Source organism: Podarcis vaucheri (assembly GCF_965113315.1).
Source record: "Podarcis vaucheri genome assembly, chromosome: 13".
Lineage (NCBI taxonomy): Eukaryota > Metazoa > Chordata > Lepidosauria > Squamata > Lacertidae > Podarcis > Podarcis vaucheri.
In genome coordinates, this window is record NC_138751.1 from 25,632,398 (window position 1) to 25,776,576 (window position 144,179).

A 144,179-nucleotide genomic window follows, 5' to 3' on the forward strand; every position below is an offset into this window, starting at 1 on the left:
ATGTGAGAGGAGAACTTCATAGTAATAGGAAACCTACTGCAACACATTCTGCTCTCTGGCTTTTTTGAATCTCACCTGACGGACATTACTAAATTCAATTTGAATTAATAATAGCACTTGAGGTTAACTCTTCTTTAGACAATGCAATAATGTTAACAACTTTCTTCCTTTTTTCCCTTCCATAGAGCATTTTGCAATTTAAATCAGAGATGAAAAGATGTCTAACCAAACTTCTGTGAACACGTTTCTGCTCTTGGAGTTTTCTAATGTTCGAGAACTGCAGATAACACAATTCTTTGTGTTCTTGCTTTTTTATTTGGCCACTGTCACAGGAAATCTTCTCATCATTTCTGCAGTAGCTCTTGATCATCACCTTCACACTCCTATGTATTTCTTCCTGATGAACTTAGCTGTGACTGATCTTGGCTCAGTTTCAGTCACAATACCCAAATCGATGTCAAATTCCCTTTCAAATACTAGGGTGATTTCTTATTCTGGATGTGTCACTCAGGTTTATTTCTTTCTGCTTTTTGCAGCATCAGATTACACCCTCCTCACTGTCATGGCACATGATCGGTATGTCGCCATCTGCAATCCGCTACGGTATGAGGCAATTATGAATCAAGGTGCCTGCATTCAGATGGCGGGCAGTGCATGGCTCAGTGGTATTCTCTATGCTGTGCTGCACACTGGCAGCACTTTTGCCATGACATTCTGCTCCAATATTGTTGATCAGTTTTTCTGTGAGGTCCCTCAGCTTGTAAAGATCTCCTGCTCAAAGTTATACATACTTGAAAATGCACTTCTTTTCTTAAGTGTTGCTATAGCATTTGGCTGTTTTATTTTTATAATTGTAACCTATGTCCAGATCTTCAGTACAGTTCTGAGAATGCCCTCATCACAGGGAAGGCAAAAAGCTTTCTCAACTTGCATTCCCCACCTTGTTGTTTTCTCCATGTTCCTATTTGGTGGAGCACTTGTTTACCTAAGACCCATACAGCATGCCTCCTCACATACAAATATGGTCTTTGCTGTCATATATTCCGTGATTCCACCCATGATGAATCCAGTGATCTATAGCATGAGGAATAAGGAGATTAAGGTCGCTATGTCCAAGATTTTAGGATTGAAATAGCTTTCTAAGGATACAATTTGTGGTGTTATTCTTTATGCAGGGTTTTGTATGTAATGATGTTAAAGTGTATGAATGTTTTGATACACAATCAAAGTAGGGGAAGTTAATGTGGTCCCCATGTTGTTGGAATTCAACTCCCATCTGTCTCAGCCAGCATGGCCAATGTGTGCTTTGTCCATTGCAGTCCTAAATATCTTCTCTTGTTTGTTATAGAAGAAAAATGTCAGCAGTTTTAGAACTATTTCAAAGCATTAATCCTATTGTAATTTAAGTATGCTTAGGGTTTTAAAGAAACAGAGCCATTTTTAATCGCTCAATCATCCCGTTTTAAATTTGTTAAGCAATCTAGTGCATTTTCATAAATGGGTGTGCCTATATGTATCTCACGCTGCAAAAATAATATTGGTTCTTTCTTAGATATTGAAAGAAATATGAGATAACTTACAACTGAATATAAAAATCAGTCACTCGTTGCTCAAATAAAAATATAAGCTTCAAACATTTCCTTCTACATTCCATCAACCTGGTTTGAGTAGTTAATGGCACATGTGTTGCGATTCACCTAAAATTGGTGTGATACACCATTCATCTGAATAAGAATGGAACATTCTAACATCTTGATGTAGGCCTGATATGCACAGATCCCCATTCCCCGCCCTCGCTTCTAATTCCCTTGATGTTGATATAATGTGAGGTTTCTTTCTGTTAAAATGCAAACAGATATAATTCTGTTCTTCTATGTTATACAGGTGTAATATCTTGTGCTATAGGATTGGAGGCTTTGTTTAGCTGATGCTTGTGGTTCTCAAACAAAACAAGGCTGTAATTTTGATATACAGTATGTAATGTTGGAATAAAGCAGAGGGTTCACGTCAGTCTCTTTGTTAAGATAAGAGACCTGGCTAAGACTGTTAAACGCCCTATTTGCATGACTAAAGAGCTGCACATGTTTCCATAGGAACAACTAGCTAATGGTGCTTCCAGAAGTAGGGTGCAAGTCTTTGCCTCTCAACCGAATGGAGACTAGGTCATCTTGTAAGAAGGAGAATAGGCAGGGAACTGAAAACTAGAAAGACAGAGACTGGAAATGCTCACTGTGCTGAAACCAAAGCTATGGTCTTGCAGACCCATAGAGACATAATGGGGAAGCAAGGCATTGTTATAAGAATTCTAAGATCTCAAATATAAAATAAATATTCATAAATGCATACATATCTAAATATATAAACCATGTGTCTGACATAGTACAGGAGAGCAATCCTGAAATCATTTTGACTCTCTGAATGACCTGAAATATTCCTCTATAGTAAGGGAAAGCCTTCTCATTGTCTTTTTGCTTACAAATTCTGTCTTAAGGGCATATTTGTGTATGAATAAGGTGAGCCTGCGACCAGGATACAGGAACTAAAATATTAACCATCACAAAACCATCACAATGGCTAGGCTGCTCAGGTAATGCAATCAGCGACAAATTATCAGATATCCTGGCAGACAGGATTTCTGCTGTAGACCACCTCCTATGATGTATATATGATGATATTGGGGTTATCTTTGGACTAAGGGGGTTGGGCCATGTCAAAAGTCTTTAAAGGATGCACACTTTTGTTCAGGAGGGGGAGGGAATTCTGTTTCAACAGAAAAAATAAATATCTACCTTGCTTTCCACTGGATCTAGCCTCTATCCATTTTTCTCTGACCAATCATGGACTTAGGGGATTCAGAGTCCCTTGGGGAGTTGGGCAGCAAAAGCCAAACTCCAATTTTTATATCAGTATGCCAGAGTGTTAATGCTGTGACTCTTCCCATCTTATGCTCAGATTGTATATATTTATAAAAATAAAACCATATATCCTGAAAACACCACAATTTCCAGTGACTTCATCCCAAGGAAACCAAACCTGGGCAAGTTTTGGCACCCATGGAGTCTCTCACCACTTAGAGACGGGAGCGCATGCAACACTAGCATAGTCATTCCTCTGATTTCATGGATCAGGAGTGTTCAGTACACCAGCCCTAGCCATCACTCCGTAAGGCAGTGAGATCAGAGGCAGAATTAGGGGAGTGAAACTGGTTCGTCCACACTGGGTGCCAAGCCGAGAAGACGCCACAGGCTTGATGAAGAACAGAAGTTGAGAGGTTGGGGGTGCTGAATTTTGGCATTGCACGTGGTGCCACTGAAATTTTAAATCCCGAAGTCTGGCACTGGTGGGAAGTAGCTACACTCTGCCAATGGTCAGAAACTGATTCCTCTGTCTTGGTGTTGGCATTCTTACATAAACATACTCTGTCATCATAGCCTAGTTGCATCAATGGTTAGGTACAGTTTTCTTCCTCTCAAATTAAAAAAAAAAAGACTGGTATGTGGCTGATGTAAATCTGATTAGCCAAGCAGCAGGAAATGGTGGGGGTTGAGGGTGTTCCAAATTGTTGTTGTGAGTGGGTGGGTGTTATGATGTGTCTGTTTGCACTGCCAGCATTCATGTATGTTCAGCTGTTCCACCTGGCCTTTGGTTTGGACTCAGTCTGACCCTTACGTTTCCCTCCCCTTACTGTTTTGATCTTTGGACTACTTTTAAAATGAGGCTGCATTTTAAATTGCATTTTTTTTTTATAATATTTTTTATTAGTTTTACAAAAGTTTTTATAACAGACAAACACAAAAAAGAAAACAAACAAACAAACAAGTATAATTTCATAATGTCATTTCATAAACTTCTTTCCTCGGACTTCCCCATACCTCCCCTTTCTGCATCCTCATGTCCAAATTTTATAGCAACTTATAAATGTTTTTTCCAACTCTAATTCATCATAGTCCTTTCTTATTCTAATCTTATATTACTGCAACCCTTTCTCTCTATAGAATCTCGACATTCTAAGCTTCATCAAGTTTATAGTAGTCCTTAAGATAAATCTTGAATTTCTTCCAATCTTCTTCCGCAGTCTCCTTTCCCTGGTCTCGAATTCTGCTCGTCATTTCCGCCAATGTCATATAGTCAATCACTTTCATCTGCCATTCTTCCACGGTGGGTAGATCTTGTGTCTTCCAATACTTTGCGATCAATATTCTTGCTGCTGTTGTTGCGTACATAAAGAATGTTCTATCCTTTTTTTGCACCAATTGGCCGACAATGCCCAAGAGAAAGGCCTCTGGTTTCTTAAGAAAGGTATATTTAAATACCTTTTTCATTTCATTATATATCATCTCCCAGAAGACCTTAATCTTCGGGCATGTCCACCAAAGATGATAAAAAGTACCTTCAGTTTCCTTACATTTCCAGCATTTATTGTCAGGCAAATGGTAAATTTTTGCTAGCTTAACTGGGGTCATGTACCACCTGTATACCATTTTCATCACATTTTCCTTTAAGGCACTACATGCCGTAAATTTAATTCCGGTGTTCCACAACCTTTCCCAGTCAGCAGACATAATATTATGACCAATGTCCTGTGCCCACTTAATCATAGCTGATTTAACTATTTCATCTTGTGTGTTCCATTTCAACAGCAAGTTATACATTCTTGACAAATTCTTAGTATTGGGTTCTAGCAGTTCTGTCTCGAGTTTTGATTTTTCCACCTGGAAGCCAATTTTCCTGTCTTGTTTAAAAACCTCCATTATTTGATAATAGTGGAGCCAATCTTGTACTTTGGGTTTTAGTTTTTCATGGCTCTTTAATTTCAGTTTCTCTCCATCCTGTTCTAAAATCTCACAATACTTTGGCCATCCGACCTCCATATTAACTTTCTTATGGGCCTTCGCCTCTAAGGGTGACAACCATCTAGGGGTTTTGTTTTCCAACAGGTCTTTATATCTCATCCAAACATTGAACAACGCTTTCCTTACAATGTGATTTTTAAAGGCACTATGCACTTTGATTTTGTCATACCATAAATATGCATGCCAACCGAATGCGTTATTGAAACCTTCTAAGTCCAAGATATCTGTATTCTCGAGGAGCATCCACTCTTTCAGCCAGCAGAATGCTGCTGCCTCATAGTACAATTTTAAATTGCATTTTAACCTGTATTTTAAATTTTTCTGTATTATGTTTTTATTGTAATTTTACTGGTGTTAGCTGCCCTAAGCCCAGCTCTGGCCGGGGAGGGTGGGGTATAAATAAAAATTATTATTATTATTATTATTATTATTATTATTATTATTATTATTTACATACAGCTGAGAAGTTTAGGATCTTTTGCTGGAGTTATGACGTGTTCTTGTGATGGATGTGTGTTAACCCCTAATCTTATGCCCACGAGAATTTCTCACACAAAGAAACAAAGAAAGCATGGTTTATTATATAAAATAGGAGTGACAGAATATATAAAAATGCTGCTTTAGATAGCAAAGTTACAATCTAGGAAGTAGCACATTACAATACATACACACTTTGATTAAAGAACAAAAGATCCCCTAACTATTCTAAAAGCCTAGAGAACCAAAAATGGGGAGGAAGGGGGGAGTATGCCTGTCCTTAAAGTGAAGCAGATATACAGAGTCCTAGGGATCACTGGTTTAAGTGCTGTCCTGTTAGAGCTGTGGGAGCTTTGCATCATTTTTATATATACATTTTGCCAAGGCATACCAGTAGAGGGGAGGGGGTTGTGAAATGAGTGATTCCTACAATCTCTATAGTTACACTAGTGGCCAAAATTGTGGAAACCTTTTGGGGAAAAGTGTATTTCCAAGGTTTGATGGCTCATAACACCACTTTATTCTGGAGTAATACCATAAAAATATATATCAATGGAAAAACAATTTAATGAAGAATGCATTAAACTCAAGAGAGCAAATCTCTAGGAACACAAACCAGATATTACTGTACCCTCCTCCCCTTGCTGAATATATCTTTTTGGCCATCAAGGACTGGTTGGGTTTCATATGCTTTTATGGAGGACTATCCAAATGCACAGACAGCTGAAGTCCTTAGAGGAGAAAGCACATCTGAAGGTAAGAGAAAAATATTACTAAATTAATTCATATAGTTCAAACCTTACCTAACACCATATGAGTTACTTAATGGATCTCACATGTATATCCATTAAATCACTGGTTGCCAACTAATAGGTCATGGCCCGATTCAGTATAGGCTGCAACAGGAGCACCACCACCATGCAAATGTATAGTACAGGATTAATCAATTTTTCTCAACTTTATGTGTGGGTTAAAAGCAGGTCCTGAGTTGGAAAATGTTGAAGTTTGTTTGTTTGTTTGTTTATAAGAAAATCTTGATGAATGTGAGTTTTTTCCTGGGCGTGGGAATCCTTTTTTATTCTTCACACACACAAAAAATAAATGAGTTCTTTAAGTTTTAAAAACAGGGTGTTGTGTTGGCTATAATGCAGAACCACAATCAATAAAGCAAGAGCTGCCTTTAACATTTCAAACTGAAGTGAATTTGGGGGTTTCTTCAGTGGCAAAACATCCGAGGAAAGTAGGAAGAGGGACTTAAGGAGAGATTGAATGAGTTTTCGCAAGCCTTCCAAAATTTATTTGAAAGTTTCCATATGTATTGGGAAATTGAAAGGTTTTAACTAAGCTAGTGAAATTTCAGAGGAGGAAAGAGAGTTTGTGCTCCTTTCATAATATACTGTGGCTTCTCTGATGCTTTGATGGCAGAATACTTTTTACCTGCTGCATCTGAAAAAATCATTAACTTTCTGCTTATTTTCAAAGTGCCTGGTTCTCATGTAACAGATTTTATCACATTGTGGATCTATTCAGCTGCAGCCCCATGCACTCTTAACTGAAAATTACATCCAAATTGAACATAAGTAGGACAGGACTGTATGTCAGTGAGTTGTAAGAACCACTTTCAATGTGTTTAGGTCTTTTACCCTCACTCTCCCAATTTTTCTCTCACAATTCTTTAAGCGCTTATTTATATAGTATTTTTCCCAGTGCACTTTTGTTCCCTTCTGATATTATCCCCCTCAAAAATGGCATCCTGTGGAGGATAGTAGGTGCTGATATTCAACAGGAGTAAACTTAAAATCCTTTGGTGTGCAGGGTTACGCTGTGTGCACAGTCCCCATTTCTCTGTGTGCTCCTATCACTGGTTTGAGAAGTGGTATACACACAGCATAAGCCACAAGCCACATGTCTCTGGTCATTTTTTAAGAACTGCTGCATTTCCTCCCAAACCACATTTGATCCAAGTTGTGAAGAGTGACCTAGCTACATTTCAAGCTGGTATTTAGTAGACATCCTTAGCTGTTCTAATCCCACACCCAAAATATCTATCCAGTACTATAACTTTTGTGGAAACTTTTTGGAAACTCAACCTAGGCATTGTTTCTTGTCTTACAGTTGAGTTTGTTACTTATCTCCCTCAAAATTCTTCAGATGTTATTTTACATCACCCAGAATGCTGAAGTTACATCCATGGGAGCTCTGAAGGCTGCTGATGTCCTTCGCAACTCATGGTGCAGGCAAGAGCAATGTGTTATTTTGTAATTGCAACTTTTGTTTTGCAACTATTTTAAGACTGCTTCCAGTAAAATTTTGAAACTCATTCTTATGTTGGAGAGCAAATTCTCTACTCTACACAAGGTCCAGATCGGGGATTCCAATGCACCATATATATATATATATATATATATATTTGGGGGGGGGGTTGGCATCCATTGTCTTGGAGACAATGGAGTGCACCTCCAGGAGTATGAAATGTTAAATTCTCCAGGCTGAAGTGTTATATTACTAGAATATTCTGCTGTCATTAAAACTTTGTACTTCTGTTTCTTTTTGCAGAAAGCATGGACCAAAGCAAAGACCAAACTATAGCTAACCAATCCTTTGTTTCAGAGTTTCTACTCCTGGAATTCTCAAAAGTTTGGGAATTTCAGATAATACACTTTGTAATATTCCTGGTATTGTACTTGGCAACTGTAACAGGGAATCTTCTCATCATCTCTGTAGTAGCCTGTGACCATCATCTGCACACCCCCATGTACCTCTTTCTAATGAACTTAGCCATGCAGGACCTGGGCCAAGTTTCAGTTATTATTCCCAAATCCATGGCCAATTCACTCATGAATTCTAGGCACATTTCTTATTCTGGATGCGTTGCTCAAGTCCTATTCTTCACCTTCTTCATATCTACTGATTTTTTCCTCCTCATAGTCATGGCCTATGATCGGTATGTTGCTATTTGCAACCCACTGCAATATCAGATGGTGATGAACCTGAGAGCCTGCACTGAAATGATTTTTACTTCATGCGTCACTGGGTTTCTTTATGCAGGTTTGCACACTGTCAGCACTTTTGCAACTCCTTTCTGCTCCAATGTTGTCAATCAGTTTTTCTGTGAAATCCCACAGTTAGTAAAGCTTTCCTGTTCTAAGAAAAATCAAATTGAAACTGGAATTGTGCTGTTGTTTGCTCTCGTTGGGCTAGGCTGCTTTATATTTGTTCTTGTGACATATGTACAGATTTTTAGTGCGGTGTTAAGGATGCCATCTGCACAGGGAAGACAAAAGGCCTTCTCTACCTGCCTTCCACATCTCATGGTATTCTCCACATTTATGGTCACAGTCTTGTTTTCCTATTTGAGTCCCATGACTAATACAGCAACACATTTAGATTTGTTTTTTACTGTGATATATTCTATGGTCCCACCTTTGCTGAACCCACTGATTTACAGCATGAGAAATAAAGAGATCAAGGCTGCTTTGTCAAATATGTTAAGGTTGAAAACATCTTCAAATAAATTTGTTTTTAGTTTTCTAATATAGAAATTAATATAGTCATTTTCTTTAGGTATGGATATGAGTGTCACATGGATGTTTCACATTGATTTCAATGGGACCAAATAAAACTAAATCTGAATCCATCAATTGGTTGTTGTCTAACTATATGGATCTGCTAACATAAGGGTCTACATAAAGGAACTTCTACTACTTCTTTTCTTCCTGTACATGCTTATGCCCTTCTAAATTTGTTCTTGGAGGTCCCCCAATGTCTCCAGAGTGGGAAAATGCATGCCTCCACCCTTCACTTCATCATAGACCACATTGTTCCCCAAGGTAGACTCCTTGAGCATTTTGTTGAAAGACCAGCCACACCACCACAGCTACTCTGCCATTGCTTTGCATCGTTCCCAGGTGTGCCACAACTGCAAAGTCACCGTCAACTGGCAGATCGATCTGGAGCTCTATGTCTCCTATGTGTACCTCAGCTTGTTCTACTATTTTGACTATGATGATATGGCCCTGAATAGCATTGCCAAGTACTTCATTTTTTATTTTTTTTTGAAAAACAGCTTTGACACTTTGCAAACCTTTCGGAGGATTTTTACAATCAAGTGGTGTATAAATTTTATGAAATAAATAAATTATTTATGCAATCACACATAACACAATCTAATTGAATATTTAGTGTACATAAGGATGTTTATTTATTTAATGGATTTATACCCCTCCTTTTGGTGAGGGATTATACCAAGGTAGCAAACACAAATATATACATTAAATGTACAACAATATATAAATTCATAATTAACATTAATGGTTTAAAGTATGTTTAATTCTTCATTGAATAGCAGCCACAAATTCTGGTACTCACTTGTGTATTGTTCTCAAGACTGTTCCACAATAACTGCTCTTTGCAATCACATGCTTCCATTGACCTTCTATTTTAACATCTTTTTATTGAGATATAGGGAACTATATTATAAGTCCTATTTTTACTCACCTGTAAATCCTACAAACAAACAGAGCAAGGAGAGATAAGTGCAGTAAGCTCCACCCATCCCCAACATTTCTATCTTTTTACTCTCTGACTTGTCGTGAAGGAATGGGACTGTTTAAAAAGAAATGAACATTTTGCAAGCAGTTGGGTTTGAGAATAATGGAGTTAATTTGCTTCCTGAAGTCAACCATGTATTGCAGGTGATCACTTCAGGAGATGTTAAAATGAGGAAGTAAAACATGGATTTGAGGCAGCCTGATCTATAAAGAGGATAAAGGACTCTAACTGAAATAATTTTGCTTAATGGAATTTTTGCAAATAGAAACCCCTTAGATAAGACTAGCAGGATGCTTTTATTGTGTTTGTACACCTAATTCAGCTGAATCCCAAACCAAGTGGAGTAATTGGGGGATACCATGGATTGCAACACTGAATGGAAAAGAAAGTTAGATGATAATGAAGGTGAGGAGGATAAATAGGCCAAACTTCATTCCAATTAACTCAATGTTTGCCTTAAAATTAAGAATTCCATTGTCTAGTCTATCCTTGTTAATAATGTGTTCTATTTCAAGCTAAACAAACCCAACTCCCTCAACTGTTCCTCATAAGGCTTCCTTTCCAGACTCTTGGTTATCTTGGCCACCATTCTTTGCACATATTCCAGCTTGTCATGCAAACTAAATATGACATAATAGGCATCACTGAAACCTGGTGGGATAAGTCCCACAATTGGAATGTAATAATGGGGGGATACAATCTATTTCAGAGAAACAGACCAGACAAGAAAGGAGGAGGAGTGGCGTTATATGTCAGGGATGTGTATACCTGTGAAGAGATCCAAGATTTAGATCCTCAAAGCCAAGTGAGAGCATTTGGGTCAAAATTAAGGGAGAGAAGAATAACAGAGCCCTCATTGTGGGAGTTTACTATAGATCCCCAAGCCAAACGGAGGACATAGATGATGCCTTCCTGGAACAGATGGCCAAGCATGCAAAAGGAAGGGAGATAGTAGTAATGGGGGACTTCAATTACCCGGATATTTGTTGGACGTCAAACTCAGCCAAGAGCATAAGGTCAAACAGATTCCTCACTGGCCTTGCAGACAACTTCATTGTCCAGAAAGTGGGAGAAGCAACAAGAGGAACAGCCATTTTAGATCTGGTCCTAACCAATGTTGATGACCTGGTTAGTGGGGTAGAAGTGGAAGGATCATTAGGTGCGAGTGATCATGCTCTTCTTAAGTTTACTATACAGCGGAAAGGAGCAGCCAAGCATACTAGGACTCAATTTCTTGACTTTAAGAAAGCCGACTTCATAAAACTTAGGGAAGTGCTGGGTGAGATCCCATGGACAACAATACTAAAAGGAAAGGGAGTTCATGATGGCTGGGAGTTTGTTAAGAGGGAGATAGTAAAAGCACAACGTCAGGCAATACCAATGAGACAGAAACATGGAAGGTGCCTAAAGAAGCCAGGGTGGCTATCTAAAGAACTTTTAACTGAATTAAGATTTAAAAAGGATGTGTACAAAAAATGGAAAAGGGGGGAAACCACCAAAGAGGAATTCAAACAAATAGCCAGCACGTGTAGACACAAAGTCAGAAAAGCTAAAGCACAGAATGAACTCAGGCTTGCTAGAGAGGTTAAAAGCAACAAAAAAGGCTTTTATGGGTATGTTCGTAGCAAAAGGAAGAACAAAGAAACAGTGGGGTCACTCAGAGGAGAAGATGGTGAAATGCAAACAGGGGACACAGAAAGGGCTGAACTCCTCAATGCCTTCTTTGCCTCAGTCTTCTCTGATAAAGAAAACAATGCCCGACCTGAAGAATTTGGAGCAAATGATTCAGCAAAGGAAACACAGCCCAGAATAACTAAGGAGATAGTACAAGAATATTTGGCTAGTTTAGATGTATTCAAGTCTCCAGGGCCAGATGAACTGCATCCAAGAGTATTAAAAGAACTGGCAGATGTGATCTCAGAACCACTGGCAGTCATCTTTGAGAATTCCTGGAGAACAGGCGAAGTCCCGGCAGACTGGAGGAGGGCAAATGTTGTCCCTATTTTCAAAAAGGGGAAAAGAGAGGACCCAAATAATTACCGCCCAGTCAGTCTGACATCAATAGCAGGGAAGATTCTGGAGCAGATCATTAAGCAAACAGTCTGTGAGCACCTAGAAAGGAATGCTGTGATCACCAATAGTCAGCATGGATTTCTGAAAAATAAGTCATGTCAGACTAACCTGATCTCGTTTTTTGACAGAATTACAAGCCTGGTAGATGAAGGGAATGCAGTGGATGTAGCCTACCTTGATTTCAGCAAGGCATTTGACAAGGTGCCCCATGATATTCTTGTAAAGAAGCTGGTAAAATGCGGTCTTGACTATGCTACCACTCAGTGGATTTGTAACTGGCTGACTGACCGAACCCAAAGGGTGCTCATCAATGGTTCCTCTTCATCCTGGAGAAGAGTGACTAGTGGGGTGCCACAGGGTTCTGTCTTGGGCCCGGTCTTATTCAACATCTTTATCAACGACTTGGATGATGGACTCAAGGGCATCCTGATCAAATTTGCAGATGACACCAAACTGGGAGGGGTGGCTAACTCCCCAGAGGACAGGATCACACTTCAAAACAACCTTGACAGATTACAGAACTGGGCCAAAACAAACAAGATGAATTTTAACAGGGAGAAATGTAAAGTATTGCACTTGGGCAAAAAAAATGAGAGGCACAAATACAAGATGGGTGACACCTGGCTTGAGAGCAGTACATGTGAAAAGGATCTAGGAGTCTTGGTTGACCACAAACTTGACATGAGCCAACAGTGTGACGCGGTAGCCAAAAAAGCCAATGCAATTCTGGGCTGCATCAATAGGAGTATAGCATCTAGATCAAGGGAAGTAATAGTGCCACTGTATTCTGCTCTGGTCAGACCTCACCTGGAGTACTGTGTCCAGTTCTGGGCACCACAATTCAAGAAGGACACTGACAAACTGGAACGTGTCCAGAGGAGGGCAACCAAAATGGTCAAAGGCCTGGAAACGATGCCTTATGAGGAACGGCTAAGGGAGCTGGGCATGTTTAGCCTGGAGAAGAGGAGGTTAAGGGGTGATATGATAGCCATGTTCAAATATATAAAAGGATGTCACATAGAGGAGGGAGAAAGGTTGTTTTCTGCTGCTCCAGACAAACGTACACGGAGCAATGGATCCAAACTACAAGAAAGAAGATTCCACCTAAACATTAGGAAGAACTTCCTGACAGTAAGAGCTGTTCGACAGTGGAATTTGCTGCCAAGGAGTGTGGTGGAGTCTCCTACTTTGGAGGTCTTTAAGCAGAGGCTTGACAACCATATGTCAGGAGTGCTCTGATGGTGTTTCCTGCTTGGCAGGGGGTTGGACTCGATGGCCCTTGTGGTCTCTTCCAACTCTATGATTCTATGATTCTATGATTCTATCCTTCTTAAATTGTGAAACCCAGAACTACACAATATTCTAGATGTGATCTGACCAAGGCAGAATAAAGTGATACTATTACTTCCCTTGATTGGGACACTATACTTCTGCTGATGCAGCCTAGAATAGCATTATATTTATTTTTTGTTGTTGTTAAAACACACTGTTGACACATCTTTTTTTTTTATAATCATATTTATTAAAATTTCCAATAATAACAGAATAAGAAAATAAGAAAGATAAAGAAAAGAAAGAAAAAGAGAGACTAGTTTAAACCCTTCTTTTCATAACCTTCTTTCTGGGACTTCCTCCTTCCCCTCCCGACTGTATTCCCCTTTCCCTAAGTTGGTTCCACAAGTTCTCATCCCCAATTTAAGCCTAATATATTTTACTCATAGACCAAATTAAATTTACACCATCTTGACGTCACTCCTCATCTTGTAATAAAACAAAGTTTTATTACAAGTTTTTTGCTGGTTAAATTTTGTTACAATTTGATACAAATATGGATATAAACTGTCGGGAAAAAAGAAACAACAAATTGACTTTTGGATTAGAGGATACAAAGTTATTGTAATCCCTCTAGAGGGGTTTCGGGACATTACAAGTGTCGTATGTGGAAAACTACTCTGGGATGTGCACAGGTCTTATCTCCTGGGAAAGCTGCAGAACTGAAATATTATTTTGTCTACAGAGGTGACCATAATACAATAGAATCTTCTATTGAAGCAAGAAAGGAACTGGACGTAAGTCTTTTTCCCTGAATAACAAACCTCTGTAGAGACATTAAATTTTGGAACAAGAATGTTTTGACAGCTGAACAAGACAGAAACCTGAGAAACCAAGAAATAAAAGAGCAAATGGCTGAATACGACACGGAAAGAATAACGGGAGGAGCAACAAAAGATTAAAGGAAGTTAAAGGCCTCTATTAGATTGGATTTTTGAAGTTAAACATCATTAAAACAACCAAATCTGAAGAAACCAGCAAGATGGACTGAGAAAAATTTGGCTGTGGACTTAAGATCTCCAGGCCGACAACATACAGACAAATGGACATGGGGAATCAAAACCAGGGAAGGGAGGGGGAATCTTAGAATCCACTGTTGACACATCTTAAGCTTGTGGTCTTCTAAAACCCCTAGATCCTTTTCACATGTACTACTGGCAATTCAGTGATTTAGTGCAGTTGTTTCTTCCTGTTAAATGTGGAACCTTACATTTGTCCCTACTGAAATTCATTTTTCGCGTCTCCGCTCCTCCACATGCAGCTGCTGGGTGACCTTGGGCCAGTCACACTTCTTTGAAGTCTCTCAGCCCCACTCACCTCACAGAGTGTCTGTTGTGGGGGAGGAAGGGAAAGGAGAATGTTAGCCGCTTTGAGACTCCTTAAAGGGAGTGAAAGGCGGGATATCAAATCCAAACTCTTCTTCTTCTTTTTTAGTTTGGGCCCAGGTCTGCAATCTGTTAAGGTTATATTGAATCCTGATTCTGTCTTTCATGGCATTAGCAACCCCTCCCAGTTTGGTGTCATCTGCAAACTTGATGAGCATCCCCTCAATTCCTTCGACCAAGTCATTTATAAAGACATTGAACAACAATGAGCTCATGACAGAACCCTGTGGCACCCTACTTGTCACTTGTTTCCAGGATTAGGTGTACTCTTTGGATTGGGTCAGCCAGCCAGCTACAAATCCAACTAACAGTTACCCCACTCAACCCACATTTTACCAGCTTCTTCCCAAAAATATCACTTTGCCAAAAGTCTTACTGAAATCAAGTTACACTACGTCCACAGCATTCCCCTGATCCACCAAGTTTGACACTCAATCCATCAAAAAAAGAAAAGAAAAAAAGGAATAAAGAAATGAGATTTGCATGGCATGACTTGTTTTTGAGAAACCCATGCTGGGTCTTGGTAATCACATCATCCTTTTCTATGTCCCCACAGACTGACTGTTGAATTATCTGTTCTCAAACTTTTCCTGGTATCAATGTCAAGAACTTAGGCATGTGCCTCATCTGTTTTCCTTAAATATGAGTCCCATTGTAAAGCCCAAGGATATAATTGTCAGATTCACCTTTCACTTAATTAAGAGGAATTACTCAAGAAAGAGTCAAAGTGCTAAAATTCCAGGATCCCAAGACCATTGTTTTACAAAATATACGTGGAGTCACTTTAGGGCACCACCACTACTCAGTCTTGTAATGGGGTATCCATATAATGGGGTATTCCATATAGATGAGGCTTCCCATTCAATCTGATGGTCATAGTGGATGGAATACTGCATTCGGCGACCTGCATTCAATTCATCCTTTAGGTGAATCCTAAATGTAATGTGACGATACTTGGATGGAACGTATGAGGGTTGGGAGACCCAAGCAAATGTAAAAGGGTAGCTGATGCTGTCCACAAGCACCAGCCTAATGTTATCTGTCTCCAGGAGTCACACCATGTTGAGTCTGTTGTATGCCTACTAAAACACAAGTATTTTTAAAACTGCTGTAAGGGGAATCCATTGATTCCCATTACCCAGATTGCATTAAAAATGTTGTTAGAATCAACTTACTCATATTGTGCTAAGAATGTGTCAATAATATTTGTGCAGGAATAACTCAGCCTTGAGCTAGCCTGATAACAAGTTCCATCCTCTTCTTGCTGAACAAGGTTTCCAGCTCTGATAATGCCTGCTTTTCCTCTGTGAATGTCACTTAATTTCTACATCCATGTGTATAAAGCTAAGGAAAGGGCTCTATATAAGCCTGTGTAATTTATACATCTGTGGAATCGACCCTGGTGAACTCCCCAGTGACTGTTGCTTCTTGTCGAAATAAAACTGCATTAAGCTTTCCTTGCTGTGTTCATAAACTAATTCCAACACACTATTATATTATACCCAGGGCCAGAAGTTCAAGAGGGGTTGCCATAATCTTAAATGCTACTTTTCATTCACCATAAGGTGAATGGTGACCCAGTTAGCTATTATGGCCCAAGTCCTTTATATTAATTCTAACTGCACTTTGGATCACGGACAATCTAAGTTCACCACCTGCACAACTCTCAAAATACACATCTGATTCAGTGTTGCTGAGCTGTACAAGACTCATGAGAATTAAACCTTCAGGGTGTGATTAGAAATGAGACATGCATAAACTCAATGCTGAAGCTTACCACTGTTAGAACAGATAGAGAGATGTTGAGAGAATATCACTAAGATTGTTACAGCTGAATAAGAAAGAAGTAATGTGATATATTTCTGTTCACAGGTACCAAACAAACATCAGAGAAGCACAATGTCTAACCAGTCAAGAGTGAATGGATTCCTTCTTCATGGATTTGCTGAAATCCAGCAGTTGCAGATATTCCACATCATCATCTTTGTCATGATGTATTTGGTGGCCTTCATAGAAAACCTTCTCATCATCACAGTCATCATCTATAGCCACCAGCTTCATACACCCATGTACTTCTTTCTGGCCAACCTGTCATTCCAAGACTTTGGCTCCATATCCGTTACAGTTCCCAAGTCCATTGCAAATTCATTGATGAAGACACAAACCATCTCTTACTCTGGATGTATCTGCCAAGTCTCCTTCCTTGTCTTCTTCATGGTCTCCCACTTCATCATTCTTGGTGTCATGGCATATGATCGTTATGTTGCCATCTGCAATCCACTGCATTATGAGACTGTTATGAACAAAAAAGCTTGCATTCAGATGGCAGCCAGTGCATGGATTGGTGGAGTTTTTTATTCAACTATGTACACTGGGGCTACATTCAGATTTGAGTTCTGTTCTAATGTCATCAATCAGTTCTTCTGTGAAATCCCACAACTGCTGAAAATCTCTTGCTCTGACTCATATCTCAATGAAATTTGGGTTCTGATTTTTGGGTCTTCTTTTGGCTTCATTTACTTTTCTCTAATTATTTTTTCTTATGTTCAGATCTTCAGAGCTATTCTGAGAATCCCATCCAGCCAAGGGAAGCAAAAATTCTTCTCAACTTGCTTGCCTCACTTTATTGTTATTTCCCTGTTTGTGGTAAGTGGCACCTTTGTCTATTTCAGACCAAGTTCCAGTTCCCCATCAGCATTTGACCTCTTGGTTTCTTCATTCTATTGCATGGTGCCACCAGTAATGAACCCACTCATATATAGCATGAGAAACAAGGAACTGAAAGTGGCATTCTGGAAACTGATTACTAACATTTCTCCCCCAATCCTTCGGCAAAAACCGTTCTCCAGTGCATTTTAAAAAACAGTTTCTGTTGTCTATATGCCTTGCCCAAAATTTCCATTCATATGTTTGTTTACTCAGAAGTAGGCAACACTGAAGTCAATGGGAATTACTCTCAGGTAAAGATTGTAGCCATATAGGGCTTTAGACCCATGCTAGCAGAGGCAGACGGAAATTGGAGGACCAATATACAAGCCAAGCCTTCTTTAGAGTGAATAAACTCCCAAACTGAGCAAATGTAGCTAGCTCACTGCTAGCATTTATATAATTGAATATAATTGAATATATACTCAGAAATAAACCTCATTGAATACATTTAGAGTTTTTGGCTATTGTGTATCAGACTGCAGATTTAATCTTTCCCATTGAAATCAGGAGGATCTAAAGCTTATTTAATATAGATGATTGTGTTGACTGCCAGTTGACTGGTAAATTATCACATGTTAAAATTCATAACAATGTTCTCCTTAAAAGCTTATACAGTGGTACCTTGGTTTAAGAACAGTTTAATTTATGAATAACTTGGATTAAGAACGCTGCAAATCCAGAAGTAGGTGTTTTGGTTTGTGAACTTTGCCTTGGAAGAAGAACATGTTCTGCTTCCTGTTGAGTGTGTTCCATTTGTAAATTGAGTCTGCCACTGCTATTGGAAAGCACACCTTGGTTTAAGAAATGACTTTCAGAACGGATTAAGCCCGTAAACAAGGTACCACTGTATTCCTCAACATTTGTATTTGTTATAAATTCTTGCTGTGGAAATGTAAGCCAATAGATAAAAAGTAATTTCATTCATGGGAGCTTACCTATGTACCCATTATTGCAGGTGTTGTAAATTTTCACCAATTCACTTGTTTTTAACTCATTGTTGTGTATGTCATTATAGGGATGTTATAATGTTTTTTGTTTTCTTTTTATGTCACAACTTGCACATATGGCAATCAGCATTCAGAATGACCCTTGGGTGGCCACAGATTCCCTCTTGTGCTATGATTTCACATCCCAGCACTTCTTTTGACATGCAGTCTCCATTTTGCAGATGTGGGATTGGAGCCAAAAGTGGAGGAATGGGAAGACTGGAGAGACAAAAGGTCATTGGGAAAGAGCAGGTGCGACACACTCAAAGGTGTTTTCTATTGTGTTTCATTCCTTAAAAAATGAGGTGAAATGTTTTATCTATAGCCTTTATAAAGAAGTGGGAAAGTGTGACTAGAATAAGCTTGCCATAGTCAAAATATATGAAGAGATAAAACAGTGCAACGTGCATTAGTACTCCAAATGAAGATGGGGGATTTTATACCAAGATTGGGGTGTCCCAACATGTAGCCTACAAGGCCGTTTTTGGGAGCCCTAGCCAGGGCATCCTGTGTGGGTGAACTGGTAGCACTGCTCTAAATCTGGTGCTGCCCCCCACCCACCAGTGTCAGGAAGGAGCAAGCAGAGAGCTAGGTGAGAGCTGCCCCCAAGTCCCCAGAGTGCTGCTTCTGGTAAGTTGGAGGGCCTCCTCATTGCCTCCTGTTCACACAGATCAATGACCTGGCTGGGGGCTAGAAAAGGGGGAATCAGTGGGCTGGCAAGGAATGACAATTTGGGGCGATCAGGCTAGGTAGATCTTGGCTGTGCAGAAAATAACTGTCTGGTGGGAAGAGCAAACATGGGCTCTTGTTTATAGATTAGCAAGGGGGGATTTTTTTTTAGATACCCACCTCTAATGTCTCTTACACCCAAAGCACACACACATGTATCAATAAGGAAAGGGGTCCTTGGATTTGTGACTTTCTGCCTCTTCTCTTCACCCCCAGCAGGATGGACAGGGAGAAGGATAGTCAGAAGTGCAACTGCATGAGAGGGATGGAATGTGGTGGTAATTGTTTTGTGGTTACTTTGATTCCTCTTCCATATGCTCAGATCTTTCAGGGGTTGGATTCTCTCTCACACACACTGATCCTGGATTCTCCCACATTTTTGTGTTTTGCATCTATCTATTGGTAAGGGAGTCACCCTGAGTATGCAGATTAAATTTATTTAATAAACGAATAAATACATTAAACCATTATATTGTGTGTGGCATATATTAAATAGTATTAACTCTATTGTGAACACTTTAATTAATGACATGAAAATTTAATTCAGTGTGTGGTCTGTGGTTTCGGTATCAGCTCTTGTGTCCCACTTGGTTTGAAAGGCTGGACTGCCCTGCTTTAGATCCTCAGTTGTGGGAGTCAAATGCAACCCCTTAGACTCCTCTACGTGGCTCTTGGGACACTCCACAGGCTACAAATCTTCACCAGTCACACAATCTCCCCATGCCTGCTTCACACCTTCCTGAATTGTTTTGCCTGACTGAAATGTGTCCTTGAGCTCTGTTAATGCCTCTCACTTGTCAGGATGGAGGATAGAGAGGGTAGTGTGAGTGTATAGAATCTAGCCTACTTTGCAAATGTAAAATTCACATTTATCCCTGCATCTAGTTTTATCTCTGGCACTGTCCAGCAGTGGCACCTGGTCCTGGTCCAGGATGTAATGTGGTCCTTGACTGAAGAAGGTTCCCAATCCCCTAGACATCCTCATCCTTTCAACACATAGTTGGGGAGTGGAGTTGCACTCCAGGACTGGCATCACATTTGCTGCATAGCCCCTCCTTCTGGCATCCATATGTACAGTGTGAAAATCAACACCTTCACCACAGTTGTGACTAGTAGAGGGGTCAGTCCTGGTTGGGGTTGGCAACATTGTCTTGGGTGGAAGGAGCAAAGGAGATACAAGTTCACTTTCCTTCACCCATCTCCTGAATGTATATAGATAAATAGGGTTTTAAACCCCTAATTAAACATTGGCCCCACGCTGAGCTTATTCTGGACTGGATCCAAGGCAGCACAGGGCAGTGGTTCCCAGGCAGACACAGAGCAGGTCATCCTGATGGCTCCCATATTGAAGCCATGGGGCAGAGGAGAGGGCTAATATATTTTGACAGTTCCTGCCACAACCTGCACTGTGGTGGGTTACCTCTTTACAAAAGTATGCTGCTGGGACTGGGTGAGTGGCCATTTCTGATTCCACCCATTGCTGAAAGATTGCTCAGCAGTAGTCAATGGGGCAGCATGGTAGGATGGGGAAATTAGAGGTCTGCTGAGGAATGCCTGCAAATGCTTACAAACACAGGCAGAAATATTAGCAAACTGAAATTAGCTAATAGGCATATATCTTCTGGTTCGCCAGAAGTGGCTTAGTCATGCTGGCCACATGACCCGGAAGCTGTACGCCGGCTCCCTTGGCCAATAAAGCGAGATGAGCTCCACAACCCCAGAGTCGGTCACAACTGGACCTAATGGTCAGGGGTCCCTTTACCTTTACCTTTACCTTTATGTACCTTCTGTCCTCCATTTTTTCAAAAAAAATGTTGAACCAAATAACAAGTTGAATGCATTTCCTGAATGTCTCTATTGCTAGTCTCTGGTGAACTCCAGGGAGCAAATCTCTAGGAACACAAAACAGATATTAGTACAATCTCCTCCCCATGTTGAAGAGGTGATTACTGGCATCAAAGCCTGATTGATTTTCATATATTTTCATGAATGACTATCCAAATACAGTTAGCTGAAGTCAATAGAAGAGAAAGTGCTTTTGAAGGTAAGAGAAAAATAATAATTTATATAGTTAAAATATTACTTAACACCATAGGAGTTACTTAATTGATCTCACATGTATATTCTCTAAAGTTACTATTTAGGAAAATACTGCATTGAATCTGTCCACACACACCCTTCTTTCTGGACACTGGAATATTTTTGGCATTTTATTCTTCACAAAAAATGTGAAATCTTTTACTGAAAAAAACAATGTATTATACAATGTAGGACCACAATGAACAAAACAAAAGCTGCCTTCAAAATTCCAAACTAGATTTATGTTCTCAGTGAATTTGGGGATTCCTCTAGATAATTATTTTTTTAAAAAAAAAACTTAGTGGGGAACAGTGGGGAAGATGAAATTGGTTTCCTTAAGATTTCCAACATTTCTTAGTAGAATTCCATAGACCAATTGCTTGTTTGTGGATTTTGCAAGCATAGCATTCAAAATAAATTCAAGGATTCTCCTCAGGCAAAATTTATAAGGAATGTAATGGGAAATCAAAATGTTTTTTACACGGCTAGTGAAATTTCTGAGTATTAATTGGAGTTTATGCAACTTTTGTAAATACAGTATGACTGTGTACATTAATTGCTTTTCTAGTGCTTTGATGCTAGGATGCTTATCATATGTAAAGCCTGAAAAATCATTAATTTTCAACGTATCGTGGTTTCCATGGAACAGACCTTTCCCATTTTGGTTCTGTTGTAGTCTCATGCACAATTAGCTGGAACTTAGAACTTATGCACACTTACATTTTGCCCTACTCTTTTCAGGAACAAGCCAACACTTTAAAGCTCCATATCCAAGCACTCTCTCTTTCGCCCCTGAGCTTTGCCCATGAAAATCTACTCTTTAAAGCTGAAGTGCAACAAATGGCAATTTGGCTTTTCCATGGATTGCTGTTTGCTGCTACTTAGCTTTACAGAGCAAGTTTACATGGGAAATACTCCTGAGCAAAAAAAAAAAAAAAGAATGCTCAGAGCTTTAAAGTGCAGATTGTGCCTGGAAAGACTGGAGGAAAGTTAAGTGTGGATAAATCCTTACCTACAAAGTAAGCATACGTAGCTAACCACTGTATGTCATTCAGCTGCAAGAAACAGTTTCATCGTGTCCAGAACTTTTATGCCTTATTTCCTCACTTTCCTTTGACTGTTTAACTATCTCCATTCTTTGACCACAAATATAAAGTATTTTTTGCCAATGTCGTTTTCCTCAGATATTTTCCCCCTCAGAAATGACTTGCTGTGGAGGATGGGAAGTGCTGATTTTCAACTGGGGGGAGATACAAATAATCATTTGGTGTGCAAATAGAGGCTGTGTGGGGTTAACAGCATAAATCTAAGGGGTCTTAGAGGTTTCACCGTTTTGGGGGAGACAAATTGACTTTGACTGTGTTCAGCTCTTGTTTTAGGCATATTATGGAGATGATGATGATGATGTTGTTGTTGGCAATGATCATTATACCCTGCACACCTGGGTGGAAAGAATCAGTGGCAGTCAACCAGCAATTTGTCTACCTGAGTTAATGGAAGTGGTCTCGGAGTTGGAGTTGGAGACCTCCAGGATGATTGTGCTGGGGAAATTCAATACCCATCAAAAGACTAGCTTGTTTGTGCTGGTTCAGGGCTTCATGGCCACTATGGCAGCTATGGGGCTGTTCCAATATGTCATTACTACATCACATTCATCAGGACATATTCTGCATTTGGTCCTGACAGCCATGCGGGAGGGCAATGATCTGAAACATCTTAACCCTTATCATGGTCATGTTTTTTCCTGTTGAGATTAAACAATTTAGTAGCTCTTTCCCTTGGAAAGGGCGGCTATTAAAATGTGCACCCCCAATTGTAGTGGCTTCTGGTGAATTTCTGAAGGTTTATGGGAACGATAGCTGCTCCTTCCAAAGCCATAGTTGATCTATGGAACCGAGAAATAACAAAGGCCTTTTCCAACGGGCAGAATTCTTGTAGCTCCTTGGTTTACATTTGAGCAGAGGTATAGGTAGGTAGTTGCAAGGTAGATTAAATGTAAGTGAAGAAAATCTCAATATGACCTTATTGGACACAAATGACACTGCTGGGAGCCATAATGAGGAAATTTTGTGCCATTAGTATGTGGATGACACTTGGGTTTATCACTTTGTTCCATCTAAAACAGGAGATGTGGTTCAGGCGCTATACCGGTGCTTGGAGACAATGATGGGCTGGATGTGGGCCAATAAATTGAAGCTGAATCTTGAAAAGACAGAGGTGATATGTGCTCTGAGTTCTCAAGTCTAGGAGATTGGGGAATGGCCTGTTCTGGAAGGAGGAGGTCTATAGTTTGGACATGCTTCATTGTCACTGGACGTTCAGTTAGCCTCAATGATTAGGCACAACTATTTCTAGCTCTGTTTTATTTGTCTCTTATAGCACTTCTTAGACAGCATTATATTATTACAATATTCTGTTGAAATTATGAGATACCACTTCTGATTCTTTTTACAGATAGCATGGATGTTAGCAAGGATCAAGACATAGCTAACCAAACTACTGTTTCAGAGTTTCTGCTTCTGGAATTCTCAAAAGTTCAGAAATTACAAAGTCTACACAGCATCCTGTTCCTGGTATTGTATTTGGCAACTGTAACAGGGAATCTTTTAATAATCTCTGCAGTAGCCTTTGACCACCACCTGCACACCCCAATGTATATCTTCCTGTTGAACTTGGCCATGCAGGACCTGGGCCAGGTTTCAGTCATCATCCCCCAATCCATGGCCAATTCCCTCATGAATACTAGACACATTTCTTATTCCGGATGTGTTGGTCAAGCCCTATTCTTCACCTTCTTCTTATCTACTGATTTTTTCCTCCTCATAGTTATGGCCTATGATCGGTATGTTGCTATCTGTAATCCACTGCAATACCAGGTGGTGATGAACAGGAGAGCCTGCACTGAAATGATCCTTACTGTATGGATCACTGGGTTTCTTTATGCAGGTTTGCACACTGTCAGCACTTTTGCAACTCCTTTCTGCTCTAATGTTGTCAATCAGTTTTTCTGTGAAATCCCACAGTTAGTAAAGCTTTCCTGTTCTAAGAAAAATCAGATTGAAACTGGAGTTCTGCTCTTGTTTTCTCTCATTGGGCTAGGCTGTTTTATATTTGTTCTTGTGACATACATACAGATTTTTAGTGCAGTGTTAAGGATGACATCTGCACAGGGAAGACAAAAGGCCTTCTCTACCTGCCTTCCACATCTCATGGTATTTTCCACATTTATGGTCACAGGCTTGTTTTCCTATTTGAGTCCCATGACTAATACAGCAACACATTTAGATTTAATTTTTACAGTGATATATTCCATGGTCCCACCTTTGCTGAACCCACTTATTTACAGCATGAGAAACAAAGAGATCAAGGCTGCTTTGTCTAATTTGTTAAGACTAAGGACCACTTCCAATAATATATTATTTAGTTTTCTTCTCTGTGTGTGGATTTAAGTGGCACCCTGATTTTTCACATTAGTATCAATAGGACCAAAGTGAAACTAACATAATTTATCCAATCAAATTTCTCTAAATAATAATAATAATAATAATGCATGTCAACACTCTTCACTTCATCACAATTACAGATGGAGATTTAAAAAACATTTTTTTTACTGAGAAACTACCCAGGTCACACTTTTCAAACCAAAGTCTGGAATTAAATAAAGCTGTTGTTCAAAATGTGCACTTATTTTATTTTTTTCATGCAGTTCTCAAACCCTATTTCTCCCACTAAAAAAAAGTAACCATAGGGCAAAAGTTGGAGCATTACCACTGACACTTATTTTGAAGAACAGAACATGACACTTAGGGCCAAACTAGTTGTGATACTAAATATGTATTAGGAATCAGTGTGTGTGTGTGTGTGTGTGTGTGTGTGTGTGTTTGTGTGTGTGTGTGTTTAATTAGTAGCATGGCAGATTTGAGGTCTGCTACATTTGGGGAGGAGAGTTTTAACTCCTTCCCCACCTACACATTCCTACCCATCCCCAGTGTTTCCCTTCCCCAAGTTGCTTTTGGCTTATAAAGGAACATTCTCATATAAGCCAATGGAAACATTCCTTCCAGGACCTTTATCAGGACCTTGACCTTTGATGAAAGACATTAACCCTCTCTTTCCTGTGTGTTGCAGTCCTAATGAAAGCCATTCCCTTCCACACCTGCAATTGACAGCTGCTTGGTTCAGTGCTTAGATAGAAATTTGAAATCATTAACTCTATTCAGTCATGTGTTGAAATGATTATTTTAGTATTCTGCTGCCTGTTATTATGCTTTTTAAAAATGTAAAGGTAAAGGACCCCTGACAGTAAAGTCCACTCGCGAACGACTCTGGGGTTGCAGTGCTCATCTTGCTTTACTGGCTGAGGGAGCCAACGTTTGTGTGTAGACAGTTTTTCTGGGTCATGTGGCCAGCATGACTAAGCTGCTTCTGGAAAAACCAGAGCAATGCATGGAAATGCCATTTACCTTCCCGCCGGAGTTGTACCTATTTATCTATTTGCACTTTGGTGTGCTTTCAAACTGCTAGGTTGGCAGGAGCTGGGACCAAACAAAGAGAGCTCACCCCGTCGTGGGGATTCGAACCACCAACCTTCGGTTTGGCAAGCCCTAGGCTCAGTGGTTTACACCACAGCGTCACCCGCGTCCCTTCATTATGCTTTGTAATATGTTTTTATTATTGATGCTCCATAACGTGTTCTTAGTGCTATCCCTGGTCCTGAGATCTTTTGATAAAGGGTGTTATAAACAGTAATATAATAATAATGTGTTCAATTCACCAGCTAGAGTGCACACATTATCTCTGTAGAGACATTAGAGCATATCTGTATAAAAATTCTATGACCAACCACAGTTTAAGGGGAAAGTTTTGCTGTTGGTGAAATGTGTTGACAAATGCAATGGTGTGATGGACATCTGCAATTTGGTGAATGTTAACCTTCATTGACAATTCCAGCCATTTTAGGAGACAACATAAAATTTCAGAAATTTCTGCAACCTTGTAGGAAGTCACACTTCAACTAATTAAATAATTTATAAAGGTAATGTATCTTTATAAAATCTTGGTAAACAATGTAAACACACTTTGTGACATGCTTATTTCTTACATTAAGACTGTACTCTTATGGACAGTTACCTGGGACTATTAACCATTGAACTGAATGGGACTGACTTCAGAGTAGATGCATATTGTATTGTGACATAATGCATTCCAAGAAGCACCACTCCAGGAAAACAACAAAATGCATCCTCACTGCAATCATTTATGAGTCAGTGTCAATACATATCATACAAAAAGCAATGAAAATTTTCATTATATTTTCAATGAAAATTTTCAATTAAATTTTCAATGAAAATTTTCATTATATAAACAGCTGATTAAGAAACAATAGGACTACAGAGCTGGATGGTTGCCTATGTTACAAATAAAACAGGAACCAAGAATATATATTAATTAAGAACAGTTACTGATAAAATAATGACTTGTTTTATCATGTATTATTTGTGTTAGCTGTGTGGAACACATTCATAAAAATAAAATGGACTGGATTGAAATATATGGTATCACTGCAGTAAAACCACTGCCCCATTTCAAATCCTAGTGTAGGACCACTGTCCCAACTCAATACATACGATAGTAGATACATTTTTTTCCTAAGGTTCTTGGTTGCTTCCATTATTTCGATTTCTTAGCTGCTCCCTGTGATTCAGCTCAGGCTTCAGCAAAATAATATAGCATTTGGGAGATACAGCCTAGTAACCCAGCACTGGAAGCTAAAATAGAGAAAATCTCCACAGCCACCATGTATTTGCCTTTGGTGCTCAGGTACGTTGGTACAAATGACACCCAAACACTGCAGAACACTAGCATACTAAAAGTGATGAACTTGGCTTCATTAAAACTATCTGGCAACTTCCTGGCTAGGAAAGCCACAGTGAAGCTTATAACAGACAGAAGTCCCATATAGCCCATGACAATGTAAAACATGTTGACATATCCTTCATTACATTTTATGATGATCTTCCCTGCTAGTGACTGCATGTCAACATCTGGAAAGGGGGGAGAGATTCCTAGCCACACTGCACAAATGACTCCTTGAACAAGGGAGCAGGAAAGAACAATTGAACCTGTCATTGTTTTTCCCACCCATTTCCTCATGCTGGATCCTGGCTTGGTGGCCTTGAAGGCCAAAACCACAATGATGGTTTTGGCCAACACAGAAGAAACAGCCACTGTGAAGATGATGCCAAAAGCTGATTGTTGTAGAAGACAGGTCACCTTCTTCGGTTTTCCGAGAAATAAGAAAGAACAGAGAAAGCAAAGCAGGAGAGAGATCAGAAGAATATAGGTGACATCCCGGTTGTTGGCTTTGACTATGGGGGTCTCTTTGTGCTTAATAAAAGTTCCTAGCACCAAAACTGTGATCAGGGAAAGCATAGCTGAGAGTGAAGCTAAACTAATCCCTAATGGTTCTTCATATGACAGAAAGCTCACAGCTCTGGGAATGCATCGATCTTGGCCTTTGCTTGGGTGCTGATTTTCTGGGCATCTGAAACAATTGTCCATGTCTGGGGGGTAGAAAAATATTTTAGTGCCAACTCATGTAAGACCTTTGGGGAAAATATCATAATTACTTCTGAGGTGGATATGCTGCTCACAGAGAGTTCTAGCTTTTCATTCCATGTACAGAATTGGTTATGCGAGAAGACATTTAATATTAAACATAGAATCATAGAATTTTGGAGTTGAAAGGGACCCAAGGGTCATATAGTTCAACCCCCTGTAATGCAAAAATATTTTGCCCAATGTGGGGCTCAAGCCCACAATTTGAAGACTGGGGACTCATCTATACAGTTGCAGATAAAATGTTTTAAATGTGTTGTAAAGTGCAATATACACATGGGACACTAAATGGCGACAGTGAGCTATGCTAAATTTAATTTATTTTTCAAAACTTTTTTTTTAAAAAAAATATTTTCACAACGTTTTTTATATGTGTATATATTCTACCTAAGAGTCTTATGCTCTACCAACCTATAGTCCAGAAAGCTTATGAATAACAGTATGTAGTGATTATTATTATCATTCTTAGAAGTGATTGAATAATATTATTTTTAAGCTAGTTCTTTATACTGATTAATGCACATTTAACCCTTTACTTTGTGTTTTAGCAAATCCTCAAGTGCATTTTTGTCTTTCATGTATTGAATGCTGCCTTGAGCAAGAACAGCAACTCTAAAATAAATAAATAAATAAATTAGTCTGCTGATAGGTTTTTTGCTATAGTTTTTAATTTTCTTTACACACTCTTATTTAATTAATTTGAGTTATTACTGTTATTTTAATTGCTGCAATCCATTCTGAGATGGATTTAGGGCAGACTAAAAATATTCTGCAATAAATAAATACATAGGGCGACAACACACACATAATTCTGCATGTATTCATTGTTGCAGGACATTCTAAGCAGGGTTTCTAAGGTATTTGTAGAATGCAGATAGAAGCAGTTTCAGTGTTTGCCATTTATGGATTCTAAGCTGGAGACACTCATGACAATTTGCGTTGTTTTCATTATGTTGGAGTGATTTCTCTTTCTACATACATTGACAATATACCATATTTTTCGCTCTATAAGACGCATCAGACCACAAGACGTACCTAGTTTTTGGAGGAGGAAAACAAGAAAAAATAATATTCTGAATCTCAGAAGCCAGAACAGCAAGAGGGATCACTGCGCAGTGAAAACAGCAATCGCTCTTGCTGTTCTGGCTTCTGGGATAGCTGTGCAGCCTGCATTCACTCTATAAGAGGCACACACATTTCCCCTTACTTTTTAGGAAGGAAAAAAGTGAGTCTTATAGAGCAAAATATATGGTAGTCTGTGACGGCAATACATGATTCTTGACTAATTGTCTGGGTTGGTCAATTACAGTTAATCATGGAATTCTAGATTTCCCAATAATATTGTCAGATAAAATCTGTTTCACACATCAATGTACCACATGAATTCTCTTATCATTTGATGACCTGCAGATAAATGTGTAAAATGCTTTCATTGACAAAGACTGCATTTGAAGCAAGTACTCAGATTGATGAACCAGTTTCAAGGTGGAGTAAACTTGTTGTAACACCTTGGAAAGATGGCACAAACTTAACACCCTCACCAAGTACTTACAACCATTCAATGGTCTGTTAGATAAATTGGTGGTATGTGCAGCAAATGTTGGTACCACTAACCCTTTTGGTTTGAAATCTCTCCATCTGGGCATGGAACACAATCATAGCAACAAAACTTCACCCCTTCTCTTTTCTTCTTCTGATAACCAGGGTGGCAGGAGTCACAACACAAAGAAATAGGCAGCACCTATCAGCAAAGCAAGGAATATGATGGAATCAATGAGAGGAAAATAATCACCTTTTTTAAAAAAAACAAAATGAGTAAGCTGTTGACTCAGAAAATTCAAATTATATTGAACATTATTACATAGTACACTACTGAGCCCAATAGTTATGTTTCCAGAGAAGATAAATTACTTGTTTTAGTGCATTATTGTATAGAAACAGGCATGACTATAGATGCTAGAAAGACAAGATTTGGCCCTTAAATATGTTTTATTATACATATCCACAGTCTTGCCAAATACAAGGCAATTGTTGTGACTAGACTCAGGGATAAAGAGTTGAGACAAATGAAATGGGTTAAAATGGGGCTACATTTTATTACTAATATGAGAAGTACATAACCTAAAACCTCAACCTTTGGTCAAATATCTTGACAATGGCAAAGGGTATAGTATAGAACTGGAGTCTTGTCACTCCCTTCTGGTGAGTAGAGAGGCCTTCTTGTTCCTGGTGCCCCATGACTCCGGGCACCTGCATCTTAAGAATGTTACATATCCAGCATATGGGCCCATAACCTAGAGTAGCTGTCTTCTGGAAACATTCTTCACCTTCAAAGGTGCCAAATGGTGTTCATCTATTCCCTTTTCTCTCATTAACTTCTCCAGCACCTTCCAAACACATCAACACATTTCTCTGCATCTACCGCTAAACCCCTATCCTAGCATCCAGAAAATGGGGGGGGGGGATGCACAACTTAGCCAACTTGTGGTCCTAAAGTAACTGGAAATGCACATTGTTTACATCATGTGATACTTCTGATGTTACTGAGTGTGAGACAGGATGTCCTACACTGTTCTCAGGGTTGTGTTCTCGGTGTAACTTGACACCTTCCTGTGGTTGCTGCATAGGAGGAAGGAGTGAGTTGTACGGAGGCTGCTGAGAGAGCAGACATGATTTGTACTAGCTCCATGTACAGTGTACAGTCTGTGAATAAAGTAGGATGTTAGACTACTTCCAGACTGTTTCTTTCTTCTGCTGAGATGCAAGGGGAAAGTGAGTGTGCATCTCTCAAAAGGGAGGTGTCGCCAGGGGCAGACCACCAGAGAGAGGCCTCAGAGCCTGGGAACTTCCAGATGCCCCATTTTCTGACTGGAGGAAACAACTGTTTCCATTCAGAGATTGATATATTCAGATTTATATATTTTTTTTACACCTCTCCTTGGTTTCTAAGAAGGGATGTGAGTGGCACTGTGGTCTAAACCACTGAGCCTCTTGGGCTTGCTGATCAAAGGTCAGCGATTTGAAACTTCGCAATGGGGTGAGCTCCTGTTGCTCAGTCCCAGCTCCTGCCAACCTAGGAGTTCAAATATGCCAAAAAGTGCAAGTAGATAAATAGGTATGGCTCCTGCGGAAAGGTAAACAGCGTTTCCCTGCACTGCTCTGGTTTCGGTGTTCCACTGCACCAGAAGCGGCTTAGTCATGCTGGCCACATGACCTGGGAAAAAACTGTCTGCGGAGTGGACAAATGTCAGTTTCCTTGGCCTGTAAAGCGAGATGAGCGCTACAACCTCAGAGTTGTTTGCGACTGGACTTAACTGTCAGGGGCCCTTTACCTTTACCTTTTTTTGTTTCTGGATGCAGTACAAGGCACTGGATTTATCAAGACAAATTATCATCCATTACATGGATCTTGTTATTCAACAAAGGATAGTCTCAAACATTGGCACACCCATATGGAGAATGGAAAGTATGGTAGCTCCCCAAAGCATCTCAAAACTCATACCTGGTTAAAGCTTCCATGCCACACAATTATATCTTCATTGATGACAAGTTTATCTTCCATTGGAGCTTTGTGTTCAAACTTTCCAATTTTCACTCTAAGGAATGAGTTATTTGGGGAAATCACTAGGTTCACTATGTCAAGGTCAGCTTCCATTTCCTTTTTACCATTGAAGGACACAATTTCTTCTGCAGAATTATTAAACACAACGCCTTGAAGAAATGGGTGGAGCTAGTTGAAATGGGTAAAAATGAAACAAAGGGGTAATAACCTATATGTTTGGTGTCTTTGCATTAAAGAAACCTTATACAGAGCCTCTAAGAGGATGAAAGCAAGAATATTCCAAACAACAAAAAACTTGAATCCTATTACCCTAAACCTTAGTAAAAGCAGCAGCAACACAAGACCAAAATAAAAAGACACATATTATCTCAACTAGTCTAAAACAGTGGTGGACAACATTCAACTTTGACTGCAATGACTCTAGTTGGGTGTTAGAGCCCAACAGCACTCAGAGGGGCACAGGTTTCCCATCCTTATTCTATAAGGTGACTCTAAAATATATGAGCAAATTAAAATGTATTTTAGTACAAGAAGAAAAATAAAGTGGGTGGCAGGTGAAGCTTCCTGAATGAGCAATCTTTAGCTGTGGAGCAAGAATGGAAAAGGCCATTTGGAACATTTTTGAAACCTCCATGCTGGGTTTTACAATGTTTTCATTGATTACAGTTGTTTGAAGTTTTATGTAAGTGCAGCCTAAACAACAGCAACAGCTGTTCTGCAATAGCGGAAGATGGGAAATGTACACTTATTACTTGAACTTATATACTCTTTCTCCCCAAGTGGTGCTAAGTTTCTATTAAAGTCATTGGGGTGGTGCAGGTTGGGTGGCATGGTTTGCAAGTGCTGCTGCTGCTTACCCAGGTGGAAAAGGGGAGGAGCAAGGTGAGAGGAGCTCAACATGATGCAAGCATGGTGGCAGGAGTGTTGGATTGGCACTGTGCACACATAACATTAATCTCACCATGCCTCAAGCCTCCCCATCTTAGTACATAGCAGTGGAACTTGCTGTATGGAAGCCAAGTGAGCAACACCTCTTCATCTCCACTGACCACTACTGGCACCTTCCTATGTTTAAGCATAATATTGGAGTATATACTTTATAATGGAATTACAGGAAGACAAAATGGGAAACCATAACAGTTTATCAAAAAATAATGTGCACACCACCATTTCACCAGTTATTCACAGATCAACAGGATATTGGATGTTTGATATTATCTCACTTTGTATTGAGATTTTCTTGATAACAAATGGTTGTCTCCAATTAAGCTTTACACAGAGTAGACCTATTGAAATGAATGTACCTAAACTAGTCATAAACATAGTCATAGGGATGTGGGTGGTGCTGTGGTCTAAACCACGGAGTTTCTTGGGCTTGCCGATCAGGTCGGTGGTTCGAATCCCTGTGACGGAGTGAGCTCCCGTTGCTCAGTCCCAGCTCCTGCCAACCCAGCAGTTCAAAAGCATGCCCCAAAGTGCAAGTAGATAAATAGGAACTGCTCAGTGTTTCCATGTGCTGGTTTCTGTGTTCTGTTGCACCAGAAACAGCTTAGTCATGCTGGCCACATGACCCGGAAAAACTGTCTGCGGACAAACGCTGGCTTCCTCGGCCAGTAAAGCAAGATGAGCACCACAACCCCAAAGTCAACTGTTACTGGACTTAACTGTCAGGGGTCCCTTTACCTTTACCTTTACCAACTAGTCATGTCTATTAATTTGAATGGGTCTACTCTGCATAGGATTATCACTGAATGCAACCAGCAGTAAATTCATTGTAGAAATGCTACCTCCCAAGCCCCAAAATCTTGAAGACTTCTCTTCTTTCTTTTTATTCTGTGAATGGATCTAGATGAATACATTGCATGGAAAGATTGCACCACAGCATAAACAGCATTATAGATGCTGTAGCTGTGGCCAGTCACAGCTATTTCAAAGAGAGATCCAGGAAGACTTTCTAGCCTTTCCTCCCCTGTACATTCACTACCACCCTCCATCAGATCCTGGGAATTTGGAAATGAGCAGCCAAATATTTGCTCACAGAAGTCCTTGAAAAAGCTGTTTTCTTGTGTCCTGCAAAGTTTTATATTCTGAAGAAATTCCTTAAAGCTTGGAAGCTCGTGTGAGTGTGCTGTGAACAAAATAGCACCTTGGAACACTTGCAAATTTGCTTGGGCTTGAATGCTTGTTAATGCAACATCGATCTGGGCTGTCATGATCCACAGCTTTCTCCAAGACATCATATTTTCTTTATATACAAGATCTGCTATAAGAATTAACCATGAAATGATCATAGTTTCTCCATAGACAATCAATGTATTAGCTGTGCTATTTGTCAAATGTTGGTTAATATTGAAGGCCATAGTGTTCATTTGGTTTCCTGTATGCCAAGATGCTTGCTTTGGAATTCTTTCTGCAAAGGCTGAACAGATGCCATTCTGAGAAAGCATTGGTTCCAACACCTGCAAGAACTGTTCTCCACTATCATCATTCACAGCAAATAGCCCAACCCACATCCATCCAAAATGCTGAAGTAATCGGAGAATCCCCAGGTACTGATGAGATTCATTTGGAATCATGCGGTAAAAGGAAGATAGTTGCATGGTATCACTTTTCCCTGGGGCAAAGGAGCCATATGTCAGCTATTAAAAAAAATTAAAAATGTTCTTATTTCAGTGGTGCCTTTGTGATGGAAAACTTGTCAGTTTCAATTTCTAATTTTTCCACTTTTAATATCAGTTCTTCACATTTCCACACCAGATTTTTTAAAAAAATAGTCCGCATGAAAATTCATCAGCAATTTAGTGACTTCTCTAATATGCACATTTTTGTATGCAATGTTGCCTAATATATCCAATTTTTTAAAAGCAAATTCCCTTTAATTACGTAATCATTTTTGTAAGCAACTTTCAGTAATATATGCATTTGTATGTGTGCACATATTTGAGCACATTACTTTGCTGAAGAACTGCATTGCAAAACTTGCAGATGTGCAAATTTCAAAAGATGACTGTGCTTCCATTTGCATATGGTTTCAGAAAGTGCAGATTAGGTAAATTTGCTGTTAAATACAAATCAACAAATTTTCTCCCCCATCACGAGCCATGCATTAGTAGAGATGTGCATGGGACTGCTTTGAATGTAAAAGAATTTCCATGAAAACAATGCACTATCACTGTAAAATAAAGCAACTTGAAATAACAGCAGCTATTGCAATAGCATAAAAGCAGACTGTGGGGTACAATTTATGGGGGGGGGGGAGAGAGAAGGAAGACTTCCAAGATGTCAGATTCTATTCCATGGCACCTGTTTTCCTAGTCTGTCTGAAGACATGCCTCATCAGGATATGTTCTATAATCATCACACAATATTTTGTTTTTCTGTGAACCATGCCTCTCTTTCTGTATGGTCTTTTAGAGTCCCCCAATCTCCATGCACAAATCCTACCTGTGGAATCTTGTAGAGACCTAATATGTCTGATATGTGAAAGGAGATGTCTGAGCCAAGGCCACCAATGACAGCCATCAGGTTTTTTGGCAAGTCACACCTGTAGTTGGGGGGAAATCTACGCAAATTGAAAAGCAGGTCCAGAGTGGTACGATAGGTCATCATCAGACTGTAATAGCTGTCATAGATGTGGAAACCAAGTGTGATATTATGCAAGATCTTTGGATTCTCATTGATCTCATTCACAGCAAACGCCAAGGCTAGGATGTGCTGATATAACTTTGCCACCACTCTGCAAATGGAGTTACATTCTCTTTCACAAGAGGATTCTACAATTCATATGAATCATTTTCGCACTGCGATGGCCCACACTACATTTCATTAAGACAAGTCTATACACACAAATGTCATAAATTTGTTAGAGTTAAATGGGAGGGGAGTAAACGTCAGAGAAAAACCAAAATGGTGATCAGAGGAAGAAAGATCAAATGATAACAAGATGGATGGTAGAGCAGTGCAACACTGAGAGAATTGGTGAAGTACAACTTAAAAGCTGCATTGAATTATTTAGTCGCAATGAATGTATGGTGCTTTCTTTTATGAATCAGAGCTTTGGTTTGCCTTCTCTACCTAGAGGTGATCCTCCAAGGTGTTAGAAAATGATTTCTGTGAGCTTTGTTACCTGATAAGCTTTCAAGTGGTGCTGCCTAGGATTGTACCTTTTATATGCAAACAATGTGCATCATCAGTGACTATTTCCAATCCACCCGCCATGGAAATGCCCTGAGAGAGAGCTCTCCTCTACTCAACCAGATATATATGGTGATTTATTTGGCTTTCTATTGACTTGCTGCTTTAAACAACTACAATGAATACTGTGTCCACTATTAGTTTGTGCTCTATTTAAAAGAAAATGCATTAAAAATATACTTTTCTGAAGTAAATTATACTATACTGTCATTCCTAGCGAGGGCCATTTAAGGGAGAAGGAAAAACAAACAAAATACTTCTCATCTTTTTCTACTTAAGCTAGTCTCCTGATCTGACACCCATCAGTGTTTTCAAACATCTTTTTCATGTTTATCCAAAGTGGAGAAAAATCTGGATTTGCACCAGCCTGTCTCCCTATAAGTATAAGGGAAACCATATGATGACTTCCACATCTAAGTGCTGTCCCAGACCTTTCCCTCTTTTACTGTGGGTCTTTAAAATCCTTGCAAAGTGCAAAATGTTCGAGATAAACCCAGAGACATGGACATTTAATGGAAGGAAATATCCACAATTTTGTTCTGGTGTGGACAAGTGCTTAGTTTCTTTCCTTTTGAAATCTAAGTTCACTACTTCCTATATAACTTATTCCATCAGCTTTGCTATCTTCATGTCTGATTTTCCTCATGTCCACATGTCTTTGCAGGCAACATTTTCAAACATGAGGCTTTCTGCTTACTTATTTATTTAGGCTTTAATTTCTGATATTCTTTTTAGAGTTATGGTACCTTATAAATATTATGCCTGCCTATATGCAAATGTGGTGTATGTAAAGAAAACATGACCCTCTGATTCCAAGACAGGAAGAATTTTTCATCAAGGGAGGAGGAAATGTGGATATACTGTGAAGAAGTAAGGACAACAGAAGAATTAAAAAGTCAGTGATTGAGAAAGATAGGAGCTCTCTTTGGGCATTCAGGCCAGACACATAAGCACAAAAAGTATGTTGGTGTGTGAACGAGGTGTCCCTTCTCCAAGGGAGGCTGGGTGTGCAACCACTTCAGCACTGACATTTATATATTTAGCATGATGATCTGAAGGGGGCTTGCAAGTGTGTTTTCCTGAAAAGTAAAAGTAAGGGATCTTGATCCCAAAGAGGCTTTCAAATATATCAGACAAACATGCTAACAGGCCCACATTGGACCTTTTCATAATATACATGGTGGTCAGGAAAGGAGGTTGTGTGCATTCCCTGTCCCTCTAAACTCATTTGCTGCAATTCACCCCATACATACATTGTTTGAGAAGTCTATTTCTTGCATTACTCACACTTGAACATCAAACTCATCCTGGGAAGGGTGTTTGCTGAAGAGAACATCTGAAGAAATGTAAATTATCTGAGAAGCAATTCCACCAATGAGAAGGCTACCTGATTGATACCACTCATGTGGAATATGGAGAGGATCGTTCATACGGCACTTCATGGTATCAACATTGAATATCATGTGAGATAGCAGAAGCAGCAACACCACTGGTCTCACCATTTTGACAGCAAGGCTTGTCTCTAGACACAAACTCCCGTGTCCTTCTATAGCAGCAGCTTGTTACATGGAACAGGCTACAGTTTATGATGGCTTATTCTGTCAATAGGCTTCCTGAAGATAATTTCTCCCCCCATTGGTAACAGAATACTAGTACTTGAATTGTCATGTCTCAACTATAACATAAAAAAGACAAACAGACACTCTGTTCTCAGTTTGTTCTCAAACAAAACAAAAACAAAAACAGAGAGAGCCCAGAGCACAACTCCTAGATCTCAATGGTATAGGAGTTTTTATAGGCTTTCTTGTCGATTTTTCTTCTGGAAAGCCGCAGGAGATGAGAAGTAATGATAATGATTAGTGACTGTTAATTATAGGGGAGATAACGAACTGTCAGGAGTCCAGGTTCCCAGCTTGATAACACAGTAAGCACAGGATTTATTGCAAATAATAATAATAATAAAAAAAAATCAACAGATAGCTCCGGACGGCTCTAACAAAGCCTCCAGCATCATTACTCAAGATAACCCTTCTAAAGAGTCCTTCCGAGATCTACAGAAGATATTGAACTTATGACTCTCACGTCTCTTGTTTTGCTTCCTGTCTAACAACCCTCCCATTCACCAGCTTTTTGGACTAATTGTCTTAGCTCCAACCTCTTCCAAACTATCTCCTTGCCTGTTTGCGCCTAACTGATCTTCCAGAGAGCTTTGGCTATGTTCTGGCTCGCTCTCCGTTGTTCCCTTGGCAATCGGCATTCCAATGCCTGTGGGAGTTGCACTGGGCACTGTTCAGCCTGCTGCAGATCTAACTCTCTCTGTTCTGCAGCAGGCTGTGGAGTTTCACTAGGAGCTGCCTCATTCCTGTCACAAACTCTGCAAAGGATGGGGTCTGAGTGACACCACTGCTAGAAAGCTCTCCCACTGCTTCTCACTGCTTCCCACTGCTACCCTTTCAATTATATGAGAATTATTAATGTATACCTCCTCCCCCCCCAGTCTTTCACTTGTCCCACTGCTTTTCCCTGGGAAAACCTGAGCTTTACTGCTGAATCAGAGCAAACATTATTTGGGTTTTCCATAGATTGACATTTCATCTGTTTTAGTGTCAAGGAGCAGGTTTCCACATGGAAAATGGCAAGGCAAACAGAAAACTGCAGAGGCCCATGCTTAGATAATAAATAATAATAATAATAATAATAATAATAATAATAATAATAATAATTTATTATTTGTACCCCGCCCATCTGGCTGGGTTTCCCCAGTCACTCTGGGCGGCTTCCACAGAAACCAAAAAACACTAAAATATCATACATTAAAAGCTTCCCTGAATAGGGCCGCCTTAAGATGTCTTCTGAATGTCAGGTAGTTGTCCATCACCTTGACATCCAATGGGAGGGCATTCCACAGGGCGGGCGCCACCACCGAAAAGGCCCTCTGCCTGGTTCCCTGTAGCTTCGCTTCTCGTAATGAGGGAACCGCCAGAAGGCCCTCGGCGCTGGACCTCAGTGTCCGGGCAGAACGATGGGGGTGGAGACGCTCCTTCAGGTATACTGGGCCGAAGCCGTTTAGGGCTTTAAAGGTCAACACCAGCACTTTGAATTGTGCTCGGAAATGTACTGGGAGCCAATGTAGGTCTTTCAAGACCGGTGTTATGTGGTCTCGGCGGCCGCCCCCAGTCACCAGTCTAGCTGCCGCATTCTGGATTAGCTGTAGTTTCCGAGTCACCTTCAAAGTTAGCCCCACGTAGAGCGCATTGCAGTAGTCCAAGCGGGAGATAACTAGAGCATGCACCACTCTGGCCAGACAGTCCGCGGGCAGGTAGGGTCTCAGCCTGCGTACCAGGTGGAGTTGGTAGACAGCTGCCCTGGATACAGAATTGACCTGCGCCTCCATGGACAGCTGTGAGTCCAAAATGACTCCCAGGCTACGCACCTGGTCCTTCAGGGGCACAGTTACCCTATTCAGGACCAGGGAGTCCTCCACACCAGCCCGCCCCCTGTCCCCCAAAAACAGTACTTCTGTCTTGTCAGGATTCAACTTCAATCCATTAGCCACCATCCATCCTCCAACCGCCTCCAGGCACTCACACAGGACCTTCACCGCCTTCACTGGTTCTGATTTGAAAGAAAGGTAGAGCTGGGTATCATCTGCATATTGATGGACACCCAGTCCAAACCCCCTGATGATCTCTCCCAGCGGCTTCATATAGATGTTAAAAAGCATGAGGGAGAGGACAGAACCCTGAGGCACCCCACAAGTGAGGGCCCAAGGGTCTGAACACTCATCCCCCACCACCACTTTCTGAACACGGCCCAGGAGGAAGGAGCGAAACCACTGTATAACAGAAAGCAAAGGACAAGTGGAAAACCACTTGAACTCATGCTTCCTCGGCACAGGACAGGTGGAAGTGTGGACAAGTGATAGGTCTCAATACAAGCCTTAGTCCATACTGAATAGTGTTCTCGAAGCTCATGAATTTGACCAAACTGCGGGAGGCAAGACAGGAGTGCCTGGCGTGCTCTGGTCTGTGGGGTCACGAGAGTCAGACACAACTAAATGACTAAACGACAACAAGATAGTGGTCATCATGATACCTTATGTTGAATTATTCTTTGGTGTAATAGTTGGTAGACTTTTCACAGCTGAGATTGCCTCAAGCTCCATGTCAAGTGTTCACTGAGTGACAAACCCAGGTTTGCTAAAGCAAATCAAAACAGAAAAAAAGACCCTGGCTATTCAAACAAAAAAATAAAATAGAAGGGACTTGTTAAATAAACTGCAAATAATAAATATGTTATCATTCAGCCTATTTATTGATGAAACCTGGTGGTTACATTGCCAATGAATATTTAATATTTGCAATATTTAATACAAACAATTCATAAGAAAAAATGCTGTGTCTTCTCATAAGTGAAAGAAAAAAACAAAAATCAGGGAACCAGAAAAGTACAAATTTAACACAGTGGTATGAATGAGAAAGACGAAGTCAACACAGTACAGGAAATATTCTCAGTGTTATTCAGGAGATTTCTATGAACACCTGCAATGTCAGCTGCATTATGCTTCATTAAATGATTAATATCATTTGCAATAATTTGGATATTCAAACATGGAACCAATGCTTATAAACGACTTCTGTTTTCTTCTGCCATGTTGTTTGAGTTAAAAAAGGTCAACATATACCAAGGATGCATATCATAGTATCCCTGCAGACTGGGGGAAAAACAGAGGGGGAAAGCCCACAAATGTATCCAAAATGAATTTTTGCTACTTGAACTAGGATTATAGAAATACCTACTGCCTTCTCCAATACAGTGGCATACTGCCTTTAAGACTTTTTAAAGAAATGTAAGTTGTTTCCTTCACCATATTTAGTGTACATTCATTCCATAGGTTAACTATATACTGTATGGTCCAGAAGGAGTTCTGGTATGCATCCTTTTAGGGAGCACTCTTATAGCAACATCCACCTACATGAGTCAGGTCAGGATCCCACAGATCTCCAGATGAGCCACGAGGCTCTTTGTGCATCTATGTTATTACATCAGGCTAAACCTAACAGCCTGAGCCAAGCCCTGTGTATCATAAGCTGGTGTAAGTACCCAAAACGAGTGGCTGGGGAAGCCCAGCCAGATGGGCAGTGTATAAATAATTTATTATTATTATTATTATTATTATTATTATTATTATTATTATTATTAATAATAATAATTATTATTATTATTATTATTAAGATGGGGGTTACAGACTAGAGATAAAGGACTTTGGTTGGAATGTAAGTATGGTCAGCTCAGTCACATGACCTGACAGCCCAACATAAGCTAAGCCAGCAAAAATGATGCTGTGACTCAAACACTATTTTAATGGCCTATTTTCCCTCTGCTAGGCTCATGTCATCTAAACCAGCATTAGCTGTGCTCCTGAACAGCATTTGGATCTAATGTACTTTATGCTGACTTAGCATATGTTGGGTTTGCTTTATTTCAGTTTCTTATGCTTAGGATGTTCCCCTTAAAGTACAAACTCAGTTTTTCATTTGGCCTTTCCAGATGTATTTTTTACAAAAATGTGCCTGTGTTCAGTTATGCAATGAGACTTTTAATTTTTTTAGGTATTAGCCACACTGCGTTCTGTATGTCCTTGTTTCTGAAGCTGTAAATGAGTACTTTGGAGTACTTCAATGAAGCTCACAGACAACTAGTGGTCTGCACAACAGAGTTGAGGAACCCTGTTCTAAAATGAATCAATTTATTTAATACTGGCTTCTAAAGCAGCTTTCAATTAAATACACACAAACTCTCATTTTTCAGGCTCTGCTCCTTTTATTGTTCTTTACAATAAATGAATTGGCTAGAAAAAATAAACTAGTCCAATTAGCTTCAGTATTCTTCCAGCAATATTCTGCTCTCTACTATCAAATGACTATTCTTAGAATTATAATACACTCTGGCATCCTCCAATATGTTGCCAGTGACCTTGTAGAATAATTTAACAGTTGCACAGCCCTACTAAATACAGCTGATGAATTCAAAAGCAAGTCATCAATCAATAGCCCTATCCTATTGAGACTCCCCACCAATCTGGTTATTAAAAAGTACTGTATATTACTCCTCTATATCTATTCTGATTGTGATCCCTTAATAAATTGGCATCTATTTATCAATGTGTCAAGATCACTTTTGAAGCTTTATAAAATAGAGTTCATCATCATAGCTTATATTGTATTATATTATATTATATTGTATTGTGAATTCTGGATGATAGGTTTTTCAAAGAAACAGGATTGCCTGGAGCTCTTTATCAAAAGACTTGTTTGCTTCTCTATGTTTACATATTTTATTGTATTTAATATAATATAATATAATATTTCCTTGAGTTTCCTTGAATTCAATACATAAATAATATTCCTGACTGTTAAAGCAAAATAAGACACAAGAATCAAGGTAAACATACTATTTATCATAAATATACCATAATTCAACCTCTTTATTGAAGAAACCTGGGCTCTATTGCCAATGAATACATTTGAAACATTTAACACAAACAATTCAGCAGAAGAGTGTCTTTAAACCTAAATGTAGCATAATGATAGCCATTGATGAGTATTGAGCATGACAGTCATTGATAATCTCATTCTCCAGCATTAATTCTAATTTCCATTTCCATTTTAAGACCTTCTAAATTGGTGGCCATCACCACATCCAGTGAATTCTACAGGCTACCTAAGTATTGTGTGACTGATCTCCCCACCAGAAATTCTAGATTGTAGCCAGTTTAATGAGCAAACTTACAGCAAGATCCACTTGGATGACTAGGGTTAGAACCTGCATTTGAGACAAGAGGTTCCTTATGCAACTAAGCCATGCCAGCATGACTACCCATCACCTGCTGTGCCAGAAGAATACTGGCTTATCCCTACCATTCTGGCTGAGCTGGGACCAGGTAATCTGAGCTGAGAATGGCGAATCATAAACCAACATAAAGCCTCAAAAAGGGGTGTTCTGGGACCATAGCTGGACAACAGATGTAGGACTTAGGATGGAGCCTAGCCATGGTCATCTGGATCATGTTACCTGGAAATTTGACATAAGTTTAGTAGGGAAAAAAGGATCATGTGAGACAAAAACAAGTTTTGCTCTGCCTGTCTTAAGCAGCAGTAGCACAGATTCAGAATGGACTTTGCATCTAATGTGGTTTACACCAGAATAGCTGAGACTGTGCTTGCTCAGTATGAGGTTTCCCAAAAAAATATCAAACTCAGTCACTTATTAAGTCCTTCCCAACATAATGTTTATGAGAATGTTGATGTGTTCAATTAGGCAATGAAGCTTTTTAATTTTGAAGGTATTAGTTACACTGCTTTCTGAATGTTTATTACAGCATCCAGACACTGATCCAATGCTTTCACTGTCCCTTCTGAGTCAGATGTTATAGAGAAGTAGAGCTGTGTATAATCAGTGAATGGGTGACACCTTGTTTCAAAACTCCTAACGACCACACCAAACAGCTTGCATTAAATAGCACTGAGGAAAGACCAGTATCCTGTGGAATCCCATTGTACAAATGCCAGGGGATACAAGATTCATATTTCTATGAAACATATGAAATAATCATTAATGTTGTCAAATAAACTCATATTTAGTGGGAATGTGACATCCATGTGATTGTTTGCTAATATAAATCACAAACGCCCTGAAGCAGAAGCCAAGTTAGATGGTCCTTCAGATTTTTGGAAATGGTAATGAACATGACTGTTTTTAACCACAGAAACAAGATGTATCACTTGCCTCCAACATACATCCAAAACATTTCTCCAAAAACCTTTCAGAAAAGGAATTCTGAAATACAACAAAAGAAATTACAACATTCATGTAGTCATTATCACTTAATCCATTAATATGACAAAGAGCCTAGGAGTGTGATAAATAAAAAAAAAAAATGAGATGGGTCCTATTTTAAGCAGAAGGGAATATACCTAATATGAACATTTAGTTTCTCCATGTTTTTCAAATATCTGGAAATGATGAATCATGCAATGAGATGTTTCAGTTTTCTGAGTATTTTCCACACCGCCAGTTGGATGTCCTTGTTCCTGAGACTATAAATTATGGGATTAAGAACTGGTGGCAAAACTGTATATAATACAGCCGCAACCAAGTCCACAGTGGGGGAAGAAAGTGCTTTTGGCCTCATGTATGAAAACACACCTGTGGTGATGAATAAAGAAAAGACAGTCAGGTGAGGAGTGCAGGTAGAGAAAGCTTTATATCTGCCTTGGACTGATGGGATCCTCAGCACAGCAGAAAATATGTAGCCATAGGAAGTAAAGATGAAGGTAAAAAAGAAAGAGTCCGGAATAAACCCAAAGACAAAAATAAGAATTTGATTCACTTTTGTATCACTGCAAGAAATCTTTTGCAATTGAGGAATGTCACAAAAATATTGCTCAATCATATTGGTTCCACAGAAATTTAGTATGAAAGTAAAACTGGTTTCCAGTACAGCATGGATCAGGCTGCCTATCCAGCAAGTAGCTGCCAATTGGATACAGGCATCCCGATTCATGATTAAGGTATATTGTAGTGGACGGCAGATTGCTACGTAACGGTCATAAGCCATAACAGTGAGCAAGGCAAGCTCCCCACCAACAAATGTGACCACTAAGAAGACCTGTGTGACACATCCGGCAAAAGAAATCATGTTGTTGTTTGTCAATGAAATGGTGATGGATTTGGGCACAGTAGTGGAGATGGAGCAAACATCAAACAATGACAGGTTGGTTAAAAAGAAGTACATCGGGCTGTGAAGGTGGTGGTCTAGGGCCACAGCTGCAATGATGAGAGAATTTCCTAATAAGGCTGTTAAGTAAATGAAGAGAAATATTGCAGAATGCAAAATCTGCATATCACGGGTTTCGGAAAAACCCATCAGAAGGAACTCTGTTGGAGTAGATTGGTTAGCCATTTCTCTCATTTCCGTCATTCTGCAGATAGAAGTTAAATAGTTGTGAGTTAGTGGAGCTTACAAATTTTTCGACATTCTGTGTTTTTTTAATATTTTTTAATATTTTTTAATGCGCTAGTTCACAACTACACATCTAGCCACATCAACAACCAAGTATGCACACTATCAATTGTTGGTGTATTCTTTCATTCTGATATGACATGAAGCCTAATGGGGATAGTATGTACACTCACATGTTTTCAGCTATTATGATTTATCCACCCTCAAAGAATGGGCGAAAGGCAACAGAGACTGGGGGCATACATATACTTTATAAGCCATATGTCATATGATGCAAACAGTGCAGTTTTTAAAGAAGTCTTCCATAAGAAGTCAACCATTTTATGAAACATGTAACATTTGGGGGAGATAGAGAGAGAGAGAGATCACACTGAATTAACTAGATGGGGTAAAGGAACCACCATTCTAGAAAGCTGATTTGAAATTTCATATAAAACAAAAAAATGAAATCAGAGTTGAAATTTGGAAAAGATTGTATTATGTGTATTCTCAGTGAGGCTTGTCTATTTCTTACTAAATACTTTAGTAAGAAATGGAAATGGAAATGGAAGCTTTCTTCAAGTATATGGCAATTAAAAAATTGTCAGACCTTCAGGCAACATAATCTTTGGGCTGTGAACGCGGCAAACCTGTGAGTAGGTTTGCTGCTCACGCGTGTGCAGAAGTGCTCTGCAGTGGCATGTGTGTGCACAGAAGCAGTCCTCTGGGTACAAAATCTTTGGGATATGGCTGGGCCTCCATAATGGATCACGTTCGTAACCGGAGGTACCACTGTATTTCTAGAAACATGGCCCATGGAAACACCAAAAAATGGCTATACTTGAATCCCTTCTCTTTCTTGAATCCCTTCTCTTGAATCCCTTCTCTTTCTTTAAGATGATCAATAAAGATTATACTCACCGCTGTTTCTCTCAGAAGATTAGAGTGCCAATGTGCTTGACGGGGATATTTATTTGAAGGTACATGGGTTGCCAGGAGGAGGTGATGTCATCCTCCTTTTCTGTGCTATTTCAGGATCTCTCTTGGGAGAACATAACAGTCCCATGATGCTGTGCAAAACAAATGTTGTCCATTTCCCTACTAGTTCCTTTAACATACATAAGCAGCTGTTGGATTAGTCTAGAAAGTGAAGGACACAAAGGGAGCTGAGGAGGAGAAAGACTCAACTAGCCAGTCCAGTTCTGCCCCAGATACTCCTCAATATATGTGAAAAGGAAGACGATCAGGAGAAGAGTGATATCACATCAGAGTATTTTCACCCAATCCTTGTATGCTAAGGTTATCTCATTCATTCATTTCTACCACTGAAATGTATACAATATGTAAAGTAAAAGAAGTGTCAGTGTTTCATGAACAACAGAAATCTAAAACATGCACATTGATATAATATCAGCATGTTACATTCCCCAGTTCACGGATTTAGTTGTTTTCAGATCTGATAACAAAGACACCATTGCAAAATCTCTTGAGAATCCTTGCTCTAGAGAGGTTTGTGTTTTTCCCGTGTTGGTGCAATTTGAATTAATTCATGTTTGCTGAAGGATGCACAATGAGGCACAATATTTTACATCAAGAATTTATTTAGCCCTTTTGTTTTTCTATGGATTCTGAACTATAGGAAAGAAAACAGCAGGAGATAAAAGAAAGATGAAAAAGTCTTCAAAAATTGACTTCTAGTATCTAGGGATTGTAGTGCATACCTAAATTTGGTATAACATCACAACTTTTTTAATTGCACTCCCACCTCATTTGTTTGCATCACAGGCAAATTATTTCTGATCATGAACTTCTATTTTAAGCTTCCATACGTGTTCAGCTGAAGGACCTTAAGTACCCCTTCATATGAAGTGTGCTCTTCCATCATGTGCATTAGAGCTTACGTACATGTGTGTGTGTGTGTGTGTCCAAAAATATCCATAAACATTTACCAGCATAGACAAACAATCCATGATTGGTCTCCATTCATCCTTAAACACTTCGTCATTCTGTCATCTTAGTCTGGCAGTTAATTTCACCATTTCATCATAGTCTATCAGTTTCATAAGCCAATCCTCCTTCCTTGGTAATCCTTCTTCTTTCCACTTCTCTGCATATAAAGTTCTAGTTGCTGTTGTTGCATATATAAATAAATTCGAGTTTGGATATAAAATTACAAACAAAAGTGTTGTCATTTGAATTTAATGTATTTTAGGTAAAGGATGCCCAGTGAGATACTGTGGTACCCCGGGTTACCGACACCTCAGGTTACACACTCCGCTAACCCGGAAGTAGTACTGTGGGTTAAGAACTTTACCTCAGGATGAGAACAGAAATCCAGCGGCGGCAGTGCAGTGGCAGCAGGAGGCCCCATTAGCTAAAGTGGTACCTCAGGTTAAGAACAGTTTCAGCTTAAGAACAGACCTCCAGAACAAATTAAGTTCTTAACGATAAACATGGTCTAAAGCTTCATTCATCAATTGGCCAAACATGCCATCATTCATAGCAACTAATAATGGGTGTTAGGCATAATAATTCATTAGGCCATCATTGATTACAGACCATGGGAACAAACACAGTGTGCGTAAGAAGGCATGTAACTCAGAAGTATGGAGTTGTCCCATATGGGGATCAGGAAGCCCACACCTTGGTATTATCAGCATCACACTCTAACCACTGAACTATCCCAGCCACATGAAGTTCATCTAGTCCAACTCCCTGCAGTGTGGGATTATGTTGTTGCCCCAAGCAGGAGATTGTTGGAATGAAACCATGACAGACGAGTAGCAGGTGTCATGTGAGAGGCATCTCCCGGAGCAAGCCCCGAGAACTCTCTTTTATTGAATATTACAAACATTGCCACAGGAGTGCTTGTGGCTGATTGGTTGATACAAACACAAAGAAACTTGTTGCTGATTGGTTAACACAAGTGCAAGGCGAGGATTACGTATAGACATTAATCACCAATAGATTAAAGGCTGGGAAACGGAGCTGGAACTAGACAGGCATGAAAGCTCCTAATTAAATTATAACTAAAGATTGATATAGCATGACTAAAACAATTACTAATGATTGATCATAACATGAAAGAATATAATAATTGAATTCCGTAGATGTGGTCAGCTGTGCAATAAGTACAGGTCATAGTGTTTTTCATGAACTTAAGATGAACTGAGCAGTCTAGGGAAATGAGGGAATGTCTTGGTCTTTGGAACAGGTTGTACAGTGTGTGCAGAAGCAGAGAAAAGCTTATAAGCGAGACTTCCCAGAATGCCAGAGAAAAGAAGCAAGACTTCCCATAATGCCACAGTTATGTATAGAAGCAGAATTTCCCTTCAGGAGATGAACCTGCAAACTTGGAATTATCAGCACACTGTTCTAACCACTGAGCTAGCCAGTCTACATGAGCTAATCTTCTGGTTGAACCCCTTACAATGTAGGGATATGCTGCTGCCCACTGTGGGAATAGAACCTGCAAACTTGGCATTATCAGCACCCTCCTCCAGCCACTGAGCTATCCAGTCTACAGTTGCCATAGACCCAATAAACATCGTTTCACGAAGCACTATTACTAATTTTAATGTTAGATGCATTTTTATTCAATGTTTAACAGAACACATTCTGAACAGCAGGAGATGAGTGGGCACTAGAAATTTGCACACAAAAAAATGTGATGTATGTGAGACACAACATGAGCAATCATGCTAGGAGTAAGGTAACAAAAAGGGAGTGGCTCTCTGCCAGTCAACAAATGGGTAGGGCCCCTTCCTCAACTTTCTGGTAGTTAAAAATACAATGGCAAGAGTTGAGGGTGATGTGAGCTAAAAACTGGAAGCAGCAGGCTGGGAAGCTGGAAACACAGACAGTTGCTGTTTATATTCTAAGCTGCAGCTATGAGAGAAGCAAGAGTGTCTTGAGGTGTTCATGCTGTGAACCCTAAAATGTAGGCTCAGGTTGTATATATGTGTAAAGAAACCATATATCCTAAAGACACCACAGTCTCTACTGTACCTCATTCCAAAGGAAACAAAAACCCTGGGTAACCAACTGGAACCCTTGGAATCTCGCACCACTCAGAAATTTGGGTGGCGTGCAGCAATACGTTAAACACCCATATTTTATTTCAGAGGTGCAGAATACATATGCATTTTGGATAACATTGTAAGTACCTGAATTAAAAACTAACACTGGAAACACAGTGATTGTACAGTCAATAGGAGTATAAACACTGTTAAAGATTTGTTCTCTGTGGAATAGAATTCAGTTTTAGTTTGCATCTTGAATTCCTTTTCAGAAGCAAAATAGAGCAAAACCTGGTGAAAATCAGATGGTTGGCAGCTATGCCATTTACCTTACAACGTTTTATTATTAACATTTTCTTTGATAATAGAGCCTAGAATTTCATCTCTTGTTGCCACTCTTTGCGTGGACAGGCGGAGTCCCCAGGTCCCGAGCGCCCCCCCGTCATGTGGAATAACGACTCAAGACAACGTGCTATGGGATTAAATTGGCCATAACTTTATTAAATGTCAAATGTGGGTAGACCTTGGCTCAGGCATTGGGCGTTCTCCCTCCCCAGTCCCCAGCCGGGGACCTAGGGAGCATCAGGGTTATCCAGTGTTTGTGTGGGGGATGGGCCGGCTCTGGAGAACATATATTCAAGCAGAGATAGCCGCCCCCGTTACGCCACCGCCACAGGGGAGAGCAATGACGACCTTTCGGTGTACGGTCAAAGCCTTCCTTCAGAAACCCCTTTAACGGGGAACCCTGGTATCGCCGCTGCAAGAGGAAGATGGGCAAAAGGATTCCGCCCAAGGCCTGATACTGCCAAAGTTGTGACGTTTTGCTACGGGAAAGGCGAAACCTGCCAATGCAGGGAAATTCCTTTCCGGCCCTTTGACAGCGACCTTAACGTAGCAGCGCCCGCATACCTGTAAGAAAAGTTAACCTGCAAAACCTGTGAAGAAAAGTTAACCTGCAAAATAAGGCATTAACTGAGGGTGGGTAGGGTGGGAGAAGCTCTGGAGCCAAGTGAGGATTCCCAGGTAAGATCCTCCCTCTATTGTGTGGGCAGGTAATCCCTCCCCCACCTGGCCTGATCTCATTGGCAACGCTTCCCCCAGGTGGGATTGGACAACTGACTGGGGTAGGCAGAGACCTCCAGGTATCCCACCTGAGGGAAGGCAAAGCCAAGCCTATGCTGAATGGAGCCGCTCCAGATCCAGGGGCTGCGCGCGTCCACGCAAAGGTCGCCCCCCATTTTATGCGGGGAGCGGTCATTACTTCAGTATGCAAAATTTTGTGTCTGAAAAAGTTAGTGGCATATCATAAAAAGGACTAGGGCAGCCATTAGGAAATATCTACTTTTCCACTTTTCAAAAACAGCTTAGGTGATTTTCTAAAATGTATTAGCTCTTTGTTTGGTATTTGTGGAGAGCTATCATGTTTTCTGCTGCCTGCAACCTAAGTGTTTTCCATACAAATGACCTTTTCAGGTGTTCTCCCTCAGGGCATCATACTTGCCAAATTCTAGATAGAGTGCATAAAAATGGAGGTGAAAAATGAAAGCAAATATAAAACTTGTGAAAAATATGTACTTTTGGTTGAGTATTATTACTTTTACCTTTAAATGAGTGAGGGTGCAGTCATTTCAGTTTTCATTTTTAAAACTAAATGCACCGTTCAGTCAAGTCCATCCTCTTTTTGTGCTGACCTTTTTTTAAAAAACAATGAACAAAATATTTGCATCTAAATTTTATCCATTTTGTACACTTTCTATACACCTTGCTCCTGTAAAATACACATTTTTCAATTCTTTGCTATGAATTTCCACCCAAAATGTTAGTTTTGTGAGCATTATTGCATTTGGAAACTTTATTGCAGAAGCCAGGGGAAGTACATAATCTGAGCAAGAGCTTCATTCTAATCTATCTATCTATCCATCTATCTATCATGTATCTATCTAGCTTTATTAGATGAATATTTAGTCCACACTATAGCATATTCCCAGTAGAATTTACAGGAATTATAATTAAAAGCAGTGACTCTCAAACAGGAAGCAATTGAATTTTAAAAGATATTCCTTGGAAATGAGCAATATATCTAGCTGTAGCTTTAAATATGATAAAATATAATCCATTTGTTGTGTGTGGAAGCAATGAAGAACAGCAATCCTTCAACCTACACAATAAGTGACTATTGCTAAATTTGTGTGTTCTGACATCTAACACTTTGTTCCTAAAGCTATAAATAACGGGATTCAGTAGTGGTGGCAAAACATTTTACAATACAGCAGAGAGCAAACCCATTGTTGTGGAAGAAAGCGTTTTAGGTCTCATGTATTAAAACACAGCTGTGCTCATAAATAAAGACAGTCAGGTGGGGGATGCAGGTAGAGAAAACTTTATATCTGCCTTGAACAGAAGGGATTCTCAGCACAGCAGAGAAGATGTAGCCATAGGAAACAAAGATGAACCCTCTACAAAATGAACCTACACAGGAATCCTGTATCAAGAATCCTAGGTAAAAGACCATCACAACTTGCACCTAAACCTCAAGCCAACATAAAGCAACCAAAGAAAACTCAACACATTGAGTATTCTGAGTCTCACTGAACTGAGCTGACATAGCTCTTTTAAAAAAGAAATACCAGTAAAATGCATACTGCACCTGTACATGCATGACTAGTCAGTATGGTGCTAGAATAACACACCTCTAAAACAGTGAAGGACAGTGGCGTAGCGTGGGGGGTGCAGGGGGTGCCGGCCGCACCGGGCGCAACATCTGGGGGTTAGGGTTAGGGGGCGCAAATCCACGGGTTAGGGGGCGCAAATCCATGGGTTAGGGGCGCAAATCCACGGGTTAGGGGGCGCAAATTACTTGCCTTGCCCCGGGTGCTGACAACCCACGCTACGCCACTGGTGAAGGAGGAGGGGCCACAGTTATGCGAGAAACTGAGGGTATCAGTATCAGATGCAAATGTGGTTTAGAGACCTCATTACTTGTGCAAAGACTTAATCTACCCTTCCTCCCTTCTAACACCTCCACTCAAAAAGAAACCCAATTTAGCAGGTTGGGAGGATCAGCATCAGATCCAGTTCCTCACATTTACATATTGGCATGCTTCTTCATTTTTTAAAGTCCTAATGAAAACTCCTAAAGTCCTTAAAGTCCTAATGAAAATGAAAGTTGTTCTGTGTGAAACGATTCTAATAGGCACATTTTATATGCAAATTTGCCCAATACCCATCTATTTGCAATGCACTGTTATGCAATATAACGCATTTTTATGCAATTTTTCACAGACATTTGCATTCTTATACAATGCACAGGAAATGTGATGTGTATGAGACACAACTTGAGCAATCATGCTAGGAGACTTCTAATTCTTTTCGGTATTTTCAGTACAGCCTCTTGGATGTCTTTGTTCCTAAAGCTATAAATAATGGGATTCAGTAGTGGTGGCAAAACCGTATACAATACAGCAGAGAGCAAATCCATCGTTGTAGAAGAAAGTGCTTTAGGACTCATATATGAAAACAAATCTGTGCTAATAAATAAAGAAAAGACAGTCAGGTGGGGGATGCAGGTAGAGAAAACTTTATATCTACCTTGAACAGAAGGGATTCTCAACACTGCAGAGAAGATGTAGCCATAGGAAACAAATATGAACCCTCCACAAAATGAAGCTACTATAATTCCTATGGCAAAAATCAAAATTTGATTAACCTTTGTGTCAGTACAAGAAATCTTTAGCAACTGAGGGATATCACAGAAATACTGCCCAATAATATTGGACCCACAGAAATGTAGCCTGAAAGTGATAATGGTATGTAATAATGAATGAATTAGGTTACTTATCCAGGAAGCAGCTGCCATTTGGATGCAGGCATCCCTGTTCATGATTAGCTCATACTGTAGAGGATGGCAGATTGCAGCATAGCGATCATAAGCCATGATAGTGAGCAAGGCAAGCTCAGAACCTCCAAAAGTGAAAACTAAGAAAACCTGTGCAACACAGCCAGCAAAAGAAATCTTTTTGTAACCCAACAAAGAAGCAGCTATGGATTTGGGGATTGTGGTAGAGATGTAGCAAATGTCTGATAATGATAGGTTGACCAGAAAGAAGTACATAGGAGTGTGTAGCTTGTGGTTTAGGGCAACAGCAATGATGATGAGAAAATTCCCCACTAAGGCTATTAAATAAATGGAGAGAAATATCACAAAGTAAAAAAACTGTTCTTCTGGGTCACTGGAAAACCCCATCAGAAGGAATTCTGTCACTGTAGACTGGTTGGCCATCTTAATTCTTTGAAATATTTCTTAAAACAATTTCTTGAAGAGCAGCTCTGTTATTTTGTTTCAGCAACACCAGCAGAAGTGTTGTAGCACCTAAGATTAGAACAGAGTTAATGAAAGTCTATTGGTAGAGGGAATGACCACTCCCCGCTTAAAATGGGGGGCACCCTTTGCGTGGACGCGTGCAGCCCCTAGATCTGGAGCGGCTCCAACAGCATAGGCTTGGCTTTGCCTTCCCTCAGGTGGGATACCTGGAGGTCTCCGCCTACCTCAGTCAGTTGTCCAATCCCACCTGGGGGAAGCGTTGCCAAGGAGACCAGGCCAGGTAGGGGAGGGATTACCTGCCCACACAATAGAGGGAATATGCAGGCAATTGTATGTGGGGTTTCCCTCCTATGTCAATATGATGTAATGGGTGATGCCAGCAGTAAACATTCAACTGATACTATTGATTCTCCCCCGTACTCATAGAATTTTAGAGTTGCAAGGGAACATAGAGAGCATCTCAAGAAAGACCCATCTTGGTTACATGCTGAATCAATAATGAGAAAGTAGAATCAACCGTTAACTGTAGCTTATAAGAACAACCAATGAAATATTATGTTGCTTTGATAAGAGCTGAGGGTTTAAACCCAATCTCCAGAATTTTGAAACACCACATTATTATCTTCTCTTACCTATAAATGTAATCTATTTTTATCATAGAATAATCATGTCTGCATTAACCTTACTGCTGTATTAAACATTTTGAGGTATTTTCAGAACTGAAATATGAGCACCTTTCAAGGCCTAGTCTCCTCTGAGGTTGAACAAATTGGATGCTACTTACCTCATCATTCTCTGGAAGAAGGAAATGCCTAGATGTTGGAGTGTAGTCTTTATTAGAAGATATATATTTTATGAGAAGGAGGAATAGCTTCTCTGCTGTCTGTAGTGTTTCAGACAGTAGGTCCATGGAGAAGATATTTAAATTTCTGCAGTGCTTCAGAGAATCACTCCTTGGAGAACCTCACCATAATGATTTGCAGGTCCTGATTTACTCAACAAGGAGTGCAATTGTCTTTATTATAATAAAGTATTGTATATATTGTGGCGGTTAGAGTGTTGAACTTGATTAACCTATGTATCACTGCAAAAAAATCTTTTTTTAACTGAGGAAGGTCACAAAAATATTGTCCTATGACTTCGATCCCACAAAAATTTAACATGAAACTAAAACTGGATTGCATATCCAGGAAGCAATTAACATTTGAGCCAGACACTCCGATTAATTTTCCATCTGGGAGGGCACCCATAACTTCTTCACTACTGCCTAAAATATGTCATATTTTGTATATTTGCACTGTGGAATGTTGATTATCTCTGCTGTGCTCCTCTGCTGAGGAAGATGGATGTGAGAGTCGTCTTGTTGTTTTGTTATTTGCTTTATAAATAAAACCTTTGATGTTACTATTCCAACCACAGTTGCTTCTGCTGCATTCTGCTGTAAAGGACTGAGTTCTTCTATTTGCAAATGGGCATTTAATGCTCAAAATGGTTATGGGCCCAGACTGTGTCCCTGGACTGTGTTGAACTGTCCTCAGAGTGTGTTCTGGACTGTGCCAGATTGCTGTGTGATTCCTGGCAAGAACTGTTTCAGCTGGAGGACAATGGAATGTAAATCGGGTCCTCCCTTAAAGAGGGTATGTGTTGCGGTGGGACCTGGCAACCTAACCCTGTGTTGTGGGTGGGTATGTTTGGACAGCACAACACCCAAGTGGTAGGTCCTTTGATGCAGGGTTCAATCAGGCCAATGGGATACAGGATAAACGGATCAAGGGACCTATATATACCTATGCACATGACCCAGAGCTTCCTCTTTTGGTGCGTGCATTCGAACACCAGCAACGTATCCGCTGCGAGCCGAGAGAGAGCACAATCTACTTTGATGATCTGCTTGTTGAATCTGTTTCTTTTTATCCCCCCTTTTCCCCCAGTTTCTCCTTTACTCATTTTCCCCCTCCTTGCCTTGCCTTTCCCTTTTCCCCTTGGGAGGCTTTCTGCCTCATGGGGCTTCGGCCCCTTGAGCTCTGAGCTTGCCGCTGCCTCTGTTCAGCCAGATGGCTTCGCTCATTCTCTGGCTTCAGCTGCAGCATTGGGGCTTAGAAATTCAAGTTGATTTCATTTTTAGTGCAGAGAGTCCCCTCTTTGAGCGGTTGCCTTTTATTCTGCTTACGGTCTGTGGGGAATTGCTCTGGGCTGGAAACCTGCCCCCCCCCAAAGTGACCCGACTCTCATTTTGCATCTTCTTCTTGTAGGGGTGCCGGGTCTTTGGGCGGGAGCGTCATCTTGTTTTTGCGGGAGCGCCATCTTAATTGTGTGGATCAATTTTGCTTTGTTCTGTAACCATACTGAGAAAAGTATCCATCATGCTGTCCATTGCCTTGGTGAGGTATGGATGCAATTCTGTCACCAGAAAGCAAAGCACACAGAGGAAAATGGATGGGATGGGAGGAGGAAGAGGATGAATGGCCTTCATCCTAGCTAGCTCACTTCTGCCCCAGTTCGTCCTCAATGTATGTGAAAGGAGGGAAATGGGGGATTTGCCATCACACTCTTAAAAAAGACTCAAGGTAAAGCAGTTATGGGTAAATGGTTAATACGATTTGGGAACTTTAATAAGCTAGTGGTTATCTCAGTCATTTATTTATTTATACAATACAAAGGTGCACACTGTATGAAGGGAGAAAGATGGCATCATTATCAATGGTCAAGAAGAATCTAAAACACACACATATCACGAAAATATCACTGTAATACATCAGAATACACCTTTAGTTCAGAGATTTGTTTCTTCTCCCCCCCCCCCCAAAAAAAAGCCCCTTGTAAAATCTTCTGGGAATCATTGCTCTGGGGAAGTTTCTGTTATGTTGTGTGGGTTTAGTTATTAAGCCATAAGCCATAGATTTCCCCTTTGAATTTTATTCATTTATGGTAAAGGATGCCCAGTGAAGTCCAGTGTCCTACTTGAGGAATTTATTTTTCCATTGATTGTAAATGGTGACCAATAAAGCTGCTGGAGCTGAAAGAAGATCTGATATGGGATTAAAAACCGAATTGTCTTTTGCTGTGTAGTTTTTCATTTTGTTTTGCTAAATCAAATATTCTGTATCACACCTATTTTTCTTCATTTTCCAATAAACCTTGTTCGAGTGTTAATTCATGGTGCATGTATGTGGTTGGTTGGTTGGGGGGGGAGTGCAGGGATGCTTCTGTTGCATCTTATCCCACCTCGACAATACATGAATTGTTTAAAAATCAATCCCTCTCCCCAGGTAACTATGGTATTTGTAGCTCTCCTGGGAGGATAGACTCCTAAAAACTCTTGTCTTTTTGTTTAAATACAGAACCCCTGTTAAGTGTCTAAACTTTACCTAAAGAACAGCAAGTTATTGCTCTAGAATTCTCTCAAAGTTGTAATAGTGTCCCATAAATAATTAATTAATAGAACTTACACATATAAAATGTCTCACGAAATCTATGGAAATGACAAAAGAACCATTCAGTATGATGAATAGTTAATATTGAGGAAGGTCCTATTTCAAAATATAAAGGGGTATATCTATGTTTACGTGGCAGACCTCAGATCCTCATTTAGTGTTTCCATGTTTAACATTTTTAAAAAAGAATTTGGAACTGATTACTCATGCTATAAGCTGTTTTAATTTTCTGGGTATTTTCCAGACTGCCAGCTGGATGTCCTTGTTCCTGAGGCTATAAATAATGGGATTAAGAACCGGTGGTAAAACTGTATATAATACAGCAGAAACCAAGTCCACTGTGGGGGAAGAAAGTGCTTTCGGTCTCATGTATGAAAACACAGCTGTGATGATGAATAAAGAAAAGACAGTCAGGTGAGGAGTACAGGTAGAAAAAGCTTTATATCTGCCTTGGACAGATGGAATCCTCAGCACAGCAGAGAAGATGTAGCCATAGGAAGCAAAGATGAATGCAAAACAAAAAGAGTCAATAAAAAACCCAATGACAAAAATCAGAATTTGATTCACGTTTGTATCACTGCAAGAAATCTTTTGCAATTGAGGAATGTCACAAAAATATTGCCCAATGATATTGGTCCCACAGAAATTTAGCACGAAAGTAAAACTGGTTTCCAATACTGCATGAATCAGGTTGCTTATCCAGGAAGCAGCTACCATTTGCATGCAGGCATCCCAATTCATGATTAAGGTATATTGTAGTGGGTGACAGATGGCTACAAAACGGTCATAAGCCATAACAGTGAGCAAAGCAAGCTCGCCACCAACAAATGTGACCACTAAGAAGACCTGTGTGACACATCCCGCAAAAGAAATCATGTTGTTGTTTGTCAATGAAATGGTGATGGATTTGGGCACAGTAGTAGAGATGGAGCAAACATCAAACAATGACAGGTTGATCAAAAAGAAGTACATTGGGCTGTGAAGGTGGTGGTCTAGGGCAACAGCTGTGATGATGAGAGAATTTCCCACTAAGGCTGTTAAGTAAATGAAGAGAAATATTGCAGAATGCAAAATCTGCATATCACGAGTTTCAGAAAACCCCATGAGATGGAACTCTGTTGGAGTAGATTGGTTAGCCATTTCTCTCATTTCTGTCATCCTGCAGATAGAAGTTAAATAGTTGTGCGTTAGTGGAGCTTACAATTTTTTGGACATTCTATTTTTTTAAAATATCATCTTAGATATTGTGCTAGTTCACAACTACACATTTATCCACATCAAGAACCATGTACGCACACTATTAACTGCTGATGTGTTCTTTCATTCTGATATGACATGAAGCCTAATGGGGATAGTATGTGCACTCACATATCTACAGCTAATATGATTTATCCACCCTCAAAGACTGGGGGAAAGGCAACAGAGACTGGGTACATACATATACTTTCTAAGCCATGTGCTACATGATGTAAATGGTGCAGGTTTTAAAGAAGTCTTCCATTTTGCCATCAAATGTACATAAACCATTTTATGAAACATGTAACATTTGGGGGAGATAGAGAGAGAGAGAGATCACACTGAATTAACTAGATGGGGTAAAGGAACCACTATTCTAGGAAGTTGATCTGAAATTTCATATAAAACAAAAAATGAAATCAGTGTGGATATTTTGAAAGATTGTATTATGTGTATTCTCAGTGAGGCTTTTCTATTTCTTGCTAATTTCTTTAGTAATGTAAAACATGGAAATGGAAGCTTTCTTCAAGTATACTGGAATAAAAAATTGTCAGTTCTCAAATGTTTGGAGGTTTTCCATCAGAAATATATTACAAAAAAACTATCATGTATGTGTTTTGAAAGGTGCTCTCCATTTTTTTCAATTGAACAACAGCATAGCAATTCACATATTGCCTAAGAGCAGTGAAGAATCAACCTGAATGAATTAAGTTTCAGGAATGAAGACTGATTGCCAGAATACTGAAACAGCAAATATTTGAACAACCTGCAAGGAGAATTAAAAAAAATCCAAAACATTATTTTATTTATTTCTAGTAACATGGCCCATGGAAACACCCCAAAAATGGCTATACTTCTCAATATGCAGGCAGAATCATACTAACTTCTATCCTATTCAAAAAAGACAAGACAAATTCCATTTGGATAAGTAATTTCTATTCTAGTGATTGTATTACCATATATTATAATTTATTTCATTTAATTTTTTTGGAAAAGATAACCCAGATGAATCCATCTCTCAATTATTTAGTGTCATATGCAGTAGGTGATTTGTTTAATCAGCCAATCTAATGAGCTGACAAGAAAAGACTGCACACTGAATCATTAAAAGCTTCCCATTGTCGGAAATGTCATAGTTACTGAAGAATTCTGGAGTATCTGCCTACCATCATTGTTGCTGTGAACAAGAGAGAGTTATGGTAGCACTTGACCTTAGTCCATTATCACGTTTCTTGTCAGTTGTCAGATGTCAGTTGTCCATATTCCAGCGTGAAATATTTCTCTGCACAGTTTTTCCAAGTTTTCTGTTGCCTTCTCCTATATATAAAAGAAATGATACTTTTTTAAAAAATAAGAAGTCCACTTTATGATATTATGTTAATCTCAACTTTACACCAACTACTACATCAGTCATTTCACAATCTTTTCAGAATTGAAAGCTCGAGCATCCTTGAGTCCCTTCACTCTCTTTAAGGAGATCAATAAGGATTATACTCACCACTTTTTCTCTCAGATTAGAGTGCCAATGTGCTTGACGGTGATATTTATTTGAAGGTACGTGGCTTGTCAGGAGAAGGTGGAGAAGGTGATGTCATCCTCCTTTTCTGTGCTATTTCTAGGTCTCTCTTGGGAGAACATACCAGTCCCATGGCGCTGTGCAAAACAAATGTTGTCCATTTCCCTACTAGTTCTTTTAATATGCACAAGAATATAAGAGCCTGCTGGATCAGTCCAGAAAGCGAAGGGCACAAAGGGAGCTGAGCAGGTGAAAAACTCAACCTAGCCAGCCCAGTTCTTCCCCAGTTGCTCCTCAATATATGTGAAAAGCAAGACGATCAGGAGAAGAGTGATAGCGCATCAGAGTATTTCCACCCAATCCTTGCATGCTAAGGTTGTCTCATTCACTCATTTCTGCCAGTGAAATGTACACAATGTGTAAATGAAAAGAAGTGGCAATGTTTCATGGACAACAAAAATCCAAAACACACACACCAGTATAATATCAGCAAACTGCATTCCCCAGATTTACTTGTTCTCAGATATGCAAACAAAGATGCCATTGCAAAATCTCTTGAGAATCTTTGCTCCAGGGAAGTTTGTGCTCTCCCCATGTTGATGCCATTTGAATTAATTCATATTTGCTGAAGGATGCCCCTTGAGGCACAATATTGTACAAAGAAGATGAAAAAGGCTCCAAAAATTAACTGACTTCTAGTATGCAAGGATACTTTTTCATTTTGTTTTCTTGTCATGCATACCTAAATTTCATATACGTAACATCACAACTATTTTTATTGTCCTCTCCCCCCACCTCATTGTCTGCAAAACTGGCAAATTCTTTCTGATCATGAACTTCTACTTCTACTTTCTGATCATGAACTTCTATTTTGAGCTTCCATAAGTGTTCAGCTGAAGGAGCTTAGATTGCCCTTCATATGAAGTATGCTGTTCCATCATGTGCATTAGAACTTACATACGAAGGTTGGGAAACTGGGTGCACCCAATGGCAGTAATAGACATTGTAGTAGTGCAGTGGCTCTCAATTGACCTCCACTCAATTTCATCACTGCTGCTTAGCAGGAGTTAAGAAGCCTGCACCTGAAAGGCTTTCTTTAGTTGTGTCTGTCTGTTCCCTACTGGAAACTCTCACAGCATAATTTAAATTAAAAGATCAGGTGATTGACAGGTACATGGCCTGCTCAAACATAGACATCAGCCAGTAGTGGATAGCGTAATGGGGTGCTGGCATACACTTGAGCTCTGCTCACTCACACTGCTGCTTACAAAGGATAATCCAGTAATGGCCAGTTCTGCTAGGAACTCAAAAGGAAATTATCTTCAGGCTTCCATTTAATCCCAATAGCACATCAAGACCCCAGAGCATCCCCAGGGATAAATAAATACACACTGAAACAGAACTTTAGTTTAAGGTTAATGGGCAAAACTTTTGGGCAAAACTTAATTGATTACAGCAATGTGAGTGGTATTCACTTAGACATTGGCAATAACTATATCTGACTTCTGCCCACCTTGCAGGAAGTCTGGAAGGGTAAACAACCAAAGGAAGGAGCACTATCGATTGCAACCAACTGAAGCTCACTCTGGGGTACCTGCTGGGTCCTGGCATGGTCCTAACCCTTCAAGTGGATTTCGGATGAGATCTAGACCCACAGATTCCTTTACTGCAATACCCTTGTATTCCAGTGGATGATGATGGTCACACCTCCCTTCCGCCACATCACAATAAGCCAATGCCTAACTGCCACACGAGCCCCACACTTGCTGCCAATACCCTCATACCTGTAACCAATCCTTCAAACCTCTAACGATCTCGTCCATCCACACATCATTTCCGCCATCAGAAAGATGCATACTATCAGCCCGAAACAGGGCTCTATCACTGAAGGTAATACTAGGGTGGCAAATCACTCTACTACCCAGCACCAACACCTTGTTTGACACCTCAGGGTTAACATGCTTCCTGGTTCTGTTGGTGGCAGCTGGGCATGAAGTATTGTGTAAAACCTGATGCACCAGGAACTGTGACCAAAATATTGTGGTATCTGGGAGCACTGCTGCCAGCTCCTCCAAGTCCTTCTTAATGCAAGTCCTCAAGTCCATGCCCTTCAGCAGTGGCAAGTCATTTTCACCCAGCTGCACAACCAATGCAGAAGGTGGGCCCCAAGTGGTTGTTGGGATACTGCCAGGGAGACAAAGGCCATCATGCCCCCACGTCGCCTCCGGACAATCCATCAATCTCCCGTAGAAGCGCAGTATCAGCCAGTTAGCAACACAAGCCTCAGAAACAGCTGTCCACATTCCAAGGACTTGTGCACGCCCTTTGCAGAGTTCGCACAACAGAAGATGCACTCAGGAGAGCATTATTTACAACTTTATTCAGCATTGGTCAGAACAAAGAAAAACATGACTGCCTGCCTGCGTGTCAAGGCACAGAGAGAAAAACAACAGCTATATACAAAACAGAAACATCCTGTGAACAGGAAATACGCAGGCTGTGACTCACAACAGCCTGTCCCCTTTTAAGGTGGAACGGAAATATCCTAACAGTGGTCACCCGAGCCTTCACTAGTGGTAAAACTTCTTTCCAGTGTATCCCACATCTGGACACCCAGGAAACCTTAACTTGAGCAGGTAAGCTGAGCTGGCACCCAAAGCCAGTCTCCACTGCTCGTACATTGACCCAGTGCACGATGCTGTGACCCATGATCCACATGTGCAATTCTGGCAGCACTGAAAAAAAGGAAAAGACAAAATATGTTAGGAGGTGGACAACATGCTACTTGCTTTTCTGGATGTATCCCTTATAGGCATTGGACTTCCACCAGCCCAAGTTTTTTATCCTGTCCACTGAAAGGCCCCAATGAACTGCCATGATAGTGATGTCAATCCTGAAAGAATGGGCAGCAAATTCCAAGGCTGGCAAGCCACAGGCCTCAATAGCCTTCCACGTAACCCAAGTGAATTGATGCCTGCTAAAGGGTTTCTATCATCATGTATCAAGAACGGGTGAACCCCAGGAGGCCTAATCTGTAAATACCTCCTGGTGTCTTTTACAGGTCAGGAACCTCCATGCACCATTGCAGGCAACTTAAGCAGGGCCTCCTTACCTCTTTGGTCCATTTTGGACCGACTAATCCGGACCACCAATTCTGCCTCTCCCAAAGATATGTCCTCTAAGTGCAGACCCCTAGGAATCCCCCCCCACGGACCTCCTCAAAAACAACCTCACCCATTCTATTGCGATAGAATAATTGGAAGAGAACAACCGTGCCTCATACCAGAATGAGCAAACAGATCTTAGTTTTTTGTGAATTTTACATAATAGGTCAAAGGTGACAGGCCTGAGGCCAACACCAGAAGATGGTTGAAGTCTACGCCAGCCCTCCAGAGCCTTCCGGAGCACAAAAGCTGCACACAGATCATGGGCAAACAGGGATTTGCTAAAAAAAAGAAATGGCAGCAGACTGGATTTTAAGAGTCTTAGCCGCACGCCAAAGCTAATATAAGTGTGCTATGTATTGCAAAACCTGATCTGTAGAAGATCCACAGCAATAGATAAATTCTGCACAAGGAACGTTATAAAATCAGCCAGGCTTTCTTGTAAGATTTAAATGTGGAGGGGGCCAAGGAAGAGACTACTCCCTGCATAACTATGCACTTCCAAGGCTCCATAGGTACGCCAGAAAAGGCTCCGGCAACTGCTGTGCATCCAGTGCCAAAGATCTGAAGCGATCCATCTGAAAGCGAGACAGAGAAGCCAGGTGAATCCCCAGAAATGTGCCACCACCTTTTATATTCCCCCACGATCACACCACCGATCTCTGTTTGGCCAATAGGCCATGATGTGATTGTGGGGCCATTGTGTGGGCTGGGCTCAATCTCCCACCTCATCAAGGATGTACAAGGTGGACCCTCAGTTAGGAAGATCCCATTTATCTAGCAATAAGCCAAAATGAATTCAGTCGAGCTTATTTTGAGCAAACATTATTTGGATTGCAGAAAAAAGCGACCAGATCAAATTAATTTTATTTGCGTGTTGAGTTCCACAGTGCCACCCCCCAAATAATTACACACTTCACACATCAATTTTGTTTAAGGTTTTTGGCATAATTTTGGCCACAACTTTATTCAAAATACAAAAAATTGTGAGTGGTTGCTTAGGCATTGGTTATGACTATCTGTCCTGGCCCTCAAGGACAGGGCTGGCCCTTCCGGACTCCACCGGAAGCCAGTGTGGGAAACAAGTATTGGATAGAAGGGAGGCCGGGAAACAAGCCCTCACTTCTGACCCTCATGTTCCGGTGGGGCTTGCACGGCCCAAGTCCGGCTCCACGGACAAGGACAAAAGAATGGCAAGCCCCTGGATTCCTTTAACGGAATTCCCTTTCCGCATCATTTGGAGGGGTAGGCACTTACCCCTCCAAGCACCAATTAACCAATGCCTAACCGCCAACCTTACAAGTTGTGACGATTTGCTACGCAGTAGGCAAAAACCAAATGGCACCAGCCAATCAGCCAGATGGCAAAATTCCTACCGTGCCCCCGCACCAAGGCGAACGACACCATGACAGGCATAGCAAGGTCAAGCGATCAGCTTAAATAAAAAACCCCCTATTAAAGGGAGGGAGGGCGGGTGATCCGATGCAAAACGGCCAAGAGGACGTCCCTACGTCTGGCCCTTCTATTTATAACTTCTGACTCCTCCTCCAAATTGGTAACAATCATATTCCCCCAGCAACCCGATTAACCCTAAAGGCCAGGGTTGCAGATTAATTTGCCTAGTCATGGCTGGGCGGCCTGTTCCCCAACCGCAACACGTGCTCTCTGTTAGGGAGAACACGCTTTATCATCAGATTACCACACATCTCATATATATATATATATATATATATATATATATATATATATATATATATATATATTTGCTTTCGTAGATTTTCACGGGTACAGGAATGCAGGTTTTGGTGTCTTCGGGTGTCTTCCCGTGTAAGAGTCGGGGTGTCTGTGCGACGTTTCGACGAGGTCTCACTCGTCATCTTCAGGCTGGTGCTTTCGGCTTCTTGTTACTGGAACAGAGCAGAATCTGGTGTTTGAGTTCCTATAAATACTGTTGAGGGGTGTGGTGTATAGCCTCCAACGTTCTGGGCAGAGAGGAAGTTCCTAGATTAGTGTGCCTTTTCTTCTTTTGTTCCTTAATTACTTGAGGGATATCTTGAGTGATTTCATGAGTGATATTCTGAATACCACTTGGTGGGTCATTAAGTGTAGATTAGTTGCTAAAGCTTTTGTGTCTTGACCTCTTGAGCTTGTGAAGAGTTTTTCTGAGAAGATGGCTGTGCTGCATTTAGTTGTGCTCTGGCTTGGCTTCGTGTATAGGGGCGAGCTGTGGTTTTGTGCCTTGTGCCAGCCAGATCTGTGTAGGGATTGCAGGGGGGTGCAGCATCCGGAGGTGCCACTATAGTTTGGCTACTGGATGGAGTCTGTAATATGTCTGTGGGGAGGGTCTGGGTTTGGGTCTGGTGTGGTTGATTGGTGACGGCGTTCTGTGTGCCTCTGGTTCTGGTGTCGGTTTTTGTGGGGAGGGCTAATTTCCAGATGTCTGGCAGGCGGGACGTGTCGTCACGCTTGTTCATGTTGTGAGGGTGTTTCTCTATCTCAATGGCTTCCATGATTATTCTCTTGTGGTGATGTTCCATGTTAAAGAGCAATTTGGAATCTGCAAAATTAATTTCGTGTCCTGTTTCTTTCATGTGTTGGAAAAGAGAGGAAGTTTTTTCTTCTTTTTTGACGGCATTCTTGTGTTCTGCGATACGTGCATTTATTCGTCTGTTTGTTTGTCCAATGTACGTGGCTGGGCAGACTTTGCAGGGTATTTCATAGACCCCTTGGTTTTCCAGCTGGATTTTGTCTTTTGGGTTTCTGAGGATATTGGCTATTTTTTGGTTGGTGCAGAAGGCTGTTTTGATATTGTGTTTATGGAGGATTTTGCTGATTTTGTCTGTAGTGCCCTTGATATAAGGAAGGAGGGCCATGCCATTGTTTTCTTCTGTGTCTTGGTTTTTGGGGGGTGTTTCTTTTTGGATTAGCTTCGTAACCCTGTTTTTCTGGTATCCATTGGCGATTAACACATTTGAGAGATTCTGTAACTCAGTTGTCAAGTGGTCTTTGTCAGCCAGGCGTTTGGTTCTGGAGATGAGAGTCTTGGCTACGGAGTTTATTTGTGCAGGGTGGTGGTGTGATTGTGCATGTAAGTAGCGGTTGGTGTGTGTTTTTTTCCGGTAGATAGTGTGTCCTAGGGAGCCATCAGGTTTTTTGTAGATTAGGACGTCAAGAAAGGGGAGTTGGTTGTTGTCTTCTATTTCCATAGTGAATTGTATTTTGGGGTGTAGGCTGTTGAGATGTGTGAGGAAGCTATCTAGTTTTTCTTTCCCGTGTGGCCAAATTACAAAGGTGTCGTCAACATATCTGAGCCAAAGTTTGGGTTTGTGTTCTGACTTGTCTAAAGCATTGGTTTCAAAGTGTTCCATGTACAAATTTGCGATGACCGGTGAGAGGGGTGATCCCATAGGTGCTCCTTCTATCTGTTTGTATCTTTGTCCATTGTGGATGAAGTACGTGTTGGTTAGGCAGTGGTTGGTCAGGTCCAGGATGTATTTGGGGGGGTTGTATTTGTTTTGAATGGCTGTCAAGGCTTCATTAATGGGCACTTGAGTGAAGAGAGATACAACATCGAAGCTCACAAGTAGGTCATCGGGATGTAGGTATTGCTTCTTTATTGTTTCAATGAACTGGAAGGAGTTAGTAACGTGTGAAGCGATGGATTCTGCATAGGGCTGAAGTTGCTTAGCGAGAAATTTAGCGAGATTTTGTAGAGGTGAGCCTATGGAGCTGACTATTGGTCTGAGTGGTGTTCCTTCTTTGTGTATCTTGGGGAGACCGTAGAGTTTGGGGCATCTGGAAGATTTTTCTCTGGGGATGATTCTTAGCTGGATTTCTTCACTGATAGGAGAGGCTTTTATTTTGGATTTGGTGGTTTTTTCCAGATAGGTGGTGGGATCTGTTTTTATAGGTTGGTAGGTAGGGTCTTGGAGTAGATTTGATAGTTTTGCTTGGTAGTCCGATGTGTTCATCACAACAGTGGCGTTGCCTTTGTCTGCTGGGAGAATGATTATGTTGTTGTCTTTCCTCAGGTTGGTGAGTGCTTTCTGTTCTTCTTTGTGTAAATTGCTTCTGGGTGGTTTGCTGGAGCAGAGGATGTTGGTGACTTCAAGTCTGATTTTATTGGCTTCATCTGGGTCGATTTTGGTCAGGCTAGCTTCGACTCCGCATATGATGTTTTCCGTGGGGATGCGTCTCGGGGCGACTGCAAAGTTGAAACCTTTGGAGAGTACTTTGGTTTCAGTTGGGGTGAGGATCCTGTCTGATATGTTATGTACTGTTTGTTTCATGGGTTGTTGTGGAGGGTGGCTGGGTTTCTGGCGTTTCTCTAGTTTGTAGAGTTTGTTGGTGTGTCTGTCTGTCTTATGTGAGGTCTCAGTTTCAGCTCTCCAGACGGCTCTCCAGACGGCTAGTTGTTTGCATTTGTCCTTATGTATTTCGTTTCTGATTAGGGATAGTTCAGTTCGTTTCAGGATCCTTTCGGTAGCTGGGGTTTTAGAGTGGAATTTAAGTTGGAAGCATGTGGGAGTTAAGTTGTTGTCTCGGCAGTTGCGTAGGAACAGGAGATCACATAACTGCCGAGACAACAACTTAACTCCCACATGCTTCCAACTTAAATTCCACTCTAAAACCCCAGCTACCGAAAGGATCCTGAAACGAACTGAACTATCCCTAATCAGAAACGAAATACATAAGAAAAGATACCTACTAAACCAAACCAACAAAGATCTGCTCACTCTTCACCTCAAACTATGTAACAAAATCCACCCTGCACTCTGGGACAAATGCAAACAACTAGCCGTCTGGAGAGCTGAAACTGAGACCTCACATAAGACAGACAGACACACCAACAAACTCTACAAACTAGAGAAACGCCAGAAACCCAGCCACCCTCCACAACAACCCATGAAACAAACAGTACATAACATATCAGACAGGATCCTCACCCCAACTGAAACCAAAGTACTCTCCAAAGGTTTCAACTTTGCAGTCGCCCCGAGACGCATCCCCACGGAAAACATCATATGCGGAGTCGAAGCTAGCCTGACCAAAATCGACCCAGATGAAGCCAATAAAATCAGACTTGAAGTCACCAACATCCTCTGCTCCAGCAAACCACCCAGAAGCAATTTACACAAAGAAGAACAGAAAGCACTCACCAACCTGAGGAAAGACAACAACATAATCATTCTCCCAGCAGACAAAGGCAACGCCACTGTTGTGATGAACACATCGGACTACCAAGCAAAACTATCAAATCTACTCCAAGACCCTACCTACCAACCTATAAAAACAGATCCCACCACCTATCTGGAAAAAACCACCAAATCCAAAATAAAAGCCTCTCCTATCAGTGAAGAAATCCAGCTAAGAATCATCCCCAGAGAAAAATCTTCCAGATGCCCCAAACTCTACGGTCTCCCCAAGATACACAAAGAAGGAACACCACTCAGACCAATAGTCAGCTCCATAGGCTCACCTCTACAAAATCTCGCTAAATTTCTCGCTAAGCAACTTCAGCCCTATGCAGAATCCATCGCTTCACACGTTACTAACTCCTTCCAGTTCATTGAAACAATAAAGAAGCAATACCTACATCCCGATGACCTACTTGTGAGCTTCGATGTTGTATCTCTCTTCACTCAAGTGCCCATTAATGAAGCCTTGACAGCCATTCAAAACAAATACAACCCCCCCAAATACATCCTGGACCTGACCAACCACTGCCTAACCAACACGTACTTCATCCACAATGGACAAAGATACAAACAGATAGAAGGAGCACCTATGGGATCACCCCTCTCACCGGTCATCGCAAATTTGTACATGGAACACTTTGAAACCAATGCTTTAGACAAGTCAGAACACAAACCCAAACTTTGGCTCAGATATGTTGACGACACCTTTGTAATTTGGCCACACGGGAAAGAAAAACTAGATAGCTTCCTCACACATCTCAACAGCCTACACCCCAAAATACAATTCACTATGGAAATAGAAGACAACAACCAACTCCCCTTTCTTGACGTCCTAATCTACAAAAAACCTGATGGCTCCCTAGGACACACTATCTACCGGAAAAAAACACACACCAACCGCTACTTACATGCACAATCACACCACCACCCTGCACAAATAAACTCCGTAGCCAAGACTCTCATCTCCAGAACCAAACGCCTGGCTGACAAAGACCACTTGACAACTGAGTTACAGAATCTCTCAAATGTGTTAATCGCCAATGGATACCAGAAAAACAGGGTTACGAAGCTAATCCAAAAAGAAACACCCCCCAAAAACCAAGACACAGAAGAAAACAATGGCATGGCCCTCCTTCCTTATATCAAGGGCACTACAGACAAAATCAGCAAAATCCTCCATAAACACAATATCAAAACAGCCTTCTGCACCAACCAAAAAATAGCCAATATCCTCAGAAACCCAAAAGACAAAATCCAGCTGGAAAACCAAGGGGTCTATGAAATACCCTGCAAAGTCTGCCCAGCCACGTACATTGGACAAACAAACAGACGAATAAATGCACGTATCGCAGAACACAAGAATGCCGTCAAAAAAGAAGAAAAAACTTCCTCTCTTTTCCAACACATGAAAGAAACAGGACACGAAATTAATTTTGCAGATTCCAAATTGCTCTTTAACATGGAACATCACCACAAGAGAATAATCATGGAAGCCATCGAGATAGAGAAACACCCTCACAACATGAACAAGCGTGACGACACGTCCCGCCTGCCAGACATCTGGAAATTAGCCCTCCCCACAAAAACCGACACCAGAACCAGAGGCACACAGAACGCCGTCACCAATCAACCACACCAGACCCAAACCCAGACCCTCCCCACAGACATATTACAGACTCCATCCAGTAGCCAAACTATAGTGGCACCTCCGGATGCTGCACCCCCCTGCAATCCCTACACAGATCTGGCTGGCACAAGGCACAAAACCACAGCTCGCCCCTATACACGAAGCCAAGCCAGAGCACAACTAAATGCAGCACAGCCATCTTCTCAGAAAAACTCTTCACAAGCTCAAGAGGTCAAGACACAAAAGCTTTAGCAACTAATCTACACTTAATGACCCACCAAGTGGTATTCAGAATATCACTCATGAAATCACTCAAGATATCCCTCAAGTAATTAAGGAACAAAAGAAGAAAAGGCACACTAATCTAGGAACTTCCTCTCTGCCCAGAACGTTGGAGGCTATACACCACACCCCTCAACAGTATTTATAGGAACTCAAACACCAGATTCTGCTCTGTTCCAGTAACAAGAAGCCGAAAGCACCAGCCTGAAGATGACGAGTGAGACCTCGTCGAAACGTCGCACAGACACCCCGACTCTTACACGGGAAGACACCCGAAGACACCAAAACCTGCATATATATATATATATATATATATATATATATATATATATATATATGAAAAAAGTATTTGATCCCCTGCTAAATTTGTCCGCTTGCCCTCTGACAAAGAAATGATCAGTCCATAATTTTAATGGTAGGTTTATTGTAGTTGTGAGAGACAGAAGAACAACCCCCAGAAACCCAGAACACAAAAGTCAGAGATTGATTGACTTTTTAAATACTATAATCAACTCATCATGGAATATGTGCATATACATATACCTATCTACACACACACACACACACACACAAACATAAATATACATGCCGATACACACATGCATACATACATAAATAACACACATACATACATACACACGGAATGGAACAATTCCTTGCCGCACCTATGTGGCTGCAGAATTCGTTCCAGATAAAAGGTATTTTGCAAACATGAAGTTCATCTTGTCCAACCCCCTGCAATGTGGGATTATTTTGTTGCCCCAAGCAGGAGATGAACCTGCAAACTTGGCATTATCAGCACACTCTAACCACTGAACCATCCACAGTCTTCATGAGCTAACTTTCTGGTTGATACCCTTACAGTGTAGGGAAGTGTTGCTGCCCCCTGCAGGAAATGAACCTGCAAACCTGGCATCATGGGCATAGAATTGAGAGTATATGACACACAGGGTTTTCTCGGATGAAGAGCTGCAACAACGTGACTAAAGTAAAGAGCTGTGGGAGCTTTAAGGCTGCCACACTTTGCTCTCTGGGAAGAAGGGCGGCTCATACTTGCCTCAGACACATGGGCCAATGGCCCCCTCAAAATGGCATTGGCGTGAGAATGGGATAGTGACACAGAAAGGGAAGGATACTGGATGCGCTTCTTCCCACAGAAGCAGCACATGGAGGAAGAAGGTGGCAACAGCCGTGGCTAAGCGAAGATCGCAGGTAAAATACTCAAAAAGGCTGCATTGCTCTGGCAAGGCACCACAAGGGGGATCCTTCAATGAGGCCTCTAGATGGTTGACGCTGGCTAGGAAGGCAGTGGCAGTGGGCCGAAAACGGGTGTTCCTAACTGGTGCTCCAAAGGACCGATGCCTCCACAGGTGGGCTAAAGATCAAGAAGGGATCTAGATCCAATGCTCCTGATGCTCTGGGCCAACTGTGCTGCCAGTGTCAGCTCTGGGACCCTTTTATGCTTCTGGAGCAGGCTGCTGCAGATAGGTGGAATGTGAATTGGGTTTGGTGGGAACCATTAAGTACTGTGGCAGCCAGGAGAGCCGAGCAACGGTTGGCAGAACAGTGTGGCTTCAGGAGGACGAGGAAGTCATGCCCTGTGCTGCAAACACCGCCCACTTCAGGACCATGTGAGCATCCATTTTCATATAACATGCACTAAATTTAAAATATACTTTCCCAAGCTCTATTCTTTGCAATAGGCCCAATACACATCTTTTTACGAAGCACTATTACTATTTTTAATAATAAATGCATTTTATTCACTCTTTACCTGAGTACATTCTGAACAACAGGAGATGGGCTGGAAGAGGAGGGCAGCACTCAAAAGTGGGCACTAGAAATTTCCACACAAAAATTGTGATATGTGCGAGACACAACTTGAGCACTCATGCGTGAAACATCATGTGTGAAACTTTCCTAATACCGTATTTTTCACTCTATAGGGCACACCGGATCATAGGGTGCACCTATTTTGGGGGGGGGTGGGGGAATAAAGAAAAAAAAACTTTATTTCCCCCCCCGGGCCCCAAAGAAGCCATGACAGCGAGCGGGATGGATCCCGCTAGCTGTCTTGGCTTCATTTTTAGCCTCGGGTCTGGGGGTCTGGGAGTGAAGGCGAGGTTGCGCTCAACCTCGCCATTCCTCCCGGAGCTTGCTGCTATCTGAGGACCTGGGGAGTGCAGCGCTGTAGCCTGCTGCACACCATGGGCTTAGGGCAGCTATCTGCAAGCCTGTGGCGCCTGGAGGGAACTCCCGCCGGGCTCTGCAGGCTTGTGGATAGCTGCCGAAAGCCCAGGGTGTGCAGTGCCGCGCTCCCCGGACTTCGGGCTGCAAGCACCTATCCGCAAGCCTGCGGATAGCTGCCCAAAGCCCGGGGTGCACAGTGCCATGCTCCCCGGGCTTCGGGCTGCAGGCAGGTATCCGCAAGCCTTCGGAGCCCTATGGGAGTTCCCGCTGGGCTCCGTAGGCTTGCGGATAGCTTCCTGAAGCCTGGATAACGAGAGGGGTCAGTGTGCACCAACCCCTCTCGCTCTCCAGGGTTCAGCAAAAGCCTGCATTCGCTCCATAAGACGCACACACATTTCCCCTTCATTTTTGGAGGGGAAAAAGTGTGTCCTATAGAGCGTAAAATACGGTATATACATTTTATGTGCAAATTTGCTCAATACACATTTATTTGCAAAGCACTATTATGCAGTATAATACATTATTATACCATTTTCAATGGCATTTGCATTGTTATGCAAAGCACAGGAATTGTGATGTGTATGAGACACAATGCAAGCAATCATGCCAGGAGTCTTCTAATTCTTTTCGGTATTTTCAACACGGCCTCTTGGATGTCTTTGTTCCTAAAGCTATAAATAACGGGATTCATTAGTGGTGGCAAAACATTATACAATAAAGCAGAGAGCAAATCCATTGTTGTAGAAGAAAGTGCTTTAGGTCTCATGTATGAAAACACAGCTGTGCTCATAAATAAAGAAAAGACAGTCAGGTGGGGGATGCAGGTAGAGAAAGCTTTATATCTGCCTTGAACAGAAGGGATTCTCAGCACAGCAGAGAAGATATAGCCATAGGAAACAAAGATGAACCCACCACAAAATGAATCTACAATAAACCCAATGGCAAAGATCAAAATTTGGTTAACCTTTGTGTCAGTACAAGAAATCTTAAGCAACTGAGGGACATCACAGAAATACTGCCCAATAATATTAGACCCACAGAAATGTAGCCTAAAAGTGATAATGGTATGTAATGATGAATGGATTGAGCTGCTGATCCAGGAAGCAGCTGCCGTTTGGATGCAGACATCCCAGTTCATGATTAGCTCATACTGTAAAGGATGGCAGATTGCAACATAGCGATCATAAGCCATGATAGTGAGCAAGGCAAGCTCAGAACCTGCAAAAGTGAAAACTAAGAAAACCTGTGCAACACAGCCAGCAAAAGAAATCCTTTTGTCATCTGACAAAGAAGCAGCTATGGATTTGGGGATAGTGGCTGAGATGTAGCAAATGTCTGATAATGATAGGTTGACCAGAAAGAAGTACATAGGAGTGTGCAGTTTGTGGTTCAGGGCAACAGCAATAGTGATTAGGAAATTCCCCACTAAGGCTGTTAAATAAATGGAGAGAAATATCACAAAGTAAAACAATTGTTCTTCTCGATTACTGGAAAACCCCATCAGAAGAAATTCTGTCACTGTAGATTGGTTGGCCATCTTAATTCTTTAGTATTTCTTAAAACAATTTCTTGAAGAGTAGCTCTGTTATTGTGTTTTAGCAGCACCAGCAGAGGTGTTTGTAACACCTAAAATTAGAAAGGAGTCAATGAAAGTCTGTTGGATGAGGAAACATGCAGGCAATTGTATGTGGGGTTTGCTCCCTAACCCAATATGAGGTAATGGGTGAAGCCAGCAGTAGACATTCAACTGACACCATTCATTCTCCCCGGTACTAATAGAATTTTAGAGCTGAAAAGGAGCATGGGAAGCATCTCAGCAAAGACCCAACTTGGTTTCATGTTGAATCAAGATTGAGAAAGTAGAATCAAATACACACTACAGCTTATCAGAGCAACCTTGCTATTAGATGTAAATAAGCAGATTCACATTGGTTTGTTTGCATAAAGGATCTTAATGATGGTGGTTTTGTTTGTTTTTTGTGAACCATAATGCTTCTACTTTATTTTTAAAAATGCAAACCACATACCAACTAGCATTAATGAAATATAATTTGGCTTTGATGAGTGTTCAGAGTTTAAGACCAATCACCAGTATTTGGAAACACCACTGTTTTACCTTCTCTTACCTATAAATGCTACCTATCTTTTCATAGAATAATCATATTTTCATTAATCCTGCTACTGTATTAAACGTTTTGTGGTCTTTTCAGAACTAGAAATATGAGCACTAGATGTAAATAAATTTAAAAATCCTCCTTGGAGTGTGGTTGCGTAAGGGAACTTTACACTTGATGTTTTGGTATTTTTGCTAACCATAATGCTTTCACACACCTCCTAACATTATCATGAGGCTTTTAAGCCCAATCACCAGAATTTTGAAACATGCAGACAATTGTATGTAGGGCTTGCCTCCTTTCTTAATATGAGATAATCAGCCGAAACGCCAGAATTTTGAAACACCACTTTATTATCTTCTCCTACCTATAAATACTACCTATTTTTTCATAGAATAATGTTTTCTTCATTAATCCTACTGCTGTATTAAACCTTTTACAGTCTTTTCATAACTGAAATATGAACACCTTTCAAGTCCTAGTCTGCACTGAGGATGAACTAATAGGATTCTACTCACCTCTGTCTTTGTCTGGAAGAAGAAACTGTCAAAATGCTGAAGTGTGGTCTTTAGTAGATGATTTATAGTTTGTGACAAAGAGAAATCAATTGAGCCTCCCTGCTTTCTGTAGTGAATCACTCCTTGGAGAACATCACCATGAGGATTTGCAAATCCTGATTTACAAAACAAGTGATGCAATTTTCTATATTTCCTAGAAATATTTCCCCTCTATCTTTAAACCACTGACCCTTAACTTCAGTCTTATGTAAGGGATGCTTAAGAGTGAAGAGCTGACTGAATGCAGACTGAATGGGAAACCGATTTCAAAACCTACATGGTGGTTATATCTTTTTTATTGACCTAAATGTCATGCTGCAGCTCAAATTAAGTACTGAATCTGATTAACATAAGTAAATTATTCTGATTATTCTGAGCCGGTATAGTGTAGAGCTTGGAGTGTTGGACTAGGACTAGGGAACCCAGGTTCAAATCTCTGTTCAGCCATTAAGATAACTGGGTGACCTTGCGCCAATTTTCTCAAGCTAAGCTACCTTACAGAACTGTCATGAGGTTAAACTTGGGAAGGATGACCTCCAGCTCCTTGGAGGAAAGGGGGGGATATAATGACAGTAAGTAAATATTGAGAGCAAACCATCTGAGACAGGTCTATGATTTTAAACTGGAGCAATAGATTTGGTTAAAGAAACTTGGGAAGGATCCAAAGCAAAATGTTATGCTTTGAAATAGGATGTCGGTGTGTTAGGTATTCACACGTCGGCTGGAGATAAATTAGGAAAGGCTGAAGGACTCTTGCTGGAGTGAAGCTGGTTTGAGAAACAATACTGTTACTGTTTCATCTGTATTCCTAGACCACCCATCCAATCACAGGATCTGGCAAGTGTTAAAATCTGAGCAAGGATTTTCATTCCTGGAATAGCCTCTGCTGTACCTCATTCGAAAGAAAACACAAACCCTGTTCATTTTGAAATGATTAACAATCTCTGAATTTAAATTGCATCCATTTTTTACACTTTCTGAACACACTCCTCCTGTAAAATACACATTTTTCAATTCTTTACATTTTCAATTCTTTACAATTAATTTCCCTATTAAATGTCCACTTTGTACATAAATATGTTTTATGAGGTCTTCTTGCATTTGGAAACCTCATTGCAAATGCCAGTGTTGGACACAATTGTGGATCAGTCTTAAGTATTGAGTCATGTTGTTTAAGTTATCAATGGACTTGTCCCTACTTTTTCCAGTCTTCACTACTTTGATGATTGCTTCCATGATCTTTTGATGTGTACCCTCATTGTTGATTTATCTTAAGCAGACTGTTTGCAATGTAGCCATATATCATACAGTTAGCAACTGGCCTTTGGAATCTTCCCAGTCCCCCCTCCGGGCCCTGGAGGGGGGCTGCCAGACATCCATTTAGCCCTCTCTCTCGCTCGTAATCAAAAAAGCATCTTTTTGCAAACAGTTGTATATGTAATATTGTTTCCAGTCTTTATAACCAACCATCCGTTAGCTCCTGTTTCTCTTAATCAGGGAAGTATTTCAGATATTCAATAATGACGTGGTGGGAGATGCCATTTAGTCCTTTGTCCTTTGTTTTCGTCTTTAACAGACATTTCCGGTCTTAGAAGTGGCTGCGAGTAGATCCCAATTATATATGAAAGTCCATCTGAACTCACTTTTTGAAGAGCAATTTAAGTTCTTAATGAGACTTGGCATGCATTACGGATTGTTGATGTTAAGGATAAAAGAATGTTTTTTTTACATACCAAGCGCCTCCACATTCCGAACGTCATGATGCGGATCTCTTTGAAGTTCGATCTTTTGCACCAGAGACTGTACATACTGCAGGTTATTTCCAGCTTCTTCAATTCAGAGCGTGTCTGTTTGTTTTCCAAATCTTTATATTTTCCCAAACAGATGCGTCCGGCTATGGGGTGGCGTCACAGGAGTGTCAGCCATCCCTAGCTCCGTGACCCAGTGCCCCTGCCGTCTGCCACATCGGCAATCTGGGGCAAACCACGGGTCATTGAGACAGTCCTCCCCTGCCCTGGGGAGGCTGCCAGGGCTAATTACCCCCATATCAGCCCTGAATTATTGGAACGGCTGAAGTCCGATTGTGTGGGATCAGCCATTTTCCACCGCTGGAAACAGGAAGTGAAGCATGATCTTTTGATGTGAACTACCAACACAGGAATTTTATTCAACATTAAATGAGCAGAAATTTCACATATGATCATTTTGTGAGAAGCGTGTTAGATAATTTCAGCCCCTTCTCTCCCTCCCATCACAGGTTATTTATGTTACAAATAAGCACCCACAAACAGCATAAGAGATTTTGGAAGAGCATTTCACATCAGCTTTTATTTCATTCACCAGCTGCTAAGGAGTCTCTTTTATGTTCGAAGCATTAATGTCTGGCATGGAAAACTGTACGTTGACTTTCATTGCTGGAATTGGAAGTGCAACCCATTCACATATTTAAAGCAAAACTTGCTGTTACTAACCCAACAAAGTAATGGTCAATGAATTCAAGTAACAATGACTCTGATGAATGAATCAAAATAGTTATCAAAAATTAGTTGCCAAAGACTTTTATTTGAACTATAGGTTTTTTAAAAATAAAATAAGAATATTTCTGACTTTCTATCCACAGTCATAACCTTCAAGACAACTGAATTTATAGTAAATATAATGAAATAAAGGTTTAAAAAATCTGTTCTAGGAACAAGTCAATAGAAATTGTATCTCTTTATCTCTTTTCATACGCCACATGCAGCCTCAGCAGCAATAACCAGGAAAAAGGATTTAAAAAGCCCAGATCATCTTTGTGGGATCCATTTCATATGCATGCTGAAATGTCATTATCTTAGCCTTACATCTAAAGACAAGCAGAGATGAAGCCAAAAGAACCTACCAGTAACACCATGATCTAGTCTAGGTTAGTCACAATTACACAATCGTACGTGTCTGCCCACTTTATTAAAAAAACAATGGGACACAGAGCAGAACAGGGTCCTAGATGAAGACATAAGAACATGGGTAGGTATACTTCAAATCAGGGGAGCTGACTTGCCCCCACATTGAGGGAGCCCACTCATGTCATGCATTACATGATGGCGCTGGGAGGAGGCAGGATGCATGGAGGGTGATCTGTGCCCTTTGTTCATCTCAGCCCCCACCTGGCTCCTGGGTGAGGGCAGGGGCACTTGGAGGACACCCAGTGGTGGTGGAGACTGGTTGCCCCCTCAATATTGCAGGGCTCAGCCCTCTGCCCACCAATATTGAGGGGGCCAAAGCCCCTTCCGGTCCCTATATGTGGCGCTCCTGCTTCAAATCATCTTGTGCCAGTCAGAAACTTCCATATCTGACTCAGGGAGTAGATGTTCCTGTTTGCATGTTATCCCACAGACCTATACAGCCACATTTTCCTTTGGTATGCTTTTTCCAGGCTCTGCCATAGATTTTCCACAACACTGCTTTGATCTCCTTGTTTCTCATGCTATAAATTATTGGATTCATCAGTGGGGGAAGGACACAGTAAGCCATGGCAACTAAACTGTCGAGACCCAGCACAGATTTGGAAGTTAGTTTTAGGTTGGCGAAGATGCCAGTGAAAGTAAATAAGGAGACAACGCTGAGATGAGGAAGGCAAGTAGAGAAGGCTTTGTCTCTACTCTGTGCCGAAGGAATTCTGAACACTGTTTTGAAGATCTCCACATAGGACACAACTATGAAACTGAAGCAGCCGAGTCCTAGACATGCACTCAAGCCCAGAGCCACAGCTTCAACAAGGTACAAGTCAGAACAGGAGAGCTTAAGTAGTTGAGGTATCTCACAGAAGAACTGGTTGATGATGTTGGAACAGAAAGGAACAGCGAAGGTGGCTCCAGTGTGTAATGTTGCGAAAAGGAGACCACTGATCCATGTACTAGTCACCATTTGGATGCAGGCTTCCTTATTCACTACTGTTTCATAATGCAATGGGTCACAAATGGCAACATACCGGTCATATGCCATGACTGTGAGCAGGAAAAAGTCTGATGCCATGAAGAAAAAGAGAAAGAAGACTTGAGCGATGCACTCCGAATAAGATATCAACCTGGTATTCATGAGACAGTTAGCCATGGCTTTTAGTATTGTGACTGAGATGTACCCAAGGTCCATAACAGACAAATTTGCCAGGAAGAAGTACATGGGATTGTGAAGATGGGGATCTGTGACCACAGCCACAAGGATGAGGATGTTCCCTAGCAATGCTGCCATATAGATCAGTAGAAAGATCACAAAATATACAAGCTGTATCTCCCGAACGTCAGAGAAACCTAGGAGGAGGAATTCCGTAATGGTGCTTTCATTGGACATTTTGTCCTTAATACATTTTGCCCTACAAAAAAACAGGCAGCATAACCAAAGTTAGTAAGGCGGAATTCTCTTTTCTTACTCATATGCCCCCATTTAAAAGGCTACTTTTAAAGTACACATTCCTCACATACAAAAAAATTCATTGCTCCACCCCCCACCCCACCCCTCTATTTTAATAGAAATGGATTTTGGGGTAGTGGTTGAGATGTAGCAAATGTCTGGTTATTGTAGGTTGACCAGAAAGAAGTACATAGGAGTGTGGAGTTTGTGGTTCAGGGCAACAGCAATGGTGATTAGGAAATTCCCCACTAAGGCTGTTAAATAAATGGAGAGAAATATCACAAAGTAAAAAAAAAAAATCTTCTTCTCGGTCACTGGAAAACCCCATCAGAAGAAATTCTCTCACTGTAGACTGGTTGGCCACTTTAATTCTTTAGTATTTCTTTAAACAATTTCTTGAAGAGTAGCTCTGTTATTGTGTTTTAGCAGCTCAAGCCGAGGTGTTTGTAACACCTAAAATTAGAAAGGAGTTAATGAAAGTCTGTTGGATGAGGAAACATGCAGGCAATTGTATGTGGGGTTTGCTCCCTAACCCAATATGAGGTAATGGGTGATGCCAGCAGTAGACATTCAACTGACACCATTCATTCTCCCCGGTACTAATAGAATTTTAGAGTTGAAAAGGAGCATGGGGAGCATCTCAGCAAAGACCCAACTTGGTTTCATGTTGAATCAAGATTGAGAAAGTAGAATCAAATACACACTACAGCTTATCAGAGCAACCTTGCTATTAGATGTAAATAAGCAGATTCACATTGGTTTGGTTGCATAAAGGACATTTACTATGGTGGGGTGTTTTTTTGTTTTTTTGTGAACCATAATGCTGCTTCTTTATCTAAAAAAGCAAATCACATACCACCTAGCATTAATGAAAAATAATTTGGCTTTGATGAGCGTTCAGAATTTAAGACCAATCACCAGAATTTTGAAACACCACTGTATTATCTTCTCTTACCTATAAATACTACCCATTTTTTCATAGAATAATCATGTCTTCATTTATCCTACTGCTGTATTAAACATTTTATGGTCTTTTCAGAACTGAAATATGAGCACTAGATGTAAAGAAATTTAAAAAATCTCCTTGGAGTGTGGTTGCATAAAGGAACTTTACACTTGATGTTTTGGTATGTTTGCTAACCCAATGCTTTAACTTTCTTTTTAAAAATGCAAACTACACGCTTCCTAGCATTAATGAAAAATCATGAAGCTTTTAAGCCCAATCACGAGAATTTTGAAACAACACATTATTATCTTCTCTTACCTATAAATGTAATCACTTTTTATCAGAGAAAAATTATGTTTGCATTAACCTTACTGCTGTATTAAACATTTGAGATCTTTTCATAACTGAAATATAAGCACCTTCCAAGCCCTAGTCTGCACTGAGGATGAACTAATAGGATTCTTCTCACCTCTGTCTTTGTCTGGAAGAAGAAAATTCCAAAATGATGAAGTGTGGTCTTTAGCAGATGATTTATAGTTTGTGACAAAGAGGATTCAATTGAGCCTCCCTGCTTTCTGTAGTGTTTCAAAGAATCACTCCTTGGAGAACATCACCATGCGGACTTGCAAATCCTAATTTACAAAACAAGTGATGCAATTGTCTATATTTCCTACCACTATTTCCCCTCTATCTTTAAACCACTGACCCTTAACTTCAGTCTTATGTAAAGGATGCTTAAGAGTGACTTGCTGATGAATGGAGACAGAATGGGAAACTGATTTCAAAATCTGTTTGGTTGTTATATCTTTTTTATTGACCAAGATGTCAAGCTGCAACTCGAATGAAGTACTGAATCTGATTAACATAAGTAAATTATTCTGACTATTCTGAGCCAGTATAGTGTTGTGCTTAGAGTGTTGGACTAGGACTAGGGAACCCAGGTTCAAATCTCTGTTCAGCCATTAAGATAACTGGGTGACCTTTCACCAATTTTCTCAGGCTAAGCTAACTTACCGAGCTATCTGGAGGTTAGACTTGGGAAGGTGACCTTCAGTTCCTTGGAGGAAAGCTGGGATATAATGACAAAAAGTAAATATTGGGAGCAAAACATCTGAAACAGCTCTATGATTATGAACTGGAACAATAGTTCCGTTTAAAGAAATTTGGGATGGATCCAAAGCAAAACGTTATGCTTTGAAATAGGATGTGGGTGTGTTAGGTGTTCACACCTATGGTGGAGATGAATTAGGAAAGGCTGAAGGACTCTAGCTGGATTGAAGCTGGTTTGAGAAACAATACTGTTACTGTTTCATCTGTATTCCTAGACCCCCCCATCAAATCACAGGATCTGGCAAGTGTTAAAATCTAAGCAAGGATTTTATTTCCTGGAATAGCCTCTGCTGTACCTCATTCCAAAGGAAACACAAACCCTGTTCATTGTGAAATGATTAACAATCTCTGCATTTAAATTGCACCCATTTTTTACACTTTCTGAACACACTCCTCCTGTAAAATACACATTTTTCAATTCTTTACATTTTAAATTCTTTACAATTAATTTCCCTATTAAACATCCACTTTGTACATAAATACATTTTGTGAGCACATCTTGCATTTGGAAACCTCATTGCAAGAAGGATCGGTGGATCGGTCTTAAATATTGAGTCATGTTGTTGAATTTATCAATGGGCTTGTCCCTACTTTTTCCAGTCCTCCTTTGCCAATTGCTTCCATGATCTTTTGATGTGAACTACCAAGACAGCAATTTTATTCAGCATTAAATGAGCAGAAATTTCACATATGATAGATTTCTGAGAAGTGTATTGGATAATTGCAGCCCCTTCTCTCCCTCCCATCACAGGTTATTTATGTTACAAATAAGCACCCACAAACAGCATAAGAGATTTTGGAAGAGCATTTCACATCAGCTTTTATTTCATTCACCAACCGCTAAGGAGTCTCTTTTACGTTCGAAGCATTAATGTCTGGCATGGAAAACTGTACGTTGACTTTCATTGCTGGAATTGGAAGTGCAACCCACTCACATATTTAAAGCAAAACTTGTTGTTACTAACCCAACAAAGTAATGGTCAATGAATTCAAGTAACAATGACTCTGATGAATGAATCAAAATAGTTATCATAATTAGTTGCGAAAGGCTTTTATTTGCACTATAGGATTTTAAAAAATAAAATAAGAATAATTCTGACTTTCTATCCACAGTCATAACCTTCAGGACAACTGAAGTTATAGTAAATATAATGAACTAAAGGTTTAAAAAAATCTGTTCTAGGAACAAGTCAATAGAAACTGTATCTCTTTATCTCTTTTCATACGCCACATGCAGCCTCAGCAGCAATAACCAGGAAAAAGGATTTAAAAAGCCCAGATCATCTTTGTGGGATCCATTTCATATGCATGCTGAAATGTCATTATCTTAGCCTTACATCTAAAGACAAGCAGAGATGAAGCCAAAAGAACCTACCAGTATCACAATGATCTAGTCTAGTTTAGTCACAATTACACAATTGTATGTGTCTGCCCACTTTATTAAAAAAAAGAAAGCAATGGGACACAGAACAGAACAGGGTCATAATGAAGACATAAGAACATGGGTAGGTACAGTTTAAATCATGGGAGCTGACTTGCCCCCCATATTGATGCGTCACATGATGGCGCTGGGAGGAGGCAGGATGCATGGAGGGTGATCTGTGCCCTTTGTTCATCTCAGCCCCCGCCTGGCTCCTGGGTGAGGGCAGGGGCACCCGGAGGGCACCTGGTGGTGGCGGAGGATGGTTGCCCCTCAATATTGCAGGGCTAAGCCCTCTGCCCACCAATATTGAGGGGGCCAAAGCCCCTTCCAGTCCCTATATGTGGCGCCCCTGCTTCAAATCATCTTGTGTACTATGTGCCAGTCAGAAACTTCCATATCTGACTCAGGGAGTAGATGTTCCTGTTTGCATATTATGCCACAGACCTATACAGCCACATTTTCCTTTGGTATGCTTTTTCCAGGATCTGCCATAGATTTTCCACAACACTGCTTTGATCTCCTTGTTTCTCATGCTATAAATTATTGGATTCATCAGTGGGGGAAGGACACAGTAAGCCATGGCAACTAAACTGTCCAGACCTACCAGGGAGTTGGAAGTTGGTTTTAGGTTGGCGAAGATGCCAGTGAAAAGAAATAAGGAGACAACGCTGAGATGAGGAATGCAAGTAGAGAAGGCTTTGTCTCTACTCTGTGCCGAAGGAATTCTGAACACTGTTTTGAAGATCTCCACATAGGACACAACTATGAAACTAAAGCAGCCGAGTCCTAGACATGCACTCAAGCCCAGAGCCACAGCTTCAACAAGGTACAAGTCAGAACAGGAGAGCTTAAGTAGTTGAGGTATCTCACAGAAGAACTGATTGATGGTGTTGGAACAGAAAGGAACAGCGAAGGTTGCTCCAGTGTGTAATGTTGCATAAAGGAGACCACTGATCCATGTACTAGTCACCATTTGGATGCAGGCTTCCTTATTCACTACTGTTTCATAATGCAATGGGTCACAAATGGCAACATACCGGTCATACGCCATGACTGTGAGGAGGAAAAAGTCTGATGCCATGAAGAAAAAGAGAAAGAAGACTTGAGCAATGCACTCCGAATAAGATATCAACCTGGTATTCATGAGACAGTTAGCCATGGCTTTTAGTATTGTGACTGAGATGTACCCAAGGTCCATAACAGACAAATTTGCCAGGAAGAAGTACATGGGATTGTGAAGATGGGGATCTGTGACCACAGCCACAAGGATGAGGATGTTCCCTAGCAATGCTGCCATATAGATCAGTAGAAAGATCACAAAATATACAAGCTGTATCTCCCGAACTTCAGAGAAACCCAAGAGGAGGAATTCCGTAATGGTGCTTTCATTGGACATTTTGTCCTTAATACATTTTGCCCTACAAAAAAAACAGGCAGCATAACCAAAGTTAGTAAGGCAGAATTCTCTTTTTGTTACTCATATACCCCCCTTAAAAAGGCTACTTTTGATCTGGGGGGAAGAAAATGTCATAATTTTGACATGGGTGTTGCCCCCCACCCCCTATTTCCTCCCCATTAACAATAACTGAATGGATTTAAAGTTTTAAGGGGGGAGAGAGATAAGTTTCATCATCTCTTAATACCAGAGAACAGCATAGTGCTGCCCGCTCTCCCCATACCAAGCTTATCCAATATACCCGTCTCTCAAATCATTAGAACTACAATAGAAATTAAATTCTTTGAATCTCATGGCACACACATAGTGCTCAGTGAAGAGCAGTTTATCATGCCGTGGTAGTATTGATCGGGGATGGACACATTAGATTAGAAGGTCCTACTTTTCCTTCCCCAGACACAGATAACTGCTATCAATTCTGATCACATATTTGGAGTAGGAGGCAGGGGTCTAGGAACTGTGTGAATCAAATGGCAACATTCATCCTGTCCTCGCATGGAAATAAAATTCAGTGCTCCATCCCCCACCCCCACCCCTCTATTTTAATAGAAATGGAAAGAAATGTCAAGAAAAATACATGAACTATTTTGATTGTGAGAGCGAAAGGCACTCATTGGTTAAGTGCAGGCAGGAACAAGGAAGGCAAGAATTATGAACTGCTTAATTTTTACCTTTCAGTTGGATGGCATGAGGTTGCAAAATATGAATAGGTACTGAACAGGTTGAGGGAACATTCAGGTTAACCCCGATGATATGCCATGTGTTCAATTTGCCCTACTGAAATCCTCAGAAGCTCACTTCTCCCCCAACAGAGCCTGTTAATAAATGCATTGCAGCCTACAGGTGGCATCACACATTGTATCTGTGGTCCCAAGAGTGCAAAAGACATTGGGAAAGAGACTACCAAACTTATTCTCAGTAGAACTGGAGATTCTCAGGTAGTCTCTAAAGCTCATCAGGGGGGAATACATGAAATATTGTGTGTGTGTTTCAAAAGGATCAGAAACTTGAAAGTAATAGTTAATGCAGATTCAGGTTGTGAAGTCAGAATTTTGGAAATTAATTATTCTCATTTACTTGCCTGTATATTTACTTCTATTAATACATGTGCATACTGCACAAAATACTAGAACATCACCATTCCCTGCATCAGGATGTCAGCATGCCCTCTCTATATGACCCCAGTTCAATTCCATAAAAAGGTGCGATGAAACAGCCATATCATAATGATACGTGGCATTCTCCAGTTGTGTAAAAACTTACATAGCCCAAATAGTACCAAACAGGCACAGTAGGGAGATATCTGCATCCCTGGGTTTGTAGTTTGTGAGAGAGTGTGTGAGTTTTGTAAAAGAGACAGGGAGGGAGAGAAATTGGTACCAAATGCTGCCTGACTGTTGCAGGAAGAGTAGAAAACCAGAACACTGGAAGGGATTGAATGGATATCCTGGAATAGGGCAAGGACATGGCTTGCTGGAACCATAATAGAAGCATTACACACACACACACACACACACACACTGTGTGTGTGAATCCCATTTATTTGTGACTGATGGCAATCTCTCTACAACAGAGAATTGTGTAACCACCAAAAACTGAATTGTTGCTTAAGTTTTCAAATGTAACAATTAAAGTTTATCACAATTAGCTTCATGAAATTCACAGCTGGATACAGTGTGATAATAATGTTTGTTGGAAAATTATAGTTAACAAACAAATTTAAATCATAAAATTGATGTCTCTCAGAAATGCAATTGCATAATTGTCATTAACCAAGTAAAACATTTTATATTGAGGTTACATTTTCTTCATCTGAGACGCACACAATAGAGTTTTCAGGTCATTCTCAGCCTCATCATTATCAAAATTATTAACAACAGCTATATGCCCCTTTTCACAGGAACTCAGAAAGTACAAAAAGTGGATTGTAGTGTTACTGTTTTCAAACCAACTCTCTGAGGTAGCTGAGACTGTAAGACAGTATGTGTTCAAAGACTGTCCTGTGAGATTCATCACTGAGTAAATTTTTTAATGAATATCGCCTCACTGAAAGCCAGAAGCTCCACCACACCACATTTGTTAGAGATTTCGAACAGTAACAAAGATTAGATGTTTCCCAGGAAAATGATCTACACATCTAGAAAATTCAGCTGAACCATTTTTCCACCCTTGTAGATATGTGTACACCTTCCCACCAACCTCCCCACCTTTATCAACTTCCATTATTTAATACTACACAGTGCATAGGTCTATTTTCCTGTTTCAGAAATCTGAGCCTAATTAAGGGGGAAGTCTTTCTCCTGGCAAGATGTTTCAGGGCCTCCTTGACTTTCTTGTTTCTCAGACTATAAATGAAAGGGTTCAGCAATGGAGTTACCACTATGTTCAGTATGCTGACTACCTTGTTCAGGTCTAAAGAGTGATTTTTTCGTGGCTGAACATACATGAAAATGCAACTCCCATAGTAGAGTGTCACCACAATTAGATGAGAAGTACATGTAGAGAATGCTTTCTGTCGTCCTTTGGCTGCAGGGATCCTAAGCACTGTTCCAATGATGAAGATATAGGACAAACTTGTCACCAGTAATGAGCCCAGAAGCAGCAAAGCTGCACTTACAAAATCAATCATTTCAATTTTCCTTACATCAAAACAGGCCAGCTTGAGTAAGGGGTCAACATCACAAAAGAAATGTTTAATGACATTGGGTCCACAAAATGGCAGCTGGCCTATCAGGATTGTAGGTGGTAGGACTGCAAAGAAGCCCCACATCCAGGAGGCAGCAATAAGCTGGAGGCAAAGGCGCATGGTCATGATGGCTGCATATCTCAGTGGGTTGCAAATGGCAAGATAGCGGTCAAACGACATGACAGCCAAAAGGAAAAACTCACTGGAACCTGCTGAGAAGAAAATGTAGGCTTGCAAGATACAACTATGGACAGAGATGGATTTTCTCTGACTCATGAAGTTGACTAGCATTTTGGGGATAACTGTGGTGGTGTAGAGAGCCTCCAAAATAGACAAGTTGGCAATGAACATGTACATTGGGCTATGAAGGCTGTTCTCACAGCACACCAAGGTAATAATGATAAAGTTGCCTACCATAGCAACAGTGTAGGTGATGAAGAATAAAGTGAAGAGTACTGGTTCATCCACCTTAGTATCAGAGAAACCTAAGAGGATGAATTCAGTTACAATCCTTGTCTGGTTCCTCATTGTGATGTGCTGCTGAAACAGTCACTTGAGGAAATGGAGAGATGGGTAGCAGCTGGGCAGACAAATTCTTTTTCCACTCTGAAATTTTAGATAAGATAAGACAGGCATGAAAACTGAGTCTGAGAAGCATGGAAGAGTCCATATGGCATTCCCAGTCAGACCATGCATGGAGAAATCAATTTGTTGTTGTTGTTTAGTTGTTTAGTCATGTCCGACTCTTCGTGACCCCATGGACCAGAGCACGCCAGGCACTTCTGTCCTCCACTGCCTCCCGCACTGCGAGAAATCAATTATGCTTGCTTAAACTAAGGGAAAGAAGGGAAGAGAGTATTGAAAGAACCAAAACTGGAATTCTATGTTTCATGAATGCAAAACATTTGCCCTCTATCAAATTACACAATAGAAATGTGCAATAAGGCCAATATTTCATTTTTAAACATAAATAAATAAAGTAAAACACTTTAGAGAGTGTTAAACATGTTTATCACCCATTAATTTCAAATGCAAGACATGTGAGTAATTTCCTAAGTGTTCCAGTTTAAAATCAATGGTACTGAAAAGCACTAATTGATAACCTGACTCTTATTATTTAATTTATCCAACATGCCCCCAGCTTCTGTTTTAAACTCTTACCATTGGAATATTTTAATAAAATAAATACACATATTATTATCTCAGTATGTTTCACTTCTTCTACCAGTAGTGACACTGCTGGAATGAATTTTAGAACAGAACAAAGAGAATGAGGAAGCAGAGGAAAAAAGTGGATGGAACATAAACAGTGATGGCAAGAGAAGCAGAAGAGAAAATAGAACCATTCCCACCTCTCTCAGGTCTTCAGCAATAAGCCTTTATCTCTTTTCTCTACAGATGTAACTTGCACCCATAGGGTGCCAATGAAACCCCAATCTTCATTATCGGTTTCCCCTTCTTATTTTCATTTATATGTTTGTCAAAATAAAAGGTAATTCATGAAGCATAGTCTAATTAAGCTACAATTTTTTTCTGCCTTGCCTCTTTCAGAGAGCTGCAGGGATAAAACCGAAAACAAACATATATTTCCAAATTGCCAAAATTAAGCAATGGGTCCATCCTCAGCAATATTAATGTTTTTTTTCAAGCTTCTTTCAGGTTTTCATTATCTTGGATTCTTACCACCCCCACAGGAGAGAACTGGCTGAACATAGGTGTGTGAGAGAGCAGTTAATACTGTTTTAAAAGTTTCAGTGTAAATATTAGGTGAATGAAGAAGGCAGCAGCCTAGAACATTATAGTCCTTTATCCTTTTCTTCATGATAGAGACCAAATGAACACAGTGTTGTTTACTACAGGATATGTGGAAACAGTTATTCATCAAAGGGTAAGTATGTATCCCCAAGGAACAAATTATATCAGGCCTACCAATCTATCCCTGAACCAGTTCCAAAGCACTTATTTGCAGACATTTAAAATACAGAATGAATAATGAAATATTTTGTTTCTCTGATCACTGAATCTTCCACTGCTGCAATAGGTGTATTCACACACAGAATTCAATGAGTTTAGAATTTGTGTGAGCTGTACACCTGTACAATTATTCACATGTAATGTTTAATGAGTGTTGAGTCTATATACATATTTACAAAAACTCCGTAGGGAGACAACTTGTGCCTTGGTTCAATGTAATATGTGAACAAGCCTATTGTCATCTGGCATGTTTCATTGGATTTGTGTTGGGTGTTGCACCTTTGTGGAGTTATCTACAAAATGTCTTCTAGATTCACATTTGTGTGAATCTGAATGTCTCTCATCAGGTGAAACATTTGAGGAATTTTGAGGAAAGCAAAAAAATGTATTTCATTACAGCTAATGAGATTTCTTGCGGTAGATGACATAAACTACACTTTGTGGTTGAATATGGCAGTTTAAGGACACTTTCCCAGACTTATTCAAAGCAGTTAGCAAAGAGATAAAACAATAGGATCATAAAAAAACTAGAGCCATTCTTTGAAACATGCAAAGGTTAAAATACTAAAATAGTTTAAAATCGCCTCAGTTTCCTAATCATCTGGGTAGACTTGTCTGAACTACAATGTTTTTAGCTGGCACAAAAAATAGTACAGTGAAAGCAGCTGCTTGATCTCAATAGGCAGGGAATTCCATAGTGTAGGCACTGCTACACTAAATGATCAAGTTTTTTTCTGGCACTTGTAGTAGTGCTGATTTTGCCAATCAAAGTGGTTCAGTGGGCACATGTGGGGTAAGGCAATCTCACAAGCAAACTGGTCCCATGTTATTAATGGCTTTATATACTGATAGTAACAGCTTGAACTTGGACCAATAGCAAATTGTCAGCCAGTGCAGATCTCTGAGCACATGGACCCCACTTCTGTCAGAAATCGTGCTGCAGCATTCTGCGCTAACTGCAGCTTCCAGATCTAATGTTATGCATAGAATATTAAAATTAATGACCTGTTAAAATCAATGGACATGACTAGCGTATGTCCATTAATTCCAATAGGTCTACTCTCAGTAGAATTTAATATGCTAAACCCCTTACTGGGGATAGTGTACGTAGAAGTGACAATATTCTAGTGTTTCTAAATGCCTCTGAAAAAGCATTTAAGAACTTTAACAAGTCTTAAAACTCTTACGTTATTTTTTCCAGGCCAATAAATGCAAGGCGAGGAACTGTGATGGGAAAAGTTACTAACAGACATCTTGGCAAGCAACTGTGCACAGAGCACACAATTCTAAATTTTAGAGTGCATTCTACCACACCACTTATTTGAGAAGTTAACTGTTTTGTTATACTGCAATAGATGCAGCATATCTCAGGGCTATTGCATTATACGTTCCTCATGCCTTGACTTTGTACCAGGGATGGACAGATCAGTCTAATCCATATCAGTTATCCATACCCATGTGCAGAATGTTCTTAATGGGCAACCTTGCCTAGTGCTACCACTGATATCTGATCAGCACCAAGCAGTCATTTTTGTTCTCTCAGGCATTTGGGTGCTGACATGGACATAGTGCTGTTTCTTGTAGCCATTTTAGGGGACATTCTATCAGTTTATGTAGGAATTATCCTGTTTATGGGACGAACTGTGTACTTATTGAATAATCACTTTTAATGTGATAATGTGCAGTGATAAGACTCCACTTCCAATATCAAGGGTTATCAATGATTCCTATCAAAAATGTACACTGTACTTCACATGTTTTATTGGTTTATCCTTTCTGGCCAAACTAGAAACAACATTGGACACACACTTAGCAATTGCATGAGTGTTGTTGTTTTTTGTTTGTGCTCTCTGATCTGGCTCAGACTGTTATGTTGAGTGTGGAAGTTTTACCCTTGGCTTCTTTGCTGTACACCTGGGCAGTGTTCACACAGCAGTTTATTTCATTTTCTGGATGCTTCCCTGCTAATTTGTGCATTATATTCAAGCTTTCACATGACATAAGAGCCACTTCTTAGAAATCTAAGAGAACAACTGCAGTGCTTCTTTCCATGTTATTTGCTTCAAGGAAGTAGTAGTAGAAGAAGAAGAAGAAGAAGAAGAAGAAGAAGAAGAAGAAGAAGAAGAAGAAGAAACCATGTTTCCAAGTTTGGAATCCATTTGCAAGCCTGAAAGCTTGTACAGGGCTATGTACCAGCTGAAATACCGCAGATTGTTTCACAAGCAAATTTCCTTTAGAAAAGCTGGTTATGGAGCCTCACTCCCCAAACTGCCCCCTCCCCTCAATAGGTGGATCAAGGAGAGGAAGGACACTTGAGGAGCACTCACACACCCAGCAAAGGATTGCTCACTGCATAACAGCTGTAATCCTGCAGGATACAGATGACACTCTGAAATTGGATTTCCTCACTCACCCACCCCAGGATCAACAGCTGTGTAGGGGAAAGGGCAATCTTTCAGATTCTGAGTGAGGCTTTGCCAATGGCTTTCCTAAAAGAAAGCTTCTTATGAAGCATGGCACATCCACACCAGACTGAATGCTCAATTGTTGGGTCAATCCTGGGGTGGGAGTTGAGGTTGGAAACCACAAAACTAGAAGGGATGTAATGGAGTACCCTGGAATGGGATATGTCTGACTGGCTGGCTGGCACCTTAAACAGAAACATTCCACACCAAAATATTTTGCTGCAGATTCCATTTAATAGAGACAAATGACTGTCTCTCTACAACAGAGTACTAGTTGACTATGCAAAAGAAAATTGTGGCTTAATTCTTCAACGTTTTCAATTAGAAATCATCAAAAATAACTTCAAGTATTTCACAACTGGCTTCAGCATGACCAAAAAATTCCCCAGAAAATATTTGTGGAATATATTGCTGCTGGAGATCTATAAATTCAAATATAAAGTACCAGTCAAAACATTAAACAAAACTCAGAAATGCAACTATATAATTGTAATTAGCTAAGTGAAACAGTTTCTTGAGGATTTATTTTCCACATCTAACACTCACAGAATAATTTTCAGGTTTGTCGTAATATATATTATTAATAACAATGATATTGGTTTTCTGCTGCTTTCCAAAGGAGCTCAGGAAACCACAAAATTGTGAGAATGTGTGACCCCTGGTGAGAATATTCAATCTGGTCTTCTCAGTAAAAACTACAAACTCAACCCCACCCACTACTAAAAGTTTTAAAGCTGTAATAAAGATTTTTATTTTTAATTTTGCCAATAGTCCCCATTTACTTTCATTGTTAATTAACACTACATAGTGTAGGGAAACTTTCCCCTGTTTCCAGGACTCAGCAATTAATTAAAGAGAAAATCTTTCTTCTGGTTAAATGTCGCAGGGCCTCTTTCACTTTCTTGTTTCTCAGACTATAAATGAAAGGATTCAGTAATGGAGTTATCACTGTGTTCAGTATGCTGGCTACCTTGTTGAGGTCCAATGAGTGGTTTTTTTGTGGCTGAACATAAATGAAAATAGAACTCCCATAGAACAGTGTCACCACAATTAGGTGAGAGGCACATGTAGAGAATGCTTTCTGTCGTCCTTTTGCTGAGGGGATCCTAAGCACTGTTCCAATAATGGATATATAGGACACACTTGTCAACAGTAATGAGCCTAGGAGGAGCAAAGCTGAATTGACAAAATTAATCATTTCAATTTTCCTTACATCAGAGCAGGCCAGCTTGAGAATTGGGTCAACATCACAAAAGAAATGGTTGATAGAATTGGGTCCACAAAATGGCAGCTGGCTTACCAGGATTGTAGGTGGTAGGACTGCAAAGAAGCCCCACATCCAGGAGGCAGCAATAAGCAGGAGGCAAAGTCTCAAGGTCATGATGGCTGTATATCTCAGTGGGTTGCAAATGGCAAGATAGCGGTCAAATGACATGACAGCCAGAAGGAAGAACTCACTGGAACCTGCTGAGAAATAGATGTAGACCTGCAAAATGCAACTATGGAAGGCGATAGATTTTCTCTGACTCATGAAGTTGACTAGCATTTTGGGGATAACCGCGGTGGTGTACAGAGTCTCTAGAAATGACAGGTTAGCAATAAACATGTACATTGGGCTGTGAAGAGTCCTCTCACACCACACCAAGGCAATAATGATAAAGTTGCCTACCAAAGCAAAAACATAGCTGATGAAGAATAAAGTGAAGAGTACAAGTTCAACCCTTTTAGTTCCAGCGAATCCTAATAGGATGAATTCAGTCACATTCCTTGTCTGGTTCCTCATTGTAATGTGCAGCTGAAAGAGTCACTTGGGATAGTAGAGGTACAGGTATTGGTCATACCAATTCTTCTTCTGCTGTGATAATTCTGGATTATGTAAGAAAGGTATAGAAACCATGAGCCAGAGAAGGACAAAACTTCCCACATGCCTGTTTCTGTGAGATAATGCATGGAGCTATACATGAGAAACACCAGCTGTTTTTGTTTAAATCAAGGGAAGAAATGGACCATGAGAAATTGAAAAAAATACAAGATATTAGGACTGATATACTATTTTTCATAGATTGAAAACTAAGCCCTTTCTTGTACTAAACTGAATAAATGATGAAATAAAGAAAAGTTTCATTAAAAAACTTTTGAAAAGCGTTATAGACAATAAAAATGTTTATCTCCTACAAATTTCAAAAGGGAGAAGCATAAGCAACCTCCTAAATAAGTTTGAAACTAGTACACACAAGTTCTTACCTTCAAGCTTAATATTTAATTTAACTGTTTGAAACTGTTACTGTTGAAATATTTTAATAAATAATGAACCATATCTGATGCTGCTGCTTCGGCAGCACTTCAGACTTCCACTAATGCCACAGAACTTTCCCCTCCTCTCCTCCATAGTGTCTCCTGCATCCTCAATATCTGCTCCAGAGAGGAGGAAGACCCGTTGGAGCAGATTTAAAGAATACATAGAGAAGACAGGGTTGAAAGTTCAGTTGTTCAAATCAAACTCCCTACATGAAGCACTACTCAAAACCCTATATTTATATATATTGTTATGGAACAGGCTCCCCTCCCCAGCTTGAGGTGTTGTTGTTTTTTACTTCTTTTGGCAGTACAGTGGTACCTTGGGTTACAGTGGTACCAGCAATAGTACCTTGGGTTAAGAACTTTACTTCAGGATGAGAACAGAAATCGCATGGCAGCAGTGCGGCAGCAGCAGGATGCCCCATTAGCTAAAGTGGTGCTTCAGGTTAAGAACAGTTTCAGGTTAAGAACAGACCTCCAGAATGAATTAAGTTCTTAACCCGAGGTACCACTGTAGTAGTATTGCTGCAATACCTTTTAAGCAAAACAGGGGAAAAAAATGTGACCAGAAAGTGGATGGCACATTAGTAGAAAGAGCAAGGGAAGTAGGAGAGAAAAGAGAACCATTCTGCAACCCTCTCTCTTTGCAAATATAATTTGCACCCATAGTGTCTCATGGAACCATAAATTTCCCATTATTATCCTTTGCTCCCTCTTATCTTCCTTGATTTGTTTGTGAAAGTAAGAATTAAATCATGTTACCATGGATGGTCTCATTGAGATACATTGTTTTTATCTGTCTTGCCTCATTCAGAAAGCTATAGAGATTCATACTGGAGACACACCCCTCACAGTCATAGTTCCAGTTTGACAGCAATAAGTAATTTGTTCATTCAGGGTCATATTGCTTCTTTTCAAGTTTCTTTTATAACTTCATACTGTTAGTTTTGTGGGCCATGGAATCATTTTAATATTTGAAGCAATTGGAGGAGGATAATACAGTGGTACCTCGGGTTACATATGCTTCAGGTTACATACGCTTCAGGTTACAGACCCTGCTAACCCAGAAATATTACCTTGGGTTAAGAACTTTGCTTCAGGATGAGAACAGAAATCGTGCAGCAGTGGCACAGCAGCAGCAGGAGGCCCCATTAGCTAAAGTGGTGCTTCAGGATAAGAGCAGTTTCAGGTTAAGAACGGACCTCCGGAACGAATTAAGTTCTTAACCCGAGGTACCACTGTACTTAATACCCTTTTAATTTTTTTAAAAATTTGCAGTTTAAATATTATAAGAATTAAGTAGCCACCAACCTGTGTCATGCCCCACTCTTCTTTTCTTAATGATAGAGACTGAATTAGCACAACTCTGTTTCCTACAGAATATATGGGAAAAAATTGTTCATCATTCAGCAGGTATGCATCCCAAAGGATCAAACTATGGCAACACTTTCCTGAGTCAATTCCAAAGCACATATATGCAGAACTTTAAGAGTTCTCTGACCTCAGATTCAATGCCCTAACATAAAGTATAATGTTCCTCCCATCGCTTAAAATCAGGCTGATCTCACATTACATTTAATGTGTGTAGAACATAAGAATTTAAGTTGTGCACTTGTTCTGTTATTCTCATGTAATGCTTATTGAGTGTAAAGCCTGTCCTCGTGTGTAGACAATTGTTGAGCCATATAAATCAACAAGGGCACACTCTTAAACACAATGCGGTATAGAGACAACCTGTCCACAAGCCTATTGTCATGTGGGCTGGTATTGGGTGATGCCCTTTTGCTGGTTAACCTCCAATATGACCCCTTTTTTGGAATTTGGATGTCTCTCCTCAGGTGAAACATGTGAGGAACTTTGAGAAAAGCTCCAGGTATTTCATTGCAATCAACAGATGTGCCAACTCTAGGAAGCCAATGTGTCTCCAGCTCCCTCAATCTTTATTGGAAAGGGCGCCTCAATGTTGAGGGGATCAGACACAGTGCACATGCATGACGTCACAGGTGTTGCACATTGCGTCACAGTTTCCAGAACACTCAGCCTACTCCAGATGTTGCGATGTCCTGAATGCTGATTGTGTGACACCACACGTGTGTGATGCACAACGTGTGTGATGTCACATACATGCAGTGTGTGCTAGGCCCCCTCAATCTTGCGGGCAACCTGGAACCTCTGACAAATAATCTAATTCCCTGAAGAAAGATTACACAGCCCACAATGTAGTGGTGGAATAGTGTAGTTTTTTCTTCCGAGCCCCTACAGGTGCAATGACACTCCATTGGGGTCAGGGAAGCACCCAACACCCCTCTATGGGATTGCCCAGTGTTGACCACTGGGAAGGTGCAAGCCAAGCTACCAGGGTGTCACTGGGCAGCTAGGGGAAGAGGTTCCAGAGTGGCAGAGGCTCTAACCTGAGTTTAGTACATGGCTCAGGCCCCTTATGGGGGCCCTTATTCTATGCTGATCCAGCCCACTCCATTTCCTCCAAATTATACAGAACTTCAGAAACTCCTAACAATATTAAGCCTTTTTTTTAACTTAGGGAAAGGCAAAAAACAGTAACAATGAATGAAGGCCAAGAATTTGAAGCTCAGTGCAAAGAAAGAGACACTGTTTGGAGGGGGGTTCCTCAGTTTGTTTTGGTAGGGTACATCCTTTTCTGTATGGGGTCACCCTCCCCCTGAAGTTGCAGTTGTGCTCCTTACAGGTACACTTGGATCTATTACTGCCCTTAGATGCACAAATGGCATGTGTTTTGTGGAGTGCTTTCTGGATAGACATAAATTGACTTCAATGTTCTTTGCTCTGATAAACCCTAGGCTAGATTACAGCAGCTGCATTATACACGAAACTGCCTTTAAACTTAAGAGTATATGAAGCATGTGCTGGATAAGGCCAAAGTCCTATCTAATCTAGCATTCTGTTCTCCCAGTGGCCAAGCAGATGCCGATGAGAAGCTCACAAGCAGAAACTGAGCACAGAGCACTCCCTGGTCTATGATTCCCAGCCAGAGGCATATAGTCACTGATAGTGAAGACCATTGATAGTCCGGAAGCTGCAGCTAGTGAATAATAAAGCAGGTGGATTTCTGATGGCCTGAAGGGAGCCGAAACATTTATTTTCTTCTTCTTTTTTCTTCAAATCACTTTTGCAAGAGCTGGCAGATTTCTAAACAGAGAAGCAGCATGAAACTCCTCAAAGGTCACCACACACCCTTGTTGCGAGCTACTTAACACTGTATGTGACCAACTAGCACAAACACAATGCATACCCTGATACACTTTCAGCAGAAAAAGAAGGAAATGAGAATCAAATTTGGAGAAGCAACCATGTAACTGGTCCACTGATGCAGCTTTCCTTACATAATGATACCTCTGAAACCTTTCTAGGAAGAGCTAAAGCAGTAGCAGTTGAAGACCCAAGAGATGTTATGGTCTCTTGCTAAATTAAATTTAGGCAACAGCTTCAGAGACCACATGGGGAGGCCAGAGTTGACTGTGTTTTCTCACAGAAGTAGGCTAATTTTCTCTCCTGCTTATTACAATACCAGTGATCACATCAAAGCTGTAAGTACATTAGATTTTTGAAGGTCTTGGTGAAGTAGAATCTCAGATCTTGGACACATCAGGTATTTATGGTGCACTTATTTAATTTCATTTCATTTAACATGTATCAATTCAAGAGTTTCAGGCTTGCTTATCACACAATGTTATGGCAACTAAAGTGAAGCATTTTATTTTAATGGCAGATTTGAGGTTTTCCCATTGACATTAGGGGACTTTAATTTGCTTCCTTCAGACTGGATTCTCTCTCTCTCTCTCTCTCTCTCTCTCTCTCTCTCTCTCTCTCATCTAGCTAGCTAGTTATCATCTTAATTTTGCTACTTAAACACATTTAGTGTGAAAGCCACAGAAAGTCCTGTGAGATTGGGCAATGGCTTTTAGATTCAATAATTCATTAAAAATGATTGGACAAACAATGAGGGCAGGTCAACATACCAATTGAAGCATCTAGGTACAGATGCATTGTACTGCTAAATAATACATTGAGGGTCATAACATATAGGATGAACAGCAAATTTCCATATGTGGTGAATATATTTTTGTTTTGTTTTGGGGAAAATTAGGCTTGTCTGCTGCATAATTGCCTTCCAAAGAAGGTACATATCCTTCTCTAAAAGGTATTGGACCACTTCTCATTGCTTCTTTGTTGAATTCTTTGTTGTTGTTCTAAATAGTCACATCTTAATGGACACAATCCCACTGACTCCAGTGTCAACACAGAAAAGCAAAGTGGGAGAGCTGCTGTGCAGCCCCTTAAATGGAATCCACCTGTCTCTTCTACAACAGGCACAGATAACTCAAGAAACACTATGGTGGTGGTGGTTAACCCATCTGGCTTGGTTTTGCCAGTCACTCTGGGTGGCTCCCAGCAGAACAGTAAAAACAATATTTTAATAATGATTTTTGTTATATCTCAGCCTATTCCTAATAATGAAGAGCAAGGAGGTGGGGAAGTGAAGAGAGATACATAGATGTGCAGATTAGAAGAATAGCATGGAAAGCAGAGTGTGATTAAAATGGAAGCAAAGGTCTAGAAGTTATCATTTGATAGATGTAATCTGTATATGGTTGGAAACTATTGAGCCCAACTTACCCCCTCAGTGTTTTTATTATTGACATGGATGTTGCTGGACAGCAGGTAATATTAGCCTTCTTATGGATGAGATGATTTTTTTTTTTTTACTTTTTAGTGTGATGGTAATAAATTCTTTCTGCAGAGTTTCTGGCATTCAGAGTAGACAATATTAAACTGGATGGATAAACATAAGATCATAGGAGGGCATAAGAAGGCACTGCTGAATCAGGCTCATGGCCAGTCAAGCCCAGTATTCTGCTTTCCAGTCACAGCAGCCAAGCAGATGCCTATAGGAAGTCCAAAAGCAGGAGACAGATAAGATTTTTAAAGACACAATTTAAGTTCCTGAAATTTTTCACGAGGTAAAGTGACCAAAAATAGAATCACCCATATGCTTTGAACATTGTGAAGAAATAAACTGATAACCAAATGAAAATGTGGATAAAATGAAATAAAAAAAATATTATTTCCTCCCTCCAGATATTTGTCACAAGTCTTCAGAATGGCAGTGGATAACTTCACAAGCAGAGTTACAGAATTTGTATTAGTAGGAATGTCACAAAATTCAGAATTTGAACAGTTTTTATTTTTTCTGTTCCTGACTGTTTATATAGCTACTTGGTTAGGGAATGTCACCATTATAATCACTGTAATATCAGACCACCACCTCCACATGCCCTTATATTTCTTACTGGCCAACTTGGCTTTTCTGGATGTTAGTGAATCTACAGTAACTGCACCTAAATTGCTGCAAGTGCTCTTTTCCCAGAACAAAACCATCTCCTTCAATGGGTGTTTGACACAGATTTTCTTTTTTCACTTCATTGGGGGTACAGTCGTTTTCTCTCTTGCAATGATGGCAGTTGATCGATATCTAGCTATTCACAAGCCATTGAAGTACATGATCATCATGAACAAGAAAACCTGCTTTGGGATCATTTTGTGTGCATGGCTAGGTGGCTCCATTCACTCCATGGTCCAGGTAGCACTGATCCTGCAGTTACCATTCTGTGGTCCCAACATACTGGATAATTTCTACTGCAATGTTCCACAGGTGGTCAGACTGGCCTGCACAGACATCTATACTGTTGAACTACTTATGGTCTCCAACAATGGACTTGTTGTGACAGGAACCTTCATTGCTTTGCTCATTTCATACAGCATCATCTTGTTCAAGATAAGAAATCATGTCTCAGAAGGGAAGCACAAAGCTCTTTCAACATGTGCAGCCCAGATCACAGTAGTGAGTTTACACTTCATCCCATGTATCTATATTTATGACCAGCCCTTCAAGAAATTTACAGCGGATAAGGTGGTCTCCATTCTCTACACAGTTATCAGCCCAGTGCTGAATCCAATCATTTACACATTAAGAAATACAGAGATGAAAAATGCTATAAGGAGGCAAGTGAGGAAAGTGCTGAGGTTTTATCAGAAAGATTCAAAACTGTAAATGTTATTTAAATGTATATTGATTCTTATTTAAGCATCCTTATATATTGCTTTAAACTTATTTAGTGATGAAATTACCAAAAAATAAAAAATAGAGTTATATTATATTATTAGTTTCTGCCAAATGCCCAGGAAAAGAGAACTGCATTTACCTGGCACTGAAATGATGAGAAGTGGGGTTTTCTGCGGAAAGCATTCTTTTTTAAAAATGAGATACGACTACAAAAAGGGCCTGTTCTCTTGTCACCACCTTCTAGACCTCCCTCAACAGTGGCACAAAGAGAAGGGTTTCTCATGATGATGTCACAGTCCCAGTAGTTTTACATAGGGAAAGTCAGTGCTTGGGGTCCTGGGCCACATAAGACTTTTAATATCTAAACACCTCAAATTTGGCATGGAAACAAAAGGGCTGCCAGTGTATATTCAGGCCGTAAACTATATTACGGTTAAGGACATAATGAGTTGGATTTATGTAGTAGTAGTAGTAGTAGTAGTAGTAGTAGTAGCAGAAGAAGAAGAAGAAGAAGAAGAAGAAGAAGAAGAAGAAGAAGAAGTAATAATAATAATAATAATAATAATAATAATAATAATAATAATAAATTTATTTATATCCTGCCCTCCCTGGCCAGGACCAGGCTCAGGGCGGCTAACATCAGAGTATATAATACATTAAAACATAATGTAGGCCATTTCAGGAAGTTAACATTAGTTGAATGAGTAGTTCTAATAACAAAAATGAAATTTGCAATACCTGAAGGTGCAGCTTCAGGGTTGAGAGCAATAAAACAAGAAAGACTCACTGTGTTCTGTATAAGAATTAATGCATGGGTACTCATCTAAAGTACTGATCTGCCCCCTGTCACTATAGCAGTGTTAGTGTTGATATTTTATTCTGTTTTTAGTTTATTGCTGATTTTATTTTTTAAAATGTTTTCAATAGTTGTTTTTACTGTTTTACTTTTACTGTTGATGTTGTTGTTTTATTTTCTTCATAAACTGCTTTTTACAACCAAGTGGTGCATAAATTTGTCCCCATGAAAGAGGCAGAGTGCCATGGGGTCATGAGGGCCTTCAAAAGGCTACTCAGCTGTAAGCCTCAAAGGATAGCATGATCTAATGGGGCTATAGTCAAGGTATTGCTCTTTGACCTTTACTCCTGACCATTAGGTCCAGTCATGACCGACTCTGGGGTTGCGGTGCTCATCTCGCTTTATTGGCCGGCGTACAGCTTCCAGGTCATGTGGCCAGCATGACTAAGCCGCTTCTGGCGAACCAGAGCAGCGCACGGAAATGCCATTTACCTTCCCACCGGAGCGGTATCTATTTATCTACTTGCAGTTTGATGTGCTTTCGAACTGCTCGGTTGGCAGGAGCAGGGACCGATCAGCAGGAGCTCAACCTGTCACGGGGATTCGAACCACCGACCTTCTGATCAGCATGTCCTAGGCTCTGTGGTTTAACCCACAGCACCACCTGTATCCCTCTTCTTTGACCTTTAGAAAAGCCCCATTTGCACTTGCAGTGGTGTGGAGGGGTCTTTGTGCTTATTGTTTAGCAGCACATTCTACAAAAACCTCATGGGACATGGTGACATTCTCTGGATTCTATGAAGTGTTACCAGGCTTGAAGTGTTACCAAGCCCTGCATGGCTGCATGTGTTTGGAAGACATTTCTGTAAAGCCTGGAGTTTGAAAATGACCCTCAACCACTTGAGATATTTAACATTTTGGGTGCAATTTCTTGCCCCCACCATCAAATTATTTTCAAAGTTTTCCTCTCTTTCGCCCCCTTCAAATATCTTCTTGTTTTGCTGCCAACAGCTCAAATTTTCAAAACTCCACCCTTTTCTTATACAATTTTTGACCCATTAAGGCGTAAGCAAATAAAAGTGCACAAATAATCTTTGGTGGGACACCAGGGTCTTGTTAAGCCTTGTGTTTATGCCTTGTGTTTGGTGGGACACCAGCCTTGTGTTTATGCTGTGTACACTTGATTGTGGGATGGTGACAATGAGGGGTTGAGCACTTTGAATGCCATACTTAAGCTTCAGACAGTATTTCACTGCATTTTCCTGATGTTTTATTACCTGATAATTTCCATGTTTTATGTGATCTTTCACATGATGTAAAAGCCACATCTGAAAAACTAGCAGAATCTGGTGGAAGTTTAGCACTCATTTCCATGTTATTTGCTTCCATAAAAAAATCATTTGCAACTCTGAAATCAGAAAATCAAAGGAGTTTTGTGTTGTAATTTCAGAGCTTAGCCACAATTCTATTTGTCTGGGAACCCCTTTATGGGGAATCCGCACAGAACAGGGTGACATGTGGATAGCATAATCACATATGCAAGGCCAATCACAATCCAGCTGTCATAAATCCTGGGATTGAATTGACATACTATGATGCAGAAGGGGGTAGAATGTGTGTGCCCTGAAGGGTGGCTGTGAACTAATCAGGCAAAGGAAGAAGGCTAAGTATAAGGCAGGGGAGGGGAGGGGAGCAGAGCAGAGAGATTTAGTGAGATAGACCATACAATAGGGCTGTCTTCCATCATTTTTTTGGAGTTTTTGAGAAAAAGAAAAAGTCTCAACAGCTTTTGGGGTGTCCTGGTTATTACTTTTTGAAATAAAACCAATTTTGGAAAGAGCAAAAAATGAGCACAGAACTACTGATATATCACAAATGGATTCTTTATTTACTGCATTCGCAATTATTTAAGATAAAATCCATTTTGGAAAGAAACTACTTTTGCCATTTTATGGGTGTTTATTGTTTGTTTACAGATAGTTGCCTTGGTGATATTAGCTTGTGTCTCTTGCAGTAGACCAACGACCCTCTTTATTGTTTTATTGTAGGTGTTTGTCAGGCAGAATAAACCCATTTCATTTCGTCAGTCACACATACATTTGCACACTGCTGAAGACTGAAGAATCTGTTTTCCATCTCTGATTGTGTGCCAAACTAAATATAACATGGTACTTGCAATTAGCAGCAGCATGAATTCATTGTCATTATCATTATCATCATTATCATTTTTTTGCTGTGTGTTGTGTGCTGAGAGAGAATTGCAGTGGGAAATTTAATGGTGAAGTCTGGATAGTTCACTCAGCAATTTATTTATGGCTGTGGTTCACAAGTTAGTTTGATAGTGAAATGGAATTAAATGTGACCTTGTACCACTCAGACCAACACTGCAAACAACAAGAGAAAGAACTGAACTCTTTCGACACACCAGGTCTAGAACAAAAATGAAGATGAAAGATTACACACGTGTAATGGATTATAAATATATACGTAAGATTTAACCAAGGTTGCTGTTTGTAAGGTGAAATCGTGGACAGCTGGAAGAATGGCTTGACAACAAGTGAAGGATGTCAAGTGGAGACTAAATAAGAAAGGAAGCAGTGAAACAGTTCTAATAACATATCTTGGACATATGATTGCATCGGAAGTGGGAAACCTGATTTTAAGAAATTGTATTAAATTAATTTGGTTTGACTGGAATAGTTTGGAAAATTAATAAAAATATTTTTAAAAAAACAAAAAGACAAACCAACCACAATTAGATCAGACCCTTATGTTTGGGTGTTGACCTTTAACCATTTGCTTCATGCTGTAGTCTTGATCAGATATGAGTCTATGGCACTATTTGCATTGGGAAGAACTTCCATTGGCCCAAATTGGTGGTGGGGTCGGGAAGCAGAAAACTAGTAGGGGTGTAATGGAGTACCCTGGAATAGGGCATGGTTGGGTGATTGGCTGGAGGCCTAAACAGGAACATTCCACACCAAAATATATTGCCTCAGATCCCACTTATGTTAGAAAAATGACAGTCTATCCACAACAGAAAACTGTGTTATCACAAATTGTTCCTTAATTCTTCAACTCTAAAATTAAAAATTATCAGGAATACTTTCAAGGAATTCACAGCTGCCTCTAGAGAGCTAAACGTGTTTGTAGAAAAAAATACTGTTGGAGATCTATAAATCATAATTAAAGTACAATTTGAAACATTAAACTTGATGCCACTCAGAAACACAGTTACATTATTTTCATTAGCCTAGGAAAACAGCTTCTAGCGATGGTTAATTTTCTCCTTCCAATAATAACATATCATAGTTTTCAGGGGCTTTTTTAGATTCCCAATTATAGAAATTGTTAATAACTACCATATTTATAGGCTACTGTTTCCAAACAAGCTCAAAGAGTCATGAGTGGATAGTTTTTGTAGCAACTTACTGATCTGGAGTTGAAAGACAGTGGCTGTTCAAAGAATATACTGTGAGAGTTATCCATGAAAGAGGATTTTAAGTTTTAAACACCACAGAATTTCAATAGTTAGTTTGAAAGCTGTAATTAAAGTTCAATATCTCCAAAAAGAATGACCTACAGAATATTCCCAGAACTTTCAGCTGAACCATATTTCTTTCCCATTCCAATGCATGCATGTAAACCCCTACATAATCTTCATTTACTTACATTGTCATTTAATACTACACAGTGTTGGGACCCTTCTTCTGTTTTCAGGACTCTGAGGTTAATTAAGGGGAAAATCTTTCTTCTGACTAAATGGTCCAGGGCCTCCTTGACTTTTTTGTTTCTTAGGCTATAAATAAAGGGATTCATTAATGGAGTTATCACTGTGTTCAGTATGCTGGCTACCTTGTTGAGGTCCAACGAGTGATTTTTTTGTGGCTGAACATAAATGAAAATAGAACTCCCATAGAACAGTGTCACCACAATTAGGTGAGAGGCACACGTAGAGAATGCTTTCTGTCGTCCTTTTGCTGACGGGATCCTCAGCACTGTTGCAATAATGAATATATAGGATACACTTGTCACCAGTAATGAGCCTAGGAGGAGCAAGGCTGAATTGACAAAATTAATAATCTCAATCTTCTTTACATCAAAGCAGGCCAGCTTGAGAACTGGGTCAACATCACAAAAGAAATGGTTGATGGAATTGGGTCCACAAAATGGCAGCTGGCCTACCAGGATTGTAGGTGGTAGGACTGCAAAGAAGCCCCACATCCAGGAGGCAGCTATAAGTTGAAAACATACATGTGTGCTCATGATGGCTGCATATCTCAGAGGGTTGCAAATGGCCAGATAGCGGTCAAATGACATGATAGCCAAAAGGAAGAACTCTGTGGAACCTGTTGAGAAATATATGTAAGCCTGCAGGATGCAACTATGGAAGGCGATAGATTTTCTTTGACTCATGAAATTGAATAGCATTTTAGGGATAACTGTGGTGGTGAATATAATCTCTAAAAAAGACAGGTTAGCAATGAACATGTACATTGGGCTGTGAAGGCTGTTCTCACACCACACCAAGGTAATAACGATAAAGTTGCCTACCATAGCAACAGTGTAGGTGATGAAGAATAAAATGAAAAGTAGCGGTTCAACCCTCTTAGTCCCAATGAATCCTAGGAGAATAAATTCATTCACAGTCCTTGTCTGGTTCCTCATTATGCTGTACAAGTAATACGTCACTTGAATAAATGGAGAGCAGCAAGATGAACAATTCTTCTATGTTGAAATCTCTACATGATACAATGGTAGAGACACCATAAGTTATTTAAGCACAAAAGATGCTGGATGGTGATTCCTGTGGGATAATGCATGGAAATATGTATGAGAAACATCAGCTATGCTTGTTTAAACCCAGAGACAAAGTGAAAAGAGCGGTGTAAAGATGGCTGCTAATTTGAACCTTTTTATAGTTTGTTACTATAGATCATGGCAATTGAATATAAAAATTGATCCCCATTATGCAATGTCTTGAATCTGGTCTTTGTTCTTATCTTAAACACTTTAAATAAATTTTAAAATGTTTATATCCCATTAATTTACAAATGAAAAAATGTTTTCAATTTCCTAAATATTCCATTTTGAAATCAAAAGCACACAAAAGTGCTCAAATTTGACTCAGTTCTGATTATCATTTAATTTATCCAAAGTTATAGCATCTTCCATTTGAAATTGTATTGTTGAAGCATTTTTTATAATGCTGCTGTCCTGCTAACATTACAGACTTCAGCTTGCACCCCTCTTTTCCTCTGTAGTGCTCCCCCCAGCATCTGCTGCAGAGCACTCAAGGCTCCATCAGAGCAGATTTTGAGACCGCAAGGTGATAAGAGAGGAATGGGAAGCCCAGTTCTTCAAGTACAGCTCCCTGCATGCAACTTTAGATACAGCCCAAAGTATACATAGTTTTATATAATTGTATTGTATTGTATTGTATTGTATTGTATTGTATTGTATTGTATTGTAAGTTAGAAGGAAATTCCCTCTCCTTCCCTAGTAGAATAAATTTTAGGCCAACACAAAGGAAAAAAGAAAGTGGATGGCACATGAGTACAGATAACAAGGGAAGTAGGAAAGAAAAGAGAATCATGTGTACCTCTCTCAGGTCTTTCCTCTGTAACCCGTTCCCACAGTGTCTCATGGAACCCTTAACTCCCATCCTCATGCCTTTCTTTCTCTTACACTCACTGATGTGTTTGGAAAAAATAAAAATTAACTCAGCTTATCAAAGACACCAACACCAATGACAACAATGTGGATGGTCCCATCGACCTCCGTGTTCTCTGTCTTGCCTCGTTTAGATAGCTGCAGAGATGAAAACAAAACACATATTTCCAATTTCACAGCAATAAGTAATTTGTCAATTTTGTGTTCTTTGGTTCTGTGGGCCATGGAATAGTTTTAACATTTGAAGCAGATTGGGCATGGGTCTGAGAGGAAAATAATACTTCATACTCCTTAAATTTTCAAAAGTTTCAATTTAAGTATTAGAGAAATTAGGAATCCACTTACCTATGTCATACCCTTAGGTTATTTCCTTGCTGGTAGAGATTGAATCAGTACATTTCTGTTTCCTACAGAATATATGGGAAAGGTTGTTCATCATACAATAGGTATATATCCCTAAGGGTCAAATTATGGCAAAACTTTCCTGAGTCAATTCCAAAGCCCTTATATGCAGAATTTTATAACATGGAGTGAATAATGAAATATTTCTGTATTAGGGATTTATAGATCGGTCCAGTGCTTAATCCTGTATGCAGTACCCCATCATACAGTTTCCGAGCACAATTCAAAGTGTTGGTGCTGACCTTTAAAGCCCCGAATGGCCTTAGTCCAGTATATCTGAAGTAGTGTATCCACCCCCATCGTTCTACCCGGACACTGAGGTCCAGTGCCGAGGGCCTTCTGGAGGATCCCTCACTGCAAGAAGCCAAGTTACAGGGAACCAGGCAGAGGGCTTTCTCGGTAGTGGCGCTTGCCCTGTGGAACGCCCTCCCACCAGATGTCAAAGAGAACAACTACCAGACTTTTAGAAGACATCTGAAGGCAGACATGTTTATGGAAGCTTTTAATGTTTGATTCATTACTGTACTTTAATATTTTGTTGGAAGCCTCCCCGAGGTGGCTGGGGAAGCCCAGCCAGATGGGCGGGGTATGTATAAATAAATAAATAAATAAATAAATAAATAAATAAATAAATAAATAACATTCCCAACATTTAAAATGTTGTCCAACATAGCTATTAATAAGATTCAATTAATAATATTATACTGTATTAGTATCATTCAAAAATGGCATTTATTCTCTTCTCTTCATTTTCCCCACAGCAAATGATTTCATTCTACCCTAAAGGTGTAACTGATATTCAATTAGCAGTTTAAATGAATCACTGTGGTACTTGAAGGTATTATATATCAATTATTTCAACCACAAGAGGCAAAAAGGAAATGCAAACACAAGGATTATTATTATTATTTCTTTATTAGTATCATTTTTATATTGCTACATATTACTATTATAACTGAAAATGCTGGCAAAATACTGATTCAATGTAATAAAAATAATTATTATGAAAACCAAATGAAAAGCATGTTGTCTGCTGAACATTGCCTATGTACTGAAGTCTCCAGACAGGAGCTGATAAATAGTATGTTCATTTATTGCCAGGAGCCAGTTTGGGGTAGTGATTTACAGTGTTGTACAAAGGCATGGGAGACCAAGGTTCCAATTCCCACTTAGCCATGAAGCTTACTGGGTGTCTCTCTGCCTAACCTACCTCACAGGATTTGGGGAAGGTTTTTGGGGGAAGGGAAAGAATCATGTACAGTGGATCCTTGGGTTAAGAACTTAATTCGTTCTGGAGGTCTGTTCTTAACCTGAAACTGTTCTTAACCTGAAGCACCACTTTAGCTAATGGGGCCTCCTGCTGCCGCCGTGCCGCCAGAGCATGATTTCTGTTCTTATCCTGAAGCAAAATTCTTAACCTGAAACACTATTTCTGGGTTAGCGGAGTCTGTAACCTGAAGCGTATGTAACCTGAAGCATATGTAACCCGAGGTACCACTGTATACCACCTTGAGCTCATTGGAAGAAAAGGTGGGATAGAAACACAGTAGGTAAGTAAGTAAGTAAGTAAGTAAGTAAGTAAGGTAAGCTAATAGTGGGGAATCTCTGAGCCAAATGCAACTATGTAAGCCTCTCTGTCTGGTTCTCAACACCAAATCCGTGAAGCGGAGTGAAGCAGCCACCACAGGTGGCCGAAGCACAAGATGCAATACCCACCTCATCACTTCCACCACCACCAGAACACCTCCCCTCCTGCCGAGTTCAGCAAAATGGGAGGGCATTGCTGCTCATCTTCCCTGCCCCTTGGTTGGAGAAGATAAGCGTCAACGTCTTGCAGACTGCCACCCCTCTTGTTGAGTTTGGCATGCAGCAGAAGTGGGGGTGGGGTGAGGGGTGGGAAGCAGCAGTGAAATGGGATGGGCCACCCCTGCTCAAGACTACCCAGGCCACAACAACATCCACACCCTCAGGCCTCAGGGACACTCCAGAAGTGCATTGGCCTAGCTCACGTATCCCTGAACTATTATAATGCTCACTGTTTACATGGATGGTGTGTGTGTGCAGAGATGTGCTTGTATGGATTAAGAAATCTCAGATGCATTAGGCTTGCCATACGCCTGGAAAATTCCAGACATGCCAGGAAATCGGAGACCTAAAATGGCATCCTGGGGGGAATTTTGAATTTTAAGAGATGTCTGGAATTTCCCGTACATGTATTTTTGTTAAGGTTTTCTGTTGTTTTTTTCAGGAACTGAGTGAAGCAGTGCTCACCACAACAATAGTTTCTAGCAGCTGCAGAGACAGAACATAGGCCTAGCCCAGAAAATTTTCTAAGCCTGTTTTAAAGCCACCCGGGAATCTGCCATTCTACTGCCCATTTGCCCATTTTAATTGTAGAGATCCTTTGAAACTGTTTACAATTTATTTTGTTTAAATCTCTCTGAACAATTTGGTATCAACAGCCACCACTCACTGCGAACACTAGATCATTTATGTACAAGTTCAAAAGCACATGTTTAATACCAAACATTGGGGGATTCCAGTTGCTACCTCCCTTCATTTAGGAGAACAGACTATCCCTAATCTTTGCTTCCAGATCTACAAAAATATGTGAGATATGTGAGCAGAATTCCCTGATATAACTCAATAAGCAAGTTGTTTCTTCTACATGCTGGTAAGCTTGTAGGAAAGCCCAGACATGCAAGGATGAGTCATCAATTAAAATTAACATAACATTGAAACAAAGTCATCAATTAACAAAACATTGAAACAAAGGCTAAATCAAGACACATCAAAAAAATGTTGCAGGGAAATGCACTGTAAATCTCCTAATGGGAAATCACATTGCCCAAAGGTGGAACTCCACAGTGCCATCTGGTGTCACAGTGCTATAACACATTTAAAACCCTTTTTTTTTCTCTTTTTACTAATGTAGCTGATTCCAAAGACTCCATCTTCTTTTTTGCAGCTCTAACTGCACAAGCACCTTTTGCACTTGGTACAGTTCTCTGCAAGGCATCTGCAAATGCAAACCTCCACACAACTTTTATGCACATTAAACAGATATTTTACAAAGAAGATCTCTCTTCTTTTTACTCAGGAACATTTGGTGAAGTACATTTTGAAACTTTAAGTATTATTGTATTTTAAATAAGTACACAATGTTTTCTGTATTGCCTCTGTCTGTACGCTTCTTGACATTCTCAAATAAGCTTAAAGGTTTGTTAAGACAAGTCTTATGCTTGCAGAAGCCATGCTGCCTCTACTTCAGCAAGACCTGTCCTTCTATATGCTTGACAATGCTATTCCCATCCTTGAGTGTGGGCCAGTTCCAGCATCTCTTAGTTCTGGTGCCTCTCAGGTGGGCATCATTGCCATTATAAGAAAACAAGGGAGGCGTTCATGGTGAGTTCTACCACCTTTTTTCCTAAAAAAACCCAGCACTAACAGTAACTATTATATCATGCAAGCTGCATTATTACTTTATAATAATCCAAAGAAGCAAAATTGGTCTTTTATATTCAGATGAATCACAGCTCCGAAGCCTACAAATTATACTAATGATTGGAAAATATTTTATTTAAAATGTTCCAGAGCTTGCATCCTCTATGGCTGTCTGTGATGAACACAAAGTGATGGTTAAGTCCTTTTGAAAAGCAAAAGTTTTCTCATTATTTTCCCAATATTGTTTTTCATCTCTGTGTTACGCAAAGTAAAGATCATTGAGTTCAGCATTGGTGTTAAAAGGCTGTAGAGGACTGAGGCAACCTTGTCTCCTGGAAATACCTTGAAAGGCCGGTCGTAAACAAACATTCCTGGAACAAAGTTTAAGCTCATGACCATGATTTGTGCTGCACAGGTAGAAAGAGCTTTGTGCTTCCCTTCTGTGACATGTGCTCTAATCTTCACCAAGATGACAGTGTATGACACAAGCAAGATGAAGAAGATCAATGTGAGGAGCAGTCCACTGTTGCAAACCATCAGCAACTCTGGGATATACGTATCAGCACATGCCAGTTTGATGAGCTGTGGAATGTCACAGAAGAAATTATCCAGGATGTTGGATTGGCAGAAAGGCAGCTGAATGAGAATTCCAATCTGGACGATGGAGTGAGCAAAGCCACCCAACCATGACCCAGCTACCAAACCTATACAAACTCCTCTATTCATAATAACTAAATATCGCAGTGGCTTGTAGATGGCTATGTATCTGTCCACTGCCATCACCACGAGTAAGAAGACCACAGCACCCCCAGTTAAATGGAAGAAGAAGATCTGTGCAATGCACCAATTGTAGGAGATGGTATGAGTATGGGAGAAGAGGTCCCATAATATTTTCAGTGATGTGACTGTCGATTCACTGATGTCTACGACAGCCAAGTTGGCTAGCAAAAAGTACATGGGAGTATGCAGGCTGGGGGTGGTGATCACAGTGACTATAATGGTGAGATTTCCTAACCAAGTTGTGCTGTAGACAGTGAGGAAAAGGAGGAAGAGAAGGGACTGTATTCTGGGATTCTGAGAGAAGCCCAGGAGGACAAATTCTGTTACTGCTGTGCTGTTCTTCTCCATGTGAGCATCCTACTGGGGCTCACTAAGGACCACTAAAAGTCATATCATCAAATTACTTCCTCAAACAACTTTTGACTTACCCATTACAGGTCCCCCACAACAATAAAATCATAAATTTGGGTTGTAGATAGACAATTGGACGTCATCAAATATCACTTCATCTGTCCAGCATCACTAAAAAATGTAAACATTTTCCACGGTTCAAAAGTTGGCAAATCCCAACCATGTCTATGGAGAAGTAAATCATATTGAGTAAATGGGTCTTATTCCCCAGTAAAGGTATAAGGATTGCTTTACTTATTTTTGCAAGGGTCATGTGCCATATTGACATAATCTTATGGCAGTTTATTGTAGAAAATTTGTATGAATTCTAATTTGTTTTAGTCTATTATATGGTGGTTTTAACTTTCTGTATGTTTTAAATTATGATGTACATATGTTAGTGATAATTTTTAGTGTGCTATCATTTTGGAAACAACTTTCAGGTTTTCCCCCTGCCCCCTACAATCAAGCAGTATCTAAATGTTATGAAACAGAATAAATAAATAAATTTCCACATTTTATACCACAACAGTCCAATTAGCTGGGAACTTTCCATTTCTAATTACAAAACAAGTTGAAAACTGTCATCCTAGAGAAGCACAGTTATTTCTCCTCGGTGAGTATCTGTTCAGACGAATAATGTAGTTCAGTGCAAAAAAAAGTCTATTAAACCATCACCAACATATAGCATTCAACTCATCATTCTCTTTTTAAATCATCAGTAATCCATGATAAGTTGAGCATTAGAAATCATGAAGGCAGAATATTGAAAAAAGGATCAAGCCCCATTTTTCTTTCTTCCAAAATTATTTCATTCCATTTGCTAGAGTCTAGAGCGTATTACTCCAAGAATGCCTTCTTATCTTCTATAGCGAACAAATTAACCTTCAGTGCTTCTGCTTTTAATACCAGAAATGAACACAGAGACAAGAGTAAGAAAAGAGCTCTAATGAAATAATGACTCCAGAAACCTGCACCTAAAGGATTACCTTTGAAGGAGAATAACCCTACAGTCTCCTGAAATGATAAGCAATGCTTATTGTCTCCTAGTTATAATATGAGATGACAAAGGATTTGTATCCAAAGGGGCTCTGGTGTTGGACATGGAGTCACTCCTATTCATATGTCTGCAAATAATAGATATGCTATGAAATTGCTTATGAGTTTCAGCATTATGTGAAGAAGGCTGTACTAGGAGAAACTGGGGAATCAAAACACAGGGGGGATCATTAAGGTCCAATATGTGATTTATTCAACAGAGGCTCAGCTAATGTCGTGAGATAAGCTACGTCAGGGGCACAGTCCGCAAGATTTGGTTTATAAAATCTAAATGAATAAGTGTCAATGAAAATAAATAAATACTCCTGATGCCAACGGAATTGTTGTTCACCCACACATTCAGGGACTTGGAACCCTAACAAATGTGATTTTTTAAAATAAATGTGATTTTTAATATATATATATATATATATAATGTTAATAAGATGTGCAAACCGATCTGATAAAGTCAATGTGATTTTTTTAATAAAAAAATAATGTTAATAAGATGTGCAAACCGATCTGATAAAGTCAAAGTAGGAACCTGTGCAAAATAATTTCAAGAAGCAATGTCTTTGATTCAGACATATAGTGGTTTGGAACTCTACAAACAATAATAATGATTGGAAAAACTATATTAGTAACACTATAGTGGAGCTTGTAGAGCTCTCTATTGTCCTCTCTGATGAACACATAATAATTTATTATTTACACCCCGCCCTTCTGGCTGGATTTCCCAGTAATAGTGACAGTGTCATCCTTTTGGAAATTAGTGTTATCATCATGCATGTACAATATGCAATAATGATTCAGTTCCACTAAATCTGATATAAAAACATCACATGGTTAGTTCAATTTTTCAGAAAGATGATATTTTAAGTATTTAGTCATTCATGCAAAAAGTCCAGAAGACGTTTTCCAAGCTAATCCAATAAATGTCAATAATTATTGAGCACATTAACTTTTCTTTCTGCTTTGAAGATATCACAGAAATAGTAAATAACACATAAATAAAGAAATACATATAGGTCAAACTAGGGTCACTTTATTTCTCTATACCATAAAAACTGCTGCAAAGGAAACACTATTGGTTCGGGAGCAAACCAGAACCTGAAAGAAACTTTAGCTTAGGGCAAAAAAAAACCTGATGCAAGAACTGGAGGCTTTACTATCCAGCCTTCATCCCATTCCTAGGCCACACCAAGAAGGTGACAAAGTTAATGTTGTTTGTTATTATTTACTACTTATATGCCAAGTGTGTTGGTTGCCCCCCATAAATGTTACGTTAGATTATATATTGATGTATTGAATGATTCCCCATTCCTTTTCCTCCTCCTCTTATGGTATTTTTGTGTCTGTGTGTCATAGGAGCCAACTGCTAGGGGCCATGGGGGTTTCACCCACCACAATAAAATATTTGAGGGGGCTAGGCCCCAACAAAGTTAATGGGCATCCCCATTCAAATAGTGTGTGTGCATGTATCATTTGATGCATGGCAGGGCTTGCCTGGGCCCCCATAATATTTTATTCAAGTTGGAACTCCATATATAAGAGGGTCCCAAGGTAGTGCCACATTAAGACCTTTAGAGGCCCTAAGCACTTACAAGATGTTGGTGTCCCCATATATATCTAATTCAAAATATCAACAATAATAAACCACGAAATAAAATTTTATTTTTTGAAATGAAACGAAACCTACCATATGATGGAAAATGATGTTTGGTTTTGTATAGTCTTCTGCTTTTTAGAATTGCAAAGTTTTTGATCAGATCCTCAGAACTAATCTTACATAATTTCTTTGGTGCTAATTTTGCTTAATAGTTAATCCAGCCTTGTCCCCAGGCTAAAACACAATTACTCCCCTTCCCACACCTGAACTTCCCAAAGTGACTAAATTAAAGACCTGGTTTGTCTAATCAATATAGGGCTACCATATGTTCAGAATTTCCTGGACATAGCCAGGATTCAAACATCGAAAATATCGTCGGGGCAGAATTTTGGTAAAGCAGCTAAAGCATCTGGGAAGACTCAGGCGTATAGCAGCCCATATCGGAAGTGGGGTTTTTTGATTATTTTCCTTTAAAAGCCAAGATTTTGCAATGGGAACCCTAAATTAATAGGACACCAGATCATCTAATGCCCACCACTAAATTATTCAGTATGGAGTATGTGAAAAACAACAAAACCCACAAACAAGGTAGATCAGCAAAAAAATTCCTACTTGGCCCCAAAGCAACCAGCAAATCACATTGATAGCTCAGACAGGCGGGTGCTGCTGGAAAGAGAAGAGGGAGAGGTGTGGATGCCCAGCTCTTAAACAAGGATGTCTGCCCCAGCCCCAAGCATAAAACATATGAGTGATGCAGGAGCATCACACAGGCTGTAGCAGCCTGGACAGGATGTCAATATGGCTTACTGCCCATAGGTGGAATATGCAGTAGAACAGGCCTTTAAGTGCAGGGACACAGACACACACACACACACACACACAGAGAGAGAGAGAGAGAGAGAGAGAGAGAGAGCACGCTCCTGGGGGTGATTGAAGTCATCTTCACATGCATGGGAGTAGAAAGCAAAATAAATTTTAAATATGTAGAGTATACTTTTAGAAAAACATCAACAAAAGGTGCTTAAGTTCTATGTCTCTCTTTCATGAACACACAGTGATGGTTTTGTCCTTTCAGAAAGCAGAAAATTTCTTGTGAGCTTTCTAATTGTGTTTTTCATCTCAGTGTTACGCAGAGTAAAGATCATTGAGTTCAGCATTGGTGTTAAAAGGCTGTAGAGGACTGAGGCAACCTTGTCTCCTGGAAATACCTTGAAAGGCCGGTCATAAACAAACATTCCTGGAACAAAGTTTAAGCTCATGACCATGATTTGTGCCGCACAGGTGGAAAGAGCTTTGTTCTTCCCTTCTGTGACATGTGCTCTAATCTTCACCAAGATGACAGTGTATGACACAAGCAAGATGAAGAAGATCAATGTGAGGAGCAGTCCACTGTTGCAAACCATCAGCAATTCTGGGATGTACGTATCAGCACATGCCAGTTTGATGAGCTGTGGAATGTCACAGAAGAAATTATCCAGGATGTTGGATTGACAGAAAGGCAGCTGAATGAGAATTCCAATCTGGACAATGGAGTGAGCAAAGCCACCCAACCATGACCCAGCTACCAAACCTATGCAAACGTCTCTGTTCATTATAACTAAATATCGCAGTGGCTTGTAGATGGCTATGTACCGGTCAACTGCCATCGCCACAAGTAAGAAGACCACAGCACCCCCAGTTAAATGGATGAAGAATATCTGTGCAATGCACCAATTGTAAGAAATGGTATTTGTATGGAAGAATAGGTCCCACAACATTTTCAGTGATGTGACTGATGACTCACTGATGTCTATGACAGCTAGGTTGGCTAATAGAAAATACATGGGTGTGTGAAGGTTGGGTGTTCTGATAACGCTGATTATAATGGTGAGGTTTCCAATCCATGTTGTGCTGTAGACAGTGAGGAAAAGGAAGAAGAGAGCAGACTGTACTCTTGGATTCTGAGAAAGCCCCAGGAGGATAAATCCTGTCACTGCTGTGCTGTTGTTTTCCATGTGAGCAACCTGTTGAATGATGTAAAAAAGCTTTTTTTTTTGCAATGATCACTAAGGAGCAATAAAAATCATGCCACCAAATATTGTCCAAAACAACTTATCAAGTACACCTGCCAGAAAATGTTACATATTAGAAGCTCTTCCTGATTCTAATGATAATATAGGTCATATAATACACTGGGTAACTTAGGTGGACAAAATTTAAGTCCAAGTGAATTCAACCAGACCTTTATATTGGTAGTATTTATGATCACTGTGATATTTTGAAATTGGCACCCCTGTTACTGTATTTCTTTTGAACACTCTTATAAACAGGATTCTGTTATCATGGGTTTTTCTTCCATGTTGTTGTTGTGGTTGTTGTTGTTGTTATAATATCTGTAACAATGTTTATAGATGTAAGGGAGCTGTACATTGTATCAGTTCTATGTCTGATAGAACATTTAGTTAGTTGGCCGACACATATTCCATTATGTAGCCATTATATTGTTTACATTTTGGGGAATTGTAAAGATAATGGAAACATGAGTATAAACTACATTCCCTATGTTGGTCTTCCTCATCTCCATCAAATATTTTCAATATGCTGCCTAATATGCTAAAATGATAATATGCTGCAAAGTGTATTCATATGAATATACTAACCTATATTTCTATATAGCAAGTTTAATCTTCAAATAATAAACAAAAATATTGTTGAATTTTTTTCCCCTCAGGGGCACAGTTTTAGACCAGAGTATTTAATTTTCTACAACTATATTTCTGAACCAACCATAATTTCAATATGCTGTTGATGCCACAACATTCCCATTAGCAGAGCATTTTCTGATTACAATTAGAAAAGACCAAGCTGATACAGGAATACTTCCATTTTCTTTCTAGAAGCACAGATTCTTTCACTTGGTGGATACCTCTTCAAAGCACACAGTTCAGTGCAGATAGCCAGTCAAACCATTCACCACCAACTTTTAAGATAATCAGGATCAGGCATTCAGAAACTGAAAAAGATCCAAGTCCTATTTATTTTGTTCTTCTTTCCAGAAGCAGATGGGTCCCAGTTGCTAGAGTGCACAACATATTACTCTGAGATCTTTAAAGTTATTGTCTTTGGTGACCAGGTGGAGAATAGCTCTACAATATCCTGAATAGGGAACTGGGGCTCATTGTCTCTGAATAACAAATGAGAAAATGGATTTTGTGCACCTTGCTGGTGTTGGCTATGACCTTCCCTCCTTGGAAAGGAGGCTTGCTGCAAACTGAGAATGTAATTCAATGGAAGGGGACTTCATCCTCAATATATGTCCTATAAATCATCTTTATCTTCAACATACCTTTAAATGTCATTAAACTTATGTAGTAGTAAAAGCCAGGAAATATGGACTAGTTCTTTGGAAGTGGGAACTTCCAAAAAAAAACCCCTCGTGTCCCTTTTCAGCCAAGCACCTCATGATTCTTCAAGAAGTATGCTAGGATCAGAAGTTACAAAAAAGTGTTCTGTTCTTGATTCTCTATAATTTCATAGTCCCAGCTTTAATAAATGAAACTTTCAGTATGTCAGAGGGAGTGAAGTTAAGTAGGCTTCTCCCTATACAGAAATCACTAACACCTCCGGACATCCTAAATACCTGTAATACCTAAAACAAAAAACCATCACCATCATCCTCAACAACAAAACTATTGACTGAACTATGTGCCTAAAGCTACTTAGTACAGCCAAGGTAATAATAATGCAAAATAATTCCCCAAAAGGCTTGTCTGTGAATCCAGCTGGATTCTTATTAATCAAATAAACAATGGAAGACTCCAGCCACTGCACTCAGGCTTTATCAGACTTTGGAGAATAACTGCATCTGCACTGTGAATCGGGAACAAAACCACAAAGGGGATCATTAAAGATTTTCAAAGCTACAATCAGCTAAATATTGGCACAGACATTACAACAGATATTGTTTCTTTACTTTTCCTTTTTTGTGAGCAAGACATACACATACAATTGAACTTACAAGTAATACATAGCTACAGTATTCCTGTGTTCTGCACTTACCTTGGTCCACGTTTATTAGTTGTTTCTGTTTAAGAATGTATATTTTCAATTTGTTACCTGCTCTGTTCTAAAATGTGGATATTTTAGGGGGGAGTATTATTTGACTTTCATTTGTGATATTTTAGGGTATTTTGAACCATGTAGAGATTTTAATAGAAATACAAAGTGGCATATAATTTACCTAAATAAATAATTTTAAAAGATACAGCAAAGCAAGTATGGAAAAGAAGTTTAACAGTTAGAGAACCAATCAGAATGTTTGGACTATGACCTGGAAGATGCATATTCAAATCCATACTCATATATGTGGATAACTTGAGGAACTTGGGTCAATCAATATCAGCCTAAGTCATCTTACAGGGGCAGTGTGAACAGCATATATTTAAAGCACATTATTTCCATGAAATAATCTTGTGAACTGTAGTTTACTCCTCACAGAGCTACATTTTCAAAACCCTTATCAAACTACACTTCACAGGATTATTTCAAGGAAATAATATGCTTTAAATATTCTTGTGAGAATAAGTGCAAGGAGGAGAACCATGTTTACAGTTTTTAGAGGGAAAGGGTACGCGTGTGTACAGTACACAGAAACTACATAGTTTTGTTGAAAACCATTTTGTCTTTGTTCAAAATTCTTCAGATCCCTGTTCCATGCTAACACGAGGTCCTACACTTGATTCAAAAAAATTGCTTTAGGTAAAACTCAGTGGCAACTTAGGAATGCATGAACTCACCACATTAAGTCATTTCATACATGTTGTGTCACTGTTTCATGATTGCTAGTGAATGGGACAAAGAGAGGCCAAGGTAAAACAAGGCAACAACTTTATTGGTTGTTATTATATTATGTGTTGGCATGGCATACAGGCAGGGATCCTGGCATCAGTCAGCTCAGCTGCTGGCTGATGCCTCTCACACACCCCAGTTTGTCGACTCAGGACTCAAAGGGGAAGGGAGTGGGCCACATTGCAAAGGCTATGCTTGACGGGGCCCAACCCATGACATTGGTGTGAGGCAACCATTCTCAGCCCCCCTGAGTTGAATCTGAGACTGTACATGACTCCACCCAAGACCCCTTATCAGGGTTCCCTTATTTGGCTATGGATTATGGCCCATACTTCTCACATGCCAAAAATTAAAAGTTGTGACACAGTGTTACTTCAAACCATTTTTTTAATTACAAAGCTATATATGTTGTTATAAAGAATATACTAAAAACAAAGCAAAAATAATAATATGCAGATACCAACATCCAAAATTGGACTTAGACACAAATTTGAGGGAGGGCAAAGAATGTATATAACACGCTGTTGAAATGTGTACAAGAATAAAATGTAATTTTAATCTCACATGTAGATAGTGTATTCCCAATGATTACCTTCCTTTCTGCACCTCTGTCAAAAAGTCACCCACTGTGACAAAGTGTGGGTTCTTGCCAAAAACAACTTCTCTTGAAATTATTCAGATATTTCCTCTGAGGAGGAAAATATATAGCCATGATGGATTTTTACTTCAGCTAAAATTGAGTGGCAAATCTAAGAGTACCCATTCTCAGTGAATTTTCGAATTGGATCACTATAAACTATAACACCATATAACTGTAACACTAAAACATCTTCAACAGTCCCTGTAAAACCGAGACTGTTTTGGGCACTGCAATCTCCCCCTCCCTCCAAAAAGCACTTTTTGGGCCTATGTTTTTGGATCACCCCTCAAAATAAGTGTCTTTTGGGGCCACAATATTGTGTGAGTTATTTGACTTGCGTGGGTTAGGGTTCTGAGAACAGCAGTCTCTATGAGTAAGATGTCATTTTGATTCAGTTATTTTGAATAACATATTATTACCAATCAGTTTTCGAATGCTATTTTTCATTTCTGTGTTCCTCAGAGTGAAGATTATTGGATTTAGCACTGGAGTGATTGCAGTGTACAAGACCGAGGTTATTTTGTCCACTGGAGATACCCGGAAAGGGCGGTCATAAATGAACATTGCTGGAACAAAATGTAAGCTCATTACTATGACCTGTGCAGAACATGTAGAAAGGGCTTTGTGCTTCCCTTCTGTGACATGCATTCTAATCTTCACCAAAATCATAGTATATGATACAAGTAAGATAAAAAAGATCAGTGTGAGAAGCAGTCCACTGTTACAAACCATCAGTATTTCTGTAATGTATGTGTCTGTGCAAGCCAGTTTGATTACTTGCGGAACATCACAGTAAAAGTTGTCCAAAATGTTGGGCCCGCAGAATGGTAACTGAAGTACCAGTGCTACCTGGACAATAGAGTGAGCAAAGCCACCCAACCATGTTCCAATAACCAAGCCTATGCAAGCTCCTTGGTTCATAATAAGTAAATATCGCAGTGGTTTATAGATAGCTATGTACCTGTCAACAGCCATAACAACTAGGAAGAAGACCACAGCACCTCCAGTGCAATGGAAGAAGAACATTTGGGCGATGCACCAGTTGTAGGAGATGGAATTTGTATGAGAGATGAGGTCCCACAGCATTTTGAGTGCAGTTACTGTGCAATCACTGATGTCTATCACAGCCAGGTTGCATAAAAAAAAGTACATAGGTGTGTGGAGGTGGGGTGTGTAAATCACTGTAATTATAATGGTGAGGTTCCCAAGCCAGGTTATGATGTACATGGTGAGAAAGATAAAGAAGAGAATGGACTGAACTTTTGCACTCTGAGAGAATCCCAAGAGAATGAATTCTGTCACTGTTGTATTATACTTCTTCAGAGCCATTTGGTGTCCTTACAATATAGCTGCAAAGAAAGTAATCATAATGAGAGCATTTACTTTTTCAATAATAACCAAAATATTTGGAAAAAGAAAGTTTCTTTATGTCCATGATTTATTTCTATCAAATGTTCATTGTGAATGGGAAATTCAGTGTTAGTTACAGCAGTGAAATAAAAAGGGCTTTCTGTATTATTTAAAGCACTGACATCTATGAAGTAGGCCTGGACCCACTACAGTGGTACCTTGGTTCTCAAGCTTAATCCATTCCAGGAGTCTGTTCGTCTCCTGAAACCATTCAGAAACCAAGGCAATGGTTCCAATTGGCTGCTGGAGCTTCCTGCGCTCAAGCAAAAGCCGCGTCGGATGTTCAGTTTCTGAAAAACATTCACAAACTGGAACACTTACTTCTGGGTTTGCGGTGTTCAGGAGCCGATTTGTTCGGCAACTAAGCTGTTTGGGAACCAAGGTTCCACTATACTGGGTTACAGCTGGACCTAAGGTAGGTCGCATCAGCAGTAGCACCACAACCATATTAATATATAACAAAAAAGATGTAGATCCCCAAATACATGGAATAAAGTTGGATCTTGGCTCATAAAATGTTGAAGAATACCATTTTCAAGAGCACCAGTAATTGCCCAAAATCTAGGCCAGCTCAATAAATTTTTTTGCCTGGGGTGAAGGACAAGATGATCAACATTCCAGCATCACAAGCCAAACACTGAATCTAATTTCATATCCGGTTATGGGGCTGTGGTCATCACCACACCTCAGGACAGTACACTAGTTTAGAAAGCACAGGGCAGGTGTGAAATTATTTACTTCAACCACTCACCACCACTCCCTGCCCCTCAGCATATGCCACATAAGATAGCTATCTCATTCCACCCAAAGGTAGTTCTAGCCCTTTCCAGAATCCACCTTTGTGTGTGTAAGTAGTTCCTCAATATTGACAGACTATATTAGGCAAGTTGTTGTGATACTAAAACTTAAGCTACTTGAAGGAGCAGGGGCCACAGGACATTTAGAGAAGCAGTACTATGTTCCAGGAAAGGAGAAGATCCTGCATTGACACACTTGATGATGGAAACTACAGAGATACATATTTCGAAGAAACCTGAGAAACCTAATACAAGCTCTGTTCTTATGCCATCATTTAATTTAGCGGTCCAGTCCACAAATCCTTACTCCAGACTTTCACAACCTGGTGTTCTACCAACGTTGGATTCCCACTTCCATCAGCCCAGCATGTCCGATGGTTAGAGAGTTAAGAGTCCATCAACATCTAGAGAACACCAAGTTGGGCTAATACACAGAGAGCAGTGCATGACAAAATTTGGTTTGCTCATCTTAATGCAAACTGTGAGAGGTGATTCAGTTTTCTCTGGGATTCAGAACATGAGAAATACAGAATCACCCCTAGCTTGTATCTCAAGCTCAGGATTAGAGGTCCTGTGGCCCTCCAGATATTGATAGAGTCCAGTTCTCATCAACTTCAGATTGCCTCACTATTTGTCAGGAATGGTACATCTACAGACCAACAACAGCTGTTCTGGAAAGCACGGGTTCCCCATCTTTGCCATAGATTACAATTTCCAATTGACAAAGTGAGGTTCAGATGATTTTCTAATTAGCAAAAAGGAGATGTTCTGTTGTCTTACCTGTTTCAGCTACTTCACATAAGATTTAGAAGCAGCTTCACAGTGGGTGAGTTTAAAATCCACCTCTATCATGGTTCCAACAAATTATCTCTCTTGTTATGACTTCAGATTGTTTGCTTCGGTTCACCATATTTCTTTAGCAGCTTTAGAGACCATAACAGTATAAAACCTTTTTACTTCAGTTTCCAAAGTGCATTTTCTTGACAAATGTGTGAGAAGCAGGAAGAGAAAGCAAACTTTTGAAGACAAAAATCTTATGGATAGAAATTATTAGCTGAGAGTTACATTTTGGAATGCAATTTCATTCAACTGTATAGTAAAGCAGCATTTCGTAAACAAGACCAAGCTGAAAACTCTCTAAGTTTCCAATGCAGGAGAAGAGAGATGAATTGATAAACATTTGTTTGCAGAGATTTTGAATACTGCTATATTGTTGTATGCACCACCAATCTCTGAGTGGTGCAAGATTCAGGGGTTCTAGGTGCTTACCTAGGTTTTGGCTTCCTTGGAATGAGTGACGGTGGAGACTGTGGTGTCTGTATGATATATGGTTGTTTTTACATATATATGCAACCTGAGTCTATGATGTAGCATTAACACCCCAGTATGGTATTGCTTTTCCCATAGCCACAGCCTTGGATTCCAGCAGAAATCAGGCATGGCTCTGTCCCTGAGCTGCCTAGTCTGCAGCCTCCTGCTTCTAGCTTCTAGCTCTCTCACACCTTAACTCTGGTTACAGATAGGTAGCCGTGTTGGTCTGCCATAGTCAAAATAAAAAAATTCCTTCCAGTAGCACCTTAAAGACCAACTAAGTTAGTTCTTGGTATGAGCTTTCGTGTGTATCTGAAGAAGTGTGCATGCACATGAAAGCTCATACCAAGAACTAACTTAGTTGGTCTTTAAGGTGCTACTGGAAGGAATTTTTTTATTTTGACCTTAACTCTGGTTTTTGTCTTTGTAACTACCAGATAGTTGAGGGAGGGTGCCTCCTGGTGAGAGCCACTTCCTTTGTTACCTTAACAGCCCATACTTAGGGGCATCATGTCTGGCTGTTCCAGCAATGGGATCCTGGTTGGATCCAGGAATTAGAAGAGACTCAGCCATACAGCCTATCCACTCCACCACCCAAAAAAGAACCACCTCACAACAATATTCTTCTCAAAGGCAGCTTTGAAAGTGAACAAGGCACTCAACTGAGAGCTTCCAGCGTCCTATCTAGGTCCCCATTTCCTAGATCAATGATGCAATACACTCATTCTCTATTAATTTGTTCCAGTGTTCATCCATCACAGTTTTACAAAGTACCAATCTACAATCCTTCCTGACACAATGGAGTTATCAGAGGCTGCCTTCAGTGTGTAGAGAGATAACAAATAGCTGTTTTCAAATGGCATTATGGGGGTGGAGAAACATTCAATGAGCACATTGTGGTCTTCTTATTCTCTTACCTTTTTAGAGAGCAGCACCGAGCTTCCCCAAATACCCAAGTTATTGCTTTCAGGATTTTTGCCTTGGACCTCAAGGGATTTCATTAACAAGTGCATATATTTTTAAAGGTCCCCTCTCCCATTGTATTTTATGATAATTCTCAGGTGTGCTGATATGAACTTCCTGTGAGAATGTGTAGAGCCACACACTTGCACCTCAATGAGTTTTGACAGAAAAAATGCTCTTCTAAAATTAGGGATACTTCTTTGGCAGCTCCACTCCTATACAGAATATATCAGTGCCACGATTTAATTTATTGGCTCAGTCCACAAATCATTACATCTTTCCTTTATGACCATTGACACCCTTCTTCAGTAAGCTCTAGCCAGCATGTCCAATGGACAGAGAGTTGGAGCCCATCAACATATACAAGGATACTGAGTTGGGAAAATAAGACTATACCCACAAAACTGTGCAAAATACAATTTTGTTTGCTCAACTGAGAGGAAGTTATGTTGTTTCCCTCTGCAGGAGCTTTGTTATGGGTTTAAATAAGGAGGTCCAAGTTCACCCCAGGTTTTGTTCCTGTCTCTTGATTTGGCCTTGAGGTTGCAAAAGATCACGATACTTTAAGGCTTTTACTTTTATTTAAAACACTTATAATTAGCACCAAAATGAAGAGCTGGTGTATAACTCTAGTAAATAAAAAAGACTTAGATTAAAATATGCCCCCAACCCTCCCCTTTAAATCACAAAAGACACGAGTCAGTCAAATTTAGCCACTTTAATATCATTGAAGCAGAGGAGTAAAAGCACCTATTTATTTATTCCTTTTTTGAACAAAAATATTCACTTTCACTTCTTCCAGGTTACACACAGAGTGGGAAAGCACACATACATGGTAATAACTACATTTTATCTTTGCAACAACCTTCAGAAGTAGGCAAGAGTAACAGAAATTAAGGAACCCAAGTTAGTTCTCTGTCTAGGTGGAGATTTGAATCTGGTCTTCATGACCTATGTCCAACATACTACAAGCTGTCTTATACTGACTCTCTCCCATTTAAATAAAAGAATCCTAAAACTCCAATTGATGGAATATCCTGTAACATTCATTTCTTAAGAAACATTATGATTTTACTGAATGAAAGTTTCATGCAATCCTTCACCTTCTCATTCCTGAGACAATATATGAAAGGGTTTAGCATGGGTGTCACTACTGTGTTCAGAACTGTGCCTATTTTGTTGAAATCCAGAATGTTCCCTTTGGTTGGACGGACATAAATGACAATTGAGCTCCCATAATACAATGATACCACAGTGATATGAGAAACACAGGTTGAGAAAGCTTTCTTTCGACCTTGTGTTGATGGTATCTTCAATACAGCAACAATAATATAAATATAGGACACAACTGTTATAATAAGTGAACCCAGAAGCAATATGCAAGATGTCCCAAAATCAACCTTTTCAGCCAATGATGTGTCAGCACAGACAAGCTTGAGCAAGGGGGCGCTGTCACAGAAGAAGTGGTTGACTATATTTGGGCCACAGAATGGAAGGCCAGCTGTTACAATGCTGGGAACTAGAATAATCAGAAAGCCACCAATCCATGATCCCAAAAGGAGCTGGAAACAGGCATTTCTGTTCATGATGGATGCATAGCGCAATGGGTAGCATATTGCAACGTAGCGATCAAATGACATTACAGCCAGAATGAAGAATTCAGTTGAGCCCATGAGGAAATAGAAGAATGACTGAGTAAGGCAGCCTACAAAGGAGATGGTCTTCTTCCCCGTGATAAAATTTATTAGCATTTTAGGCATGACAGCTGATGTGATTATGAGTTCCAGGAATGAAAGGTTAATCAAGAAAATATACATGGGCAATTGAAGCTGGTGATTGGCCAGGACTAGTGCTATTAATGTAACATTACCGGTAATGGTCAATGCATATATAATCAGGAAGGTAATGAAGATCAGAATCTCAACAGAGTGGATTGTCTCAAATCCCAAAAGGATGAACTCAGTCACAATAGTCTTATTATATTTCTCCATATTTTCATGCATTCTATTCTATAGGAAACAATATATTAGGAAAAGAAAGGAAAAGAAAGAAACAGAGTTGTTCACTAGGCATGTGCAGCAACCACAAGATTCACTCTTAATCCATATTTATAGCATTTGGAAGCAGCCTGATTGGTGCTGCATCCAAAACAGTTGTTCTGATTCTGTGTTCTGCTTTGATTTGTTATTTGGAGCAAAATCTTATATGAAATATGAAGTTCTGTTTTGCTCCCATTGAGTATAATGGAAAATCTCCCACCAGGAATCAGCCCCTACCCTCTCTTCAACATCCCTTCCCCATTTGATTTCTGGGTGTTTTCTCAGTCAGCTTCTTTGTATCTCAGAAGAGAAATGAAGTTGTCATTATTGAATGTCGAATCAGGAACTCAATGCCAAATTTGATGAACCAACCAAATTTTTTGAACCAACAGGACTCTTCTTATGTCCTTATGAGGGGGTCAGCTGATATATTTTTGAAACCAATTCTTAACTGTTGATGGATGATCTTGTACATTGGATCTGTAGCAGGTGGATTTCTTGGAAATTACAAAATTAAGGAAACAGTTTTTTTAAAAAGTTTTATAAATAAAATCCTGTTTTATTTATAATGCATTTCTAACTCAAGAACAGAAAGTTTTCTTACGTTTCAAATTGATGATTTGGGTCATCAAAGAGATACATGTGTTAGTTAAAGGGTATGAGAAAACCCAGGGGGTAATTTTAGATTCTGGATGTAGTGCTGTTATGAGGTCCTCATTAAATTATCAGGAATGTTACTTCAGTTGTGAAACACCCTATTAATATTATTTTCTCTTCCCTCTCCCTACAACATTCTGCTTAATTCCTGATGAGTTATTGAATGGAGCAATACAGCCAGGACCAGTGGAGTCTAAAACTCCACTTGCCAAAGAAATAGTATTTATGTACTAAATGTTTTACAACCCAGACCTAAACATGTATACAAAAGCTATGTTGCCCCAGCCTCATGGTTAAAGTGACAGTGGTGGTGGTGGGGGAATAATTCAGTTCATGTTCAAAGCAAATGTACCTAATTCACATTTCCAAAACTATATGAAAACTGAAACGCAGCCATCCTTCATAATTCACATGTTTTTGAATTTCACAGTGCAGTTAATCAGTCAAGTACCATTAGCAAAAAAAGAAGCATTTACTAAGGTAAATAGGGCATGAAAATGCATATATTAGTGAAAATAGCATTAAATACATTATAAAAGAAGCATATTGAGCAAAGTTTCACATAAAATTGTTTATATTAGGAGAAATGGACACTAAAGTGGTGATAAAATTTCATGATTCCAGTTACAGATAGGTAGCCGTGTTGGTCTGCCATAGTCAAAATAAAAAATTCCTTCCAGTAGCACCTTAAAGACCAACTAAGTTAGTTCTTGGTATGAGCTTTCGTGTGCACGCACACTTCTTCAGATACAATGGCTTAGTCATGTATAATGAGATAAGAATCCTTATAAGCTATAAGGAACACCATTTCAGATAAAACCACAGCGGACCTTGCCACCAAACTCTGCCAATTTGTCCTTACCCACAACAACTTCAAATTCGGTGATGACCTGTTTCTTCAGATCAGCGGCACAGCAATGGGCACCCGCATGGCCCCACAGTATGCCAACATCTTCATGGCAGATTTAGAACGTTTCCTAAACTCCTACCCACTCAAACCTCTCTTGTACCTGCGATACATTGATGATATTTTTATCATCTGGACACATGGTCAACAGACCCTGGACACCTTTCACCAGAAATTTAATGATTTTCACCCCACAATCAACCTAACAATGAATCAATCCATGCAAGAAATACATTTTTTGGACACTACTATAAAAATACAGGATGGACGCATAGACACCACCTTATACCGTAAACCAACTGACCGACAAACATATCTACATGCCTCTAGCTACCATCCCAAACATACCAAACAGTCCATTGTATATAGCCAGGCACTACGTTACAGCCGCATCTGTTCCAGTTCTACAGACAGAGACTCTCACCTAAGAGATCTACAGCAAACCTTTTCAGAACTAAAATACCCAGCAGATGAAGTTAGACAACAGATCAACAGAGCCAGACTGATACCCAGTAAGAACTTGCTGCAAGACAGACCCAAAAAAGAAAATAACAGAACACCTCTAGTCATCACATACAGCTCCCAAGTTAAAACAGTACAACGCATCATCAGAAATCTACAACCTCTCCTGGACAATGACAGTTCTCTTTCTCAAGCTCTGGGAGGAAGACCTTTCATTGCCTACAGACAGCCACCCAATCTTAAACAACTCCTAACCCACAATAATACCACAACCAGACTTAACACGGACACTGGCACCAGAGCCTGCAATAAACCCAGATGCCAACTTTGCTGCCACATACACCCGGACAACACCATTACTGGCCCCAACAACATCACACATACCATCTCGGGACTATTTAATTGCTCATCGTCTAACATTGTGTATGCCATCAAATGCCAACAGTGTCCTTCAGCTCTCTATATTGGACAAACAGGCCAAACCTTACGCCAAAGAATAAACGGACATAAATCTGACATCAAGAATCACAAAACAGAGAAACCAGTAAGAGAACACTTCAATCTCCCAGGACATTCTATACAAGATCTCAAAGTAGCTGTTTTACTACAAAGGAATTTCAGAAAATTTCAGCCATTTTTCACCTTCTCACCCCTTGCCTTTTCCTGTAAGACCTATTGCAGTTGTTAAGAGTCGTCAATAGGCTCATCTCAGCTATCTGCCAATCTCCCATTCCCACCACCCTTCTGAGTAATACCCCTCCCCACCTTCACACTATATAGAAGGATCTGGCAACTTCTGTTTCAGTGTATCTGAAGAAGTGTGCATGCACACGAAAGCTCATACCAAGAACTAACTTAGTTGGTCTTTAAGGTGCTACTGGAAGGAATTTTTTATTTTGAAAATTTCATGAGATCTTTTTAAATAGAAACTGATGCGGAAACGTGGAGAACTGAGAAAGTGAGGAAAACCAAAATTGGTCTATGAAACTACATTTGGGCAGAGCTTGTGTATCCAATCTCAGGCTCCTCTTTTCTAACATAGCAATTATCAGCCTACCTCTAATAACGCCACATAAATCTCTAAAAGTCATCTGATGGTACAGAAAGAGATCATATTCCCATAGCAGGATTTATGTTGCTTACCTTTACAAATCCCAGCAGAAAAAAAGTGGAGGGACAAACAGTGAGAGTCTTATTTTTGGATATTCCAAATATGTCCCTGCAGAAGTTCTAACAGAAGGAGAATATCAGATTAATGGAACCAAATGCTCCCTATACCCAATAATTTGGAAACTTCGCTGTATTTCTCATCAAGTTTTCTTTGTGTGTGTGTGTGTGTGTGTGTGTGTGTGTGTGTGTGTGTATTACTGATATTCAGTGTGTTAATTATTTCAGAAGTTATACTACTATTTAATGATTCAAGCCAAATTAATGCTAATGATGATGATAAAAATGTACACCACAATGCCTACTTGTTTCTATTCAACTTCATCCATAGAAAGACAACATTGGCCCATATTTCAAGATACCCTGAGTCTGCAAAGAGGATGAAAAGATAGCACATTTCCTTATATTATCACTGACAAATTCAAAGTATTAATTATTCCATCTTCTAAAATCATGCAATGAACCTCTGGGAAGCAATTAAAAAACTGCTATCCAGAGATTAAGAATTTCATATTCTTTTTTTAAAGTACAAAATGTACAATTATTATGAATTGAATCAAGATTAAGGGCTCTTCCACTCGACCTGTGCCTAGAATTATGGGTCTGAGTAGTTTCCCCCTTGCTCCACACAAAAAACCATTATTTAGCTCTAAATTGGAGCAACCCTCCATCTGGAGAAACTCCAAAATGCTGTTTGCTCTGCTTGAGCACTAAGAAGTGGTTTTCCCCTGGTGTCTGCCCCAATCAGCAGTCTAGCTGCTGCATTAAGCACCAGCTGGAGCTTCCAGAACAAGCCCATGGGCAACCTCACACAAAGTGCAATATAAGTTTGCAAATACATCACATGGGTTTCATTAACTATAATTGTGAACAGATAAATATACCAGTAGGGGACTGAATTTTTGAAACTGAAAGTTCAGACGTGAATATTAGAAGGGGTTGATAGGTTGGCTGGAATGAGAGTTTCAAATCAATACCCTTCTATTGCACTTCAAGGGGGAAAGCGAATTTTTGTAAAGCTACACCAAGCCAGTGTGGTTGCCATTTTCTGCTCTATTCCAAGGAGATGTTTGAAAATATATTATGATCATCCCAATGAAAATGATGGCAATCTGCCCAATGGAAATAAGGTTTGACTCCTACAATATTGAAATTTGACTTTTGTCTGAAACAGCAGCCATTCTCTGATTTTTTGTGTGATATGATATCAGTCCTGCAACGAACAGAAAGTCAACTAATAAGAGGTTACACTTAGGATTAATAACTCTTTTTTTCAATTAGGACCTTTCTTGTGTTCAGATCAGATCTTAGAACAATGATGTAGCATTTTGGAAGAAATATGCAAAGCAAGAGGCCAGTGTTGGAGGCCAAGATGGCAAAAACTTCCACAGCCACTATGTATTTCCCCTTGGTGCTCAGGTAACCCGGAATGAAGGAGATCCAAACACTGCAAAACACCAGCATGCTGAAAGTGATGAACTTGGCTTCATTGAATGTATCTGGCAGTTTCCTGGCCAGGAAGGCTACTGTGAAGCTGATCATGGCCAGAAAGCCCAAGTAGCCCAAGACACAGTAGAACATGGTGATGGAACCTTCATTACATTCCAATATAATATGTCCAGTCTGTGAGTGCATGTCAGCTTTGGGGAAGGGAGGAGAAGTTAACAGCCACACAATGCAAATACCCACTTGAATGAGCGAGCAGAAAAGAACAATGGAGGTGGCTACTTTCTGCCCTAGCCATTTCCTCATGCTGTTGCCTGGCTTTGTGGCCAGGAAGGCCAGGACCACCATGATGGTTTTTGCCAACACACAAGAAACTACAACAGAGAAAATGATGCCAAATGCTGTTTGCCGGAGAAAGCAGCCCAGCTTCCCAGGCTTGCCAATGAAGAGAAGGGAAGAAAAGTAGCACAGCAAGATGGAGGCAAGCAGAACACAGGTGAGGTTCCGGTTGTTGGCTTTGACAATAGGGGTAGTCCAGTTTTTTTAGAAAAATGTGCATTACCAAAACTGTTAATGCAGCAAAAAAGATAGCAAGGACAACCAAGACAATGCCCAAGGGCTCGTGATAGGCAAGAAAGCTCAGAACCTTTTGAATACATTTGTTTTTGTTCCTATTTGGATATTGATCTTCTGGGCATTTGAGACAATGAACTGCATCTGAAAGGGATCAAGAAAGTATCAGTAAGTATTATCATTGCTATGCCTCTATTAGTTTGCATAAAGCTGAAGGTGTGTCAATTTAATGGTAGATAATAATGACTCCCTGTTTCACATCTAACTGAAAGGAGATGCTCCCAACCAACATTATACAAACTTTGCCTAGTGGTAAGTCCCCGAAACATATTAAAATTTTATTCTGAATATCCATGGATAGGATAGAACTTTTAGTCTCTAGTGGGCATAAGTGTACCTAAATATGTCTGGTCAGTTTCTTTGAAGATATTTCCCTTTTGCGTACATATTTAATTGCACTCAGCTCATGTAATTATAGAATTCAGTTTATAGTATTGTAGAGACGGAAAGAACAATGAGGATCATCTAGTCCAACCCCCTGCAATGCAGGAATTTCAGCTAAAGCATCCATGACAGATGACCAACCAATCTCTGCATAAAAACCTCCAAGGAACGAGAGTCCACCACCTCCCAAGAAAGTTCATTCCACTGTCAGACAGCTTGTTTAGCTGGAATCTCTTTTCATGTAACTCGAAGACATTGGTTTGGGTACTACCCTCTGGGAAAGGAGAAAACTACCTTGCTGCTGCTTCCATGTTACAGTCCTTTAGATATTTGAAGTTGGCTATTGTATCTCCTCTCAGTCTGTATATCACCTACCTGTCTCATTGTTGTTGTTGTTTAGTCGTTTAGTCGTGTCCGACTCTTCGTGACCCCATGGACCAGAGCACGCCAGGCACTTCTGTCCTCCACTGCCTCCCGCAGTTTGATCAAACTCATGCTAGTAGCTTCAAGAACACCATCCAACCATCTCATTCTCTGTCGTCCCCTTCTCCTTGTGCCCTCCATCTTTCCCAACATCAGGGTCTTTTCCAGGGAGTCCTCTCTTCTCATGAGGTGGCCAAAGTATTGGAGCCTCAGCTTCACGATCTGTCCTTCCAGTGAGCACTCAGGGCTGATTTCCTTCAGAATGGAGAGGTTTGATCTTCTTGCAGTCCATGGGACTCTCAAGAGTCTCCTCCAGCACCATAATTCAAAAGCATCAATTCTTCGGTGATCAGCCTTCTTTATGGTCCAGCTCTCACTTCCATACATCACTACTGGGAAAACCATGGCTTTTACTATACGGACCTTTGTTGGCAAGGTGATGTCTCTGCTTTTTAAGATGTTGTCTAGGTTTGCCATCGCCTTTCTGCCAAGGAGCAGGCGTCTTTTAATTTCGTGACTGCTGTCACCATCTGCACTGATCATGGAGCCCAAGAAAGTAAAATCTCTCACTGCCTCCATTTCTTCCCCATCTATTTGCCAGGAGGTGATGGGCCCAGTGGCCATGATCTTCGTTTTTTTGATGTTGAGCTTCAGACCATATTTTGCGCTCTCCTCTTTCACCCTCATTAAAAGGTTCTTTAATTCCTCTTCACTTTCTGCCATCAAGGTTGTGTCATCTGCATATCTGAGGTTGTTGATGTTTCTTCCGGCAATCTTAATTCCGGCTTGGGATTCATCCAGCCCAGCCTTTCGCATGATGAATTCTGCATATAAGTTAAATAAGCAGGGAGACAATATACAGCCTTGCCGTACTCCTTTCCCAATTTGGAACCAATCAGTTGTTCCATATCCAGTTCTAACTGTAGCTTCTTGTCCCACATAGAGATTTCGCAGGAGACAGATGAGGTGATCAGGCACTCCCATTTCTTTAAGAACTTGCCATAGTTTGCTGTGGTCAACACAGTCAAAGGCTTTTGCATAGTCAATGAAGCAGAAGTAGATGTCTTTCTGGAACTCTCTGGCTTTCTCCATAATCCAGCGCATGTTTGCAATTTGGTCTCTGGTTCCTCTGCCTCTTCTAAATCCAGCTTGCACTTCTGGAAGTTCTCGGTCCACATACTGCTTGAGCCTTCCTTGTAGAATTTTAAGCATAACCTTGCTAGCATGTGAAATGAGTGAAATTGTGCGGTAGTTGGAGCATTCTTTGGCACTGCCTTTCTTTGGGATTGGAATGTAGACTGATCTTCTCCAATCCTCTGGCCACTGCTGAGTTTTCCAAACTTGCTGGCATATTGAGTGTAGCACCTTAACAGCATCATCTTTTAAAATTTTAAACAGTTCAGCTGGAATACCATCACTTCCACTGGCCTTGTTATTTGCAGTGCTTTCTAAGGCCCATTTGACTTCACTCTCCAGGATGTCTGGCTCAAGGTCAGCAACCACACTACCTGGGGTGTACGATACATCCATATCTTTCTGGTATAATTCCTCTGTGTATTCTTGCCACCTCTTCTTGATGTCTTCTGCTTCAGTTAGATCTTTACCACTTTTGTCCTTTATTATGGTAATCTTTGTACGAAATGTTCCTTTCATATTTCCGATTTTCTTGAACAGATCTCTGGTTCTTCCCATTCTGTTGCTTTCCTCTATTTCTTTGCATTGCTCGTTTAAGAAGGCCTTCTTGTCTCTCCTTGCTGTTCTTTGGAAATCTGCATTCAATTTCCTGTATCTTTCACTATCTCCCTCGCATTTTGCTTGCCTTCTCTCCTCCGCTATTTGTAAGGCCTCGTTGGACAGCCACTTTGCTTTCTTGCATTTCTTTTTCATTGGGATGGTTTTAGTTGCTGCCTCCTGTATAATGTTGTGAGCCTCCATCCATAGTTCTTCAGGCACTCTGTCCAGCAAATCTAAATCCTTAAACCTGTTCCTCACTTCCACTGTGTATTCATAAGGGATTTGGTTTAGATTGTATCTTACCTGTCCAGTGGTTTTTCCTACTTTCTTCAGTTTAAGCTTGAATTTTGCTATAAGGAGCTGATGATCTGAGCCACAGTCAGCTCCAGGTCTTGTTTTTGCTGACTGTATAGAGCTTCTCCATCTTTGGCTGCAGAGAATATAATCAATCTGATTTCGATGTTGCCCATCTGGGGATGTCCATGTGTAGAGTCGTCTCTTGTGTTGTTGGAAAAGCGTGTTTGTGATGACCAGCTTGTTCTCTTGACAGAACTCTATTAGCCTTTGCCCTGCTTCGTTTTGATCTCCAAGGCCAAACTTGCCAGTTGTTCCTTTTATCTCTTGATTCCCTACTTTAGCATTCCAATCCCCTATAATGAGCAGAACATCCTTCTTTGGTGTCACTTCGATAAGGTTTTGTAAGTCTTCATAGAACTGGTCAATTTCAGTTTCTTCAGCACCAGTAGTTGGTGCATAAACTTGGATTACTGTGATGCTAAAAGGTCTGCCTTGGATTCGTATCGAGATCATTCTATCATTTTTGAGACTGCATCCCAGTACAGCTTTCGCCACTCTTTTGTTGACTATGAGGGCCACTCCATTTCTCTTACGGGTTTCTTGCCCACAGTAGTAGATATGGTAGTCATCCGAACTGAATTCGCCCATTCCCGTCCATTTTAGCTCACTGATGCCCAGGATGTCAATATTTATTCTTGCCATCTCATTTTTGACCACATCCAACTTACCCAGGTTCATGGTTCTTACATTCCAGGTTCCTATGCAATATTTTTCTTTACAGCATTGGACTTTCCTTTCGCTTCCATGCATATCCACAACTGAGCGTCCTTTCGGCTTTGGCCCAGCCGCTTCATCAGCTCTGGATCTACTTGTACTTGTCCTCCGCTCTTCCCCAGTAGCATGTTGGACACCTTCCGACCTGAGGGGCTCATCTTCCAGTGTCATAACTTTTATATGCCTGTTGTCTTTGTCCATGGAGTTTTCTTGGCAGGGATACTGGAGTGGCTTGCCGATTCCTACTCCAGGTGGATCACGTTTGGTCAAAACTCTCCACTATGACCTGTTCATCTTGTGTGCCCTGCTCGGCGTAGTTCATAGCTTCTCTGAGTTCTTCAAGCCCCTTCGCCATGGCAAGGCAGTGATCCATGAAGGGGCCTGTCTCATTAGAAAACATGTTTTCTGGGCATGGATTACAGCCATAACAACAACTTGGTTTGCCTTCATGAACCATCCTTTGCTGTCCATGGTGACAGCTCTCAACACACCTAGAACTTGGTGGTAACTAATGATTAGAAAACGGATATTATGTCACATCCAAATTTTCATACAAATACAGCTATATTTCTATTCTACCTGATAACCCAAGAACTTCTTGCTCTAATCAGCTGAATAATTATTTAAAGTCATTGACAATACATTTTCAGGGGAAATATCAGTGGAGATGGACAAACAACAACCAATGGCTCAGGGATTTATATGATGATTGAAGAGTAATTTCAGGAGGGTGGGCAAATTTGGGGGTTTCTTGCAGTCTCAACTACAATAGAGTGTTTGTGTACACTGTCATGTTTTCACATTGCACTTGACTCTGAGAGCAACAGGACATCATCAAGTCTCGTTGCTCTATTTAAAGCACACAGAAGAAAGAAGCCCAGCGCACTCATGGCTCCTATGAGCAAATGGGTAGAAATGCAAATAATCATAATCATAATAAAAGTACAAGGCAAGTGAAGAAGCTCGTGGACTAGCTCATAAAGGGACTCGTGGGACTGCAGATTTATAGGATTCATGATCTGTTTTGCTTCATGATCCACCCAGATTGAATCAGCTGAGTCCACTTTGAAATCCAAGTTCTGTGGGTTTCTGCTCTGTCCCTACTTCCAAGAACATTAATCTTACCTCTAAGATCCATGGGCAACAGTGCTGCAGCATCTGGACAGTAACATATTTTTATTCAGTTGTGACTATAAGCTGCTAAGTATTTTCCTACCTGTTTAAGTCTGTCGTTCCACACAACATCTATCCCAGTGAGGGTGAACTCATGGTTTGGGGAAATACTTGCAAACTTGGGTTTAATGACTGAGAAATTGGGGTAAATGATCCAGTTGATGATATCATAGCCAGCCGAAACTTCTCCATATTCAATCAATACTTCATGCCCTGCACCATTGTTAAAATGGATGTTTTTCAGTATGGAATTCAGCTGAATTGGAAGAAAATAGAAGAAACAAATTCTGAAATTGTCCATTATTTATTTTGCAATTCTGTCTTGGGAGCAAGTCTCATTGAACTCAACAGGATTTATATCTGCATAGACAGATAGAACATATTGAAAGAGCAACTGGAACCCAGCAGGATTTATGACTTAGCTCAACAGCTGTTGCACAAAGGCATCAATCCTGCAGGGTGCTGCTTCAAGGAAGGGGTATCAGGCAGGAAGGAAAGTCAGGGCTCCTACCTTCTCTTGGGAAGATTCAGCCAGTGGTCAGGTAGGTTTTGGCTTTTCCACTGGTTTTTCCACTTATTCCCTCCATCCCTCCCTCCCTCCCTCTCTTTCTTTCTTTCTTTTTAATACTCTATCCCCCCCTCCGACAGCCCTAGATCTTTCTGGCCCATCCAACCTAATCTACAGTGGTTTGTGGCTTTCACAAACCAACTCAACCAGTGCCTCCAAATAGACACAATTTGGCTCAGGGATCAGCCAAATCCAATGCATAGTAAGAATAAATCTTCATTCCTTTATGCCAGAATAGTTCTGTTCCCTTTTCAGGAAACGGCATCTTAAGAGAGCCAGTATGGTGTAGTGTTTAAGAGCAGTAGACTCGTAATCTGGTGAACCGGGTTCGATTCCCTGCTACTCCACATGCAGCTGCTGGGTGATCTTGGGCTAGTCACACTTCTCTGAAGTCAGCCTCACTCACCTCACAGAATGTTTATTGTGGGGGAGGAAGATAAAGGAGATTGATAGCCGCTTTGAGACTCCTTAGGATGGTGATAGGGAGCCTAGGACTTGCCAATCAGAAGGTCAGAGATTCGAATCCCCATGACGGGGTGAGCTCCCATTGCTCGGTCCCTGCTCCTGCCAACCTAGCAGTTTGAAAGCACGCCAAAGTGCAAGTAGATAAATAGGTACCGCTCTGGCGGGAAGGTAAACTGTGTTTCCGTGCGCTGCTCTGGTTCGCCAGAAGCGGCTTAGTCATGCTGGCCACATGACCCAGAAGCTGTACACCGGCTCCCTTGGCCAATAAAGTGAGATGAGTGCCGCAACCCCACAGTCGGTCACGACTGGACCTAATGGTCAGGGGTCCCTTTACCTTTACCTTTATAGAGTAGTGATAAAGCAGGATACCAAATCCAAACTCCTCCTCCTCCTCCTCCTCCTCCTCCTCTTCTTCTTTTTCAAAGTCTACTGTCCACATGAATACAGCATAGCAGACTTCCCTAATTCTCTTATAAACTCACCAGCATACAAAACATTGACGTATTTGTTTATTTGTATTTGGTTCTCTAAGTAAACAGTTTTCCTCATTAGACATCCTGTCAAGCTCATAGACTTTATTATGGCAATGTATTTACCTGCCATGATGGAATATTCAGCTGTTCAATTCTGTCTCTTCTTCGTCTTGACTCATGGATGGCATGTAAAGCATGGGCTACAGCATAGACAGCATTGTAGATACCATAGGTCTCACCAGTCATATCCATTTCAAATGTATACTCAGACAGATATTCCAGTTTCTCTTTGCCTGTGCACATATTGCTTTGTGAACAATGTGAAAAGCTGTCTTCATAAAAATAACAAACGAAAGCAGTTGACCAGAAATCCATGAAAAAGCGAATCACTGGCTTGTCAGACATAAAGCTTCCGAGAAACTCATGGAAACCTGGCACAGGCTTTTTGTGGACTGAAAAAGAAAAGGCACCATTGTACGTTTCTGGAGGTGTTACAAATAAACCAATATGCTGTTTGAAATCCCACCGAGCAGTTATGATCCAAACTTTCCCAGGATTGATCTTCCAATTTTGTCCCATGAGGTTTTGTAATCCACTCATCGAATTATAGTCTCCACTGACTATTACCACAATTATCTCACTTAAGAAAATTTCTGTATATAACTTTGACATATAGTTGCGATAAGTTTCATGCCACACATATTTTGATTCTCCTACTTTATACTGGCGGGCAACACAAATGCCATACTGCAGAAGCAGAGATGTCAGGATCTGACCAAAGCTTTCTCCATCATCATCATTTGAAACAATGAGCCCAACCCATGTCCATCTGAAATGCAAAAGTAGCTGAGTAATTCCAATGGGTTGAAGAGTTTCTCTTGGTGACATTCGATACAAAAATGGGAAATTTGTTGTACCTCTAAGTGTAGACTCATACGCACCATAGTTAAACTGATGGAGAAAAAACAGTGCTGATGAGAGCAAAGAAATAGCACATGTCTGAGCTGTTGTTGGGAGCTCCTAGAATCCAATTATACCATTAACTTTCAATATATGAAATGCATAATTTCCCCCCACTGCATAACTAATATTAGCAAGTAATGTTGGCATAATACTTCCCAGCTAGCATAATCATGAAGTGGTGCAAACTTAAATTTCTGCAAAAAAAATATTAAAAAGTTTCAATGCTTTAGACAAAATGAATGGATTAAGTGTGGAATCCCACACATACTCACTGGGGAGTTAGCCCCCTTGAACTCAATAAGACTTGCTTCTACAAAGAAATGGGTTTGCATTTCAGGATCGAGGGTGAGTGGGTAATTTCAACTTTCTCCTCCCAAACCAAGACAAAGTGTATAGCCTTAATTTATTTTAATTACATGTTGTGATAGCTCAGTCAGTAGAGCATGAGACACTTATTCTATGTTTAATAATTCTTTATATTAAATTTCCATGTTCTGAGATTACAGAGGTGAATTCAATTAGCTCAGTGGATAACCAAGAAGAAATGGGTGCCACACAAAGAAAAATACACACATACCTGTGGAATCTTGAAGACACTTGAGACTGTTGCCACCTCATAGGCATTTTTTGCATTGAGACCAGCAATGACAGCAAACACATCCTCATTCATATATTTCCTATTAGGTCCATTCTTTTGCACATTTTCTTGTTGTGTGAATAGTAGGTCCAGCATGATATCATATGTCATCTTTTCATCATAAAGGTTGTCATACATATGGGAACCCAGAGTAATATTGGGCAAAAGCTTTGGGTTCTTATTGATCTCATGAACGGCAAACAACAAACCGAGAGCATGCTGATAATTATTCAGCACTGAACTACAATGAGATTGACAGAGAGTCAAGCTTACTTTTATCAAATATATGTTTCCTGCACATTCATTTCTGGATTGAGAAGGGGGGGGGTGCCTCAGGGAAATATGAACTAGGAAAAAGAAAAGCGGCCTCTGACAGTACAAGAAGATCTGTGACATAAATTGTGAGTCAACCAGCATTGGTTAACTTATATCATATGTCTGTGAATTCAAAAGATGTACCACTGCCCATCAAACATCAGTGGTTTGAAATTGGTCAGAATGGGTAGACTCCAGAAGTAATATAAATCCCACCTTCCTCCTGATCTCAGAAAAAGAGACATTAAAGAAAATTTTCAAAATCTAACTGATTAAAATTAAACATTGCTTAACCCAACTCTCTTGAAATAACTGACATGTTAGATTTTCTAATTTAGGACATTTCCAGACTGTCGCTATATCAGATGAGATTCAATAACATCCTGGCAAAATAAACCTGAGCAATTGGAGTTAATTTGGAGCTTTTGCAATCCAGATCTACTGGATAAGTGAAGTGAATGTGAAAATGTACTGAAAAGTGTAGGATAACATCTCTTTGCCTCAAACAAATAAATGTGAATGTATAGATTCTCAAGATGAACAAATCATGAATATTCATTAAACAGGGGCTTCTGGAAGCCACTCTGGCCTGGATCTCGCCCCCCCTCCCCCAGCATTTAAGGCATTGAGTTAAAGATAGCAGAATTCACTTCTGTTGAGATACACTTCCTGCCAATAAGCTACAAAGAACTTACGTATATATTTCATGACTTCTACGAGGAGGTTCATTCCAGTTTCTCTCAGGATACTGGGGATATACCAAAGAGAATATCCCACCAATTATGGCTTCTCCTGGTTGATACAAATTGTCTTGGACACTAATAGTATTACTAGGCTTCCATTTGGTATCCTTGGACACAAGAGAAGGGAGCAGCAGCAGCAAAAATAACAGGATGAGTAACCACCTGATTGAAAACCCATCTCTCTCTATCCCAAAGCTGCAAACTGGCATTCTTCACAAGACTCCCAACTATAATTGTTCTAAGACTTACCCACAGAATCTAAATTGTTCTGTTAAATAGCAAAGCAGATATAACAAAGTATGGTTAACTACCCCATCTCTTTTATTGATCAACACCCAGTTCTCATGACACAGCACAGGATGGAGTGTTTCTTATCTGAATTTTTGCTGATGATGTTACTGTCTCTCCATGAAATGGGGGTTGAGGAAATGATAGTGATTTTACTAATTATAGAGTTCGTGAACAGTTCCTGGTGTGAGAACTGTATATCTATGTAATTAAAAAAAGCCATGTTGGTAACACCTGCTCCCTACTATAAAAAGTTATATCCTTTGAAACATCTGTGTATTACAAGTGCGTAGAACTAGTGAACCTTCAAAGGCTGCTGGACTCCAGCCCGCATCAGTTCTAGCCAGGTATTGGCTAGATGTAGTCCAAAGGGTTGGAAGTTGGACACACACTTTTGGAGGCGTTCCACTCCTACCAGCTGGACTGCTACCAATGAATAGGCATGCAAGACTTTTATTTGGACTCTTGTGTTTATGCCGTGGTGTCAAGCAAACATTCAATTTTATTTCCCATGCTACTTTTATCTATTCTATATGAAACCCAGGCATCATCTGGAGACTTAGTATGAAGTATTCCTAATGTGTGGGTGACACCCAATTCTATCTCTTCATATTATATGATTCAAGAGACTTTACAAGTGCTGGAACAGTGTCTGAAGGCCCTAATGGACTTTCTGAGGGCCAATGAATTGAAGCTGAACACTGATAGATCACAAGCTTTGTGGATAAGTGGTTTCAGGTCCAAAAACAAGACTGACACCATCCCCAGAGCCCAAGAATTTAAGAATCTATTAGTCTTCCTTAATTTAGCATGTCCTTCATTATATCTACATTATTGCTGACCCTGGATCATTTTATGGCAGTACGCAAGATGCTTTATAATGAAATTCTTGTTAGGACTAACATTTTAGCCATAATAATTGAACCAGATAATTAATATTAGTGTTCATTGAACCATCCTCTACCTCAGAGCCCAGGAATTTAGGAATCCACTAGCCTTGATTAATTTAGCATATCCTTCATTGTTTCTACATTATTGCAGGCCCTGGACATTATAAAGCACGAGATGCTTTATAATGAAATTCTTGTTAGGACTATAAGCAATTTAATGCATATTTTAAAATACAGTACCATTGATGAACACTGTTCCAATACATTTCTATTATGTCTTGGTCAATACATTCCTTCCCAAAGCTCTCATTAATGCCTCTTTGACTTCCTTGTTCCTGAAACTATATATAATGGGATTTAGCATAGGATTGATTACTGCATAAAATACAGAAATCAGTTTATCATTCTCAGGGGAGTAAAATGATTTTGGCCTCATGTACATGAACATTCCTGTGCCATAATAGATGGTCACTACTGTTAGATGGGAAGAGCATGTGGAAAAAGCTTTGTGTCTGCCACTAGTGGTACGGATTCTGATGATAGCAGCAATGATGTAGCCGTAGGACACCAGAACCAGGATAAAGGGCAGCATTAAAGTGCCTGCACCCCCTATCAACATCAAAAGTTCATTTAAGGTGGTATCAATACAGATCATGTGCAGCAGAATGGGAGCCTCACAGAAAACATGATCAATAACATAGGGTCCACAAAGAGGGGGCAAAGATAAGTAGAGTGGAACCACAGAGACTAGAAAACTGATGGTCCAAGATGCTGCTGCAGTCTTCACACAAACATGGTAGCTCATTATTGTGGTGTAACGCAAGGGATGGCACACTGCTACATAGCGGTCAAATGCCATCACTGCTAGAAGGAGACATTCTGCTGCTCCCATAAAGAGGGAGATATAGGTTTGCAGCATGCACAGATGTTATGATATAGTTTTCTTGGTGGATATCAGGTTGGCCAACATTTTGGGGACCACAGCAGTGGTGTAGCAAAGGTTCAGAAATGCCAAGTGTTGAAGGAAAAAATACATGGGAGTATGCAGATGGGAATCTGCTGTGGCCAAGCAAATTATACTAATGTTCCCAAGAAGGGTTGCAGCATATAGAAAGAAGAAGATTGCAAAGAGTAAAGGTTCCATTTCTGGATGATTAGAAAAACCCAAAAGCATGAATTCCCAAACTTCTGTTTCATTTGTTGGTCTCATAATGCCCCATCGATTCCAACTATTGGGAAGGGGGAACCTGGGAGAAGAGCAGACAAAACTACCTTTTAGAACGTGAGAATATAGATATATCATCATATATCCTAAACCTAAATCCTACATCTAAAGTATCATTCATCAAACACAAAATACAATTAATGCAATGTTGTTCTATAACTTCACTAGGCATATCTCCATCAGTTTGTCAAGTCAAGTTTTAGTTTTCAGTTTTATGCTCTTTTGCATATGCTAAGTCTGGACAAGATCAGTAAGATTGTTTTCCTCCTGATGTAACTTATTGTTTATGTTAAAATTATAAATTTGTGACCTATAGAACAATAACTATAAAATTGTGAACTATGCAACAATATAGGAAAGAAAAAAGAGTTGTTTGACCATACAGCCACTAGAAATTTCATAGATATAAAAGCAGAGCAGAGTTATGAAGAAATAGAGACAAATGTAAAAAGTTACATGAAAAAAGTTACATGAAAAAAGTTATTTTGAGCAATGATAGTACAGGTTGGCTTTCAGGTATTGTTGGATTAAACTTCCCACCAGCAAATAGTCAGGATTGGTGGGCATTGTAGCCCAACAATATCTGGAAGGCAACTCATTTATGATTTAGAAATTTTATTTTAATAGTTTTTCCAATCTTATTTATTGTTTTTTTTTGTTATACGCCTTAATAATAATTTTAAATATTGTTCAATTCCTTACTTGCATGCATCCTAATCATAACAATAGAAATAAATCTCATTATGTTCGCTTTTCCCCATCTGAGTATAAATAGGATTCCTTCTTCCCTTCCTTCCTTCCTTCTTGATTAACAGAAGTTAACAGAGGTCAACAGAAGCAGGGGTTTCTTCCCATGGAGGTAGATATCGGATTATATCGTTAAACTAGTTTTCTATGTATATACTCAATGCAGACTAGGTTAGGTGGGCAGACAGGCTAGGAGCTGTAAAATAAAAAGATAAAACATGAACATATAACTAACGAAATGAAGTCCAATAAAAATATAAAAAGCTGCAGTATTATCACAATTCAACATGACTGGTAATAGCAGCATCAAGCTGGCCAGTCTATACTTATGTTTGCCCACCACACTCGTCTTAAAGGTTACATATTTCTCTTGCCTAGTGAAGCTTACCATATTTGTTTAATACTACAAGCTTCCCTCCAACACAGACAAACAGCACATTTGAAGAGATGTGCTTATACAAATATATTAATATTCATTTCTTTCTAGAATACATTCCATTATCTCTGTCAGGGAACTGACATCAGAGGAAAGGGAGGTGGTAGGGCTCCCAGAGGCTGGGAGGGAGTCCGCAGCTAAAGCAGGGACCAGCAGGGGGAGAGAGGGGTCTCTGGAGGAGGATCTCAGGAATGCTGAGAGAGACGCAGCAGCCAAGGCAGGAACTAGCAAGGGAGAGGGAGGGGTGAGAGACACGTCCAGCGAAAACAGCGGGGAGGTGTCAGAAGCAACCAGAGGGAGACCAATGCTTCGCAGGAAGCTGCCACGTCGTGAGTCCAGGAGACGCGTTTCCGTTAAGGAGCTTCTTTGCTGGAAACGCTTCCGCCGACAGCCACTGTCAGACTCTACCAGTGACTAGAGCAGACATGTCTGAGGAGCTCTGTCACACACAGAGGTTTGTGGAGCCGCACAAACTCTGAGGGAGCACGATTTTAAGCACAAGCAGCTAATCATCCCATCACAGCATTCTGACAGACTCTGTACGCTGCCTGTGCAGGAGAAAGCATCATGAGCGACCCAGCCGGAGCCGAAGGAGCAGGGGGTGGAGCTGGTCCAAGCTTGGAAGAAAGATACCGAGCATTGGAAGTCCAACTTGCGCTGCAGACGGCGAGGCTCGAGGAGAGGAGGGCTCAGGATGCAGACAAGAAGGGGAGAACCACTCAGTTCCCCAGAAAGGTACCAGGATTGGTGCAGAAGTTTGGGGGGGACCCCAAGGATTACCATGCCTTTAGGACAGAGATGCAATATGCTCTTAATGTGCAGTTTGATAAGTTCCCTGATGAGGAATCGCGAGTTGCTTTCGTAATTGGGCATCTTGAGAAGGGGGCGCGGGACTGGGTTCGACCCCTGATGGCAACGCACAATGACATCCTAAAGGACACTATGAAGTTCTTTCGTGCAATGGATATCATGTTTTCCAGCGATATTGAGGAAGGGTTGGTGCGCAGACAGCTAATGGCTTGCAAGCAGGGAAGCCGATCTGTCCGTGAGTACTGGACTGAATTTACCATGCTGATTCACAGATTGGGGTGGGATTTATCGGGGGCACCCATTCAGATGCTATTTGAAGAAGGTCTTTCTTCGGCTGTGAAAGACGAACTGTCCCGGAGCCCCAGGGCGGTGTCTATGGATCA

General features: G+C 40.2%; 11 protein-coding genes and 1 pseudogene across 12 annotated transcripts; 2 read left to right on the plus strand and 10 right to left on the minus strand.

Annotated features, from left to right (window-relative positions):
• Positions 1–217: 217 nt before the first annotated feature.
• On the plus strand, positions 218–17,534 carry LOC309517468 (uncharacterized protein; the record flags this gene model as incomplete). The annotated part of the gene is made up of 2 exons (XM_082196700.1): positions 218–1,102; positions 16,544–17,534. 2 exons carry the CDS (start codon positions 218–220, stop codon positions 17,528–17,530), a joined length of 1,872 nt encoding a protein of 623 aa, XP_082052826.1. The 3' UTR covers positions 17,531–17,534.
• A 6,099-nt stretch (positions 17,535–23,633) lies between these two features.
• Positions 23,634–24,623, plus strand: LOC309517469 (olfactory receptor 14I1-like; the record flags this gene model as incomplete). The annotated part of the gene is made up of 1 exon (XM_082196701.1): positions 23,634–24,623. One exon carries the CDS (start codon positions 23,634–23,636, stop codon positions 24,621–24,623), a length of 990 nt encoding a protein of 329 aa, XP_082052827.1.
• Positions 24,624–43,552: 18,929 nt separating this feature from the next.
• On the minus strand, positions 43,553–52,241 carry LOC309517251 (olfactory receptor 14A16-like). The gene is made up of 2 exons (XM_082196393.1): positions 52,160–52,241; positions 43,553–44,532 (listed from the first exon to the last, which is right to left on the minus strand). The coding sequence occupies exon 2, from the start codon at positions 44,529–44,531 to the stop codon at positions 43,578–43,580; it is 954 nt and encodes a 317-aa protein (XP_082052519.1). The 5' UTR covers position 44,532; positions 52,160–52,241; the 3' UTR covers positions 43,553–43,577.
• LOC309517275 (olfactory receptor 14A16-like) lies at positions 51,915–52,874 on the minus strand (the record flags this gene model as incomplete). The annotated part of the gene is made up of 1 exon (XM_082196417.1): positions 51,915–52,874. Exon 1 carries the CDS (start codon positions 52,848–52,850, stop codon positions 51,915–51,917), a length of 936 nt encoding a protein of 311 aa, XP_082052543.1. The 5' UTR covers positions 52,851–52,874.
• A 2,716-nt stretch (positions 52,875–55,590) lies between these two features.
• On the minus strand, positions 55,591–57,715 carry LOC309517254 (olfactory receptor 14A16-like). Its single transcript, XM_082196396.1, has one exon. It carries the CDS (start codon positions 57,482–57,484, stop codon positions 56,531–56,533), a length of 954 nt encoding a protein of 317 aa, XP_082052522.1. The 5' UTR covers positions 57,485–57,715; the 3' UTR covers positions 55,591–56,530.
• Positions 57,716–72,025: 14,310 nt separating this feature from the next.
• LOC309516714 (olfactory receptor 14A16-like) lies at positions 72,026–73,480 on the minus strand. The gene has a single exon (XM_082195507.1). The coding sequence runs from the start codon at positions 73,074–73,076 to the stop codon at positions 72,141–72,143; it is 936 nt and encodes a 311-aa protein (XP_082051633.1). The 5' UTR covers positions 73,077–73,480; the 3' UTR covers positions 72,026–72,140.
• A 4,066-nt stretch (positions 73,481–77,546) lies between these two features.
• LOC309517470 (olfactory receptor 14I1-like) lies at positions 77,547–78,539 on the minus strand (the record flags this gene model as incomplete). The annotated part of the gene is made up of 1 exon (XM_082196702.1): positions 77,547–78,539. One exon carries the CDS (start codon positions 78,537–78,539, stop codon positions 77,547–77,549), a length of 993 nt encoding a protein of 330 aa, XP_082052828.1.
• A 3,942-nt stretch (positions 78,540–82,481) lies between these two features.
• Positions 82,482–110,503, minus strand: LOC309517471 (uncharacterized protein; the record flags this gene model as incomplete). Its single annotated transcript, XM_082196703.1, has 4 exons — positions 82,482–83,496; positions 85,979–86,688; positions 91,960–92,344; positions 109,590–110,503. 4 exons carry the CDS (start codon positions 110,501–110,503, stop codon positions 82,482–82,484), a joined length of 3,024 nt encoding a protein of 1,007 aa, XP_082052829.1.
• A 3,717-nt stretch (positions 110,504–114,220) lies between these two features.
• LOC309517472 (olfactory receptor 4D1-like) lies at positions 114,221–115,186 on the minus strand (the record flags this gene model as incomplete). The annotated part of the gene is made up of 1 exon (XM_082196704.1): positions 114,221–115,186. One exon carries the CDS (start codon positions 115,184–115,186, stop codon positions 114,221–114,223), a length of 966 nt encoding a protein of 321 aa, XP_082052830.1.
• Positions 115,187–119,040: 3,854 nt separating this feature from the next.
• Positions 119,041–119,988, minus strand: LOC309517473 (olfactory receptor 4D1-like; the record flags this gene model as incomplete). The annotated part of the gene is made up of 1 exon (XM_082196705.1): positions 119,041–119,988. The coding sequence occupies one exon, from the start codon at positions 119,986–119,988 to the stop codon at positions 119,041–119,043; it is 948 nt and encodes a 315-aa protein (XP_082052831.1).
• Positions 119,989–124,186: 4,198 nt separating this feature from the next.
• On the minus strand, positions 124,187–125,143 carry LOC309517247 (olfactory receptor 6M1-like; the record flags this gene model as incomplete). Its single annotated transcript, XM_082196387.1, has 1 exon — positions 124,187–125,143. One exon carries the CDS (start codon positions 125,141–125,143, stop codon positions 124,187–124,189), a length of 957 nt encoding a protein of 318 aa, XP_082052513.1.
• A 15,706-nt stretch (positions 125,144–140,849) lies between these two features.
• Positions 140,850–141,788, minus strand: LOC309517272 (olfactory receptor 2G3-like; annotated as a pseudogene). Its single transcript has one exon. The product of its transcript is annotated as an olfactory receptor 2G3-like (transcript).
• Positions 141,789–144,179: the final 2,391 nt, after the last annotated feature.

Bases quoted from the DNA above. Each gene is read 5' to 3' on its own strand.
- LOC309517251 (XM_082196393.1), bottom strand. From the start codon at position 44,531: ATGACGGAAATGAGAGAAATGGCTAACCAATCTACTCCAACAGAGTTC.
- LOC309517254 (XM_082196396.1), bottom strand. From the start codon at position 57,484: ATGACAGAAATGAGAGAAATGGCTAACCAATCTACTCCAACAGAGTTC.
- LOC309516714 (XM_082195507.1), bottom strand. From the start codon at position 73,076: ATGGCCAACCAATCTACAGTGACAGAATTTCTTCTGATGGGGTTTTCC.